The 144,179-nt window shown below is 36.8% G+C and overlaps 1 protein-coding gene and 1 long non-coding RNA gene across 2 annotated transcripts; both read left to right on the forward strand.

Annotated features, from left to right (window-relative positions):
- The first annotated feature begins 47,964 nt into the window (after positions 1-47,964).
- LOC131163975 (proline iminopeptidase) lies at positions 47,965-102,221 on the forward strand. Its single transcript, XM_058120843.1, has 11 exons — positions 47,965-48,182; positions 48,440-48,639; positions 65,300-65,398; positions 65,482-65,592; positions 65,665-65,727; positions 65,889-65,982; positions 66,416-66,513; positions 68,272-68,373; positions 90,802-90,915; positions 93,318-93,392; positions 101,770-102,221. Exons 1-11 carry the CDS (start codon positions 48,041-48,043, stop codon positions 101,872-101,874), a joined length of 1,203 nt encoding a protein of 400 aa, XP_057976826.1. The 5' UTR covers positions 47,965-48,040; the 3' UTR covers positions 101,875-102,221.
- A 507-nt stretch (positions 102,222-102,728) lies between these two features.
- Positions 102,729-103,699, forward strand: LOC131163976 (uncharacterized). Its single transcript, XR_009139191.1, has 2 exons — positions 102,729-102,871; positions 103,164-103,699. It is a non-coding gene; the product is annotated as an uncharacterized LOC131163976 (long non-coding RNA).
- Positions 103,700-144,179: the final 40,480 nt, after the last annotated feature.

The following is a 144,179-nucleotide window of genomic DNA, read 5'->3' on the forward strand; positions in this document are numbered from 1 at the left end:
CGCGATCGCACCATAGGAGTCATTAAGTCCCATAAGAAACTTCATGGTGCACTGGTACTATTGGAATGGAGCTACATCTCCCTTAAAGAGATTAGACTAAAGAGACGACAGTTCATCCCATAGCAATTTCAGCCGTGTAAAATAGGTAGCCATAGACGTATTTCCTTGAACAAGATTATGTATTTCTTCTTCAAGATGGTACATCCTAGGACCATTAGCTTGAGAAAACCGCTCCTTCAAATCTATCCAGATATCTTAACCAAGATCACAAAAGAGAACACTAGCAAAAGTTTCTTTTGAAAGGAAGTTAAGAAGCCATGCTTTTACCATGTTGTTGTAATGATTCTATTGTTGATACTCAGCAGAAGATGTCTTGGAGGGCTTGGATATGGTACCATCAATGAAGTCGACTTTGTTCTTTGTGCTAAGTGCTATGACCATGGATTGACTCTATGTATTGTAATTGGTATCAGTGAAGAGATTGGAAACCAAGATAATACCAGGATTGTCGGAATTACTGAGATAAAAGACACGACTTAGATCATCAAAATTATCGGTGCCTGCAGTATTGGAAGCCATGGAGACAAAATAGAAAAGGTTTGATTTTTGTTTTGTTTTGTTTTTGTTTTTGTTTTTGTTTTGTTTTGTTTTTTTTTTTTTTTTTTGGTTCTTTTTTTTTTTTCTCTTTGTTTTGTTTTGTTTGTTGTTTTTTTTTTATCTCAATCGGGGAGGTGCTTCAATACAATGGGAAAATTGGTGCACCCACGAGTGATCTTAGCATTTGTACAAGTAAAATATAAGGAAATTTGTGAAATGTAAAACTGGTGGGAACAATTCTGCGTGCTACTAGATTGGAGACACAAATAAGTGCCGAAGAACTCTACAGAGACGATCTGCATAATGATTCGATCTATGTTTTGTTGGGAGAGATATCAATAAACAACCACAGTGGAATAATTCTTCTCTGTATATGCAAGAAAATATAGTGTATCTCTACTTTTATACGTGTTGGAAATAATAAGAGGAATAATCAATCACACCAAGCCATAAGAACACAAGTAGTTTTTTACGTGGAAAACTTCCCCGGTGTGAGGAAGAAAAACCACAGGACCTAGTCCAATTAAAATCTCCACTATCAATCAAATAATGGGTACATAAAGTCTTCTCTAATCGTAATTAGAGGATACAAAAATCTCTCATCAAGATATCTACAATCTTGGCAAAGACAAAGAGAATTTGAGAGAATATGCCAAATTTGCGGTTACTGTTCACGGGAAAAAACCCCAACTTTTGAGCTCCAAATCCAATCTCCACCATTCAAACTGTAGCTCCTTGAGTCATGAACCTCTCCTCCAAATTTCAACTCGATCGGACCACAGATGAAGCAGGATCGGTGTCTTGATGAAATCTGGGCAGCATGAGAAAAAACCACGTTTTTCTCTCTTTCTTTTGAGAAGTGACGGCTCCTCTCTTATCCCCTCTCTTTTTACAACTTCCTTTAGGTTTCCCACACTAAAAGGGCTGGGCTATGGTCTTTTAATAAGGCCCACTTGGGCTTTCCTCCACATGGAAGGAAATAACCCAACAAATCTCCCCTTTTCTGACTATGTGGAGGGAATCGCCATCCCAGCGATCGAACAACAAACTTCAAGCTTCTCCCTTGGTAATGTCTTTGTCAACATACCAGAACCATTATCATCAGTGTGAACCTTCTAAAGTTCCAAGAACTTATCGTTCAACGCATCTCTTATCCAATGGTATCGTACATCAATTGGCTTCGATCTTGCATGGAAACTGGAATTCTTAGCAAGATGAATAGCACTCTGGCTATCACAAAATAACACATACCTCTGCTTCTCAAAACCAAGTTCTCTCAAGAACTTCTTTGCCCATAACAACTCTTTAGTTGCTTTCGTTGCTACAATGAAATCTGCCTCTATCGTAGAAAGAGTAATACACTTTTGAAGTCTCAATTGCCAAGCTATAGCCCCACTTGCAAAAGTATCAAATAACCCGAAGTAGACTTACGAGTGTCCACATCCCCAGCCATATTTGCATCTGTGTAGCCAACTAACAATGGTTGTTTATTTCCCAAACCAAGTCTCAAACTGGAAGTGCCTTGAAGATACCTCATGATCCACTTCACTGCATTCCAGTGCTCTCTTCCTGGATTTGACAAGAATCTGCTAACTACACCAACTGCATAGGCTATATCTAGTCTTGTGCAAACCATTGCATACATCATACTTCCTACTGCTGAGGTGTAAGGAACTTTTTCCATGTCTTCCTTTTCCTTATCTTTAGAAGGACATTAGGCGTAAGGAACTTTTTCCATGTCTTCCTTTTCCTTATCTTTAGAAGGACATTCCTTTGTACTTAGTTTGAAGTGGGTAGCAAGAGAAGAGCTAACCACTTTAGCTTTGTCCATATTGAACCTCTGAAGCACTTTCTTAATGTACTCCTCTTGTGACAAATACAATTTCTTGGCACTCCTGTCACTATTGATTCTTATGCCAAGAATTTTCTTTGCTGGTCCCAAGTCCTTCATAGCAAATGACTTATTCAATTGCTTCTTCAACTGGTCAATCCTTGAAGCATTCCTGCCAACAATTAGCATGTCATCCACATAAAGCAATAAGAAAATAAAATCATCATCAGAGAATTTCAGAACAAATACACAGTGATCTGAAGTTGTCTCCTTGTAGCCTTGCTCCCCCATAATAGACTCAAACATCTTATACCACTGTCTCGATGCTTGTTCAAACCATATAGGCTTTTCTTCAGTTTGCACACATAATCCTCTTTCCCTTTCACTCTGAAACCCTCTGGCTGTTTCATATAAATCTCTTCCTCCAAATCACCATGAAGGAAGGCAGTTTTCACATCCATCTGCTCAACTTCCAAGTCAAGACTAGCTGCTAAGCCGAGTACTGTATGGATCGATGACATCTTTACAATTGGAGAGAAGATCTCATCAAAATCAATACCTTTTCTCTGACTGAACCCTTTGACAACCAATCTAGCTTTGTACCATGGTCGTGAAGAGAACTCATTTGGCTTCTTCTTGTAAATCCACTTGTTCTCCAAAGCTTTTTTTCTTTTAGGCAGGTTCACTAACTCAAAGGTTTGGTTATAATACAATGACTGCATCTCATCTTGCATGGCCTCAACCCATTCTGTCTTGTGTTCATCTTCCATGGTTTCGGCAAAACACTGGGGCTCTCCCCCGTTAGTCAATAACACATATTGTTCTGCTGAATACCGAGTGGAAGGATGTCGGTCTCTGGCTGACCTCCTGGATGGAATCTCTGGTGGAGTCTCTGGCACTATCAATTGCTCATCAGTCTCAACATCTCCCTGAACCTGTAAGGGAACATCCACATCACCTCTACCCTCGTGGTCATCTTGAACATCATCCTCAACTTAAGAAGAAAAATTCTTTAAAGGAACTAGATCCACATCAGTTAAACTGTCACCTTGCTGAGACATAGGTTTCTCTGCCTTCTCAATATCCTGAATCGTCTTATTATCTACAAACATGACATCTCTGCTTCTCACAATTTTCTTCTCAACTGGATCATAAAGCTTGTATCCAAACTCATCTTGACCGTAGCAAAGGAATATACACTGTCGCGTTTTCTCATCAACTTTGGACCTTTCATCTTTTGGAATATACACAAATGCTTTTGTAGCGACCCAGAAAATATCCATATTCAAATATTAAAGAGAGAGGAAATGGATACAGAAACAGAAGGAAGCAGTAGACGAGTGGTCAAGAAATTCAAGAAATTACAAAGACTCGTCGACGAATACAGGGATTCGTCGACGAGTGGTTAAGAAATTTTGTCGACGAACACAGGGCTTCGTTGAAGAGAAAATACCGAGAAGGGTTCTGAGGTAGCCTGAATTTCATCGACGAATACAGGGTCTCGTCAACGAAATCTGTGAAGGACTCGTCGACGAACACAGGGTCTCGTCGACAAAATCCCTTGTTCTATAAATAGTTGAAATCTGGGATTTTTATCATTTTCCTCCGAGCTCTCTCTCTCATCTCTCTCTCTCTCTCTCTCTCTCTCTCTCTCTCTCTCTCTCTCTCTCTCTCTCACTCTCTCTAATACTCTCTCTCCCTTCTCTTTTCATTTTTGGCCCCACCAGTCGCCGGATCGATGAACTGAAGCTACCACGACACTCCTGGCGGAGTTCTCCACAAATCTGCGGGAGTAGATCGTCGAGAGAATGAAGTTGGATTTCATCCCAAATTTTAGGTAAGGTCTTTTATTGAGTTTCTGACTTTCTGACAGTTATAGAAAATGTTGTAAACTAGGAAATACTAATGTTCTATTATGGGGGATTGCGTTTTCAGGATGTCGGGTTAGGAATCCTGCGGATATACGGCCAGATTTTTATAGGGGCTTTTCAAAGTTAAGGTAAGGGAAATATGCTATGCTAGGAATTTTTATAAAGTATTCAGAGATTTTAAAGACATAGATTCATACCAGATTATTATTTAGTTTATACAGAATATGAATTAAATGCTCGTGTGGCCTGAGTAGATTTTCATGAGATAAAGAATTTATATAGTTTTGTGATGTATCATACTATATTGAGTACTTAGTTAATAACAGTATATACAGTTTATAAAGCTTTTTCTGTATGTGGGCTAACACAGAATATACAGATATAGATTTATATTCACAGAGAGATATACATACATATACATGTATACAATATTATTCAGAACAGTATTTATATCACAGCTTATACAGAACAGTAAATACAGAGTTTAACATGCCATGTTTTTCCTATTACCATAACATACAGAATACAGACAGAGTATATATATAGTATACACAGATAGATATACAGAGGTAGCATCAAGATGCTACAGATATAGTATTTACAGTACAGAAAGACAGAGTTATGGTAATTTTGGAAACACGATGAAAACAGTAAAAGAGTATATATATATATATATATATATATATATATATATATATGTGTATATAGTATCAGATCCCTAAAGAAAGTTACACAGACAGATACAGATTACAGAGCATGGTACCGTTGCTAGATACAGATAGAGTGCAACCACATATCTCAGATAGTATGTGGGTACCGTCATACCGTTCTCGGAGAGTATGCAGCTCCCCAGTACACTGGGTTGAGGGGGCCGGTATTGATGAGGTAGTAGCCAGTCCCGAGCTTAGGAGAGGATGCAATTTAGCCGGGCTGAGGTAGTGTAGAGTATGATGACCTATCTGGAGGGCCGACCAGATAGAGTCCCGCCTACGGGCCACACAACCCTGTCATGAGGGGTCAAATCATGACGTACAGAATTCCAGGGATACAGAATAGTTATAAGTATGAAAATAATTTTATAGCATATGATGAAAATAGTATGATATGTTATCAGTATGAAAAGTAGAAAAATACAGATGATATAGTGTACTTTAAATTGAGAAGGAAAGATATGTTTGAAAGATATGATTTACAGATTGTTTATTGCATTACAAAATAGTTATTATTTTAAAAGCATACTTAACTTAGTTGCCACACACTAGTGATAGCATATTTCCACTTACTGAGCGTCGACTCACCCCTTTATTCTCACATTTTTCAGGTGAACCAGATAGGCGAGCAGATCAGGCTCGCGGATAGAGAGAGTGTTTGGTCACCCTGGTTATAGGGTGAGTTTTTGGCAGAAATGTTTATGTTTTTGGGATAAATAATATTGAAGTGGCATTTTTGTGTATGGTATGTATATTCTAGAATTTGGTATTGTACAGCTTATGTATAAATGGTTTATGATTTATGTCTCCGCTGCATAGGAATGTTTATTGTATATATAAAAAAAAATTAATAAGAAATTTGAGGTCGTTACAATTTGGTATCAGAGCCTAGGTTGTTAGGTTCTGTAGACTCTAGAGTGCAGCAGGAAACAATACCAAAATCTAGAGGAAAAGATTTGAGGTTTAATTCTGTGATCTAGATACGGGATTTTGTGATTGTTTCATGTTTTTCCTGGGGTGACAATTTCAGGAAAACCATAGTAAACTGTTGACGAGTCATGTGATTAGGTTGTAGGAGTGGATTTTGGGATTAGGAACATAAGGGATAGTTAATAGAGGTTTTGGAGTTTTAGTTAAATAAGTTGAGTCTATAGGAAGATAGAATTTTGAAATGATGTTCTATGTGTTTGCAGGATGGACCTAGGGGATAATAGTGCTCATACCAGTGGGAATGATGGAGCAGGTCCTTCTGGCACAATTGGAGGAGATTCAGATGCTGTGCTACGCAGTGTAGCTCAGCAAGTTATGGCTGAGATAGCGCGGAGCTCTAAAGAGCAGGGAGGTCCATCCTCAGCTCAGGGATGTACCATAGAGAAATTTATGAAGACGAATCCGCCAGCTTTCTCTAGAGTGACTGATCCTGCAGTTGCGGAGAACTGAGTGCAGGAGGTAGAGAAGATTCTGACACTCCATTGCACCGACGAGCAGAAAGTTTTATATGCCACATATAGGCTGGCAGGGGAGGCTGAGATATGGTGGACAGCCACCGGATTGTTGGAGGAGTAAAGAGCTATACCAGTGCAGATGACCTGGGCCGGGCCCGATTCAGGGACATGTTCTTTGATCAATATTATCCTGCTTCGGTCAGAGAGGCTCGAGTACAGGAGTTCCTGAGTTTGTCCCAGGGGTCGATGACTATCCCACAGTATGTGGCGAGATTTATTGAGCTATCTCGCTTCTGCCCTTATATTGTCCCAGATGAAGCAAAGAAGGCTAGAATGTTTGAGGGGAATTTGAGGCGGGATGTTTACAGGCAAGTTGCGGTACTGAGGATCCAGGATTTCTCAGAGTTGGTTGACAGGGCCACCATAGCGGAGGAGATTCTATCTAAAGAGATGAAGGCACAGAGTCAGAAGAAGAGGGTTGCGCCCTCGAGTTATCAGGCGAGTCTTAGCTGAGGCCCTTGGAGAGGAGGTAGATCTGGTGGAGGCCAGAGACAGATGGTAGAGCATAGGGGATTATAGAGTAGTCAGCCTCCCGCCCCTTGTGCCAGGTGTGGTCGAAGACACCCGAGTGAATGTCGATTTGGGGAGAATGTTTGTTATCATTGCGGGAGACCTGGTCACATGGCACGAGCATCTCAGATGCCGTCGGGTTATGCATATGCTCCCAGACCATTTCGGGGTGGACATCAGGCGCCCCGCAGTGGTCAGCAAAGGAACACGGCGCCCGCAAGGGTTTATACGTTGACACCAAGAGACGCTGAGATGGCTGGGGACGTTGTCACAGGTACTCTTACTGCTTTACCATATAGCATGATTGTTTTGTCTGATACAGGTGCCACGCACTCTTTTATATTGGCGGGATATGTGAAAATAGCTAGAATAGAGACACAACCGTTAGATATAGAGTTGTCCGTGGGTACGCCGATGGGATCTGTGATTAGACGCAGGAAGGTACCTCGGAATTTTCCAGTAAGTATTCAATAGAGAGTGCTGTTAGCTGATCTTGTGGTCCTGGAAATGCAGAGGTTTGATGTGATATCGGGCATGGATTGGTTAGCCATTTATCACGTTAGCATAGATTGCCATCGAAAAGAAGTAATTTTCAGACCACCGGGTGAACCAGAATTTAGATTTGTGGGTTCACGTATGTGCCTCGCCACAGCTGGTGTCGGTTATTTAGGTGAGGATACTGTTACAGGATGGTTGCCAGGGGTATGTTGCATACATAAAAGAGTTGTCATAAGAAGAGTTGAGACAAGATGACATACCAGTAGTGAGGGAATTCCCAGATGTATTCCTAGAAGAATTGCCTGGTTTGCCGCTAGACCGTGAGATTAAGTTTACTATAGATTTGTTGCCGGGGTCTGCACCAGTATCTAAAGCACCATACCGTATTGCACCAGTTGAGTTGAAAGAATTGAAAGATTAGCTACAGGAGTTAGTAGATAAGGTTTTATGAGGCCCAGTGTTTCGCCTCGGGGTACGCCAGTATTGTTCGTGAAGAAGAAAGATGGAACTATGAGGTTATGCATTGATTATAGGGAGATAAACAAATTGACAGTCAAAAATAAATATCCTCTCCTTAGGATCGATGATTTACTTGATCAGCTCCAGGGGACCCAGGTTTACTCTAAGATTGATCTGTAGTCAGGCTACCATCAGGTGAAAGTCAAGGCAGAGGACATTTCGAAGACTGCTTTTCGTACCCGATATAGGCATTACGAGTTCTTAGTGATGCCATTTGGGTTGACTAATGCACCAGCGGTTTTTATGGATTTGATGAATCGGGTATTCCACCAGTATTTGGACCAGTTTGTGGTTGTGTTTATTGACGATATACTGGTCTACTCGAGGAGTTATGAGGAGCACGAGCATCATTTGAGGCTGGTGTTGCAAGTATTAAGGGAAAGGACATTATATGCAAAGTTCAAGAAATGTGAAATCTGGTTAAGGCAGGTTACTTTTCTCGGCCATGTGATCTCAGAAGCAGGCGTATCAGTTGATTCAAGCAAGATAGAGGCAGTGGTGAATTGGGGAAGGCCGAAAAATGTTCAGGAAGTCAAGAGTTTTCTAGGGTTAGCAGGTTATTACCGACGCTTTGTGGAGGGTTTTTCGAGGCTATCAGGTCCATTAACACGACTTATGAGGAAAAATGTGAAATTTGAATGGACTGATGACTGTGAGCAGAATTTCCGGGAGTTAAAGCAACGGTTAGTTTCAGCTCCAGTATTGGCTATTCTATCAGGGGAGGATGGTTATGTGATATCTAGTGATGCCTCTTTGAAGGGTCTTGGGTGCGTGTTGATGCAGCATGGTAGGGTTATTGCATATGCATCTAGGCAACTTAAAGAATACGAGAAGAATTACCCTATCCATGACTTAGAGCTTGCTGGAGTGGTTTATGCTCTCAAAATCTGGAGGCATTACTTATATGGTGGGAAATGCGAGATTTTCACGGATCACAAGAGCCTGAAATATTTCTTCACTCAGAAAGAATTAAATATGAGACAAAGAAGGTGGCTAGAACTTATTAAAGACTATGACTGCATGATTAGCTACCACCTGGGAAAAGCGAACGTAGTGGCAGATGCTTTGAGTAGGAAATCAGGAGGATCCATGCTGGCAGCTATGGAGATTCAGCATTTGATTCTGGTGGACTTGGAGAAGCTCAGTATAGAATTGGTGGAGGAGAGTCCTCAGGCAGTTATTGCTAGCTTAGTGGTCCAGCCTACACTTTACGAGAGGATTAAAGTAGCTCAGGGTGATAACGCAGAATTGGCAGCAGTGATAGCCAAAGTACGTGATGCTCAGGCTGAGGAGTTCAGCATATCAGATGACGGAACTCTGCGATTTCATACTAGGCTATGTGTTCCTGCAGATGCCGAGATTAGGAGGACTATACTGGAGGAGGCTCACAGATCCCTATACACGATCCATCCCGGAACTACTAAAATGTACAGGGATCTGCGAGAGTATTTCTGGTGGAGTGGAATGAAGAGGGAGATAACTAAATTTGTTCAACAGTGCTTGACGTGCCAGCAGGTTAAGGCTGGGCACCAGAGACCAACAGGATGGTTGCAACCGTTGTTTATTCCGAAGTGGAAGTGGGACCACGTTTCGATGGATTTTGTTACGGGATTACCACCGGTGCGGCAGGGATTGAATGCAATTTGGATAGTTGTTGATCGTTTGACGAAGACTGCTCATTTCATCCCTATTAAAATTAGTTATTCCATGGACAGACTGGCAAAGATATATGTTCAGGAGATAGTTCGTGTTCATGGAGTACCAATGTCCATAGTCTCAGACCAAGATCCTCGATTTACTTCATGATTCTGGAAGAGTTTTCAGGAGGCTATGGGTATGCAGCTAGCTTTTAGCACTGCTTTCCATCCCCAGACTGATGGTCAGACGGAGAGGACCATTCAGATATTAGAAGATATGTTTCGTGCTTATGTGCTTGATTTTGGAGGCAGTTGGATCCAGTACATACCGTTAGTGGAGTTTGCTTATAATAATAGCTATCAGGCTAGTATCGGCATGGCTCCGTTCGAAGCATTGTATGGAAGGAGATGTCGTTCTCCTCTTTTCTGGGATGAGGTAGGTGAAAGGCGAGTTTTGGGTCCAGATATAGTACAACAGGCATCCGACAAAGTGCGGTTAATTATAGAAAGAATTAAAACAGCACAAAATCGGTAGAAAAGTTATACAGACACTCACCGCAGAGAATTGGAATTTGATGTGGGAGATCGAGTATTTTTGAAGATAGCTCCTCTGAAAGGAGTTATGAGGTTTGGAAAGAAGGGCAAGTTGAGCCCTAGGTTTATTGGCCCTTTTGAGATACTTGAGAGAATAGGGTCAGTTGCCTATAGGCTAGCTTTGCCGCCAGCTTTGGCTCGTATTCATGACGTGTTTCATTTTTCCATGTTACGGAAATACGTCCCAGACCCATCCTACATCATTAGCTATGCAGAGATAGAGCTCAAGGATTCCTTGGTATATGAAGAAGTACCAGTACAGATTTTGGACAAGAAGGTTCAGACTTTACGTACTAAAGAAATACAGTTAGTTAAAGTTTTGTGGAAGAATCATGCTATAGAGGAAGCTTCTTGGGAGCTTAAGGAATAGATTAGACGGAGATACCCGCAGTTGTTCCTAGAGGTATAGAGGTACTCAGGTAAAGCATGATAGTTAAATAGATTTCTTTTTGCAGGTACATGTATAAGATTTTAGCTAGTAGATAATTTTTAGTTTTACATGTGTACTCTCCCAGAACATAATATGTAACCACAATATTCCTCCACCACAAGTGAGGGCAGGTAATAAAATAAGTAGACCCTTTTTCCTCTACAAAATGATAGAGCGTGTTGGTAGGGATATAGATAGTAAATTTCGATGACGAAATTTTATAAGGAGGGGAGAATGTAGCAACCCAGAAAATATCCATATTCAAATATTAAAGAGAGAGGACATGGATACAGAAACAAAAGGAAGCCGTAGACGAGTGGTCAAGAAATTCAAGAAATTACAAGGACTCGTCGACGAATACAGGGATTCGTTGACGAGTGGTTAAGAAATTTCGTCGACGAAGCCCTGAGTTCGTCGACGAGAAAATACCGAGAGGGGTTCTAAGGTAGCCTGAATTTCATCAACAAATATAGGGTCTTGTCGACGAAATCTGTGAAGGACTCGTCGATGAACACATGGTCTCGTCGACGAAATCCCCTATTCTATAAATAATTGAAATCTGGGATTTTTATCATTTTCCTCCGAGCTCTCTCTCCTCTCTCTCTCTCTCTCTCTCTCTCTCTCTCTCTCTCTCTCTCTCTCTCTCTCTCTCTCTCTCTCTCTCTCTCTACGACTCTCTCTCTCCCTTCTCTTTTCATTTTCGGCCCGACCAGTCGCCGGATCGACGATCCGAAGCTACCACGACCCTCCTAGCGGAGTTCTCCACAAATCTGCCGGAGCAGGTCATCGAGAGAACGAAGTTGGATTTCATCCCAAATTTTGGGTAAGGTCTTTTATTGAGTTTTTGACTTCCTGACAGTTATAGAAAATGTTGTAGACTAGGAAATAGTGATGTTTTGTTCTGGGGGATTGCGTTTTCAGGATGTCAAGTTAGGAATCCTGCGGGTATACAACCAGATTTTTATAGGGGTTTTTCAAAATTGAGGTAAGGGAAATATGCTATGCTTGGAATTTTTTTAAAGTATTCAGAGATTTTAAAGACATAGATTCATACCAGATTATTATTTAGTTTATACAGAATATGAATTAAATGCTTGTGTGGCCTGAGTAGATTTTCATAAGATAAAGAACTTATATAGTTTTGTGATGTATCATACTATACTGAGTACGTAGTTAATAACAGTATATACAGTTTATAAAGCTTTTTCAGTATGTGGGCTTACATAGAATATACAGATATAGATTTATATTCACAGAGAGATATACATACATATACATGTATACAGTATTATTCAGAACAATATTTATATCACAGCTTATACAGAACAGTAAATATAGAGTTTAACATGCCATGTTTTTCCTATTACCATAACATACAGAACACAGACAGAGTATATATACAGTATACACAGAGAGATATACAAAGGTAGCATCAAGATGCTACAGATATAGTGTTTACAGTACAGAAAGACAGAGTTATGGTAATTTTGGAAACACGATGAAAATAGTAAAAGAGTATATATATATATATATATATATGTATATAGTATCAGATCCCTGAGGAAAGTTACACAGAAAGATACAAATTACAGAGCACAGTACCGTTGCTAGATACAGATAGAGTGCAACCACATATCTCAAATAGTATGTGGGTACCGTCATGCCGTGCTCAGAGAGTATGCAGCTCCCCAGTACACTGGGTTGAGGGGGGCGGTATTGACGAGGTAGTGGCTAGTCCCGAGCTTAGGAGAGGATGTAGTTTGGTCGAGCTGAGGTAGTGTAGAGTATGATGACCTATCTGGAGGGCCGACCAGATAGAGTCCCGCCTACGGGCCGCACAACCCTGTCATGAGGGGTCAAATCATGACATACAGAGTTCCAGGGATACAGAATAGTTATAGGTATGAAAACAGTTTTATAGCGTATGATGAAAATAGTATGATATATTATCAGTATGAAAAGTAGAAAAATACAGATGATACAGTGTACTTTAAATTGAGAAGGAAAGATATGTTTGAAAGATATGATTTACAGATTGTTTATTGCATTACAAAACAGTTATTATTTTAAAAGCATACTTAACTTAGTTGCCACACACTAGTGATAGCATATTTCCACTTACTGAGCGTCGACTCACCCCTTTATTCTCACATTTTTCAGGTGAACCAGATAGGCAAGCAGATCAGGCTCGCAGATAGAGAGAGTGTTTGGTCACCCTGGTTATAGGGTGAGTTTTTGGCAGAAATGTGTATGTTTTTGGGATAAATAATATTGGAGTGGCATTTTTGTGTATGGTCTGTATATTCTAGAATTTGGTATTGTACAGTTTATGTATAAATGGTTTATGATTTATGTCTCTGCTACATAGGAATGTTTAATGTATATATAAAAAAAAAATTATAAGAAATTTGAGGTCGTTACAACTTTGCACCCAAAAACAGGCAAATGATTATAGGAAACATCCTTACCTATCCAAACTCAATCTGGAACATCAAACTATAGAGGAACACAGGGTGTAAGATTCAACACATGAACAATAGTGCTCAATGCCTCCCCCCAAAAGGATTTTGGCAACCGGGCTTGTGAAAGCAAACATCTTACTCTCTCAAGCAATGTTCCGTTCGTCCTTTCTACTATGCCATTCCATTGACGAGTTTTTGGAGGAGTCTTTTAAGGTCGAATACCTTGCTGTCTGCAATACTCATCAAATGGACCAAAATACTCTCCACCGTTGTCAGTCCGGATGCACCTCAGTTTCTTCCCAGTCTGTCTCTCAACTAGGGCTTGAAATTTCTTGAACTCAGCCAACACTTGGTCTTTTGACTTCAAGATATATACCCACAACTTCCTTGAATGATCATCTATGAAGGTCACAAAGTATTTGGAGCCACCAAGTGTTCTCGTCCTCATAGGGCCACTCACATCCGAATGTACTAAATCCAGTATCTCTAACTTTCTCAAATGAGGGGAATTCTTGAAGGAAACTCTGCTCTACTTCCCTGACAAACAATGAGTACACCTTTTCATAAGTGTACTTTTCAGTCCACATAGTAGACTTTTCTTCCCCAGTAGAGCTAGTCCTTTCTCACTCATGTGAGCCAGTCTCTTGTACCACAACTCTGTTATACCATTATCCTCCATCACCCTAATAATGTCGTTGGAGATCTTTGCTTGCAAAATGTACAATGTAGAGTGCTTCATGCCTCGAGCCACAACCATAGCACCCCTGGTGAGCTTCCACTGGCCATCACTGAAAGTACTGCAGTACCCTTCATCATCAAGTTTACCTGCAGAAATCAAATTCAAATGAATGTCAGGAATATGCTTCACATCTCTACAAATTAAACTCGTGCCATTATTTGTCTTCAAATACACATCCCCAATTCCAATGACTTTAACCAAGCCATCGTTTCCCATCTTTACTATTCCAAAGTCACCAGATCTATAGGATATAAAGAAATCCTTCCGAGATGTAGCATGAATGGAGGCACCACTGTCAATCACCCAAATGGTCTCATGATATGCAACATTTATCATCTCATCATCATAAACAACGAGGAATTCTGCAGGAGTGGTAGTAGCAACTCTATCATCACCATCTTTGTCATCTCCATTCTTCATCCCCTTCCCTTTCTCATTCTTGTTTCTCTTTTCAATTGCCTACAATATTTCTTGATGTGTCCCTTTTTCCGCAATGATGACACTCAACATTTGCAAACTTGTTGGACTTGCTTCTACTGTTATCTCTGTTCTTCGGACCTCTGCTCTTACTTCTCCCCCTCTTTTCTGTAACCAAGATCTCTGACTGTAAAGAGGACCCCTATGTTTTTCTTCTCATCTCTTCATTTAGCAAACAACTCTTGGCCATATCCATTGTGATTACAACTTCTAGAGCGGAGTTAGACAATGAAGTTCTAAGCGTCTCCCACGAGTCCGGTAATGAACCAAGCAACCATAACCCTTGTATCTCATCATCAAACTTAATACCCATTCCAGCCAACTGATTAATAATTCCTTAGAATGTATTCAGGTGATCAAATAAAGGAGTCCCATCTTGGTACCTCAAAGCCATCATTTGTTTAATTAGAAATAACTTATTATTTCCAGTCTTTCTAGCATATAACAGTTTAAGCTTATTCCATAGAGAACGTGCATTTTTTTCTCCACTGATATGGTTCAAAACATTATCATCTACCTATTGCCTGATATACCCACACACTTGTTGATGTAACAAAGTCCATTCCACATCAGACTTTTTTTCTGGTTTTTCAGCACTAAATACCGGTAGGTAATAATCTTTCACATAAGAAGATCCTCCATTTTTCCTTTCCATATGTGATAATTTAAACCATTGAGATTAATCATTCTACTAGTATTTGCTTCCATAACTCAAAATGCCAACCTGACAATCTGGAAACCAGTCTCTGATACCACTTTGTTGGGAGAGATATCAATAAACAACCACAGCGGAATAATTCTTCTCCCTATATGCAAGCAAATGTAGTGTATCTCTACTTTTATATGTGCTAGAAATAATAAGAGGAATAATCAATCACACCAAGCCACAAGAACACAAGCAATTTTTTACATGGAAAACTTCCCCAGTGTGAGGAAGAAAAATCACAGGACCTAGTCCAGTTAAAATCTCTACTATCAATCAAATAATGGGTACACAAAGTCTTCTCTAATCGTAATTAGAGGATACAAAAATCTCTCATCAAGATATCTACAATCTTGGCAAATACAAAGAGAATTTGAGAGAATATACCAAATTTGCGGAAACTGTTCACGGGAAAAAACCCCAACTCCCGAGCTCCAAATCCAATCTCCACAGTTCATATTGTAGCTCCTTGAGTCATGAACCTCTCCTCCAAATTTTAGCTCGATTGAACCACAGACGAAGCGGGATCGGAGTCTTGATGAAATCTAGGCACCATGAGAAAGAACCACGTTTTTCTCTCTTTCTTTTGAGAAGTGATAGCTCCTCTCTTCTCCCCTCTCTTTTTACAACTTCCTTTAGGTTTTCCACACTAAAAGGGCTGGGCTTTGGTCTTTTAATAAGGCCCACTTAGGCTTTCCTCCACATGGAAGGAAATAACCCAACACGTTTCTGGATCGTGGATTCGTGAGGGAGCTTGTTTGCAAGGATGCGAAGGAGGTGGTGTTCATTAGGGGCAAAGCAAATCTGCTGCCGAGAATTAGTCTGGTGCGAGGAAGGTGGTGTTCGTCGGGGATGAACAGGGTCATAGAAATCTGAAAGTTGGAAGGAGACGACGTCAATGGAGATGACGACAAAGGAAGTCGGCGATGACGAGGATAAGGAGCCGTTGTTAACACAAAATTTGCAGAGAAAACTAGTGGGGACCTGCTACAACCATCGAGGTGCAGATCTGGCGAGGTGTAGATCCGGTGACAAGGAACAAGCTTGATGCTGTGTGACGGGAGGTTCAAGCTGGCACCGTCAGCAAACAGGAAAGGGACGGCGAGGCTGAAGCTGGAGGTGAGGAAGTCAGAGCTGTAGACGGAATACCAAGCTAGATGATATATTAGGGATATGGGGAAAAATATTTCCTGCGTTGAAAGAAAAAAGAAACGATCTTATGCTCTGATACCATGAGAAACCCCCATACCTTAACGTGTGTGTTAGTACTATATTTATAATTACAAAGAATAATTACATAATAATTACAATTTAATGATACCGTATGTAAAATGATAACTAATATCCTAGAATAAATGAAATATTTACAATCATGAGAGTCAATGCATCTATATTTGGGAAGCCTCGGTGGAATAAGCTATGCGATCCTCAACATATTCCTTCACTATTTCCATTTTTATTTTATTTTTTCGTGGATTTCTCGCAACAGCTTTGAGCACCTGAACCTCTTCTTCAACAGATTCCAGCGCTCGACATCTTTGCTGTTCGCAAAACTTCTCAGCCAAAACAGCACCTCTCGGCTTTTTGCTATTCGCAGATTGCTGGCAATAGACAAACATATCATAGTAGCTCCTCTTCTTGTTCCCAGCAAACAAAAGTTGCCCGAGTTTCCTTGCATCACCATCCTTCTAGTTTTGGTTTTGTTTTGGTTTTGATTTTCCAGTACACAACACGGTTCAGAGGTCATCAAAACATAAATAAAATACTAACAATTCTAACCAAGGACCTTTTATTCCACCCACACTTCCACTGTGCAGTCTGATTACTATTATACTTCTCATGACATCTGAAAAATGATATGATAGTGATGGGGTGAGACACTACTCAGTAAGGATGGAATCAATTATTATTAGGATGTGGCAACATGAGTTTTAGTGTATACAAAATATAATCATTTGTTAAACGACAACAACAACTGTTAATACATTTATAGACTATACTCACACATACATTCTTATTTATGAGTAAGAGTTCCCAAGGATTGAGGAGATTACACACCCATGCATGTGACGCCCCTTTACTCTGATACCTTATGTAACTTTGCCCTTTTAGTTGGGTGAGGCTACAACTGATACTTATCAATGCACTTACCTTACTCAGTAAGCCCTCGGGTGGAGAGTTTTACCTCTCCGTAATTTGTTTATGCATCTTAATTCACATACATGTACTCACACATATTCAATATCAATCATACCACAGAATCCGCATACACATACTTTTCATAATAACACAGTATATCCAAAATCATAATGTATTCAATTCACTTACACATACTCACACCCAGTATTTATTGTTCTCACTGCTTACTGAGCAGATCTCAATACGTGGCCCACACATGGACTTTTATAGATACAATACACACAACACCATTAATAGCACATCGATAAAAATGAACTCTTCATCCATCCTGCCAACATTTTTACCCCATTTATATAAATGACAATATAACAAACTCCTCATAGTCCTGCCAACATTATATCACAACTTATATCATGAACAATATAACGAACTTCACATTTGCAAGCCAATGTTATATTGTGATATACATGAAGGACATTAAATCACACAAACATATAAGTACCCACACCACAACAATCACAAGCAGTTTATTAAAATAAAATATTAATCTCAACCACACGATTTATGTATTTAATCATACTTTACTAAAATGTCTGTGAATAATAAATCACACTTTAATAATCTAAGATCATTAATTTCATTCGTTTAATTTATTCAAAAAATTTGTTATAATCATCCAGAAATCAAATACTTTAATTCAACCGGTTCAACTTTATAATAATAATTATTATAAAATCCCTAGGCTCACAAACACCGATTTAATTAACTTCTAATAATAATAATAATCCAAAATTCAATTTCCATATGCCAAACTATTTAGAAAAACATGTATATAATTTTTGTAATCTCATATTACAATTTAATTGGTTAATTTATAAAAAATTTTGACGTAATTTATTCCCCTTCACTTTCCCAAAGAGTGGTGCTTAGGATCCCGAAATCACAAATCTGCTCCGATTAACTTGTTAAGGATCGAAGTCGAGACTCTGTGGTGGTGTCCGATTGTCAATTTGGCTGAATATTGGGGAAAATTCGAGGAGAGAGAGAGAGAGAGAGTTTACCTTATCCCAAGAGTGGTGCCTACGACGCCCTAATCACGAATCCACTCTGGTTAAAATGTTGATGGTCGAGAATGGAACCCAAGGGTATTTTCATTCTTCGATCACACGCATTTGATTGAAGAAATCGAAGAGAGAGAGAGAGAGAGAGAGACGTGAGTTGGCACAGCTCTCCGTTCTTCAATTTCCTGAGGAAGTAATCTTCCTTAGGAAGTTAAGTTACTTTATATAATATATATTATTATAATATTATAATATTATAATATTATATTGTTATATCATATTATATTATATTAATATATTATTATATTATATTATATTATTTAATTAATAATATTTTTTTTTTTTTTTTTTTGGATCACTACAGATAATGTATTTTTTATATTTTTCCTACCTTTGATTTCTTTTATGTTGAACTCAAATCCTTTTGTTTATAAAGTTAATATAGCTAATTTGGGTTTGTATTTATTGGTTGGAATTCCCATTTGTTGTTAAATTAAAGAAATTTTAGAATTCATGTGGTGAGCAATACTAGACCCCTAATGTTAGGGCTTCCGGTCTATTTTAAAATTTTTATTAAATTATGAAATGTCTTAATAATCTGTGTTCAATTGTTTGTAATTTATTGCAATTTTTTTTTATAATTGTTAATAATTATAGGAAATATGTTCGTGTTCATTTTGGGAGAAACCTCAGATTATTTTATTTTAAATTTGTTAAATCTTGGAATATATTAAACCTCAAATTATTTGTCATTTGTTGAAACTATTGATAGTTAGTGGAATATATTTTGCTTATTTTAGATAAATGGCACATTTATAATTAGAGGCACATTTTTTTTATTTTTAAATTTATGGTTTGTTAAATCACTATAGGTTGATTGCCGTGAGGGACAAGAATTGTAGGAGTGGTAAGCAATGAGTGGGAGGATACAAATCAGGGTGGGGTAGGTGGCGAAGGAAGTAGATAGTCTCATGTGTGAAAGTAACAATCAAGTTGGATTTGGATCCCACTCATTGGCTTTCAAGAGTATAGTGTAATTTTTTTTTTTTTTAAAGTGTAATTAATTATATAATTATATATACAAAATTTTTATTGGTGAAAATATTTAACGACCAAGTTAGATTTTGATCGGCTTCCAATGATAGAGCATAGCGTAATCAATTATATAATTTTTTTTTTTTTTAAATTAGTTGGTGAAAATATCTAACGATCAAGTTGGATTTGGATTCACTATTGGTTTCCAATGACGGGAGTATAATGTAATCAATAATGTAATTTGTTTTAAAAAATTTAATTGGTGAAAATATCTAACGACCACATTCAATTTGGATCCACTATTAGCTTCCAATGATGGGAGTATAGCGTAATCAATAATATAATTTTTTTATAAAAAAAAATTTAATGTTTCATTTAAATAATAATTGATTTGATTTGACTTTGTTCCCTATATACAAAAAACTTGGGCATACCATAGCAACGTCTTCCTCTAAACATGTCACATGATTTTCTTATGCACCTTAAAGTAAATGTGATTAGTTCCCTAGACTGCATCTCAAGAAATTTTATCCAATCCTCTTCTCTGAACTGTTAGGAACTTCATTTTGACTGAAACCTTGGTTGCATATAAGTTTTGTTAGATAACATTGTTTTAATAGGTAAGTAACTTCAACAAATCTTGACTACAATTAAAAAGTTGTGGATTCAAGTTGTAAAAAGAAAATATCTCAGACATATTTCCATATATGTTGATTTTTTGAGTTTGATCCCTATTTTGATGCTGACAAGGTACAAGTATCTTATATGTATATTCAGTATGTGAACAAGTTTACATTTCAGTACGGACATAAGATATTGGTAAATAAAAGCCATGAGGTGCATAAAGCTCACATCATCTGGCATATTCCATAGAGACTTAAAGAGCAAAAGAAGAAGACATATTCTATTTGAATTGTAAATGTATTTTGTTTTGAATTTGATCTGTAATAATGCATGATATGATTAAAAATGCTCAGATGACCGAAGGTTGACCTTAGGGGACCTAACTTTTCAAGAAAAACCTTTTTCACAAAATGTTAAAATCATACAAAAAGGTTTTAATCATTTAGGGTCAAAAATAGGGTCAAACTTAGGTTTTATAAATAGCAAGGTCGATCGGCCCTATCAAGCTTTAATTGCTTCGGCCGATCGACCACCTCAGCCAATCGGCCATGTTTTACTTTGGAATGGTCAGCCGACCGACCACACATTTTGGCTTGTCTTTCTTACCTCAGTCGACCGATCATTTTAGTTCAAAAATGCCTTAGTTGACAGGCACTGTTCCTCGGTTGACCTGCCTAAAGCATCAACTAACCGAACCTAAGAAGGTTTGGAAAATCACCATGGTCAGCCGACCAGCCCTCTCCTCATCCGACCGAACCCCGTTGAAAATTTTAATTTCTGTGTGAAGTCAGCCGACCAGCGCTGGTGCCAATCGACCGAACCACTCAGGCAGCTTATTTTTTACAGCGCTAATCGTTATTAATTCTTCACTTAAAAATTTTCTAAAATTAGGAGCGTGTCCCCAACGGTTATGTTTTTTGGGAACTCTATAAATACCTCCTTCATAAGCATAATTAGCAACTTGATTAGCCCAAAAATTCTCTCAAATTTTGTGCCTTATTTTTCATACTCTTTTTATTATTCTTTGAAAAATCCTTTTAAAAGAGTGATTTGATTTCTTCTTTCACTTCTTTCATTTGCATATTAATTGCATTTGAGGGTTGGTTGAAAGAATCATTTATTTGGGCATTTATATTTTCATTCAAAGCACCTACCTCCTTAACCTCTTTGTTTGAATATCATATTTGAGGATAAGCTTAGAGTTTCTCTACTCATTTTTTATGATAAATAATTGTTGGATAAATTCTATATAGCTTGTGAATTTTTGCACATCCATTGCAAGATTCAAAAGCTCATTGTGCCTTTATTTCAAAAATCTTTTTGAGCTACATACTCTAGCTTTCTTGAATAATATCTTTGAATATCATTTTTAGAAGAAAGCTCTCGGGATTTTAAGATCTTTGAAAAAGCACATATTATTCATATTTCATATTCCATCAAAGATCTTATTTATTTATTTGGGCAAAAGTTATTTGAAAGCAAAAATCCTAGGTTCTCCTACACTTATTATTGACAAACTTTTGGAGAAAATTTTATTTGGAGTTAAATCTTTGAAGCTTTTATTGCACACATCTCTTCCAAAGATTGCAAAATATTTTTTGAGAAAAAAACATTCTCTACTGAGTATATTTCATATCATACGAAAGTGCATTAGTGCTTTAAATTTGTACATCTCTGCTTATTTTAGAAGCATTTATTTGTACGAAAAAGATTTATATCTTTATATTCTAGGTGTGGCCTGAAGAGGGAGACTTGCCCTATGAAAAGTCCCAAATTGGCTCAGACCCGGTTAGGAAAGCCAGGAGGTACACCTTCCTATTAAAGGGAATACACCGTGGTTCCACCCAAAAAGTGAAGCCAGGTCTCTCCGCCTCACAAGGAGAATTGGTTATGGCTCAACCCTATAATTAAAGCTGGGGTTTACCTTGCCCCTTAAGGAGAGGTTTTAAGTGGCATCGCTCCGCCTGGTTAAAGTAAGCATTTATTGAATCCTTGAGCTGCAACTTAAGGCGGAGATGTAAGCAGGATTGGCTGAATCCCGATAACAAATATTGTGTCACTCTCTTCCCTATACTCTTTATATTTCCTACACATGTATGCTTATATTTAATTTATTGTGAATGATTATGGAATACTGAGACTGCTTTATTTGTTTTAATTGTCTGCTCAGTTATATATTGTTAGGATTGGTATTTGTTTAGAAAATACCTTAGGTTGTGCAATACTGATTGTGGTTTTGATTAAACCTAGGAAAAATTTTTTAAATACCCAATTCACCCCCCCCCCTCTTTGGAATACACCATTCCTTCTATCTATATGCAAAAGTTTTGATTGTCTTAGAGAGGGTTTCAATCCCATAGACAATAATGGTAGATCAATCTATATGCTCATTGTAGCAGATGAATACAATCCATTGTCATTAAGGACTTACAAATTTTTCCATATAGGTGTATAGGAGGAAACAAGTGCATCATCCACCTCCTTTGTGATTGTTCAAAAGCTAAGGAAATATGGCTTATGAGTCCCCACCTTTCCAACCAACCTATATTTTTTCTTACATCCACTTGCAATCTACTTCAAAGGAAACATCACAAGTTGCTGAACACATCCATGTACAATCAACATGAGGGTTATTATCAAGTTATCATCATTGGTTATTAGGTCTTATGAAGAGCCCATGATGTGAAAGTAATAATAGGTAAATGTTCATCCACCTATGACCATATTCTAGAAATTAATAGGCCAACCTTTGAATGTGATGAATTCTTTAGCACTATTATGAAGGAATGAAAGATAAACTACAAGTACAAGTACATAAAATGACATCATCCCTGCATAACTAGACAAAAGCTTAAAGTTGATTGGAGTCTAAGAGACAATCTAGGGTGTACCAATTGTCCCCGGCGGTGGCCGGGGGGGGGGGGGTGTGGCCGCTCATTTGAGGTGACAAGGATGGATGGAGGATTGGGTTCTAATATGATGTCTAAATTGTTATAGTGACTAATATGATGTCTAAATTCATTAAAAAAAACTGGTTTTTAGTGACGAATGTATTTCCCGCTCAAACTATCGTGAAAAACCATTTTTCGCACGGAAACTATCTCGGAAAAATATTAGCGCCATTTCTTGGGGTATTAGTGACGATTTCAAGTCGTCACTAAAAGACACTTATTAGTTAACCGTCACTAATAGTATTGTATTAGTAGACATAGTCAACAATATTAGTGACAGTTCATAGCAACGGTTCTTTCAAATCGTCACTAATAGTCTATTCTTAGTGACGAATTTTCTAAACCATCACTAATAGCATTTTTTTATTTAAAAAATATAAAAATAATTTATTTAACTATATTAGTGACGGTTTATGAAAACTGTCACTAATAGTCTATTATTAACGAAGGTTTATGAAAACTGTCACTAATAGTGTTTTTTATTTAAAAAATATAAAAAGAATTTATTTAACTATATTAGTGACGCTTTACAAAAATCATCACTAATACTCTGTTATTAGCGACGGTTTATGAAAACCGTCACTAATAGTGTTTTTTATTAAATTTTTTTTAAAAAAATTCTTATTAAAAGTTTAGAAAATCAATAGTTTAGTTAAATGTGTAGAATATTTTTTAAAAAAAAAAACATTAATTTATAGATTTCAATATAATTACAAAAAAGATAACTTGTTTTCAATTTTTAAAAAATTATATAAAATAAATTTTGAAATCATTTATTTTGGAATTTGGATTTGAATTTATGTATTAGAAAAAACTTTACATATGATCTTTATAATTAAACTCTAAGATTTGAACTTCATCGTCCCATTCACAATGTAAGAGTTAGAAATCTATAAAATAATTAAAAAATATTTTCTAAATTTTATATATAAATTTGAAAATTTTGAAATAAAAACTATTTTCAACAACTAAAAAATGAAAAAATAATATTATTTCCATAAGCACATAGTGTGATAATTATTTATTGTTATTTATTTATCTCATAAATGTTATAAAAATGCAAAATTAGCTAGTTTATGTATTTGTATGTTCTTGAAAAACTAAAATGAAAAACAATTCAGAATGGATCAAGAACTTTCGAGCAATTTTTTCTGGCTTGAATTTAGCTGGGAGAAAGTTGAATTCTTATTTGTCCCGCTAATATCATTCCAAACTGGAGTTTCCATTAGGTACTACAACTCGTGGAAGAGTCATATGTTGACTCGAGCAAATGTAATGAAGTATATGTCTATGAAGATGAGTAATCCTAAGACTTCACCATCTGATCAAACAAGAATGCACAAGATAGGTTGCAATGCCTTTGTATTGAGGAATCTTAGCAATCCTAGTGAAGGACATTCCAAGATCAAAGTAGAGTTAGTAAGTGAATGGAGCAATAAGGAGGAAAATTTCCATCTGGATACGGAGGTTCAACCCAGTGCTATGGTGACTCTAATGTGAAATCAAAAGTGGCACCAATGGTTCCACTAGAAAAGGGTGAAAGCAATTTTCATGACCCAGTCGCATAAGGAGTACTCTAAAACTGTCACTAATATAAGATTACTAGTGACGTTATTGTTGGGAGAAACAAAAATACTCGAACTCCCTCTTTGTGTGAATCTGCTAGAACCATAAAATAGAGCAATATATATGCAAAAAATATATATACAAACAGCACAAGCACAAGACACATGATTTTTACGTGGAAAACCTTCTCGAAGTGAGAAGGAAAAGTCACAGGACAGTAGTCCACTCAAAAAATTTCACAATCAATAACTATGGGCATACATTAGTCTTCTTTAGTCTCAACTAGATACATACAATCAGCAACTATCTTCAAAAAATAGAATTCTTTGGCATAAATCAACTTCTATAAGAATTAAAGAAAGATCTCACAAGAACAGAGGCTACTATTCATGGGGTGAAAAAAAACTAAAATTAATGATCAAAATCCAATTTCCACGTTCACAATGAATATTCACGTGTCATGAACATCCCTATGAATTTTCAATTCAATCAGACCACGAATGCACATTGATCAGAGCAGTTGATCAAAACTAAACAACTTTCTCTCTCTATGGTGGCAGAAAAAAGCAAGGCTACTGTTCATAGGCGGAAAACCAACACCAAATGCTCAGAACCCAATCTCCACCATTCACAATAAATTTTCACGTGTCATGAAAATCCCTATAAATCTTTGACTCAATCGGACCACGAATGCTTATTGTTTGGAGCAGTTCATCAAGATAGAACATCTTTCTCTCTTTGTGGCGACAAAAAAAGCCAAGGTTACTGTTCATGGGTTGAAAACCAACATCGGATGCTCAGAATCCAATCTACACAATTCACGATGAAATTTCACATGTCATGAACATCCCTATAAATTTTCAACTCAATTCGGACCATGAATGCTCATTGATTGGAGCAATTGATCAAGATTGGACAGCTTTCTCTCTCTGTGGTGGCCGCGACTCTTTCTCCTTTTTCTTTCTTATTTTCTGATTGTGCACTACTCTTTGTAGCAACAAAAGATAGAGTTTAACCCTATTATCCCAAATGGACCCCTCCACACATGGCCAATATTGGGTAAGTTTGGGTTATCCTCACTTAGGAAGGAAACCCAACCCAATAGGTTTTTCTCTTTAAGCATTCTATTTAAGGAAGTCCCACTTTCATCATCCGTGGAAGATTTTTCCAATTTCTTTGAAACAAACTTTGTAGTATATACTATGCAAAGGCTTCATGAAAGCATTACTCATTTTTAGCTTCTTTAATGAATCAGGTCCTAAAGATCATTTCTCAATTTTTTCCTAATAGAAGCAACCTCAATCTATTTATCCTTGTTATTTTTCTTCTTTTATTCCTTGAACAAAAAATTTAATCTAAATTAAGGCTAAATAAGTGTTCCAAGTGACAGTTTAGAGTAGTTGTTGATAGTTATGAGATAAAATGGCAAGATAACATAAAAATGATGTTATCATCTATTTATTATTGAAAAAAAAAAGTGGACAAATATTAAAAAGAAAAACATAGGCAGAATATTAGTGATGGTTTTTAAATCTGTCACTTATAGTACACTATTAGTTATAGTGTTTTAGAAACTATCACTAATAATAGACTATTAATGACAGTTTCTCCAAAACCGTTACTAATAGTGTTTTCTTTATTAAAAAAATATATAAATAGTTTTAAGAACTTTTAGTGACGGTTTTTGGAGTATAAGTGATCGTTTTAAATCGTCAATAATACCCTAAAATCTTAAAACCCTAGCCTGCGCTCATTTCCCCAATTTCCCCCCATCTCCTCGATCCCCCTCTGAATTTCCTCCTCCCTCCTCCTCCCCTCTGCGCCCATCCTCTCTGGCCACCCCCGCCATTCGTTCCTCCTACCGTCGCCGCCCCTGCCGACACCGTCAACTGCTACCTCCACCAATGCCATGAGTTGCTCCTCTCCGCCGCCGCCACCGAGCCTCCCTCATTTTTGTAGGTTCTTCTTCTTCTTGCATGTGTGAGTATTTGTGTGACTCTGTGTGTGTGTGTGTGTGTGTGTGTGTGTGCGTGTGTGTGAGTGTGAGTTTGTGTGCACATCACTGTGTGTTTGACAGTGTGTGTGTGTGTGTGTGTGTGTGTGTGTGAGCGTGTGAGTGTGTCTATGACATTTTGCGTGTGCGCGTGAGTGTGTGACTGTCCTCATTATTTTCCTTTTCTCTCTTTTCATTAACTAAAATTCTTGATTTCAATATATCTTAACTTCCAAAACTATCATTTATAAAAATCATTACAATCATATTTGTGTATTTTTAAAATTCATTTAGTTTGCTTTATTAAGTCTAAAATACCCTTCTTAAATTCACAAACTGTCATTCAAAATTCTAATTTCCTATGTTTGGAAATGTTTTGGATTTGACTAAGATGTAATATAAAATTATATTGAAATTTATTTAAAGTCACCTAAATCTAAATTGAAAGTCCAAAATTCATGCTTCCAAATGGAACCTTTATATATTTGGAAGTATAGATTTTGAAAGTTCAATTAAAATTTATGCAAAATTTTAAAATACTATATTTTATCAAGATTTATATAAATTTATATTGTTTACATAACCAAATACGTAGGATTGTTGTTCTATTGAAAGGCAGGAAGCTGATATTTCATTTTTGGAAGTATGAATTTATTTAAGTTGGATTTTGTTGAGACAAAGTGAGTGTGGAATATAGGCTTGTTTCATGCACTCTTTGTCTTTTATTTTATTGTTGCAATAGTTTGTTGGTGATTTAGTTTATTCCTTTAATTTTAGTATCCATTTAGTTTATTGTTTTTGAATGATTTATTATGGGATTAATTTGATCCAAAAATTTTGGGTTGCGAACATGATTGGCTAAGTTCTACAACTTGGGCTGCGGTTCAATATCAATTGCTTTCCATATTTTATTAGGTTTCCTTCGATATTATTGTTAAATTTTTATTTGGCTAAAATCAAAAATTGAAGACATCATTGATAAATCACTTGCTCTTATTTCTTGTTTTGTTGTTGATGTTAGGCACAACAAAACCTTGATTTAATCTAGGATTTTCATCAATTAAATTTACATGAATTTCAATTGATGCTTAGTATTTTCTCAAATACTTCCCATTTTGTTTACTATTTTCATAAACATAAAAAACCTGTTAACTTTTTTGGATTTTGATTGGAATTATATAATTGCTTAATCCTTCCTTAGTTCTTAAGATTAGGTGCAGTGATGACTAAAAGGCTTAGGAATTTGTTTGTGCCTAAAATGACAAATGTTGGTATATGCATTCACTACACACCTTTGGCATACTAATTAAAAATGGGATGTTAGTCTCCACATTTGCCATATCATTCCTCCGAATGGTTCAAAGTAAACCTAAAGAAATATTCATTGTGACTTTCTGTTCTTATATGCCTTATGAGATTAGCATAACAACCTACTACCCATATTGTATTAAATAATTATCTCTTTGATGGATAGTTTATATTTTCACATGAACTATACTGGATTATTATGAATCGCTTAAATATCCTGGATTACCTATTTGTCTGGAACGCCAACTGCATGGCTGATATAGTATTATGAAATGCATGTTGATAGGTGATAATAGGAGTGCATGCTAATTGAACTGAATGCAACCTGCATGGCTAATGCAGTGACTTGTGTATTACATGCTGATAGATATTTTTAGGTTCATGCATGCTTAATTTGAATTACTTGCTGTAAACAACCAGGTTTTTAGAGCATGTCTTTGTGGGAAAATGTTCTATTTACAGATGACATGCTGCTAAAATTTCATTAAAATTTTCCTAAAATAATCAAAAGTCCATAAATCATGCGCTAAAATTAGTATAATATACTACTGCATGTTAAAATATTTTTGAAAGTGATGTATATATTTCAACCATTCTTTAATTGTCTAATGTAGATAGTTTTCATGGAGTTCATTTAACAAATTAGCATCAGAAACTTATTATATAAACCTATAATAATTGTTTTATATATAGGATCTTTGTGTGAGGATCCCACATCGAGTGTGTAGTACAGAGATATTGGGCGTATAAGGATAGTTTGAGTTCCAAATAAATGAAGCATCTTTTAAAGAATTGTTAGCTTTGGTGTATTCCCAAGAAGGGAGGGAGGGTGAATTGGAATTTAAAATTTTTTCCTAGGTTTGACCTAAATAGCAGCAGTACATTCACAACCTAGGGTTTGTCTATGCAATTCCAAATGCGCAGATAAATATAACGAGTGGAAATTCAAATCATATGCAGCATTCACCAACTATAACATACATGTGCAGAAATGTAAATTGCAGAAAGATAAACAGTGCACACAAGATATGTTATCGGGGTTCAGCCAACTGTGCCTATGTCCCCACCTTGGCCACACCAGCACAAGGATTCCACTAATACTCACTTAATGGGTGGAGCGGCACCTAATACAACCAAGTCAATTAGCACAGGGCTGACCTCAGCCTTTACAAACTCTCCTTGCGGGGCGGAGAAGGCCTTAGGTCAAATTCACAGAGCTGACCCCAACCTGATCCTTTCGGGCTAGATCAAACCCCCTCAGGCCACACCTGGAAATACAACAATATTTTTCACAAAGTAACCGGTACAGTGATTGTGCTTCTCAAACAAAGCAGATATGTACCCAATACGCACAGTATACTTAATCAATCACATACACCACAACAATGTAGGTAAATGTAAGCTCAGTGATGTATATTTTTGTGCAAGCTACACTCAAAAGATGTGATCATTAATATACTCAAAAGTGTTCTAATCAAGTTATTTCTTTAAAACAATAAATATCAAATCTTAATAATAAACCAGGGTTTCAAAGATGCTGCAAATATTCAAAACAACTCAAAATATTTTCTTTAATGTAATATGCTCAAGAGTTGCTTAAAAGAATAATATAGCTTGTTAAAACTATTTTGCACAACAAAATCAAGCTATAGGAATCTTTGCAATGACAATGCAAAGATCCTTAAGCTACTAAGTTTTTCCTAACACGAGATTTATTAAATGAAATCTTTGGAAAAACCTTGCTTAACTCCCCAAAATCAATACCAATCAACCAAGCAAAGCAATGGGAGTATGAGCAATACTATTAAGCAATAACTCAAAAAAGAACTCTCACGAGGCTAAAAATAATCAATGGAATGAAGGTGTGAGAGTGTTTGGAAGTATTATAGGCAAAATGGGATTTTGGGTTTGAGAGGATTTTGGCTAATGATTTTTCTTAATCTGCTCCTAATCCACAAAAATAAACCCATATTTATAGACAAGGTCAAAAATATAACCGTTTGGAACCTATTGGGTATTATTAGAAAAGTTCAAAAAGGCTTAAGCACATTTAACCCAACTTAACCCATATTTACCTCAATTAAATTAATTTTAATCGGGCGAGGTTCCGGTGGCTGAACCTTGGTTCAGTCACCCGAACAGACACAGTAATAAAAATTGTTTAAATGAGTTAAGTAGGTTGTGTCATACTTCGGCAGGCCAAATCAAAGTCAATAGCCTTTGTTCATGACTTTGGGTGCCCAGTCCTTAGTTCGGTTGCCCAAACTCTTGTGTTCGGTCGCCTGGGGCAATTTTTGAATTAAATCGCTCAGTCGCCCGGGTTGGTGAAAAGTTCCCTTTAAAGGGTTTGGGCGCCTGGGGAAGGTATGTGTATTTATAGGTCGGTAGCCCGAGAGCCTGGTCAACTATTGACTTGACAACAATTCGGGTGCCCGAGGAGTTTTGAACTCCAGGGGTCGGTCGCCCAAGCTCTCTTAATTTTCCTAATTATGTTCAATTTCAACATAGATTAAACACTCATGTATATTATATGATATGCGTGTGAGTGTTGGAACCTAGAGTCTCACTAGGGTCTTTTCGAGGGCCTATTTTGAGATAGTTCCAAAAACCCGGTGTCGGTCGACCAAAGGGTGCTCTAAGGTCATTCGGTCCCTATGGTCATTCTATGGCATTTTGAGCTTATAAATCCTACATGTATAACATGCAAAGATTATTACAAACCTTTGAAATGAAATTATTACATACCCAAAATATAACATGAATTACAATATAAAATAAATCTTCTGGGTCTTCAGTCTTCAAGCTTTCACGCGCCATCAAATGGTCAAGCTAATATGAACCTGCACACAAACTTGATAGACATCAAATATCAAAGTATTTGTCATTATCAAAATTGGGTGTGACCTATAAAGTCAACATTCTCCTCCTTTTTGATGATGACAAATACACTATGCAAAAAGTGGGTATAGCCTTGAAAGGCTCTCCCTGGCAATATGCATAATGTTAAAGATTTGTCAATGCAAACATTTTTCAATTTTCAAGTACCCAATTTTTGCCTCTTCTTCTCCCCCTTTTGGCAATAGCAAAAACGGTCATAAGAATGACAGTTCAAGGCAATAGCAATGGGCAATAAGCATTGTTATATACACGATAAGTTTGGAAAGTTATGGAAAAATTTCAGCAGAGTGTCGTTTCAAAATGAGACTTTCCAACACAAATCCTATATAAACAATGACATGTTTGAGTTTATAAATCCTAGCAGGTTATCCACAACTACTCAAACAGTTCCAGTATGATCAAAATATAAATCTAACTATCAATCATGATATGATAGTCATGCATTTCATAGCATAAACAAATTCAAATTTAGCAATTAAGCACACAAACGAATTCATTAAGTTTTAACTTCATCGGTCCTTATAACTTTAAGTACAAGCTTTGTCGAAACTCTTCAAGCACTTTATCTTGATCTTTATGAAAGCATTTGAGCCCTAAAACTTTACTTAAACAACCATGTTAAGTACCTTTAATTTGTTATCATCAAAACAAGATTCTAAATCTTGTTAGACCAACATATTAGATCTCAAATGTGAGGTCTCTCAAATTTCCCTAAGCATGGGAGATTAGAGACAGTGCTTTGGAAAAATCATTATGGTGATTTTTCTATTGAAGATCAAGGATTGTGATTGCACATACTGATCTCTTTCAGTTTTCTTTATTCTCTTCATATTTGCTCCCTAAAGAGGCATTCTGCCAATTGCTAGCTTGAAGGTTCTAATGTTCATGCTCTCCTCATCGTAAGACGATTCTTGAGGGTTTAAAAGGGCATTGTATCCCAATTGATACTCTTGGCCAAGGTACTACCTATCACTTCAATGTACAAGGAATAACACTATTTCAAACTGCATTCTTCCACTTTAAGGTTTCTTTCTTCATGAGCGAGCTACTTATTTAGTCTCTTATCCACATAATTCTCTCTTTTTTTTTTTCGGTGGGTGTTGGGGGGGAGGGGAGGGAGGGAGAGTCATTTCACTTCAATCGCACTATTAGCCCTAAGGTTGCAAGTTGACAACCTCCAAGTTTCTTTTCTTTAAGCCTAGCACATTGTATGCTAGTAAGGCTTGGATATTTTTTGTCAATGGCTTCATTTGTTTTCGTATGGTTTGAAACTAGTCCAAGATAAGGAGGACATGTCTTATAGGTATCCATGATGCAAATTCTTCTTATTGAGGGGGCTCTCTATAATGATACAACACCGAAATGTGTTTGCACTTATCTTCACAAAACGATTCGCCCTTGTTGTCTTGATAAGGACGTAAATGAACCATGGGTGTTTGTTTAGGGTCCTCGCAAATGATGTCAAATGCGTTAGGTCTCCAATGTGATGTTTCTCAAGTTTTCCTAAGTATAGGAGATTAGTGACACTGCTTTGGAAAAACCCTTATAGTGATTTCCCTATTGAAGACAAGGGATTATGATTGCTTATATTCACCTCTTCATTTCTCTTCATTCTCTTCTTATTTTCTCCCTAATGAGGCATGTTAACAATTTCTAGTTCAAAGATTCTAATGGTCATGTTCTCCTCATTGTGAGGCGATTCATGTGGTTCAACCATTGTGAGTTATGCAACTTTCTCCACTTTTATGCATGTAATTCGAAATATCTTCCATCATCAAACACCTATTTCAACACGCCAAACAATATTTATTATATAACAATACTATTCTAAATAATACCACTATAAGAACTTCTTTTTGGCAATTACTAAATGAGAGTTTAAAGAGTTTCTAGTTAAAAAAATTCTCGTGAAAATTTACTACTTGTATGACCCATAAACCCTTAAGAAAAGTGAAAATTATATCGATTTTAATGAAAGTCGTTATACAGATAATTGAAAATATTTAATGTAATATTTGGGAATATATATTTTGAGTCCTAGATTTAAGTTTGTGTAAATATTCTTTTTGAATAAAAGTTCACACAATTTTATATTACAGTCCCGAGAGAAGCAATGTTTAAAAGAAGAATTAAATTTAAACTTTTATACTTTTTAGGCAAATGTAATATTTTTTACATTAAATTTTATTTAAATTTAAATTTGAAGTTCAAAATCCATACTCCCAAATATAAAATAAATTAATATTTTAAAAGGAAAATCATTATGTTAAGTAACTTCTGAATACAATGTTAATTTATAATACAGCTAAGAGCATTTGAAAATAATAAAAATTAATATTGATGATTAAGAATTCCCTGGAGGGATCATAACTCTGTACAACTCCTCACGTGTGACTGTGCGGGTCCATGCGCCAGTGACGGCTCCGCACGCGAGCCCCACATGTCTGACACAGCACACCGTCATCCCTGATCGAGTTCCCCGTGTGTGCGTCTCTCTACGTAATCTCTTTTTTTTGTTTTTTGTTTGGTGGGTCAAATCTGAGTCTGTGTTCTAGGTCTAATTCGACTACCTCTGTTGCCGGTTTCACCCCTCCAGTTTTTAACGCCAAACAGACGACAATTATTTTCTGATTAATTTATTGGGCACGACCCAGCGACCCAAAACAAAAGAAAAGGAAAAAACAAAAAACAACGCCCCCAGATTCTCTGCCTTTCGCAAAACGCCAAAACCTCTCCTCCCCTCTCACACTCCCGCCCCCAGATTGGGTTTCTTTTATGCAAAACCTCTCTCTCTCTCTCTCACTCTGTATATATATATATATATATGTTGAGTGTTTGTCCACACAGACAGACGTATAAGTTAAAAGGCAGCAAGCTTTCATCTCTGCATCTCTTATTAATTAATGGCGCCTACGGCGGCGATGCTCATCCTGTGCAACCAAAGCAGACCATCTCGCCCAACCCTGCCATCGCCACCAGCAGATGCTTCAAAGGAGCTCCGGGTGAAGTTCTTCGCAGGGAGGTGGGCAGCGATTAAAAACCCCACCTTCCAACCTCAGGACTCTGATCATCATCATCATCATAAGTTTAAACAAGCCACAGTTGATCCTTCTCCCTCCTCCTGCACCGCTTCTGCATCACTGGAAACGCAGTTCGAAGAAGCAATTCTGTTCAGCTGCTGGTAAAAGAGAAAATAGAAACAGAGAGAGAGAATCAGAAACGAGTGTCTTATTTTGAAACCACAAGAGTAAACTGTATGTTTATTTTCAACGTAATTAAATCTCATCTGTATTTAACATATTTTAATGATTTTATGTATTCTAAGGATTATAAATATTTATTTATTTGTTTAATGATCTACGCAGATCTCGACATTGATTGCGACTGCTTTTACTTTTCTGGTTTTACCATTCTGTCTAATGGCCTCCACGCCTCTTTCTCTAATAACAAAAATGTTTTCTGCGGGGGGAATTAATTTCCAACTCCGGCCATTTCTGAAACAGGGGATTGATGATCTGACATTTTCAATTAAAAATATGCCACATGTGAGATAAATTCCCTGCAGGGTCTTACGGATAATCCTGAGATTCGTTAGAACGACGCATATTACTTTTAATATTTGGCAAAAAAAAATATACACTTTATGACAGTTATAAGTGTTCCAGGTTAAAGATGGTTCTAAAAATTTTAAATCTTAACAGAAAATTATGAAAATTTTAAAACTTTAAAGAAGAATTTTATCTTTTTAAAGATTCGTATCTTCTATCAATATATTTTCCTCCTCAAAATCTGAAAAATCTTTTCTTCCTTTCTTTCTTTCTTTTCAACTAATAAATATTAGCATGATCTCCGTCGTTCCCCAAAACAATGAGTACCATTTGGTGCAAAGAGCCATGAATTTTACTATTCATCACCAAAAAAAAAAGAGCTATAAATTTTACTATTCATAAGTAACATGTCATCTTGTCATTTATTCAAATTAATAGACATTTTCATACCTAATAAATTTTAATAAATTTTTACGATGAAAAAAAGATTATAAAAACGCATTTATTTTTATTGTTAGTTTTCTATTTCTATTGTCGATTTTCACTTGCCAAAAAATTAAAAATCAAATTTTATGATTTTTAGATTTTTGATAATTTGTTTTCATAAATTTTAATATCTAGAAATAATTTTTTTGAATTAAATTATTTATTTTATATACTTTTAAATTAAAATTAAAATAAAATGATCATAAGAATTTAAGTATAATTAAAATAAAAATATACATAAATTTTAAAAAATAATAATAAAGTCAATTGCAAAATACTTTTACTATTTTTTAATTGTGTCGTGTCCAATAAAATTTTTATTATAAAGTAAATTTTAAAAATAGAACAATTAAGTAATGTTGGGGATGTGACTCACATTCTAAGTGGAATACATGTACCGGAGAAAGCATCGTAAAACAAGTGACCAAGAGAGATGCATGGTACAACCTTGAGGGCAAACTGTCAACATTTTGAGGCCTAATAGTTGACAGTTTCAGGCAGTGTGTAAGGGCAATCTTTTCAGCTACAAACCGTCAACGATTTGGCTTAAACCATCAATGGTTTCACTCGCGGACGTCACGGATTTTCGAATTCGAGATCAGAAGATTGGGAGTTTTTGGATGAATTTCCTCCGAGGGATCACTGCAGAAGTGTTTTAGATAAACTATAAGTCTTATGTACGCATTAGATTGATATATAATCATCATTATGCAACCCTAAATTTGATTTTAGCTTGTAAGCTTCATTTTTCATAGTGAAAACAGTTGTGACTCCCATAGACGTAAGCAAATTACCGAACCACGTAAATTCTTGTATTTTGATTGTTACTTTCATTGATTCTCATTGTTGAATGATTGTTAGGTTCCTAAAGTTCATCATCAAGTGCTTGCTTGCTTGTTCCATTGATTGTTCGTGAGAGTTTGCGTGAGTCTTCCGCTGTGTCTATGCACATTTGGCACTGACAATTGGTTTCTGAAAGTCGACTACTGAGAACAACAATTGGTATCAAACCCGCATGATTGTTGGTGTGGTAAACAAGTAGTAAATAATTATAAAAAATTTTATTTTTATTATAGTAATTTTTTAATATATTTTATTTGTAATTTTATTATTTTGATAATATTTTGATTTAAAGATGAAAATGAGAATTTTTTTAGTTTGTATTAATTTTATAAATATTACTAATTTCCTGTTTTAGTTTTTTTTTTCTTCTGGCTTTTAATTTTTTTTTGTAAATTTTTAAAATCAAAATTTTAAAAAATAAGAAATAAAACAACACAGTAACCCATTTAAAGAAACATGGTGCGTAATCCACTGAAAGAGTTCTGGCATTAAAAATGTTGTCAAGCAATTCATTTCACTTTTTATGGCAAAGTGGGATCCGCACATGAAGCTGTAAAGCACCAACCAAAATTGTTGGCTACACCATAAAACCTAAAACCTGATCATAGAACAACAACAATAACAACAAAATCAAGTCTTAATCCCACTAAATGAAATCGACTATATAAATCATTTTTCATCAATTTATATGATCAGTAAACATATTCAATTATATAAAAATAATTATTTATATAATGATATTCATAAATTTTTAAATATATAAATAAATAGTTCTCCTATAAAATTATTAATTGATAAAAGAATTTGTGATTAAAGAATTACTTAATACCAGATATGTGAACACAGATTTATCCATTGCAAAATACGTCATCATTGCTAATTCATCTTCCCACTAACTCTCCTACTAACCAAATAATAATTTTTAAATCAAACCCGAGCAAAAGATTTTCTTCAAATAAAATCTTTTGAATAGGATTCATGTAGATGAAAATTGAAAATGAAAGATATAATACTACAATTTCGAGAAAAAATTACAATGATAGAGGCAAAGACAAATAACTAAATTTAATGTGAATTTTAGTGTTGAAAATTAATAGAAAAGCATAGTTAAATTATATCTATATATTTTCAAAGTATCATTTTTATGTGCTACTAAAAATCCTTAATCTGAAATGTTAAAATTCCATCAATAATTTTTTTTTTCTATTGCATGCAAGGGAATATAATTGGTTGTAGCCTATCTCACAGCATCACATATCCTTTTACACCATTCTTATGTTTCAAATCTAAGATTTTTAAGCTTAAATAATAGTATCTTTAAATAAATTAATTAGATTTATTTTAAAGAGTTTGAGTGTGTATAGGCATATTTAATTAAAATGTTCATGAAGGATGCACATGCGCTATGAATTCCTAAAGTCGAACAAGTGGGATATAGACAACATTGGGTTTGAAAGACCCGTTTTGTTGCCAACATTTGGTGACTTAAATAAACCAAAGTAAAATTACCATTTTTTGGTTCTTTTATTTACCCTTTGCAATTATAATGGAGTCGCCGCTTTATTTTGATTAAAAAAGGTAAAATAAAAGAAACTTTTTTTTTTTTTTTTCAAAAGATTCGATTTTGTGAATAGGGAAGGTATACTTTTAAATCCCTCTAATTCGAGATTTAAAAGGTCTAGCACTTACTTTATGTGAGTGAGTGTGTACCACTTAAAAATTTAAAAATTTGCCAGAAAGGTTGGAAAATCGCCACAAAAAGCACTTATATGATTAAGCGGTCAACTGAATATGATTGGTTTTTATTTTATGTTTGCTGAAATTCACACCTCCCACCCTCTACCCTACTTGAAAAGGCTTTCATGGAATTCATACGGAGGCATATACCTTATGAGAATTCTACTTGGATGCCTTGACAAATTCCTTAAACAAATCATACGAAAACAAAGAGAAAATAGAAAGAATCCAAGGCGCAAAAGTTTCTTAGTTGTGATTGAATCTACCAACGTAGATTGCACACAGATCCTTCATTCAAGGAATCAAGCCACTTGCAACTCCAAAACATTTTCAAAAAACATGGTTTTAGAAAATATATTGGTGATTTTTTTAAGAAAACACTTGAAACCTTATTGAAAAATCATTTGTTTGTGATTAGGAAACTGATTTTTCAATGAAAACTCTATAAAATAGAGATTAAAATTGAGTTAAAATATTACAAAATAAAAATCATTTTTCCTCTCTTAAGCCACTTCATGGATGATTACTCTAAAAAATGATCTTTTGTTATTTAAACTTGAAAAAGTTTTGGATTTTTTATAGAAGAACCACAAACCTACCTTGAAATTTGTGTTCCAAACTTGAAGAACATCCAAAAGTTGCATCATGGATGTATAAATCTAAAAAAGTTATGAAAAAATTTTTAAAACTTAAAAAACTTGTATAAATTTTGTTTTCAAGATAAGAAACTTGGTGTTTTTTTTTTTTTACTTATGAAAGCATTATGAAAACCTTCATCTTCTGAACAACATTCAAACTCAACCAACTACACTCTAACGAGTGTAGAGACTCAAAAACACTAAAAGTCTTGGAGGATAACATGAAAAAGTGCAAAAATATGCACTATCAGGATTCGGCGGACAATCACTTACAGTGGGGCAGTTGATCACCTAGTAAGCCAACTATTGGCCTTTCAAGGCTTAACATCTTGTTTTAATGCTAATAAAGAAGTAGAACTTAACATATTTGGTTCAGTGATGTCATTTCAGGATTCAATGATAAATGCAAGGACAAGTGTTCAAAAGGATTCATGAAAGCTTATATTTCAAAGAAAGATTATCAATATGAAACTTAAAGCATGGATTCAAAAATGGATTTAAAGATAAAGCGTGAAGATCATGAGAGCATAAGGATTAAAGAGAACTTGATGAAAGCTCATGTCAAAAATCAAGGATCAAATTAAGCTTAAACCTTAAAATGGCATAACTTGAAAGCTCACAAGGATCAAGGAATATGGAAGGCCTATATCAAATAATTGATCCATAATGAAAGTTCAAAGAAGATTGAAAGATCAAAGATCAGCAACAAAGAGAACTCGAAGCAAAGAAGAGTCAAATACGTTTTTAGAACAAACTTTATAAGTACTTCAAGTATGATTCAAGTATGACTTTTCATTTTGAAGCTCATTAGGCAAACGAGACTTACAGACCTTAGTTTTTAAGTCTTAGAACATATTTTTTAAGGAAAACCAAATTGATATCTCAAGATTGAATAAGCAAAGAAGAGAGAGAACAAAAATATTTTAAAACAAGAAAAAATTGTTTGATAGGCGACTGACTGCACTTGGACAGTCAACTACCATGTTAAAGGGTTTTAAATAAACAAATAAAAACATAACAGTCAATTGTTTAGAACTTGACAGGCGACTGTCCATGCAACTTGAGATGGCTGACTGTGTTTTTACAGTCGTCTGCCACCCTTCTGGTCATATTTAAAAACCCAGTTGTTCAGTGACAGGCATCTGACTTCCCTGTTGACAAGCGACTGTCATCTTACTGCTTGTGCATTTTAATGTATAATACACTGACAGGCGACTGCCAGAGACCTCACTGTCAACTATCATGCAACAAAATTTAAAAAACATAATGGACATATTTTGAAATATTTAATTACTTGAGGCTCAAACTTATTTAAATCTTAGACCCTACTCCAAGTAAACGTGGGGAATAAGCTAAATACTTTTCTACATCTATAAATACACCCAAGTTAAATTAATTTAAAACAAAAGAATTCAATTTAGCGTTCAAAATCTCTCTCAATTGTTCTGAAATCTAGCTCTCAAATTGCACGAAGCTTACTGAGTTCTTACTGATTTCACTTACTAATATTGTGCTGCAACTACTAATTCTTTCATCCATTGAAAGAATCATACGGTGAAATACTTCTAGAGCTTTAATCTGAATTTCATATTGTGAATTACATTGAAGTATATAGTTTTGAACTGTACTAATCAGCCCTTTTAGGAGCAATTCTTTGTATATCTATTTGATTTGTATCTTGTAGATATTAACGGTTCAAGGTTTTTTGGATCGTTGGCTAAGCTTGGGGATTTCTCTTAGAGAGGCGAGCTCTAGCCTAATTGAAGGAGTGACCGAACGAGGGTATATTGTTTGGAGAGGCGGGCTCTGGCCTAATCGAAGGAGTGTTGTGTAAACGGTGTTGTTCCACCTGGTAAAGGAACTTATTTTAGTGAATCCTTTGGTGGTTTGCCAAAGGCGAGGACGTAGGCTGGGTATAAGCCGAACCTCGTAAAAATCCCGGTCTCACTCTCTCTTTCCCTTACTCTTTATTTTCAGCAAATATAAATTGTGTGGATGGTTTAATTGGTAATCATATATGCTACGTATATTTGAAAATCAAGTAAACTTAAAGTCTAATTTTTATTTGGGTTGCGGAAACCAAAAGGGAGTATGTTAGTTAAACCATATTTTGCGGAAACCATACGGGAATACATTATTTGGTTAACATCCCAAAGATAAATTAACTAAGAGTTTATTTGAATTCTGAATTTTGGGAAGAGTGTGAATGTTTTGTTGAATATTAGATTGAGAAACAAATTACATTCTCTACAGGGCTTGAATCAAACTTTCATATTTTCAAGGCTACAAATAAACAAGAGTTGAAATCTTGTATCTTATATATCTTGGTTTGAATATTGTGTTTTGGATAATTGGTTTGGTTGATTGATTGGTTACTTGATTGTTTAAATAGTTTTTTCGTTGATTGTATAAAAGAAACTAAGTTCTTGTGTGATTGACAAACTAAATAAACAAGTCAAGAATTGGTTAAAAGAAATAAAAGAAGTTAAGAAGTCTAAAAAGGAATTAAGAGAAATTTTTAAAATCCAATTCACCCCCCACTTGGGACTACACCTTTGTTTTCAATTGATATCAGAGTGGTGTTATAGCAAATCTTAATTAGTAGTTATAAAAAAGATCTTAATGACTCACATAGGCGTAGCACCCTTTGGAGAGGGACAATTTTCGACTAGACCTCCTATCTTTTGTGGACATAACTACACTTTTTGGAAAAAACGAATGCAAATCTATCTTCAAACTATTAATTGGAAAGCTTGGGAGGTTGTCACAGATGGCGACCTAGTTCCCCTTAAACTAGTAGATGGAAAACAAGTTCCTAAGGAGAAAAATGATATGACAGACTTAGATCGTAAGATGCTACAAGTTAATTCTAGTACTATGATTTCTTTATATTGTGTTCTAGATGCTAATGAATTTAATAGAGTAATGACTTGCAAATCGTCTAAGGAAATATGGGACAAGCTAGAAGTCACTTACGAAAGCACTATAGATGTTAGGGATAATAGGATTGATATGCTTACAAGCAAATATGAAGCTTTTAAGATGAACCCAGATGAATCTATAACTAACATGTATACTAGGTTTACTCACATAATAAATTCCCTAAATGTCTTAGGAAAAACCTACACTGCCTATGAGATGATAAGAAAAATTCTTAGATGAGATGATAAGAAAAATTCTTAGATGACCGCCACCTATATGGGAACCAAAAGCCACTGCCATAACAGAAGGGAAAAATTTGAAAAACACCTCCTTAGATGAGCTAATAGGTTCTGTCCTCGCATATGAAATGACAATGAATGAAAGGAGTGGAAAAACCAAAGCCCAAGAATCAATAGCCTTCAAAGACTCAAAAGAAGACTCTAGTAGTGAAGAAGAAATGGATGAAGATGAACTAGCTTTCATATCTAAGAAACTTGCAAAAATCCTTAGAAGAAAAAACAAATTCAAAAGAAGAAACCAAGATTCCGAATCAGAAAAAGAATAAATTAGCAAAAAGAAGTCCAAAAATAAAACTCCTACATGTTATAATTGTAACAAAGTTGGACATATAAAGCCGGAATGTCCATTACTAAAGAAAGAGTCTAAAAAGAAAAACAAAAAGGTCATGAAAGCCACTACTTGGGATAGTACAAGTAGTTCGGAATATGAATCAGGTGACCAAGAGGTTGCTTATACTTGCTTTATGACTTGGGACAATGAAAAGTTCCTCATCCAAATCCTTAAATAATTCTTGTAGTGATTCATCAAATGAATCCAATAATGAGTGTATGCCATCTTATGATGAATTACAAAATGATTTATTCAAAGTCCATAAGATGTTAATCAAGGTAACTAAACAAAACACAACATTGAAAAAAAAAGAATGATGGAATGATGAAAGAGCTAGAATCAAATAAGATTGCTAAAAATGATAAGATTCGAAACTTAAGAAAATAGAAAATAAGTATGAAGCTGCAATAAAAGAATTAGAAGCTAAAAATCTTACTGAAAAAGAAAAAGACTTGAAAATTAAGAAATTAAAAAGCAAGAATGAAAAGATGATAGAAGATCTTCGATCCCTATCCTCCATGGAATATGAGAAAGACATATATATATTTCTGAATTAAAGGATAAAATCAGAAAATCATCTCAAGAATTAGAGAAATCACAAAAGAAGGTTGATGACAAGAAAGATTTTAAATAAATGATCTCAAAAATCAAATTAAAAATAAAGAAAAGATCATTTTCAACTTCACAAAAGGAACGGAAAACTTTAACAAAATGATAGGCTCACAAAGGATAACCTTAAATAAAGAAGGCATTGGATTTAATGGGGTTGAAAATAAAAAGGAAAAGAATCTTTACATGGGTTATTTTTCAAAAGCATCCAAAGATTATGCTAGCACATCTTTTAATGCCTACACTAACATCATATGCTATCAATGTAGGAAAAAGGAACATATAAAATTTGAATGTCCATTTAAGAGAAAGGGTGTGAAGACTAAACAAATTTGGAGAATTAAGGAAAAATCCTTTATTAAATCAACTGGACTCAAGAAAGTATGGGTACCAAGATGAAAGACTAGTTCATAAACAAAAAACTCCATGGATTAAGTCATTCCCCTTTAAAAATTGAGAAAGTAACTTTATTCAGGATCAACAAACAAACTAGTTGAAATTGAAAAGCTTAAAGATGAGTTTAAGAGCTTATCATAAAAAATTTAAAATGGCATTGTTGGCCAAAATTATAGCATGATTTTTACAAGGCTTAACTTAAGAAAATATCAAATTGAGCTTATTACATAAGTACCTTAGTTTTCAATATGTTATATGCTACATGTGTATGACTTGACTTGACTTGACTTTTATTGAAAATTTATGGCTTACTATGTTAAAAATTTGAGCATGAGATTATTGAGCATAAAAATGAATTTTGATATGAGATTAATTCTTGACCATGCATGCTATTAATGAATCACATGGATAAATGTATTGCTCTTTATATTGATATCTATGAGCTATGAAAGATATAATAGTTATATTGGTATCCATGAGCTATGCATGATGTGAATTGATATCAAAATTTAAAAGCTCACTTGGTATCACAATCTAAAAGTTCAATTTGTTTTTTAGCATGACAAGTATGATTATATCTATGAGCATGGTATAACATTGATGATATTAGCATGATATAGATATTTGATACATGATGTGAATTAATGTTTTGAAACATGGGATGATAAAAGCATAAATGGTAACAAAACTAAATGTATTGAATTCAGGGGGAGTGTTATGACTTTTTACTTATATTATGATTGTTTCCCTATTAATCAATTGGTATCATAAATTAATAAAAATATTAAATTGATAACATGAATTAAATTTTAAATTGGTATCATAAAATTAACAATTGGTATCTTGAATAATGTCAAAGTGGGAAAAAGTTGTTAGTAAAGATGTTACAAAGCATATACATGACTATTAAAACACACTACACATGCCATATTGAAAAATAATAAACTGAGTGTGTACATATATTTGATATGCATGTTTGATAATATGCTCAGCATGGGATTTTATTTGAACTTAATCATTTTTTCTTTTTGATTGATAACAAAAAGGAGAGAAGTTTTAAGCAAAAATTGAGCATGGTATTACAAAAATTGAGCATGAACATAATATATATAAAAAGGGGGAGAAGTATTTGATATTGAATGATAAACTTGAACTTGAATGAAGTGATGAACATGATTGTAAAATGAAGTGATGAGCATGATTGTAAAAGAGTTTTTGAAATTAATATTGATCTTGTGAATATTGTTAAGATGATGCTTATTGAATGTGGGAGTCTTTTTAAGGCTCACTCAAATTTTTGCTTCTTGTTTGTCGTTATCAAGAAGGGGGAGATTGTTGGCCTTACAAGGCTTAATATCTTGTTTTGATGCTAATAAACAAGTAGAACTTAACATATTTGGTTCAATGATGTCATTTCAGGATTCAATGATGAATGCAAGGACAAGTGTTTAGAAAGATTCATGAAAACTTATATTTCAAAGAAGGATGATCAATATGAAGCTTAAAGCATGGATTCAAAAATTGATTCAAAGATAAAACTTGAAGATCATGAGAGCATGAGGATTAAAGAGAACTTGATGAAAGCTCATGTCAAAAATCAAGGATCAAAATGACATATCCTGAAAGCTCACAAGGATCAAGGAGCATGGAAGGCCTATATCAAATAATTGATCCATAATGAAAGCTCAAAGAAGATTGAAAGATCAAAGATCAGCGACAAAGAGAACTCAAAGTAAGGAAGAGTCAAATAAGTTTTTAGAACAAGCTTTGTAAGTACTTCAAGTATGATTTAAGTATGATTTTACTCGGCAAAATTAATCCAAGTTTAAAGTAGATAATTAATTTCTCACAATGACAATTTTACTTGGATTAATATTTTATTTTATTTTATGTAAAATTTGGCAGCTCATGAATTAAAAACACTGTAGCCCATATATTAAAAACAGCAGCCCATGTATAAAAAACTACAGCTTGTATATTTAAAAAAAAAACTGACAGCCACTGGCAGCCCATGTATTAAAACAGCGGTCTACGTATTAAAAGCTGCAGCCCGTATATTAAAAAAAAATCTAACAGCCACTGGCAGCCTATGAATTAAAAAAGCAGCCCATGTATTAAAAACAGGCAGACCACACATTAAAAAAAAAAAACTGGCAGCCCATATATTCAAAAACTTCATGGTACAGCCAAAACTGCATTTAGTTGTTATTTTATTTTATTTTATCTATGCCATGTTTCATATTCATCTCAGAGTTCATTTCAAAATACCAATTCATAATATACAACAGATAATCAATTTCCCAATATAAGAATTTTACTAACTTACTTTCATGTAAAATTCTCTAACTTATGCATGTATAACATGTGAGTGTGACATTATTAATCAAGTTATAATAAAATTATTCGCATGCATATCATTCGGCGGCCCTACTTGAATATCACTATATAGGGGAAAACTGTCAACGATCCACATGTAAGAAAATTTTCAAACCAACAAAAAACCCCATAAATCCATTAAATATCATATATATTTTTAGAAATCATTTATTATATGAATTCTTCAGTTCGATTCTAGAAAATATCATGAACACAAATTTTCACATGAACCTATAACAAGATTGTAAGGGGTTAAAAGAAACGATCTTTATCATGAAAAGAAGATCATGATAATTTCAAACTTGGCTCTGAAACCACGTGTAAGAAAACTTTCATAAACATATTTCAGCCAAGGATCTTCAATTATCATGAACTTCACATTAATTACTTTATGCGGAAAATAAATAAATCATAAACTATAAACTTTACATACCGGAATCGGCCATATCGAACCTATCGAGAAAATCACCCGGAGAATCCGAAGAAATCGTTTCTCCCACTTCTCCTCTTTCTCTTTCCTTCCTTCATTAGATCTATTAGATCTCCTGATGATTAGAGAAGTAGAGGCAAAGAGAGGACAATTCCTTTCTTCCTATCTTTTTTTTACAGCTAACACCACCATGTAGTTAACCCCTTTGAGTTTAATTTGATGTATAGCATGCCCTTATAGCTACACCCATAATAGTAGCTAATATATATATTTATATATATATATATATATATATATATATATCTATAATATTTATGTATAGGAATCTCTTCAAATTTCCACCATTAATTTCTCATATTAAATAAGCTAACCTTTTAGTTAACCCATACAATCATTAATTCATATCCTTATCATATGTGACACATTCCCTATATATGGGACCCGCATCATTCTTGTGGGACATATCCTTTGAGATATAAATCCTACAAGTATCTCTCAAAACTCAAAACATAAAAGTTGTAAAACTTTTTCTTGGCGTTCCATAGAATCTTGAATCATCTCAATCAGAGTTTGGATGAGAGAGTTCTGCCTATATTATGACGTGATGCTGAAACTATCCATAATCGTCCAATTAGTTTCATTTTGCACTTAACGCCTCCATTTGTATCATTTTGCATGACTCACTCAACTTTTTGCACGTGCATTTTTATTTATTCTTTAATTTCCGAAAATATTTTGCAAAAATTAAACACAATTACTTGTAAGTTTATGAATAAAAATAGAATAAAAATTCAAATATTATAAATTGAGCTCAATATTAAAATATTGGACGTAATTAGACATTTAAGTAAATTTGTAATCCTTAAAATACTTTTAAATACCTAATTACGCAACTTTGACGCATAATCATAAATGAAGTTCTAATCAACTTAATAAAGAATCACCTTATTTAAATGAATCTCTGGTTGGTTGTGGAAATGTCGACCATTGAGCACAATTGTTGATTTGAAACAATGTTACATCATGACTACCTTACCCATAGACAGAGAAATTGGTTAAAATCAATTTTTTTTTTAATTATTTTTTATTTTTTTTAAGAAATCAAACACACACATACAAAAAGATGGTGCAACAAATCTATAGATTTGCAAAAGGAGCTTCAACTATAGAAGACCCATACCTACATGTATAGGAGTTTCCCCTGTGAGGAGAGAATTAGTTAAAATCTAGCCCTTTTCTTACAAATTGAACACACACACAAATATGGTGCAACAAATTTATAGACTTGCTGAAGGGGTTTCAGCTATAGCTATGGTGAGAAAGGAAAAGAAGAAGGAGAAGAAGACCCAAACCTACATACATGAGAGCTTCCCTAGTGGAAAGAGAATTGTCAATCCATATTGTTTCAATTGTGAGAGGCTAATGAAGGATTTAGGTTTAAAACTAGGACTAAAAGTCATGGGTTCCAAGGTATTTTCAAATGCTTGCATCAGGTGTATTGTACCTAAATTCAAATTCCCATGTTAAAGATTGAAACCAAAACTATGTGTGTTTTAAATTTTCAAAAAAGCACACTTTTGAATTTGCCTTTGAAGAAAAAATAATAATCCTGTTTAGTTGTGGAAAAATATTGTTCATTTTTTCAATTTTAGTTTTCCAAATAATTTTAAAAAGTTTAACTTTTTTTTTCATTTTTCAGGTTTTGTGTTAAAAAGGTAGAAATTAAGAGTTAGTTTAAATGCGGAAAATATTATTTGTTTCATTTTTTATTTCTAAATTTCAATATAATCTCAAAAGACAACTTCTTTTCTAATTTTTAAAATTTATATAAGTTAATATTTAGAATATGAATTTCATAGTTTGAATTTAAATTTGTGTGGATTTAAAAGAAACTCTGTACAGTTAAAGTTTAAAATTCAAATTTTATGTTCTCATATGAAAAGTCATAATTAAAAATTTAAAAAAATAATGAAAAGATATTTCATTTTTGTAATTGATTGAAAAATTAAAAATGAACAACTAAAACTATGTTCACAAGTAAATAGTGGTAAAATCATTTACTATTAATTTATTTCATATAAATATAAATTTTAAAAAATAATAATTAATTTTTAATAATTTTTTGAAAAGCTAAAATGAAAGGTAAAATTATTTTTCAAACAAAAAAGACCCTAAAAGTAGTAAATACCCATGGACCTAAAACTTGAGTTTAGTAGGTACTAACTTGCTGTTTTGATAATTTCAAAAGTGCAGTAGTTTGGGAATCATTTAATTCAAAATGTAGCGTTTTAGGGAAAAAATACTCAATTTTTATTTTATTTTATTATATAAGAACTTTAGCCACCAATAAGCCCTTCGGATCTCCTGGTGCGGTACTAAACCTGCATATTAGCGTCTTCCGTCTCCAAGTCTTGCTAATCAGGGTAAAGTCCGAATGGGGACACGATTTCTGTACATCAATTGGACGTTCAGCTAACCTGACTTCCGGGATATATCTCAATTACCATCTACGGTCCCCGCTGACTCATAGAGAACTCTCATCATCCATGATTCTCGTTAACTTAGAGTGAACTTTCACCATTCATAATTTTCGTTGGCTCATAAAGCGAACTCTCACAATTTACCGGTATCGTGATTGTGATATATTTACCTGAAATTGAAAAATTAGGACTCAATTTTTTCTTCCCTTCGTCGTGTCACGGAGCCCAAGCCAGCGTGCTGGGGGAACCAACGCTTGCGCATTCTTATCATCGCGAAAGTAAAAGCCATGTACCTAGGTTTAAAGGTCAAGTCCAACATTCCTCCCCCCATTTCTCCAAGCTTCTCATCTTCCCTCTCCTCTGCTCTTCCTGGCTTCCCCTCCTTCCCAAATTTCTCTGCATCGTTCAAGTACAGCTGCTTCTCCACAGGTCTCTGTCTCTGTCTCTCTTCCCCCTTCCTCCTCATACTCTTTTTGGAGGTTTAGCAAATTGTTGCGTATTACACGCAGAAAAAAATTCCCTCTTCGAAGATTGTGCAGGATAGACGTTCAGTTTTTTGTAGACATGATCAGAAATGCAAGAGAAGACTGTTTTTTTTTTTTCTTAAATCTATTTTATTCAATTAGGGGATGGAAATTGGGTTCAGTTTGCGTGCTGAATTCGGAATGTTTATTTTGGTTGTCTAGGAAGGACGGCAGCATTACGTGCTCAGAATCTGTCTTGTAAGAGTGACCAAGAGTTTGCCACAGCAATGGATTTTGGCAAGGAATTACCGGAATTAAATATGAATTTTTATCCACCTTTAGATCCGTATGGTTCGGGCTTTTTGAAGGTTTCAGATCTCCACACGATCTACTGGGAGCAGTCAGGAAATCCAAATGGGCATGTGAGTGGGCATTACTCTGGAATTTAATATCAAGACGTACTTACCCACTGTGTAGTTTGTTTATTGGTTTTATGAAGAAAAATTTTCTCCACATTGCTGGTTCTACAAATTCAATTCATATATTGTACTTACATAATGGGGCATTTAATCTAAATACCCACAGAAATTTAATTAGCCCATCGTATCACATGAACGACTCATTATGTTTAATATAGTAATTGTACAATCATGTAATTAAGGGTCAGTTTGGATCAAGGATTTTGCTCAGGAAAAGACAAGGAAAGGAAAAAAAAAAATTTCATTTTTCATTGTATTTTTTCTATATTAAATATTTAAAAAATAAAAAATTATTCTAATATGATTGAAATTTAGGAAAAGTCGAATGTTAATGATGTGTAATATTAACTTTTTGTTTGTTAGTTGGGCATGGTTTTTATTTTGCTTCTCACTTTCCTTGATTCCCAAATATGAAAAGGTAGGATCTTCATATTTTCTGTTTCGGTCTTCAATATTTTCCAAGTTCCAAATGTGGGGCTAAATAGGGATTGTTATAAAATCACATTGCTGTGGTTAATAGGGCAATATATCTGATCAAACCATCTGTGTATTTGTTAAACTGCTATGTGAAACACAATGAACTGCTTCGCTTTCCATGTGAACTGCATGTGTGATGTATGCTGCTGCATTACATTGTGCATGTGTATTTTTTTTTTTGTTTCAAAATAAATGGTGTTCGTGTTATATTCTTTTATGGTTTATGGTAACTACTCTTCGTGCTTTCCAAGATGTAAAAAAAATGCTTGTTTGAATTTCAAGAATGATTAAGATGGATCTTACGGTGAGTATGTGGCATTAGCATTGTGGTACCATAGTGATGGAGGACCACCTATACCCCCTAGTCTGCCCATTCGACACATGTATTTTAGGCGTAGGTTTAGGAAAGATGTGTATGGAGGACCTCTTTGTACTTTTAGGGACTTATTTTAGTATTTGTAATTATGTGTTTAGTTGGGTCCTATTTGTAAATATGTGTTAGTTGTATTAGTGGTATAAGCACTGGACATGTAAGTTATTGTACAGTTATTATTTTGAATCAGATTGCAGTTTCCCTCTCTGTTTCTCTCTCTCTCTCTCTCTCTTCCGCAGGTTCTGCTGTTCTTCTTCTTCTTCTTCTTCTTCTTTTAAATCTCTCAATTCTGCTTCTATATATAAATTGTAATGTATGTCCTACATCAAATTGTTATCAGAGCACAGCAAGATCACCACGCAGCCATTCAAAGTCAGAATTCCCAGAAATTCAAACACCGTTGCACTGCCAAAACTTCCCAGGAAATACCAGTCGAGTCCCTACAATTTGAGCACCCTTTTCTACCAACCAAACCACAATACCTCCCTTAGCACCACAATCAGACACCCCTGAATTTCCTTCCCTTGCAATATCATCTCCATCTGATATGGGGGTGGCCCCCACCTGAAACTATTCTAGCCTACAGCCCTTCTAAATCCCCTATTTTTTTGCATTTTTTTTGCTACACCTCCACCATCATTGGAATCCTTACCCCCTAATCTACCCCCAGTTGGAACCCCATCGCCAGAGGTCCATCGCACGCGGCTCATGCGCTCCACATGCGGGCCACACATGTGGGGAAGTTGCTGGAGTTTCCCTGTTTTACCCAGACTTGTCAGATATTGCTTCCTGCCTCGATAATTTGACCTGTTTCCTGAGATTATGAAGCTTTTGGAAGAGGAATTGAGTTATCAACTTTGTTTTGCATTCCTAAGATCACATACAGCCTAATGTTGGGCTGCCCGAGCAAATTTCAGACTTTTGAAGCATCATCAGCATTCAGATCGAGTTCCAAGTACTGTTGGACAGTTGTTTTCCTGAGAATTGGAGGGTAGGGACTTGAGAAATTGCTGGACTAACATTGGAATTTGACGGTAAACTGAAGTTGTGCTCCAATTCCTTGGTAGGGTGGACAAACTCTTGCATTATCTTGACTATTATTTGTATGACTAGGGAAAATTCGTAGTTGCGTACTCCCAAGTTTCTTATTAGCCTTAAAAAAATCTGCCCTTTGTTCTGTAAATTCCCCTACCTAACTCATCATTGCATCCTTGTTCATATCCATACATAGTCAATTTCATGTTGCCATGTTTTGTGAGGCCATATCCATTCATATGCATTATGTTCTTTAGCCTTATGTTTGTGCATTGTAGTAATTTTAGGATTCATATCAGTCATAGTCAAGTTTAGCCCTCCTCAGCATAATTGCAGCATATTGCATTAACCATGGTCACCAACAAAATCATTGACCCCAATTCCACTGACCTTGCACCAAGTGACATTCAGTCCTTTTCTACCAAATTAGACACTCTTCAGGATTCTGTGGATCAAAAGTTTGAGCACCTCACACAGCAGTTTGACCAAGTCTTGAAGATGTTAGGTAAACACGCTGTTGTGGAAGACATAGAGCCATCTGTTAGGCACCCTAACGACTCCCCATATTCAGTAGGGTCAGGCCATGGTATCCTTCCTACTCTTGGGGTTCCTTTAGTACCTAACAATATGAGTCAGGCTCCAAAATAGACCGGCAGGACAGTTCAGCCCCTCCAATCTTAGGTTAATCAAGAGTCTTAAGTTTGAGGAAGGTAACTTTGAGGAGTTTAATGATGTAGAGTGCCAACCGAACCGTAGGCATCCTCCATATTTCCCTAGGCAAGGTTGGGAAGACTATGGAGATGTGACAAACAAGGTCAAGGTAGTCCGTGCTTATGATGGGAAACTCGATCCAAGCTCCTTTTTAGACTAGGTATTGGAGATTGAGGATTTCTTTAATTGGTACCAAATATGGGGTTTGGATAAAGTTCGGTTTGCCAAGATGAAACTTGTAGGACCGACAAAGAAGTATTGGAAAACTGTACAACAAACCCTAGAACGGTTAGGTGAACCTTCTATTTCCTGGTGGGAAGTGATGAGACAATTATTGAAAGAAAAGTACATCCCTCCTTCCTTAAAGAGCCAGTTGTTCAACAAGCTCTTGAACCATAAACAAACCACTATTGTAGCTACCTACATTGATCGATTTAAGGAACTAATGCTTAGGAGTGATGTTGTTGAGGTCACACATCGCATTGTAGCTAGGTTTGTGAATGGTCTTAAAGAGGATGTGATATGAACCAACAAGCTCCGATTGCACAGGATGATCTGCACATGCCAAGCGGACCCATCACAAGAGGTAGAGCCAAGAAGGTCAAGGAGGCTACGCAAGGACTAATTGAGAAGTTGCGTAAGCAAGATTCAATGAGGGCCATGGATACTAAAGAAAAGGACTTTCTTGAAGAGCTTAAGATGGTAAATTTTCTAAAGACGTGTAAAGCTGGAACCTTAAGCCAATGAGGGCTGTTTGTAGAATTTTTATTGTTTTAATTAAAGTATGGGCTAAATAGTGGGCCAATTGTGTCAATTAAGGATGACATGTGACTTGCACATGTTTCATTAAATGACATGACATGCTTAAGGTTATGTAGGGCTATTTTATTGGCCAGATTGATGTCATAGCCTATTTTTATTGGCCGGGCTGATGTCATGGGTTTCTTTTATTTTCTATAAGTAGCCAACTCTCTGTTGTATTGAAAAAGGAATATTTTTGGCTGAATACAATTCCAAGTCAGGTTTATTTCTCTTCATGTTCTTCATTGAACTTTCACCGAACTTATCAAAGGTGCTACCTTTGTGGCGTTCATCCATTAATTTGATATTCTTGTTTTGTGCTTCACGTCAGGCAATAGGTCAAGGATCCACTACCATGTCGAATCTTATTTTGGGTTTGGGGTTTTTGATAAATCTGATTTGGGGTCTCCGGACGTTCATTCTTAGGGTTCCGCATCATTTGGTATCAGAGCCTTGGTTCAAATCAGGTTCTATCTATCTTATTTTTCTTGTTTGCTTTTGAAAATTCTTTTATCTTATAATCATTTATCCTTATTTCATATTCTTCTATCATCCGATCTACCTATCTTATTTTCTTGTTTTCGAATTTTTCCATCTCTTTTTTAATATCATCCATCATCAAGATTGAATCTTTTATGGCTGGAAATTGCAAAAAACATAGCAAGGCCGATTAGAACACAAAAAAAAGGAGCCATTTTGTGCATTTAAAAAAAAAAAAAGAAAGAGAAAATGCAGTATTTTGCATTCCAAAAAAAAAAAAAAAAGAGGCAACAACTTGAATGTTTGTGCAATTTGTGGCTGCACTTAACTTGGATTCTCCTTTGGCTTAATCTTAGTCCATTTTAAAATATATTCGATTTATTATTCTGATTTGTGTTTGAATATATCCTTGGTCGAGTTGGTTATTTTGTTCCATTGAATTTCTTCTTATTTTGTTTGCATCATTATTGTTTTCTTGACTCCTTTTTGTCTTTCCTTTGTTGTTTTTGTATCCTGATTTAGTTGTTCTATTGTTATTTTCATTGATATCTTGTTTCTAATTCATTGATTCAATTGCTACGTTTGGTTGAACTATTGGTTTGTTTGGAATTAGTTCATTGAAAAACTAAAAGAGAAATCCTGAGTGGTAAGAGGCATGAGTGTGTGAGCGTATTAGAGGGAAAAAAGCCAAAAAAAAACAAAAAAAGGTGTCAAAACACGAGCGTGGAGTGTCATTGTTTAAGGGGTAAACACGTAAGGGAGTGAGTGAGGAATTTTTTTCTCTCTAATATCCTTTTTGCAAGTTTGAAATCATAAGTAGAAAGGCCGTTGGTGCTGAAACTTCCAGCAAGGGTAGCAAGAATGAGAACCCTCCACAAGACTCATTCTTCACCTTGCAAGCCATTCAACAGCAGTTTGAAAGACTCAATACGGTTTTTGGGGAGTTTAGAGATAGATTGGATAGACAAGACGTTGCAATTGATGGACCGAGAAGAGGGCAATTTGATGAAAGGCGGCAAAGGCCACATACTCCTCCAATTGCTGAATTTGAACATGATATAGGTAGTAATGAAGCAAGTGATGATGAACATGACGGTATGGGCAGATTTGCTTATCAAGGTGCTAGGCAAAAGCGGCAACCTCGATGGGAGCCAAGGGGTCGAGATAGCATCGATAGAAACATCGGAAGCATCAAAATGAAGATCCCTCATTTCAAGGGAAAAATAACCCGGATGTATACCTTGAATGGGAGAGGAAGGTTGAGTTCATTTTTGATTGTCATAACTACTCCGAAGAAAAGAAGGTGAAATTGGCAACTGTGGAGTTTACTAACTATGCACTAGTATGGTGGGATCAAATTCTTCTCAGTAGGCGTAGAAACATGGAAAGGCCTATTGAGACGTGGGTTGAAATGAAGGCGGTGATGAGGAAGCGATTTGTACCAAACCACTACTACTGCGACTTACACCAACGTCTTCAAAGCCTTGCCCAAGGTACCAAAAGTGTGGAGGACTACCACAAGGAGATGGAGATGATGATTCAGGCAAATATTGAGGAAGATAGCTAAGCTACAATGGCACGATTCTTATGTGGGTTGAACCGGAAAATTGCTAACATAGTGGAGCTGTAGCACTATGTGGAGTTAGGACATGGTGCATATGACAATGAAAGTGGAGAGGCACTCAAACACAAGGGTGAAACAAGCATGCTACAACAACTTTGGTTTCCCATTCCACATGGAAACCAAATTGGGGAAAATCAAAAGAAGAAAGGATTGTTTCCAAATCCAAGGAAGAGAAGGAGAAAGGCAAAGACAAAGTGGGCAGTCATGAAAAAGTTACAACTTCTTCTCAAACTAGTAGGTACAGAAATACCAAGTGTTTTAGGTGTTGGGGGACTGGCCATATTGCATCACAATGCCCAAATAAAAGAGTATTGATTATGAGAGATGATGGTACTATTGAGACCGATGATGAAGAGAGTGATCATGAGTCCATGCCTTCACTAAAAGAGTCTAGTGATGTTGAGTATGTTGTCCATGGCGAGGCATTTGTAACTAGGAGAGCTTTAAACATGCATGTGGTGAAAGATGAAAATGAGGAGCAGCGTGAGAATATATTTCATATTTGATGTTACATCCATGTTAAGGCGTGTAGAATGATCATCGATGGAGGGAGCTGCACTAATGTAACTAGTACCGCATTAGTAGAGAAGTTGGGGTTGTAATGCATAAAATATCCTAGGCCTTACAAACTTCAATGGTTGAATGAGTGTGGGGAGGCTAGGGTGAATAAGCAAGTGCTGATTGTATTTTCAATTAGAAAATATTCTGATGAGATTCTATGTGATGTGGTCCCTACGCATGCTAGTCACATCTTATTGGGCAGGCCGTGGCAGTATGATTGACATTTCACTCATGATGGGTTCAAGAATAGGTATTTCTTTATAAAAGGTGGAAGGAGTGTGACCCTTGTACCATTGACTCCTAAGCAAGTGTATGAAGATCAAGTGAGATTGAAAGGAGCAAATGATGAGAAAAACAAAAGAGAGGCTGAGAATAAAACAAAAGGAGAGGCAGAGAGCATTGAAAAAAAAGAGAGGAGAGAAAATGAAGGCAAGAGAGGAGCTGAAATTAGAAAAAAAAGAGTGTGGTAAAAATGAGGGAAAAACAACGATACAGGAAAAAGTGAGTTTGTATGCAGAAGAAAAAAAGTATAAGAAAGCTTTTTATGCACAAAGCCCTCTAGTTGTACTCATGTACAAGGAGGCATATTTGAGCACTAATGAACTCACCTCTTCCTTGCCTAGTGCTGTTGTTTCTTTGTTGTAGGAATACTAGAATGTCTTTTCTTTCCTGTAGACGTGCCCAATGGTTTGCCATTGATTAGAGGAATTGAGCATCAGATTGACTTCATCCCCGGGGCTATGATTCCCAACCGTCCGGCCTATAGGAGCAGCCTCGAGAAGACTAAGGAACTTCAAAGACAAGTTGAGGAGCTGCTAGCCAAGGGGCATGTGAGGGAGAGCATGAGTCCGTGGGCTGAAGAAAGATGGATAATGGAGGATGTGCATGGACAATAGAGCCATCAATAAAATCACTGTAAAGTATTGCCATCCTATCCCTAGACTAGATGACATGTCAGATGAACTGCATGACTCTTGCATATTTTCTAAAATTGATTTAAAAAGTAGCTACCATCAAATAAGAATAAAACCGGGTGATTAATGGAAAATTGCATTTAAGACAAAGTATGGTTTGTATGAATGGATGGTTATGCCATTTGATCTCACCAATGCACCTATACTTTCATGCGCTTGATGAATCATGTGTTGCGTGCATTTATAGGCAGATTTGTTGTTGTATACTTTGACGACATCCTAGTGTGCAGTAAGAATCTTGATGATCACTTGGATCATTTCAAAAGTGTACTGGATGTTCTTAGAAAAGAAAAATCGTTTGCTAACGTAAAGAAACGTAATTTTTGCATGGAAAAAGGTTATTTTCTTGGGTTGTGAGTGCTAAGGGCATAGAAGTGGATGAGGAAAAGGGGAAAGCAATAAAAGATTGGCCAACACCTAAATCTGTAACTGATGTACGTAGTTTTAATGGGTTGGCTAGTTTTTATAGGCGGTTTGTGAGAGATTTTAGCACCATTGCTGCACCTTTAACTGAAGTGATAAAAAAGAATGTGGGGTTTAAATGGGGTAATGCACAAGAACATGCCTTTAAAATGCTTAAAGATAGGTTATGTTCTGTTCCATTGTTGCTTTTACCTGATTTCACAAAAACTTTGGAGATTGAATGTGATGCCTCCGGGATTGGTATTGGAGTTGTTTTGATGCAAGATAAGCGTCCTATTGCATATTTTAGTGAAAAGCTCAATGGGGTAGCATTGAACTACTCCACGTATGATAAAGAATTGTATGCCTTGGTGAGGGCATTGGAGATGTGGCAACACTACTTGTGGCCTAAAGAATTTGTGATCCACTCTGATCAAGAATCATTAAAACATTTGAAGGGGCAAGGTAAGCTAAATCGTCGCCATGCCAAATGGGTAGAGTTCATCGAAACTTTCCCATATTTCATTCAGTACAAGCAGGGGAAAGAGAATGTCGTGGCTGATGCGCTTTCTCGCAGGCATGCCTTAATTACTATGCTTAGCACTAAGCTATTGGGTTTTGAGTACATAAAAGATTTATATGCTAAAGATTCTGATTTTGCTAATGTGTATGAGGCATGTGATAAAGTTGCGTTTCATAAATTCTATAGGCATGATAGATATTTGTTTAGGGAGAATAGACTTTGTGTGCCTAACTGCTCCTTAAGAGAATTGCTTGTGTGAGAGTCACATAGCGGGGGTTTGATGGTACATTTTAGGGTACAAAAGACTTTAGATATTCTGCATGAACACTTCTTTTGGCCACATATGCATAGAGATGTAGAGAGAGTGTGTTCTAGATGCATTTCATGTAAACAAACTAACTCTAAGGTCTTACCTCATGGCCTTTATACTCCTTTGTCTGTACCTAGTGAACCTTGGGTAGACATTTCAATGGATTTCATATTAGGTTTGCCTAGGTCCAAAGGGGGTATGGACTCTATATTTGTGATGGTTGATAGATTTTCTAAAATGACACATTTTATTCCTTGCCATAAAACTGATGATGCCACAAAGATAGCCAATTTATTCTTTAGGGACATTGTGTGATTGCATGGCATTCCTAGGACAATTGTGAGTGATAGGGATGTTAAATTCCTTAGCTACTTTTGGAAGGTTTTGTGGGGAAAGTTAGGAACTAAACTATTGTTTTCTACTACTTGTCATCCTCAAACCGATGGTCAAACTGAAGTAGTTAATTGGACTTTAGCTACCTTATTGTGTGCGGCCATTCAACGGAATTTAAAATCATGGGAAGAATGCATACCACTTGTTAAGTTTGCTTATAATAGAACCGTGCATGGTTCTACTAATTTTGCTTCATTTGAAATTGTTTATGGTCTTAATCCTTACTCCATTGGATTTGATGCCACTACCTGTGAATGAGATAGCTAGCTTAGACGGACGACACAAGGCTGACTTGGTGAAGAGGATCCATGAACAAGCACGACAGCACATCGAAAAGAAGAACCGACAATATTCATCTCAAGCCAATAAGGGGCGCAAGTTCGTTACTTTTGAACCGGGAGATTGGGTATGAGTGCATATGAGAAAGGAGAGGTTTCCTACTAAAAGGAAAAAAAAGCTACACTCGAGGGGTAATGGACCTTTTCAAGTGCTAGAAAAGATCAACGACAATGCATACAAGTTGGATCTACCGGGTGAGTATAAGGTCAATGCAACTTTCAACGTTTCTGATTTATTCCCTTTTGATGTAGGTGATGATTCGAGGACGAATCCTTTTGAGGAGAGGGGGAATGATATTGTTGACTTTGGTGTATTCTCAACAGGGGGGTGAATTGGGTATTTAAAATTTATTCCTAGGTTTAGCTAATCTAACAACAGTATTTCACAACCTAAGGTCTTTCTATATACACATAAACCCAAATGCGCAGATAATATATGAAAATTAAATCATGCGCAACATTCACAATATATCGAATATAACATACACGTGCAGGAATATAAAGTGCTGGAAATATAAAGTACATGCATGATATATTATCAGGGTTCAGTCAATACTGCCTACGTCCCCGCCTTAAGCTTACAAAGTAAGAGGATTCCACTATAAGGCTCTCCTCACCGGTGGAGCGGCACCTAATACAACCATGTCAATTAACAGGACTGACCTCAGTCTACAACCGCATCTTACCAGGATGGTGCACCTAGCTTTCCTAACCGGGTCTAAATCAATCCGGGACTATTCTAAGGGTTAGTCTCCCTCTTCAAGCCTGCGCTTGGAATACAAACGATATATAAAAATTTACGTACAAACAAATGCTTCTTACATAAGCAGATATGTACCATTACGCACAAGCACAAATCAATGCACCTCGAACAAATAGGAATTATAAGCTCTGTGCTATACATGTGCTAAACACTCAATCTTATGTCAATATTCAATCAAGCGCAAGAGTATATAATCTAAGCAGTCTTTGAAACAAATAATCAATGTAAATCAATTACCTCAAGTTTCAAAGTATTTTAACAAGATTATTCAAAATATCTCAAATGTGATTTTCTCACAAATAATAGCTCAAGAGATATTTAAGATTATGTAAGCTTGTGAAAAATATTTTTGCAAATAAAAAACACACAAGCTTGATGAGTTTTGCAACGATGATGCAAAGAATTACTAGTTATGAAGATTTTTTCCACACAAAGATTTATTTAATAAAATTGGGGGAAAAATCTTTGCTCAACCCTCAACAGAAAATCACATGCACAAAAGCAAGTGAGAGTTTCCAGCAATATAGAACAATGAATAAAACACTCACAATGCTAGATTTCTCAAAGGAATGGAAGTATTTGAGTGTAAGGGGTTGGTATAAGGAAATAGGGCTCTCAAAATTTTAGAGGAAATTTTGCTAATTAAGATCCCTAATCTCTCTCTAATTAAGGCAAATGAGGAGCTATATATAGATATCCTTAAAAATATTACCGTTGGGGACATAAGAGGAATTTTGGAAAATGTTTAATGAGGGTTAATAAAATTAATAGCGTTTTAACCTCGGTAAAACCCGAGCAACCCAAGAGGGTCGGTCGACCATTTTCATGGTTCGGTCGACCGGGGTGCTTAGTTCGGTTGACTAGGACAATTTTGAACTGAAAAGATGGTCGACCAATCTTGAGGCGATTTCCAAAACTTCGAGGTTCGGTCGATCGGACTGAGTTCGGTTGACCAAACTTGGGTGTTTGGTCGACCAGGCAAATTTCCTTCTATAGGTTCGGTCGACTAGACAATTGGGATCTCCCCACGTGTCAGTTCGGTCGACCAGAGCGTTGTAGCTCATTTTTAGGTCGGTCGACTGAAGGGTCAAATTGTTGACCCGGTGGAGGTTCGGTCGACCGAAGATCCCTGTATATTAAGGTTCGGTCGACCAAACATGCCATTTTTGTGCATTTCAGTCCTATTCTCATTATAAGGTTATCCCTATTCATATGATGATAAATTTTAAGTCAATAGGGAACATTTTCATGCATAATAGTGTCTTATGGCCAGTCTAAGGTCTTGAGAGCCGACCGAAAAAATCTGGCGTCGAAGGTCGACCGAAGGGTGCCCTATGGTCATTCCCTATGGTCATTTGAGCTTATAATCCTACCATGCATGCCATGCATTAATTATTACAGACCAAAGATTATAATTACAGATCCAAATGATAAATATAAAAATATAATACAACTTGAAACATAAATCCATCTTCATGCGCTGCTCCTTTGCAACTCCATGGAATACGTCGGGGTATGCTCGTTTAGGTGCTCTTATGACTTCCACATTGCATCATCATCTGTGCTAACTAAAACATAAACCTGCTCAAGTATTCAAAGTATACAGATGAGATATTGTGGTTTGTCATAATCAAAACAGGGATCTGACTAAAAAGTCAACAGATATGAACCAACAAGTTTCGATTGCACAGGATGATCTGCACATGCCAAGCGGACCCATCACTAGAGCTAGAGCCAAGAAGGTCAAAGGAGGATACGCAAGGACTAATTGAGAAGTTGCTTGAGCAAGAGTCAATGAGGGCCATGGATACTAAAGGAAAGGACTTTCTTGAAGAGCCTAAAATGGTAAATTGTGTAAAGATGTGTGAAGTTGGAACCTTAAGCCGATAGGGGCTGTTTGGGGAATTTTTATTGTTTTAATTAAAGTATGGGCTAAATAGTGGGCCAATTGTGTCAATTAAGCATGACATGAGACTTGCACATGTTTCATTAAATGACATGGTATGCTTAAGGTTATGTGGGGCTATTTTATTGGCCAGATTGATGTCATAACCTATTTTTATTGGCTAGGCTGATGTCATGGGTTTTTATTTATTTATTTATTTTCTTTAAGTAGCCAACTCTCTGTTGTATTGAAAAAAGAATATTTTTGGCTAAATACAATTCCAAGTGAGGTTTATTTCTCTTCAAGTTCTTCATTGAACTTTCACCGAACTTATCAAAGGTGCTACCTTTGTGGCTTTCATTCATTAATTTGATATTCTTGGTTGGTGCTTTACGTCAAGCAATAGGTCAAGGATCCACTACCATGTCGAATCTTATTTTGGGTTTAGGGTTTTGATAATTTTGATTTGGGGTCTCCGGTCGTTCATTCTTGGGGTTCCGCATTAGGATGTTAGGCGAGAGGTTGAGTTTTTCTCTCTCGAGTCCTTAGAGGGCCGCCTATGAAAAAACACTTGCCATCGAAGGTGCCTCAAGAGCTCGCGTGGGTCTTCATCTCAGGTGAGTGAGTTACGTCAGTCCAAATCCTTTCCTCACCATAGACCTACCTTCCCTTAGTTTACCCTTAGAGAGAGTTCTATGAAGCAACCAGAGTCCCATCATGTTGTTTGCTCTAGTGGACCTAGTATTCCTCAAGCTAGTAGTTCGTCTATGCAGTGTCATCGTTGCCATGCTAGAGGTTATATTGCTGTTCGTTTTGCCCAATGAGCTTTAGCTGTAAAGTGTGAGACCAATGATCTGCTTGATTGTGAGAATCAGGTTGTAGATGCTATTGAGTACTCGAGAGATGAGGGTGAGCTTGTAGATAATTTTAAGGAGGATGATCGCTATGTTAGTGTGGTTAGGTGTGCCTTATCCATTACCATGGATAGTGAGAAGTGGAAACGGGCCACTATGTTCCACACTTTCATTTGTTATGGAGAGAGGACCTGTAAGCTTGTTATTGATTTTTTTTGGGGGGGGGGGGGGGGGGGTAGTTGCATGAATGTCATCTCCAGGGTTGCTCTAGGAAGGTTAAACCTTAAAGGAGAGCCATGCCCTCAGCCTTTTAATGTGAATTGGGTAAACATGACAAATCTACCCGTTACTGAGAGTTGTCTTATACCCATCTCGATGGGAGATTAAAGGGATAGGGTCTATTGTGATGTACTCCCGATGGATGTGGCCCATGTCTTGTTAGGGCGACTGTGGTTATTTGATCATGATGTCACTAATCATGATAGGGAAAAAACTTATGTGTTAAGGCACAAAGATAAAAACATCATTTTGACCCACCCTTACCAAGCCCACCCCCAAAGATCCTAAGTTAAGGAACAAGATAGTCCGTCAAGCCCCAATTGAAAGAAATATTCACTTGCTTGATCATAGGACTTTTGAGCGAGAGAGCTTACAAAACAGGTGCATTTTAGCTGTCATCGCTCAAGAGGTTCCTTATGAGGATCAAGAGTCTTTATGTGAGTGCCTACTTGAGGTAGGAGAGTTGCTAGCTGGGTTCTCTGATGTTGTGCCTAGTGAGTTATCTAGTGAGCTACCACCTATGCGAGACATTTAGCATGCCATATATCGCATTCTATGTTCATTACTACCTAACTTGCCACATTATAGGAGGAACCCTGAAGAGCATGCTAAATTGAATAGGCAAGTAGAACTTCTTGAAAAGGGCTTTGTGAGACATAGCCTTAGTCCATGTGCAGTACCAGCTCGCCTAACTCCAAAAAAGGATGGATCTTGGAGGATGTGTGTGGATAGTAGAGCCATCAACAAAGTCACCAAGTATAGGTTCCTTATCCCTAGACTTGAGGATATGCTTGACATGCTAGCTGGCTCTAGTTGGTACTCCAAGATTGACCTGCGTAGTGGGTATCACCATATTAGAATTAGATTGGGAGATGAGTGGAAAACAGCCTTTATGACCTAGTATGGTTTATTTGAGTGGTTGGTCATGCCATTTGGACTTTCTAATGCGCCTGACATTTTTGTGAGGGTTACAACACATATTCAACATCCATTCATAGGAGAGTTCCGAGGTCTACTTTGATGATATACTGGTCTATAGTAAGTCTAGGGAGGAGCACTTGATACATCTTTATGAGGTCTTCGCCACCTTGAGGGAAGGGAAGTTGTTTGCTATCCTCAATTAGTGCAGCTTCCTACAATCTAGTGTGCTCTTTCTTAGTTTTGTGATTTATATGTAGGAATAGCCACTGATCTGGAAAAGGTTAGAGCCATTAGAGAGTGGCCTGAGCCGCGAACTATTACTAAGGTTCGTAGTTTTCATGGCCTCGCTACTTTCTATAGGCAATTCATAGGACATTTTTGCACCATCATGGCTCTTATCACGGAGTGTTTGAAGAAAGGAAAGTTTCATTGGACCCCATTAGCTGCTAGAGCTTTTAGAGTTGTCAAACAGAAGATTATTGAAGCACCTGTACTTAGGCATCCAGACTTTTGTAGAGTTTTATAGGTGGCTTGTGATGCCTCTGGGATAGGTATAGGTGGGGTCTTGAGTTAGGAGGAACATCCTATAGCATTTTTCAATGAAAAACTCTCAGATGCCAAACAGAGATATAACACATATGATAAAGATTTTTGTGCTGTAGTGAGATCCCTCCAACATTGGAGATACTACTTGTTTCCCCAAGAGTTTGTACTCTTCTCTGATCACTTTGCTTTGCGACATCTAGCTTGCAGAAGAAGTTAAGTGCAAAGCATGCTGGTTTGGTAGGGTTCCTCAACGAGTACACTTTTGGCATCCTTTAGGTGTTGAGAATAAAGTGGCTGATGGCCTTAGTAGGATAGCATTTATAACCATATCTCGAGAGCTGAGGTCATTAGGTTTGATCGTTTGAAGGACGAGTACTCCACTTGCACTAATTTTAGGATTATCTTTCAGGAGGTGAGTGAGGGCCACCATAGGGATTTTGTAGATTTCATCATCTGGGAGGGATACCTATTTTTAAAGGTACTATATATATATATATAACCATTGCCTTAGTTGAGGATAGGTTTTATTTGCCTTCCTTAAAGAGGGATGTTGCTAGGATAGTGTCTTAGTGCCAAACCTGTCAGTTAGCCAAATCTAAGAGATACAACACTGGCCTTTATACCCCTCTGCCATTGCCACACTTGCCTTGGAGAGACCTAAGTATGGATTTTGTTCTTGGACTCCCCAAAACAGCCCGAGGACGTGACCCCTTTTTTGTTGTTGTTGACGGATTCTTTGAGATGGCACATTTCATTCCATGTAATAAGACTTATGATGCATGTCATGTAGCTAAATTGTTCTTTATAGAGGTCGTCAAATTGCATGGGTTGCCAACCTCCATAGTGTCTGATTGGGATATCAAGTTCTTTAGCTACTTTTGGAAGACACTTTAGAAAATGTGTGGAACTCGCTGTTTTCTTCTACTTGCCACCCCCAAACTGATGGGCAGACTGAGGTTGTGAATCGTAGTCTTGGTGACCTACTTAGGTGTGTTTGTGGGAGCAAAACAGAGCAATTGGGACTTGGTGCTGCCTATTGTTGAGCTTGCTTATAACAATTTAGTGAATAAGTCCATGGGTAAAAGTCCTTTTGAGTGCATATTCGGTTACAAACCCCATGCACCCATTGATCTTGTTCCTTTGCCACCAGATGCCTGTATTTCTGTGCTTGCTGAGTCTTTTGTCTGTCACATTCATGAGCTGCCTGCTGAGGTTAGGCGAAAACTTGCTATGAGTAATATGGATGATAAGCTAGCTGCAGATGTACATCGTAGAGCTAGAGAGGTTACTGCAGGTGATAGTGTCATGGTTCGTATAAGACCTGAGCGCTACTCTGGAAATTCATTTAAAAATCCCCATGCTCGTGGCATTGGCCCTTTCCTCATCCTTAAGAAACTTGGACCTATTGCATATTTACTTGATTTACCTACTCATATGACCATTAGTCCTGTTTTTAATGTAGAGGATTTGACACCTTACCGAGGCACTTCCTCTTGGTTTTACCATTTGATGCCCATGCGATTTCAGCAGCTCATCTGCCTCCCTCTATTTCTCGACCACAGGAAACGGTGGAGTCTATTTTGGATGATGAGTTTGTGATGTCTCCTCATGGTTTTCATTGCTGCTCGGTTCAGTGGTGAGGTCAATCCAAGTCAGATGCTACATGGCTTGCTGAGGATGATGTTCGTGACAGGGCTCCTGACTTGCTGGAGTCATTTGCGGTCCCACTCTGCAGAGCAGAGTTCCTTTCAGGCGGGGGAGAATGATGGACCACCTGTAACCCCTAGGTTGCCCATTGGGCACATGTATTTTAGGCATAGGTTTAGGAAGGTTTAGGAAAGATGTGTATGGAGGACCTCTTTGTATTTTTAGGGACTTCTTTTAGTATTTGTAATTATATGTTTAGTTGGGTCCTATTTGTAAATATGTGTTAGTTGTATTAGTGGTATAAGTGCTGGACGTGTAAGTAATTGTACAGTTTTTTGTTTTGAATCAGATTGTCCCGCAGGTTATGCTGTTCGTCTTCTTCCTCCTCTTCCTCCTCCTCTCTTCTCCTTCTTCCTTCTCTCTTATCTCTCTTCTAATTCTGTCTCTCACCCTTGTTCTGTTCCCTCCCCTTTTCTGTTCTTCTCCCTGCTCTGTGTTCCTGCTGCTGCTCTTCTTCTCCTGTCATACATCACATGGCCTGTGCTTTCGCTGCTTTGCATATTTTTGCTGCTACATGGTAACTGGTGGAATGTGTATTTTTTACTCTGTGAATTATTATTATTATTGTTGTTGTTGTCATTATTATTATTATTATTATTATGGGATGGTTACTTTGGTTTACCTATTTGTAGACCATGTCTTGCAGCCAGTTGTGTTTCTTCACGGTGGACCAGGAGGAGGTACTGCACCAAGCAACAGAAGATTTTTTGATCCCGATTTCTACCGAATCATTCTATTTGATCAGGTTTATTCCTGAAGCTGCAATGATAAACATTTTATGGAATGTTACCTAATTGGTTTTTTACTGGAGGTCATGTCTGGTTTCAGAGAGGCGCAGGCAAGAGTACACCTCATGCTTGCTTGGAAGAAAACACGACGATGGACCTCATTGAAGACATTGAAAAGCTAAGGGAACATTTGGAAATTCCAGAATGGCAGGTCAGGCTTGCATTACTGATTGTCACTTGTTGTGGTTGTGAATTAATGCTTCTGTTCTGTCATGCTTTGCAGGTGTTTGGTGGGTCGTGGGGTAGTACTCTGGCCCTGGCATACAGCCAATCTCACCCTGAAAAAGTGCACTTCTTTGTTTACATGGATTTATTTATTTATTTATTTTTAAAATTTTTAAGTAATTACTTGAAGTTCCTTTCTCTAAGAATTAATGATAGTTTGAAAAGTCTCTTTGTGATAACCTATTCAGTGGTGGACAACATTTTTTTGTGGTTGCTTTAAAGGTTACTGGCATCGTGCTTAGAGGCATATTTCTCTTGCGTAAAAAAGAGATTGACTGGTTTTATGAGGGTGGTGCTGCTGCAATATACCCTGATGGTATGCTTCTTACAATTATATTCTGGTTTATTGACTGTGCTGAAAAGTTGCTGTATAGCTTGTTTTGCAGGGTTTTCTGAGTTGTCACAGACGAAAATTTTCCTTAAAACAAATCCTTTTCTAAGCACGTGGAATTATTCTGTATCCAATTGACAACATCATAGCATATATTATGTAAAGTTGTGTTGCATGCTAAAATTGGAAACCATGCACCTTGAAAGATTTTTAGCTTGTACAAACCTAAATTCCTCAATGAAATTATTATTTTTTTCTTTTTTCCTTGTTTTCTAAGGTAATATATTTTTTTAACCGCACCCCCCCCCCCCGGGGGGGGGGGGGTGTTCTTATGGATGAAATTCAAATTTTGTATATGCTGATTGGAGAGGCTCAACTGCTTTAAAGGTGGCTGACAACCTGTGTTTTTTTCATACAGCTTGGGAGCCATTTAGAGATCTTATTCCAGAGAATGAAAGGCGAAGTTTCATTGATGCCTACAACAAAAGATTGAATTCTGATGACATGGAAACACAAGTAAGAGCCATCATCTGATTCGTAATATATGTTGCCTTTATTTATTCCATTTTGACTATTGAATTGATTTCTCAAAAATTATTACTTTTGCATCCACCAACATGTTAAAGTTTATTGGGATGGATTCTCAAACACATCTTAACAATTTTCAACCAAAGTAGGCACCACCAATTGCCTGGTGTATGACATTCAGTTTAGTTGCCTGAATGGAATTTCATTTTTACTATTTAAGGTGTCAAATGAGGTCTTAAATATTTTTCGCTTTTGAAATTTCTTGTGGTTCAATTGCTTATTCTTGAGTACTGATTTGCGGTCTTTTTGAGCCATTAATTGCTGAGTAACCCCGTTTTCTTTCTGCAGATATTATTTTTTATTCTTTTGAATTTGATTTGAATTAATTCTTGAAATTCCTTGTTCATATTATGAATCTGACTAGTGAATATCTATCCCAGTTGTTATTTTTTGCTAAGTTATTTCTTACATTTGTGCACATTAAATGGATTTCTAGGCATGATGTTGTTAGTAGTTCAATGAAAAGCAAGACGAAGAAAATTTGAAATTTGCAAGAATGATGTTGGGTGAAATCTGTTATTTTCTCTGTGCTTTTGGGTGTGTTTGCTTCACAAGCTAATGTTTTGCAGTATTGGATTGGACTGAATACTGTTGGACTGGGTTGGCTGCAATTACCCTATCTCATGTTTGATCATTATTTTGTGAGGGACTATATCTATTTTTTTTCTTCAATTTTTGTCTTTTGTTTGCCTTAGGTTTTTGGTTTTTTTTTCTTTTGGGGGGTGGGGGGGTCAATTGCCAGCTCTGGCTCCCTTCAGCCTGTCCTATACCTTTTGTTGCACAAACCATGAGTTAAGAGCATGGTCTTAAATTTCCATGAAATTATCAAAATTTTGGTCAAAATTACCGCTTTCCGTCACCCTTGAAATCGAAAGCGCAGTCGGTTTCAATCTTGCATAATATCCGTTGAAATTTCGACGAATCATCCACAATTTATCAAAATCTCGAAATTTTGTGAAACTTGTTGAAATTTTAACTATAGAATGCAATTCCTTAGAATTCAAATGTGAGATTTAAACACAAACTGAAATTTCTCTCTTAATTTATCTTATTTCTTTTTTAACAAAATATTATTAGTTATTACAAGGGATTTTGAAATTAAAATATGTTGTCACTTAGTCCTGAAGCATATATTATTATATCTATGTGCCTTTTCTAAAGTTTCATAAAAAAATTCTATGCTTTACTACTAATGTCCATCATTTTTTCAAATTGAAACCTAAATTGACCTAGAAACCGAAATTGACATCGAATTCAAAGTTTCCATACTTATGTAGCTTTGAAATTTTAGCTGAAATTGAAATTTAAGACCTTGGTTAAGAGTGGCTATGCCAAGCCTATCCACTCCTCGCCTGTGAAACAAATGCACCCCTTGTACAGTGGAGTTGCATAACAATATATCAATGAGATGTGAATACCTGGTGTATTTATGAAATATCGCATCTACCAAAATATATTGCGGAGTACAATATTATCTATAAAAGGCTTACAAACCAAAATACAGGAGGTTTTTATTTTATTTATTTATTTATTAAAGTAGAATTTTTTATGCTCAAGTTAACAGTTTTCTTATTCTGTAAATAGTGCCAGTGGGACTTGTGCTGAATGGTTGCAGGATTTCTTTTGCATAACGCAAAATTTTTCCAAATTATTTTGTGTCTCTTGCTAACTCTTTTTCATTTTTAGTATGCAGCTGCCAGAGCGTGGACCAAATGGGAAATGATGACTGCTCATCTTATTCCAAATGAAGAAAATATTAAGAGAGGAGATGATGATAAATTTTCATTGGTAAATTGATGCATTTGAGATGTTTTTTTTTTTTTTGTGTGCAGTCACTAGGTAATAGAAACTAATAAATGCACTTTAAACCATACTCATGTATAATTCTTACTAGTAGTCTTCGACTCTTCATAATTAGAGTCCTAATTTTTATTTGTAAATTATGCTTTTTTTGTGTAATTTCTAATTTTGTGATTCTGCAATTCTGTGACTCTGTTCCATTTAGTTGGATATCCTACATGATCTTGACAAGTTGTCGCAAGAATTTTGTCATCCAAAGTTCGTGTCTTAATTTAGGTATCAAATTCATATAATTCATATTTGTTGCCAAAGTCCTTAATTTGTTAAGGCATCCCAAATGGTATAGTGTTTTTTCTTGTATGAGATAAGGGATCGTTTGGAACCACTTGAAAATACTCTTTTGGAAAAATTACTTATTTGAAAAAGTACTTATCTAAAAGTAGTCTGGGATTACTTATTACAAGAATTTTTTCTGATAAGTACTTTTTTTCAGGAAAATACTTTTTCAAAAAATACTTATTTTCCTAAAAAAAAAGTAGTTTGGAAAAGTACTTTTTGAAATAAGTACTCATTTTAAGTGTAAACCAAGCACTACTTATTGACACAAGTACTTAATTTAAGTGGTTTTCATAATAAGTATTATTTTTTAAGGCGTTCCAAATGGAGACTTAATAAAAAAAAAAAAAAAAAGGCCGTACCCAGTGCACAAGGCTCCCACTTTGAGTGGGGTCTGGGAGAGGTGGATGTCGGCAAGCCTTACCCCCATTTTTGGAGAGGCCGCTCCCAAATCTCGAACCCGAGACCACTCGTACCGAGGCGGAGGCACTTGCCAAATGGAGACTTAATCTAAAGTGGTAAAAATTGATTAAATAGCTTCTTGAACTAAAATCCTTGAAGGAAGATTTGTGAGAAAATATAATATTTCAAGCCTAGTGTGACATAACAAGGAAGATGTAGACTTTGAATAATGGTTGATTGGATTTTTTCTTATCCAACAATGTGATTGAGAGCAGAATTTGCGATTCATGTTAAAAATAAAATCATTGACAAACTTGTTGCTGATTGAAAGGATAAACTCTTGATTTGCAACTGGAAAAAGGTTGAGGAAGGGGGAGTTTGTGAATATGTGGTAGAAGTCTCTGAATTGTTGTGGGTAAGCATTACTTTTTGCTAGATGGGTGAGGACAAGAAGCAAGACCATAGGTAGATCCTTGTTGGAAAATAATTCAAAAGAACCTGGACGAGGATTGTTGGATTTTCTCAATTTTGGGTTCACTTGAATTGAAGTGAATGTGTGAGTCCTTCTTTGTCTTCTTCTTCTTTGTCTTCCCTCTTCCTTTGTCTCTCTCCCTTTTGTTTCTCTTCCCTCTTCCTTTGTCTCCTTCTGTCCCACATCATTTGATATCAAGGCCCAAAATTGATCTTTTTGCTCTTCCACTTCAATCCCCCATTTTCCTCTCCCTCTTCTCCTCTTCTGTTCTTCTTTCCTTGATACTTTATCTTCTCCTCCAATCTTCTTTCTCTGTACTTTTCTCTTTATGTAATTCTGTTCTGTTTTCTCATTCTCTGTTCTGACCTTTACACACCCCTGGACAGTGTTTTCTTCTTCTTCTTCTTCATCTCTTAGTTCTCTTTCCCTCTCACTCAGTCTTCCTCTTCTGTTCATTCTAGGCCTTTATTTTCCCTTTGCAAATCAAAATCCTGCAGAAATTGAAAACGTGTGAGCTTGCATTGTTTTGCAGACATCATCTCACAACATCACTACCACCATCAGAAGTAGACACCACCGAAAGGCTTACCTACAAAATTTCATCAGCATCTGACCGCACGTGTGGTCCCATTTACCGTAGAAGATTACCCAGCCATCTGCCCTTTTAAATTCCTAATTTCCTGGGATTCATTCTGAACACCACCACTACCATTGTAGTACCCACCCCTTGATCTACCTTCACCTGAAAAATCATCTCTAGAGGAACCTTGCTGGAGGCACCCGTGCCTCAAACTTGGCGACGCTTATGAGAAAAATTTCCAAAATAACCTACCACTTCCAGATTCGCGAGAAATTGATCAAGCCATGATATTTTGGGTTTCTTCCATGATATTTTGATATGTGGCATGATATTTGATTGTGTATATGATATTTTGTAGGCAAGCGTGGTAGTTTGATACAAAAGGCAAGTGTGATTGTTTGATACAAAAAGTGAGAAATTGTTGCTGCCAGCATAAAAAATCAGGTTTTATTGCTGCATTTTTGTGAAATTTGTAAGTTAATTTGTTTCGTTTTGGCATAGTTGTTAGTATCGTACAGTTCGCGATTTGATTCGTAAGATGCGTATCATGAAAGGAATAAATTGGTTCGAATTGCATGTGAGAATTACAAAAGGCAGTGAATCGAGGTGAATTGTATGGTTCACCTGGTGAATCGGTGAATTGAATTGTATGAATTGTAAGATTCAGATGCACCTACCCTAAAACCCAACTTAAACCTTTCTCTTTTCATGGTGGCCTTTTATTTGCTATTTACATGGGTTCTGTTCTCCAAGAGCGAAGAAAGAAGTCTGTTGGCTCTCCTACTCTGTGCTTCTTATTTCTGCCATTAGATAAGATTAGAAGAAAACTAGAGTTAGAGAAGGAAAGCTGTCTTGAGAAGAAAACCAAAGACAACTAGGTGGGTGAGCTTTTTGTTGGCACATTGCCCTCTCGACTCCTGGATTTAAAGGTCTGCCTTTCATAGTTTTTTATATTTTAGTAAATTTTGTTTATGTTTTATTTTATTTTCTCTTCTTGTTTTCGTTATTGGAGCATGCTCATGCATTAAAAATGTATATTTTATTAAACACTATAAAGCTTAAATTTTTGTTGTTTTTCATTGATTCATTTCTTTAGAAACCATAAAGTGCAATGTTTCATTAAGCTTTTCTTGATTCCTATCATTTTTTTTTTTAAAGAGAAACCATACACGTGTGCTATTTTATTGTTAACATGTAAATTTTACACCATAAGCATGAAGTTCAATTTTTTTTAAAATTTTTCGTGGGTCCTTATCTTACTTTTTAGTGTATCTTGAACTCTTAGACTTTGGTGCTCTAGTTTTGAGTCACATAACAAGTGTTGTAATTTCAAAGAAACTAGCTTAACTTGATACTTGATATAGGTGGAATCATTAGATCATGATATATTTTGTTTATGTGGCTAGTTTTTCTTTTATATCAATATATGTATGAGCTAAATAGATCATGGTAGGATTTAGACCTACACAACTTGCTTCAAAGGAAAGCGCCATGCCAATTATCAACATGGATGATCTACCAGGATTTAGACCTCCTTTACTACCACAATCAGACACCCTTGAAACCCCTTTCCTTGCGATATCATCTCCATCTGATAAGGGAGTGGCCCCTATGCGCCACCTGAAACTGCCCCAGCTGGCAGCCCTTCTAAATCCCCTATTTCCTGCATTTTTTTTTGCTACACCTCCACCATCATTGGAATCCTCTCCCCTTGATCTGCCCCCAGCCAGAACCCCATCACCGGTGGCTCATGTGCTCCATGCATCGGCCACGCATGTGCGGAAGTTGCTGGAACTCCCCTGTTTTTCCCAGACTTGTGAGATATTGCTTCCTGCCTCGAGAATTTTGAACTGTTTCTTAAGATTATGAAGCTTTCTGAGGAGAAATTGAGTTATCAAGCTTGGTTTGCATTCCTAAGATCACATACAGCCTAATATTGGGCTGCCCGAGCAAATTTCTGACTTTTGAAGTGTCGTCGGCATTCAGATTGAGTTCCAATTACTGTTTGATGGCTGTTTTCCTGAGAATCGAAGGGTAGGGACTTGAGAAATTGCAGGACTAACATTGGAATTCGATTGTTAACTCAATTTGTGCTCCAATTCCTTGGCTAGGTGAACAGACTCTCACATTTTCTTGACTATTGTTTGTATGACTAGGGAAAATTCATATTTACATAATTCCAAGTTCTTATTATCCTTAAAAAAAAATCTGCCTTTTATTCTGTAAATTCCCGTAGTGAAATCATCATTGCATCCTTGTTCATACCCATACCTAGTCAATCACATGTTGCTATGTTATATGAGATCATATCCATTCATATGCATTATGTCCTGTAGCTTAATGGTTACGCATTGTAGTAATTTTAGGATTCATATTTTTCATAGTCAAGTTTAGTCCTCCTCAGCATAATTGCAACATATTGCATTAACCATGGTCACCAATAAAATCATTGACCCGATTCCGCTGAACTTGCCCTAAATGACATCCAATCCTTGTTTATCTGATTAGACACCCTTCACGAGCCCGTGGACCAACAGTTTGAGCACCTCACACAGCAGTTTGACCAAGTCTTGAAGATGTTGGGTAAACGCCTTGTTTTGGAAGATATAGAGCCATCTGTTAGGCACCCAAACGACTTTCCATATTTAGTAGGGTTAGGCCAGGGTATCCTTCCTACTTTCGGGGTTCCTCTAGTACCTAAAATATGAGTCAGGCTCCAAAACAGACCGGTAGGCCAGTTCAGCCCCTCCAACCTTAGGTTAATCTAGAGTATAGGTTTGAGGAAGGTAACCTTGAGGATTTTAATGATGTAGGGGTACCGACATAAACCTAGCCATGCTCCATATTCCCCCTGGCTGGGTTGGGAAGACCATGGCGATGCTACAAAAAAGGTCAAGGTGGATGTGCGTGTTGATGATGGGAAACTCGACCCAAGATCCATTTTAGACTTGGTATTGGAGATGGTGGACTTCTTTATTTGGTACCGTATATTGGGTGTGGATAAAGTTCGGTTTGCTAAGATGAAACTTGTAGGACCGACAAAGAAGTATTGGCAAACTGTGCAACAAACCTTGGAATGGTTAGGTGAACCCTTCTATTATTTGGTGGGAAGTGATGAGACAATGATTGAAGGAAAAGTACATATCTCCTTCCTTTAAGAGCCAATTGTTTAGCGAGCTCTTGAACCCTAAACAAACCACTACTATTGCTAGCTACATTGATTGATTTAAGGAATTGATGCTTAGGAGTGATGTTGCTGAGGTCACACATCACATTGTAGCTAGGTTTGTGAATGGTCATAAGGACGATGTCAGGTGAGAGGTTGAGTTGTTCTCTCCAAAGTCTTTAGAGACAGCCTATCAGAAAGCGCTCGCCATCAAAAGGTACCTCAAGAGCTCTTGTAGGTCTTCATCTTAGGTGATTGAGTCATGTCAATCCTAATCCTTTCTTCATCATAGACCTACCATTCCTCAGTCTACCCCTCGAGAGAGTTTTGCAAAGCAACTGGAGTTGCATCATGTTGTTCTCTCTAGTGGACCAAGTATTCCTTAAGCTAGTAGTTCATATGTGTAGTGTCATTGTTGCCATGCTAGAGGTCATATGGTTGCCCGTTGTCGCCAACGAGCTTTAGCTTTAGAACGTGAGACTGATGATCTGCTCGATTGTGAGGATCGGGTTGTAGATGTTGTTGAGTACTTGGGAGATAAAGGTGAGCTTGCAGATGTTTGAGGAGGATGACCGTTATGTTAGTGTGGTTAGGTGTGTCTTATCCACTACCATGGATAGTGAGAAGTGGAAACGGACCACTATTTTCCATAGTTTCATTCGTTGTGGAGAGAGGAAATGTAAGCTTGTTATTGATGGGGGTAGTAGCATGAATGTGGTCTTTAAGGCTGCTCTAGGAAGGTTAAACCTTAAAGGAGAGCCACACCCTTAGCCTTTTAAGGTGAATTGGGTAAATAGGGCAAATCTACCCGTTGCCGAGAGGTGTCTTGTACCCATCAAGATGGGAGATTATAAGGATAGGGACTATTGTGATGTACTCCCGATGGATGTGGCCCATGTCTTGTTAGGGCGATTGTGGTTATTTGATCATCATGTCACCAATCATGGTACAGAAAACACTTATGTGCTTAGGCACAAAGATAAGAAGATTGAAAAGGAAGGTGTATTCCCAAGAAGGGGGGGGGGGGTGAATTGGGATTTTAAAATTTTCTTTAAATCCTTTTTATTAAACTCTTTCTCAATGCTCTTTAGTTTTAACAATTACACATGTAAAATTTATTAACAATAATAAGTACAGCGGAAGATTAAATTAATTATTAACCTTAATAAATGAGTATGCTTACTTTGAATGCTTTATGGATTAGTCAAGAATTCTTTCAGCAATTATCCAACAAACCAATTCAATCAAAGTAACCAAGATAAGATTCACAATAACACAATCTCAGCAATGCTTCCAAGTTTCAGCACTTAAGTAATTCAAAATTGAGTTTGAGAATGAATGCTTGCTAATAATAAGCCCTGTATTTATGGACTTGTTTTCTCAATGTAAACCACAATTCAAACATTTAACAATCTTCCAAAAACGTAGACTTTAAATAAACTTTTAGTTAATTAGTCTTGAGTGTTAACCAATCAATGTACTCCCTTTAAGGTTTCCACAATTTATATTGATCAACCAACGTACTCCCTTTTGGTTTCCGCAATCCCAAAACCGAATTAAACCTTGGTTTATTTAATTTCCAATCCACATAATATATATGATAAAAAATTAAAATCCAATCATGCAGTTAATATATGCAGGAAATTAAATGAGAGTAGGGAAGAGAGTGAGACGAGAGTTTTTATGAGGTTCGGCTTATACCTAGCCTACGTCCTTGCCTTAGGCCAATACCACCTAAGGATTCCACTATACCATTCCTTTCTAGACGGAACAAACCTTTTACAATCCTCCTTTAAGGTAGAGCCCCCTCTCCAAGCGATACCCCAAGCTCTCAATAGGCTAGAGTGTGCCTCTCCAAGTGATACCCCACGCTCGGTCTAACAACGATTCAAGAACCTGAACCGTCTACAAAATAAGAAACAAATATTGGTGTACAAAGACACTCTCAAAAGAGTAGATTAGTACAATTGAAATCTATATATTTCAATCAAAATCACAATATGGAAAGATGAAGCTCAAGAAGATATCACCGTAAGTCTTCTTTCTAGGTTGAAAGAATTAGGAGTAGGCTCAGAATTTTTGTGAGAAATTCACAGCAAACCTCAGTAGTGAAACTCAGAAATTTATTGCACGAGAGCTTTGAGAGAATTTGGAGTTTTGATAATGAGAAAGCTTGATTGCTGTATTTTCTTGGTGTAATTAATACTTAGCCTTGGGGGGTTATTTATAGATAAGAAATAAAGTCTATTTCGTGTTCCCCAAGTGACTTGGAGTGTTTCCCAAGTTTATAGAAAGTTTGGAGCACAAGAAATACGAATTTGAATTTAAAAACCTTTAAAAAATATGACTGTTAACAGTATTAAGGCGCCTAAAGTTTTGGGGTCAATCGCCTGAAGTTTCAGAAAACTGTGTAATTTTCGAAGTTAGTACAGGTTCAGGCGCCTGAACTCACAGGGTCAGTCGCCTGAAGTTGTTCTGTCTGTTGTTTAGGCGTCTGAACAGATAAGGTCAGTTGCCTGACAGCTTCGACCCCACTTCTGTATTTTGGTCATAATTTTTTCTATACAACTCCAAATTAGACGTTCTCGGGATCAACAGAAAGCTAAGAGAAAATCCCACAATTTTCATGTTGAACACTTTTTAAGATAAGGAGTGTTTGATAGAAAAAAAATGCACATCAATGCGGATATAGAAAAAATAATAGAATTTGGAAAATCCTATTTTGGTGCTTTTCATTCCAAAAATAATTTTAACCTATTTGAAATAATTTTTGACCTTATAAAAATATTTTCCAAGTATTTTAAAAGGTATCTATGTCCAAGAAATTAACCTAAGAGTTTCATGCATCCATATTGAAATTGTTTGAAGTACTTACATAAATACTTCTTAAGACTTTGACATTCTAAGTTCTTAAGTCTTCATGCTTGTCTTTCTTTGACTCCATCTTGTCTTCAAGCTTTAATATATTTAAAGCTTTTAGTAAGTTCTCTTTAATATTCATGCTCTCATGATCTTCAAGCTTTATTAGATCATCTTTGAATCCATGCCTTAATATTCTTTAAGTTTCATTTGATCATCTTTCTTTGGAGTATAAGCTTTCAATGATCCTTGTGAGCACTTGACCTTGTATTCTCATTCTTGAGTCCTGAAATATCATCACTTAACCAAATATTTTAATTTCCTTTGATTTGTTATCATCAAAATAAGATTTTAAGCCTTGTAAGGCCAACAAAGATCATTTTGACTCCTATCAAGCCCACCCCCAAAGATTATGAGTTAAGGAGCAAGATAGTATGTCAAGCCTTAGTTCAAAGAAATATTCAATTGCTTGATCATAGGAACTTTGAGTGAGAGAGCTTAGAAAACATGTGCATTTTAGCAGTCATTGCTTGAGAGGTTCCTTTATGAGGATCAAGAATCTTTATGTGAGTGCCCACCTAAGGTAGGAGAGTTGCTAGTTGAGTTATCTGATGTTTTGCTTAATGAGCTACCACCTATGCGAGACAATCAGCATGCCATAGATCTCATTCTAGGTTCACAATTACCTAACTGCCCGCATTATAGGTTGTACCCTAAAGAGCGTGTTGAATTGAATAGGTAGGTAGGAGAACTCCTTGACAAGGGCTTTGTGAGACATAGCCTTAGTCCATGTTGTACCAACTCTATTAACTCCAAAAAAAGATGGATCTTGGAGGATTTGTGGATAGTAGAGCCATCAACAAAATCACCATCAAGTATAGGTTCCTTATCCCTAAACTTGAGGATATGCTTGAAATTCTAGTTGGCTCTAGTTAGTACTCCAAGATTGACCTGCGTAGTGGGTTTCACCAAATTAGAATTAGAGTGGGAGATGAGTAAAAATGGCCTTTAAGAGCTAGGATGGTTTAATCGAATGGTTGGTCATGCCAGTTGGACTTTCTAATGTGCCTAGCGTTTTTATGAGGGTTATGATGCATATTCTGCAACCATTCATGGGAAAGTTCCTAGTGGTTTACTTTGATGATATATTGGTCTACAATAAGTCTAGGGAGGAGTACTTGATACATCTTCATGAGGTCTATGCTGTCTTGAGGGAAGCGACGTTATTTGCTGACCTCAAGAAGCGCAACTTCCTACAGTCTAGTGTGCTCTTTCAGGGTTTTGTGATTTCTGCGCAGGGGATAGCCATTGATCCAGAAAAAGTTAGAGCCATTAGAGAGTGGCTTGAGCCGTCGACTATTATTAAGGTTCGTAGTTTTCATGGTCTTGCTACTTACTATAGGCGATTCATAGGGCATTTTGGCACCATTATGGTTCCTATCACAGAGTGCTTGAAGAATGGAGGGTTTCATTGGACCCCATTAGCTGCTAGAGCTTTTAAGGAAGTCAAATATAAAATGACAGAAGGACGAGTACTCCACTTGCCCCCACTTGCCCTGATTTTGGGATTATCTTTCAGTAGGTGAGTGAGGGCCACCATAGGGATTTTGTAGATTTCATCATCAAGGAGGGATGCCTATTTAAAGGTTACTTGGTTATGCATTCCCGTACTTCCTTTATATATCTTTTAGTTTAGGAATTGCATGTCGGATGGTTAGCAGGTCACCTGAGGAAGGATAAAACCATTGCCTTAGTTGAGGATAGGTTTTATTGGCCTTCGTTAAAGAGGGATGTTGCTAGGATAGGGTCTTAGTGCCACACTTGTCAATTACCAAAGCTAATAGACACAACACTGGCCTTTATAACCTTTTGCCATTTGCACACATGCCTTGGAGAGACCTAAGTATGGATTTTGTTCTTGGACTCCCCAAAATAACCTAAGGGCATGGTTCCATATTTGTTGTGGTTGAGAGATTCTCCAAGATGGCACATTTAATTCCATGTAATAAGACTTTGATGCATCTCATGCAGCTAAATTATTCTTTAGAGAGGTTGTCAAATTGCATGGTTTGCCAACCTCCATAGTGTCTGATAGGGATATCATGTTTTGCAGCCACTTTTGGAAAACAATTCGAAAAATGTGTGGGACTCACTGTTTTCTTTTGCTCGCCATCCCCAAAGTGATGGGCAGACTGAGGTTGTGAATCGTAGTCTTGGTGGCCTACTTGCGTGTGTTGTGGGAGAAAAACAGGGCAATTGGGACTTGGTGCTACTTACTGTTGAGTTTGCTTATAATAATTTTGTGAATAGTTCCATGAGTAAGAGTCCTTTTGAGTGTGTATTTGGTTACAACTACGTGCACCTATTGATCCCACCAGATGCCCATATTTTTGAGCATGTCGAGTCTTTTGTCCGTCACATTTTTGAACTGCATGCTGAGGTTAGGCGAAAACTTGATATGAGTAATATGGATTGTAAGCTTGCTGCAGATGTACATTGTAGAGCTAGAGAGTTTAATGCAGGTGATAGTGTCATGGTTCACTAAAGACCTGAGCGTTACCCTAGAAATTCATTTAGAAAGCTCCATGCTCGTGGCATTGACCCTTTCCTCAACCTTAAGAAACTTGGACCTAATGCATATTTACTTGATTTACCTACTCATATGACCATTAGTCCAGTTTTTAATGTATAGGATTTGACACCTTACCGAGGCACTTTTGAGCCTCTTGGTTTGCCATTTGATGCCCATGCAGGTTCAGCAGCTGCTTAGCTTCCCTCTATTTCTTGACCGCAGGAAACAGTGGAGTCTATCTTGGATGACGAGTTTGTGACGTCTCCTCATGGTGATTTTCATCACTACTTGGTTTAGTGGAGTGGTCACCTCGAGTTATATGCTACATGGCTTGCCGAGGATGATGTTCGCGACTCCTGACTTGCTGGTGTTATATTTGCAGTCCCACTCTGTGGAGTAGAGTTCCTTTCATTCGCGGGAGAATGATAGAGGACCACGTATACCCCCTAGGCCGCCCATTTGGCACACATATTTTAGGAGTAGGTTTAGGAAAGATGTGCATAGGGGATCTTTTTGTGTTTTTTTAGAGACTTCTTTTAGTATTTGTAATTATGTGTTTAGTTGGGTCCTATTTGTAAATATGTGTTAGTTGTTTTTGTGGTTTAAGTGCTGGATGTGTTAGTGGATGTACAGTTCTTGTTTGAATCAGATTGCAGTTTCCCCTCTCTCTCTCCCACAGGTTTTGCCCTTCTTGTTCTTCCTCATCTTCCTCCTCCTCCTCCTTCTCCTCGTCTGCTCTTCTCCTTCTTCCTTCTCTTATCTCGTCTGATTCTGTCTCTCACCTTTATCCTGTTATGTTCTTCCCCTTCTCCGTTTTTCTCTTTCTGGCCTATCTCCCCACTGCTGCTGCTACTTCTCAATTCTATCTATATGTATAAATTCTAATATCTGTCTTACATCAATGTGTGATTCCCCCTTGTATCTCTTCTCTCCTTGCTTCCCTCTCCCTTTTTCTTTTTCTTCCATTCTCCTCTCCTAGATTCTCTCATGGCTGCAGAACCTTGATGCTGTCTCGCATCAATGGATATGTGATTGTGTCTTAGGTTATCTTGAGATTGGAGCAATTCATTCATCATTGGAAGTTTGACAAGATATTGGGAGGGTATATGCAAGTGTTGTAAGCGATTATGTGTTAAGAGATGACAAGCAAATGACGAGCAAAGGTTGTGGATCAGTCTTCATGGACTCACCTTGTTTAGCGCTAGGAGGAGGTATTAGTCGCTTGTAGTTAAAGGCAAAGGTGAGTGGTGGTTTGGAAATTGTGTAGGTTCACAAATGGTGCATGTTGAAGTGACAGCGGCTGTTGGTTCATGAGGTTTCGAGAAGCTAAGGTTTGTAAAGGGAAGGAATGGTTGCCTATAGTGGAGAGTGAAGCGGTATTGGAGTGGGTTGGGATAGAGATTGTTAATAGTACAGTCATGTTGGACAAATTATTGGAAAATGAGCCACTTCCGTTTGTTATTTATGTGGGCTAGCCCATGATGCACCTTAGTCAGGTCCATCCTTCCAATAGCACTCATGAGCCCATACAAGGGCCTCAAGGTTGGGTGATGGTCAAGATTGGAGTCAAGGGGCTTTTATGGGTGGTATGGCCCATTTGCAAGTAATGGATGACAATAGATGCAATTAGGCCTAGATTAAGATTTCTAAAACACGTAGAAAATTGTTTGGCTTGGAATGGACTATCTCAACATTGGAAAATGGGAGGTTAGATGCTTTTACTTCACATATGCTAGGGAGATTGAATGCCTCTTCTTTGCAAGTGTTTTGAAGATTTGGTGCATCATATACCCATTTCCATGCTGTTGTCTAATGAAATCAAGGGATTGATAAACTGGTGAGGAGGGTGTGCAGATGAGTGCGGTGGAGGGTTTCAAAAAGGATGGTTACAACAAGTTTGGTTGTTGGAAATGTATGTAGGTGGAGCAAAAACAAAATTGTGGCATGTTTTCTTTGGCAAGAGATATTAGTGCAAGTGGGCATTGTGAGCTTCTGTCTAGTGGGCTAAGAGCAAGGGGAAGGAATTTTTTGAATATTGATTAATCTTCCAAAAGTGATTCTATGAGGATGGCCATTATGAAGGTTTCAAGGAAGTAGGAATTCTAGAGGAGGTAAAATTTTTGCTAGTCATGTTGTAGATTGAGATGGTGCAAGTTCTAATAATGCAAATGGGGGGATGGATGGAGTGATGAAATAGTTGTGGGAAAGTAAGTATTATCAAAGATATTAGAAAGGCATGGAAAAAAGGAACTCCTTAGGAAGTATAACAATGTAGGTGTGAGGATAAGTAAGTTTTTGAAAAGATATAGTGATGGCAGTTTTTATATTAAGAGATTCCTAATGGGTTGAAGATAGACTCAATGAAGAATGTTAGCAAGGGAAATACCATTGAGGACAAGAAATGGGGTGATGTATCCAATGATGAGGGTGTTGTATGTCATGGACCCCAAGTTTCCTCCTAGTTGTATGGTTTGCATGGCATGTGTCAAGTACCCTTTTGACCTAGTTACTCAATGTTTACACTTTACACAATCAAAAGGCAAGCATGACCATTATATAAGTAACTTGGGCCATGGTGATAGCAATTTAGTAATATCATATACATTCATTAGCAATTTAGCACAAAAGGGGCGAGAGTTATGAATATAGCAAATAGCAATCCACAATGGCACATGTGGCAAATCATGGTACACACATTTGAAAGGGTCTATTTATGTCATCATCAACAAGGCATCTATACATTCTTTACTCATGGAATTAGTGTTTACAAAGCAAATCCCTAAGGAGAACACATATGGGCACACATCCTTGGAGAGTGACATATATGGTTATTATCTTCCCATACATTGGCTCTTTGACATTCTCCACCACCAACCAATATGTCCACACACATTGATTTGCAATTTTGGAAGTCCGTGTCTGGTGTGTTGATGGTCTTTAGCTTACTTGGTTGATCTTCAAGAAATCTTGAATCTTTTGCGTGGAGTGCTAAAGGTGTTCTATCTTTCAACTTCTCTCTCCTAGCTTAGAATGAACGCTAACACATATAAGTTGGATGGGAAATGTTGTTTCTACCTTGGGAGGGTAACAACAACTCATAATACCTTGTGTAGGCTGAGGAGCATAAAAAGGAATCCATCTTGAATCTTTGTGTGGAGTGCTGAAGGTCTTCGATCTTCTCGTGGCTGATTTCTTCATTTTCTAACCCCTTGCATTTGACTAGGTATTCTTCTTGTTGTAGACTTGTTTCCTTGAAATATGGACTGCCATCCGTATGGGTGATTTGACTTTATATGAATATGATGCCCGCTTGACTTTTTCTACAACTTGATTGGTCCTTTATACTTGCATAAGTGTCTTTTGTCTTGTTGTGAAGAAAATGAAGCATCTAAGGTGGCACTTTCACAAGTACAAGGTTCTTGACTTAAATTGTTGCTGATGTCATGGTTTTAAATTGCGGTAGCGGGTAGCGTAACGTAACGGTAACAGGTGTAACGGGAAGCAGGAGTAGCGGATGTTACATAACGGGAAGCGGGTGTAACGGCCGTGAATTTTTTTGAAGCACCCACAACCTTGTGCATATTACCGTACTTGCATGTTTTAAGCTTTTGGTCATTCTTAGAAAGGGTTTTAGTGTATTTTGGACCTTTAGTTCGAGTAACTAGGTTATTTGGTATGGGCAACAAGTTTACATTTGTTTTAAACCATCATTGATAGAAAATTACGTGTGTGCACGTATTTATACTTCTCGTTGTTCTTATCTGTGATAAATTCTTATGTGTGCTAGATGAATTAATAAAATAAAATACATTATACATTCCATTAATCTATTAGACACATAAGACATACGAATAATATAAATATAAAATAGCTAGTAAAGAAAGAAGGTCGAAGTTGAAAAATAAAGAACATAAATATCACATTACTAATATTATTAAAAAAAAAAAAAAATTCCTAACAAGTTAGTATTTTGAAATTGTTAATTAATGCATCTATTGTGAGTATTTAAAGAAAAAGTAAATTTTGTATCATTGTTAGCCTCATTATAATCTTTTCCTCCTCTTGCCATTTGGTATATTGAGAATGATATATGAAAGAGAGAGAAAAAGTGAGAAGAAAAAGTAAAAAATAAAATATTTTTTTGGTGTAACAGTTCTGTAGCGGTTACGTAACGGCCGTAGTGGCCTTTACGTAACGGTCGCGGTCCGTAACGGCCGCTACGGCCTTGATTTTTCTTCCTACCGATTTCGCGGTGTGTAATGGTATCGGTAACCCAAAAAACCTTTACGTAACGGCGTTACGTAACGGTCGCGGCCATTATTTAAAACCATGGCTGATGTTGACTTTTGTCTGCTTGTTTGTTTTGTATGGCTTTCTTGAGGTGGGGTCAAGCAATTTTCACATTCTTTCCCCATTCTTTTGTAAACAGCTAGGGTTTCAGACTCCTTCCATTATCCCGGTGGGTGAGAGTGTGTTGTAAAGCTTGTTACAATCTCAAAAGGGACTTTGTTAGTGTTAGTGATAGGAGATTTTTGAGAGTTAAAACAAGATTGAGCTACATCCAACAATGAAACCCAATTCTTCTAATTGGTGTTCACTAAGTTTCTTAGGTATTCTATTTTTGGATGTTTTGTGGAGTGCTTAAGGCTTGTTCCTAGATGAAAGATTTCCCATAAAGCTCATGTAAATTCGGCATCTTAGTCACTAATGATACTCTTCAAAGCTCCCCAGTTTTTAACCACTTTCTTGAAGAATATTTGGGTTGTCTTCTATATAGGACAATGTTTTGGAATGAGAAAGGTCCTATACTTGGAAAATCAGTCAATCATTAATAGGAAGCATCATCGTCTTCACCTTGTCGAAGGGAAGTAATAAAATCAAAGGAAACACTCTCCCACAATCTTTCTGAACACTAAAAAAGGTTCTAATAGTCTGGAGTTTTCTTTCTTTCAACTTTCTCTTGTTGACATATCAAAGATGTCTTTGTATTTCATCACGTTTCCTTCAATCTACCGCTACTAATATTCTTGTTTGACTAGCGCATATTCTTTGCAACTTGGATGACCCGCTCATAGGGTGTCGTGACATTCCTTCAATAATGTCCTCTATAAGTTTTTGGCTTTTGGCACACATAAATGTCACCCTTTTGTCACCCACCTAGAAATGCCTAGTTTTTCCCACTTCAACCAATTTCTTAAATGCTTTTGCTTGGTGATCAGTGCTCAAGTGTTTTAAGATGATATTTTTCATTGATTATGTCATTATACTAGCTTATAAATGGTTTTCAAGCTTTAGTGTTGCTAGTTCAAGGCTTTCTAGTTTGGGCGTCTGCCACTTGGTTAGTTCTTCTTGCCTTGTATTCAAAGTGGAAATAAAACTCTGCTAATTGTTCTTACCATCAAGCTTTTTTTGAGCTTAAACCTGGCTAATACAAGAAGTAAGCAATGGCCAGTGGCTACATTATTTGTCTCCACCACAAATTGGGATCCCAAGAAATAATGCCATCAAATCCTGAGGTAGTGTACTACAACAAGGAGCTCCTTTTGGGTGTATAGTTTTGCTCTACTTTGATTAGCTTCTAATTTCAAAAGTATCCAATTGCCTCTTTTGCAAAAGAACGCCTCCTAACGCAAATTTGGAAGCATAAGCTTGGACCAAAGGTCTTCATCACATTTGGAAGAACTGATATTGATCTCTTGTTATCTTTTGCTTAGGTCATCAAAAACTATCTGACATTCTTGAGACCAAGACAACTTATTTCCTGTTTTCAATTCCTCTCAATATATCTTTTGTAGTAGTTGGCTAGGCCAAGGAAGGATCATAATGGTTTCCAATCACAAGTTGGTTAAACTTGGCTTGTATCCATTTTTATTTGCCTCACCTTTGATAATGTGGCCTAAGAACTTGATGCACTTATGGGCGAAAGCACATTTCTCATTTTATAGGTAGAGCTGGTTCTCCCCTTGTTTGCTGAGAACCCGCTGTAGGTGTTTTCTGTGATATGCTCCCTTATGTTGGTGAGAATGTGCTACAAGTCTTTCTTGTGAGTTGCTAAAGTTGAGCTAAAAAGCACAATGTCATTGAGGTAGCCAACCACGACTTTGTAAAGATAATCTCATAAGCCTAGTTCATCAAGGTACAAAAAGTGGCAAGTGCATTGGTTAGACAAGATGGGATAACGAAATTCAAATGCTCTGTACATAGTAACACTAGTGATTTTCGATTCATGTCCTTTTCAATGCGGACTTGGTGGTAGTTCGCTCTCATATCTAACTTTGTAAATACTTGGCAGTGCTCAACTTATCAAATAAGTTTGTGATAAAAGGGATAGGGTACTTGATTTGATCAATCACTTTATTGTGAACTTGGCGACGCACAACCGCAGGCTTCTATCTTGCTTCTTCTGGAACAAATCAAGGGGCTTTGGAGGGTCGAATAAATCTTGCCTTATAGTAGCTCATTTAGTTTCCTCCATAACTCTTTTCAATTCTGGGGGTGCCCCTGGAAGGTATTCGATTTTGTTATCCACTTGGCGCTGAGGTGGGAGCGCCCTTGGAAATTGATGACACAGCACTCCTTGAAATCCTTTCAAAACTTCTTTTACTTAAATTGTGCCTAATTTGTTTCTACCACATTCTAGGTTTATTAGCAATGTAAGGAATGACAATTCTTTCTTCTTCAATCCTATTTTAAACCAAAAGGTTGAGAGGAGTTTCTTTTCATTTATGCTGCCAATAGCCACCAGCATTGTGCATGGTTTGTCCCTTATGGCTTGTTTGGTTCGGCAGAGTAGCTATTCATTGGAATGAAATGGAATATAATTTAAATTTTAGAAATTAAGGGAATAATTATTCCTTATATATTCCTACTTATTTCTTTCAACATGTAATAAAAAAGGAATAGACATTCCCATAATGAAATTTGGGAATGGTTATTCCTTGTCCATTCCTTATTATAGACTCATAAAATGTTTCACATTGTTATTTGCTTTATAATAATACTATAATTTCTTGTATAACTAATTGTAACTAATCCATTAAAAATAATAGGAGGGAGCACATAGTAGTTGAGATGTGTGAGAACATTTTTGGCATAGTTAGAGATGGACATTGTTGGGGCCATGGTCTTTGACAAGCATCGCTGCAGCAGTTGATTTTCGATTATGTTAACTCAGATGAATGTCAAGTGCTCCAATGTCATGTGATGTGCGCTTATGTGTGGGATGTGTCATGATTAAAGGGAAATTGTGTACAATATGAAGGTTTTTGACCTGCAAGCCATGTGCAGTGTCAATGACATATGTAGATTGGTTGACATGTTTGATTATATGGGGCAATAACTTGGTAGTTTCTTTTTATGGCCGACTTGTATGCCTTTGCCTGATGGCAATTGCATGGGTTTTAGATGTGGCATCTTCTTGGCCTTGTAATTGTAGACAGAGTTGGTTACGCCTTTGGTGATTGTTGGTTGCATCGAGCATGGCTTATGCAGTGAGGGTATTTTATTGTCTTAAATAAACTAGAAAGCATTGATATTGTCGTGAGATATGGATACGACACAATACTGAGGTGGCAATACAACAAATTCAAGAAAATGAGGATAAGCCATGGCAAGGGTACACTAATTAATTAATATAAAAATATATATTTAGGAATGTTTTTCCTTTTAGATGACAAATATTGTGGTATTTTTAAAAAAAAAAATGAAACATGAGCACCATTCATGCAAAATTATAAATTAAACATTTTACGAACTATGCTTGCACAAGCATCAACTACTTTCATTTTATAGAATAGTGGTCCAACAAAAAAAACAAATAAGAGGCATGGTTGATGGTTGGCAGTGGGCATGCTCGTCAAGAAATTTAAGTTAGAAAAGAAAGATCAGCAAAGAGTGGCAAATTGGTGATGACTTTATAGAGAGGGGAGAATTCTATGGATTAGGAGGTACAATGTTCTTCTACAAGGTTGCCACAATAGTTATAGGGCTCCAAAGTCCAATCACTTCAATGTCAAATAACTTATTTACTTTCAGTCTTTTGACTTCTATGGTTTTGTTAACAAAATTAAAGAGTCACAAAAAAAAGCATTTCAGTGCAAGAAATGTCTTGGAGGTGTTCTGACCATGTCAAGAAATGTCAAGAAGTGTCTCAGCAATGTCCAATAAAAAAAAAAAGTTAATTAATTTATGATGCTTGTCAGAGACATGTTGGGAGGTGTTGGGAAGGAGTCAGTATTTGACACATGTTGGACATCGGCACTTTAGGTTTTAGTAAGTGTCAATGTTTCCTAGTGAATAAAAGATTAACGTTGGGAGTGTTACTTATGTAATATGTTTGGATTATCAACATCATATATTGTCCTTGCACTTGCGGGATAATATACCAACAGATTTGATTGAGATATTGGTTGAACTAAGTGGACCTAGTGCCATCATGGTAGGTAAAAATTTGTGTGAAATTTAGGCCTTTGACACATAGTATCAAGAGGCCATTGGCTACAAAAACTAGGATAGCTTGGGTAATCTTGAGAAAGTCCATCCTCAATATCATATCAAAGTTATCTAGGGTGCCACTATGAAATCTATATTCACATCCTAGGCACCCATCTGACATGGTACCCTTGAAGCGAGTACAATTGTAGACGAAGCTTCGAAATTGATTGCTTTCAACTCCTCTAAATCCTAATGAACATGCAATTTTAATTGCTGAGCTTTAGACTTGATAACGAAGTTGTGTTTGGCACTTGTGTCAATCATAGTTTTTGTGCTCTTACCATTCGACAATTAGTCAACGTATCTGACACCCTCTTCTTGGGCTTTGTTCTTGGTTCATTTGGTATTCAATTGCTCTGAGAAATCTCAAAGCTCCCACTATGTTATTTTTTTTTCTATTGGATCTTCCATCAAGGTTGCCTTTTCCTCACTTAGGTAGTGTTTGGGAGCATGGATTTCAGAGCTTGGATTATCAAAATCCATGCAAATCCAGACCCAAGGTCCCAATTATATGCTCTCAAATGTAGGGTTAGTGCCTTAAGAGCATTCATAGCTATCCTTTGTGGGCATTCTACTAGTTAGTGAGGCCCTTTGCAAAGGAAACAGCAGATGGGAGGTCAGCTCTTTGGGTTCTCTAAGGTTCCTGCTTGCCTCCCTTTGAATCTCTAGAATAGAAGGGCATTCTTTCTCTCCTAGAATTAAAAGGTCTACTCACCCCTCCCCATTTGTAGGCTTGTTCCTTTTATTAATCCTTGACTCATTGTTTGTGAGGGTTGGCTTCTTACTTTTTAAAAGACCATCTAAGTAATCATCTAGTCATTCAACAGAAGCAAAGGGCGAAAGGAAGATCTCAGACCCCTTGTCTTCTTAATTCCTCTTTCGGCCTAGCTTTTAGTTCTTCGAGGAAATGAAATAATCTATTAGTATGTGTCATATCTTTGATATTGAACATTACAATCAAGAATTCTTGTATATACTCCCAAATTGAGCTGTTTTGTGGCAGATCTTTTGGTCTATGACAAGCTAGGTATTCCAATTTTTTTGGATAAAATTGTGTCTTTAGTTCCTCATTTTAGGCTACATGCCCATGGTGTAGCATTTAGTTTGGACGTCCTCATATTTTGCCCTCCATCACAACTTTGTGTCATCATTGAGATACATAGTAGCTACAGTGACTTTTTTCTTCTCCGAGTCAATTTGAGAGGCTTTATAGTACTGCTCCATGTGGGAAAGAAAAATGCTTAATTCTTTACCATCTCGAGCACCACCATAAGATCTCTCATAGTTTCACTCGACCCCTATCAGCCACTCTAGATCCGCTAACCATTTGCATGACCACGTTCAATTTTGTTTTCAAATTTTGCATCTAGCTTTGCATTTGGACCAAGGCATCTCTAATCTTGCTCTATAGCTCCACTAATTTCATCTAGTTTCACATTAGTGATGTATATAGACTCATCGACATGATCTATAAGCAAATAAATATTTTTAGAAAGATTATGTAGGGAGATCTCAAGTTACATTGGTCCTCCCCATTGGGAAGTTAGTGTCAGTATCATGCCCTTAGTTCTTTTAGCCTAATCTCAAAGGCTTCAATTTGTTCAACATTACTATAGAAGGGGCCTCAAGCTCTATAGGCCTATTCTCAAGGGATTTTAACTCGAGGAACAAGGTTTCAGCAATCCTTTCCTCAAAAGTAGTAGCATTTTCAAATATTCTTGTGTTGTTAACATGGGTGATTTTAAGCCCTATTGGCACACCCTTGGCGTTCGACGACTTTGCCACAATTGTGCGAGAGTTTAACAAATCTTGCCTCAAGCGTTTCAATGTTTTGCCTATTTTGCCTTGGGTGCCTCAAACAATCTGTCTTTGCTGACTTTGTGGCTCTTAGGTGCTAACTTATGGTGACTGACTTGTTCTTTGATACAAATGTCATGAACTCCAAGTTTCCTCTTGCTTGTATGGCTTATATGACACTTGTCAAGAAATCTTTCCGACCAAGTCAATCAGTGTTTTCACGATCAAGTTTATAAGCACGAGCATCATACAAGTCACCGTGCAACAAAGATAGAAAGAGAGTAATATCATACTCATCCATTAGCACAAAAAGGGGCAAGAGTTAAAAGAATTGCAAATGGCCATCGTACAACAGCAAACACAGCAAACAAGGATGACAACACATATTTGAAAGGCTCTACTTATATCATTCCTCAACATGACAGCAATATGTTCTTTCCTTGAAGGGTTATTGCTTACAATGCAAATCCTTGGAGAGAACATATTGAGGCACATATCCTTGGAGAGTAACATATCAAGTCATTACCTTTCCCTTTTTTCCGTTACACTGTCACCCCGTAACATGCTAGAAGGCTATTTTGATTGTAATGCTGTTCATTTATAGATTTGGTTCATGATCGGGTATAGATGAGATTCTTGTGATTTGTTGGGTGATATTTCCTATAAACCTCCACCTCCAATGGATGATTAAGAGGGATTTTCTATTTTTGAGAATGATGAATATGTGAGGAAAAAAAGACAAAATTGAGCAGATTGAGGCAGGTATTTTGCCCACCACTAGGTCTCGCTTTCCACATTTGCTAGATAAAAGATTTTGCTTTAGCTGATCTAGAGGGACAGGAAGTCTCTATGGATAGTGACAAAGGTAAGGCTAAGAAGGGATTACAGGAATTAGTAATTTGCAGTGCTATATTCAGTATGAAGCAAAGGTATTGAAAAGGGGCTTTCTGAGGTAGCATTTTTGGTAGGTCTCTTTTGGATATGGTTAGTACTGTTTGAGTCTGTTTTTTAGTTCTTTTTAGTTTTATTTTTTGAGGATTTCTTGTTCTCAACTTTTATTCCCTCTCTCTCCTGATATACCTTTTTTTTTTCCCCTGAAAAAAAGCATTCTTGAAGTTCATGCAGTGCTGTAGAATGATAATTTTAAGTTTGTGTCCCTTTTGGTTGGATAATGATCAGCAACAAAGGCTTTGCCCCCACTCACAGTTTGCATCTTTTGGAAAGGAACATTTAATGAGAAACTGAGTTGCTTGAGATTGTTGCCAAGATTGTTTGGCCCCTCTACAAAAAAGGAATAGTTAGAAGAGAAAGCTAATTCTTGGTAAAGAAGTTGCAATATGCCTGAAAACGATACCCACTCAATATAATAAATTTATTGGAAACAGCTAGCTTTAAAAGTGTCCAAGAAAATCTAAAAGCTGCCTTTTAGAAATTTGAATTTTTTTTTTCCCCAAATGGGTTATACCCAGCTTTTACTTTTGAAAAGGAGTTCAGCCAAAAAAAAGGGGCAAACTCACTCTTGGTGAAAACTTGAGACGGTGCATTTAAACTACGAAAATCTGAAAACATTTTTGGTAGTCATTGTTTAACAATTGGTCATCAATCTGTTTTATCTTTAACATTCAGTATTCAAGATCCACTTAATTGCTGATTACTTTTTTATTTTTTTTATCTGTACCTGATTCATTTAATATGATTTTCTGCTTATAGTTATGACAGGCGCATTTTGTTCTATCTAGGCTTTTGCAAGGATTGAGAATCATTACTTTGTCAACCGGGGTTTCTTTCCTTCAGACTCATACCTTTTAGATAACGTTGACAAGATAAGGCACATCAACACAACTATTGTACAGGTTTATGCTTTATCTTCATCTCCGATGGACATGATCTCTAATTATATATGCAAAAACTTATCTGTATTGCCATTTGTCAAATAATATTTCTAGTGATGCATTCACATGATATTTAGTGATAGACCTTGTTCTGGATGTATTTAATAGGAAAAGGAATGAAAATTCGCTGTTTTATTCTTGGTTTTGTAAGTAGTAAAGACCCACCATCTTATATCTTTGGGCTCTGTTTGTAAATGGATTGCAAATAGAGAAACTGTAATTTAGTGATGCTAATGATGCCATTATTAAATGAACTTGACCCAATAAATGAATATGCTTCAAATAAAGATAGAAAAGACATTTCATATTATATTCCAACTTATCATGAATGGTATAAATGTCATGCCCTTGATGATGGTCATTTGAAGTCTTCATAAGAACTGCCAGTCTGAGGGCCATAATGCGCAATAGTCATCTTGCTGGGAGCAGTGGATCGAGTATGTTGGTGGGAGGGTATCCTCAGAAAATTAGTCCGTCAGATCTGTCTTTTCTCGTGAGGCAAAGAAGGTGGGGGGGGGGGGGGGGACTGGAGCAGCCCTCCTACTTGTGAGAAATTGACAAACCAATGAATAACAATGATTGATTTGAAGTTTATGATGCTTATTCTTGATGATGAAACTACTCTCCCGTACATCTAGGTCCTAGATGAGAGGCAATTGTTGTCTCTCTCTCGATTGTAGGTGGCTTCACTATATAAGCAAGTCTGAACCATTTGTTGATGGAGTCTTACTCTTTGACATGGTTTCAACTCATCAAGGGTGTAGAACAATGTCTTTCTTTGACATGTCCCATATATCCACCATCAAAGCAAAGGAATCACAAACTCTTTTGACTGTCCCAATGTGCTTAATATCTTGTAAGTTGCTTCGAGCATCACAATTGACATTCTCGTGAAAGAATTGGGCATTAAATTCTCTTCTCAAATCTTCCCAAGTGTTAATTGTGCATGTGTCTTTTTGAATTCATTGCACTTGGTATGCCACCACAGTTGGTGTCTCCAGACAACTGTGAATGCTTCCATTTCCTCGGAGTCAGCCCAAATTACACCGAGTATAGTTCCATATCAAAGGGGAAGTTCTCCAACTCCTTAGCACCATGGGCACGAGGGATTGTTGTGGTTCTAGAACCCTTACCCAAGTAGAATTGGGAGTTTCTAATGCGCATACGAAAGTTTCCCATGTACGATAGAAACTTCCATCAATTGGTATGGAACCCTGTTACTGTTGAGATCCCTCCATGGCAACAATGCATTCCTCAAGTTGGACCATATCCACAACAACCTCGTTGACGTTCTTGACTTGTCACTATCGCTAATCAAGTCTCTGAGTGTCATTGCGTGATATGATTCTCCACAAAGCTTCACACAAGCACATAGTTTGAAGGCAATCTTTTTTTTTTTTTTTTTTATTTTTTTAAATAACAAAAGAAGATGACTGTATCAGTTGGAAGGCAATTGAATCATGAAACAATAAATCAAGGCTAGTCCTGCTGTCATGGGCCAAACACTTCACACCATGTGAAGGGTCATGCAACACCAATTATATTTCGCAAGGGAAGCAATTAGGCTAAACATGATTATAATGCCAGTGAGTTACACAATGATTGATGAACATTCACCCTCCCCTAAAGTGTTTTCCATGCAAATCTTACTAGCACAAGGAAACATCACTATGACCTATGACCTAGGAGTTGAGACTCCTCTTTTTTTTTTTTTTCCTAGAGTGCCACTTGACTTAAAAGGTAAATCCCAATCTACTATTTACACAATGGTTACCCCCGAATGGACACAAGACAAGTGGCCATAGGTGAGGACAAGGCCTTGGGCAATTTTGGCTCATGACTTTAATCTTTGACCTTGCCATGCTCACAAATTGTTTTAATCAGAGTAAAAAAAAAGGATGCCCCAAATAAATCCAAAGTGGTCTTTCTTTTACCTTTTTTAAAATATGGTAGTGCTTCAATTGATGTATCATAGTTCAATTTATGGCCTGTCTGTCCCATGATAGATTCTTTTTTCAAAGTTGGTTGAACAGGAAAAAAATTGGATGGTTTAAATGCATATTTTCTTGCAATCCTAATTAGGAACAGATTGTTAAAGTTTGCCTGCCTATATGCTGCCTGTAAAGTGACTATTTTAACTCTTTAACATGGGATTGATATTTTCTACTTGTGATCATATATGTCAAAGCTTTATACATTGTGTTTATTATTCCTTATGTTTCATTTTTAAACCTACGGAGAGGGAATTCTTTTTGTTATCGTCCATGCCTTAAATGTGGTTTTTGAGGTATGCCCTTTAAATATTGAATTGCCACTCAAATTTTCTACCTGATTTTAATGAAGCTGTTATCTTCAATTATCAGGGAAGATATGATATTTGCTGTCCAATGATGTCAGCATGGGATCTTCATAAAGCATGGCCAGAGGCAGATTTCAAGGTAAGACAAAGGCATGACACTTGTCTTGCATTATGTCAATTTTTACTATTTTCTAGTATATAGAGTTCATATTACGTTGTCATCTGCAAACACAAGTGATAGTCACGTCCAACATGGATATGAAAGCATTCAACATGACAATCCCCCAGTAGCTAAAGACAGGGTTGTTCTCCATGTGGTCTTTCTTTTCTTCTGTTATATTCCTTTTCTCTCTTTAATGCAATTCTTTTGTTTATCAGGAAAAAAAAAGAAAAGAAATTAAAGACAAGAAAAAGGACCTCCAATGGAGGAATTTTAGGCACTTGTATTGTAGCTATAGATCTATAAATTAAGTTTTCTGTTTTTATTTTTTTTTTTTCCTTCCAAAATTTTGGTTATTCTAGAAGTTTTAGGATTTTTTTTTTTTTTTTGCTAAGATGGATGAGTGGTATAACATTAAAAGATAAATTAAGAAATGAACACATTTGCAATAAGTTAGACATAGCTCCTATAGAAGATTAGATAAGGGAGAAACGACTCAGATAGTTTGGGCACTTGCAACATAGGCTACGTAGTGTGCCAGTGAGAAAGAGTAAGTTAGTTACCGTGAGGGGCAGTAGAACGGGTGGAGGTAGATCTAAAATAACTTGGAATGAGATAGTAAAGATTTAATAACCCTGAATGTGTCGAAGGAAATTGTCCACGACCGCATAAATTGGCGGAAAATGATTCATATAGTCAACCCCGCCTAGTGGCTAGTGGGACCTAAGGCTTGGTTTGTTGATGTTGTTGTTGTATTTGTTTTACTTTTGATGTTGGATGTATAAGTACTTTGTTTATGTGTATCATACAGTTAAAATGCAGTTGTGATCTTTGAATAAAATCTCCCTTTCCCTTCTAGGCTTCTACAATCCCCTTCTCTCTCCTTTTATTTGCTTTTGCCCCAGTTTCTCTTTCTGACCTACTTTACCCCCTTTTTTCCCCATATTTTTATTGGCTGTCTATATCTGTTTGGTATCAAAGCAAAACTAAAACTGCAATCACATTAACTTGTCTCTGTGATGGAGAATCGTCGATGGAGAACTTTAGATGTTTATATTGTAGCTACGTTTTTACATTTTAGTTTGAAGTTCCTTTCAAACTCAATACCCGATTTTCTTACAAGAGATTTCTTATAGGGGAAGAATGCCCTCGACAAAGAACAAGTGATTATTATTCAAAAGCCACCTCCTCAAAAGATGTCCCAACTCAGAATAGATTTTCACCCCTTATAAAACCCTCAACAGTCCAAACCCCTTCATTCAAGGAATCATGGAAGGCTAGCAAAGTTCTTCCTCTTCTCAGCATAAGTCTACAAAGGGTTACTTTAATGAAGATATCATCGAAGATCTGTTTCCCATTGAACCCGAATGGGAATCATCTTCCCCCTTTGATGTTATCAAAAGTTATTTCTTCAGAGGATGTTACTTTGACACTCCTGACCCTCTGAAGGATCGGAAGTTTTATGAATTAATTCTAATTGAAACAAACTCTGTTTTCATAGATCATAACTATGATATTCAAGATGTTTCAAGAGTCAATTTTTCAAAAATCAAAATTTTGAAAATTTTACTCCTTCCGAGTGGGTTCAACACCCACGTATCTCAAGAAGGTTTCGAGGAGTCTTTTCTCCTCAAAACTATGATTACAAAGATTAGATCGATGCGTGGTTCAACACCATATTTGTTCGTAACTACAACTATTCTTGGTTTATTCATTTCAATCAAAATATTTTGAAAAAAATTTCCCAAATGGTTTTTATCATGGTTTAAATTCTTCAGTCTTGAAAAATGTATTTTCCCAAAATCAATTCAAAATGACTTTGAATTGTTTCAAAAGAATTTTCATCATCCTCAAGACCTGTTTGATGATTCTTCAAGCCTTCTATTATTTTGTTCATATTTTATGATAACTTGGATTTTTTGCTGGGACTAAGTTATAGTTCCTCCAGAAGAAAGTTGAATATGTTTTTCAAAAACTATAAGAAGAATTTACAAGGTTAGATGGTGGGACAAATTCAACATGCCAGAGGGAAAAGTTCGTGCTTGGCTTGTTCAAGCCTTTGGTCATGATTCTCCATTGCAAAGTTCCTATCCAAAATCAAAAGATAAAAAGAAAGTCTTTGAAGAAGATGGTACTGTTTCACTCTGTTCAAGAAAATCCAAATCAAGCAGTATGAAGTCCAAATTAATCAAGATGATCACACAGTTGGAATTGGACGACTCTAATTCTTCCAATGATCATGATCCTCATAAGACTGTTGATTTGAATTTACTAGGATCAAATTTAGAGAATTGGTATGACTTTATTCATAAAGAAGATCCAACGGTTGAGATGGCTTTGAGATCAAAGCTCAAAAGTCTTCAAAGAAAAAGTATTTGTAACAATTGTCAAAAGATGCGGCTATGCATTTTCAAAAGTAATGAGTACCTTTCTTCATCAGCATTCAAGATTTTCAAGATGATGGGCCAGCCTCCAGACCTATTTTCAAAAGTTGCGGCTACTTTACTCAAAAGTTGATAAAGACAATTTATCTTTATTTTTAAAGTTTCTTTTTCAGCTGATAGCCGATTGGCCCAGCTTGTAATTATGAGTGAGTGATTTTTACAGTTGTCCACCTTTAGGCCAGCTTTGTAAATTTTTATTTAAGTCTGTCCAGAAAGTACTGAGTGATAGTGGACTTTCCACCCAAAAGTGACCGTCCATGTGTCGTTATCACCTTTACTTTATTAAAAGTCTTTTATTTTTTGTGTCGACTCGTTTGTCCTGCAAGGATCCAGTGTTGAATTTAGTGGACGATGGGGCCCAATGAGCACCCGCACTAATTCACCTTGGATTCCAAACCATTTGAAATCCGAGCCTTATGTCTATAAATTAGAGTTTTATTTGACACTCCTAGTTCATTTCTAGAAAGTGATTTTGAAGTAAACAAAATTAATAATTCATGGAAAAACAAAAGTGTTAAAACTTATTACAAGAAACCAACACCTCTGAGCTTATTATTTGAAGATGAACCTTTGAAATCAGAAAGCAGTTTTAGTGGTAATATTCTACATGAATGAAATCTTGGCGGTTTTACAGAATATCAAATAGTTACATTAGTTCAACAAATGACTTTGGCAGCCACTGCCTTTAAACTAAATAATCCAAAAGCTGAAGAACCAACAATAGCAAGTCTACTTGTTCAAGGATTTAATGGATCACTTAAGGCTTGGTGGGATAATTATCTCACTCCAAATGAAAGAAAAGAAATATATACTGCAGTCAAAATAGAGGAAGTTAATGTTCAACCAACTCAGGTAAGTGATGCTATTTCAGCATTGCTTTGGTCCATACTTAAAGCCTTCATAGGAGTACCTAATAATATTTTAAAGAAAAATAGTGTTATATTAGTCAACTTAACTTGTCCAAAATTATCTGATTTTTTATGGTATAAAGATATATTTCTTGCAAAAATTCTATGGAGACCAGATGGTAGAAGTGGTTTTTGGAAAGAAAAGTTTATAGGAGGATTACCAAAATTATTTGCTCAAAGAGTTAGGGATAGAATTAAAGATACCTTAGGAACAAATTATGCAACAATCACTTATGGTCAAATAATTAATGTCATTAATCATGAGGGTTTAAAACTGTGTAATGAACTTAAAATACAATCTCAAATGAAAAGTGAATTTAAAAGAAATAAAGGTGAACTAGGAGATTTTTGTACCCAATATGGGTATGAGAAAATCCAAGCACCGTCAAAAAAGCATAAGCATCATAAGTCTTATTATAAAAAACCTACCAAAAGATATTACAAAAATTATGACAAAAATTATTATAAACAACAAAAAAAGAAAAATTATTCCAAACCATCTAAAGGTAAGTTTAAGTCGAGATATAAAGATAAAAGATAAATAACTTGTTTCAAATGTGGTAAGAAGGGAAATTATAGTAAAGACTGTAAGGTTAAACAAGAAATCAAAGAATTAAATTGTAGTGATAAACTCAAAAGGCAAATGCTTGCTTTAATTGTTAGTAGTGATTCTGAAATATCTGAATCAGAAATATCTTCTGATTTCTTAAACACGATCACCAAGCAGCCATGCGAAGTTCATAAACATCCCTGAGAATTACAGTCGTGCCCCTGATTTTGAAACCCTAATTTCAAGACATCAATTCACTACACCTCCTTCACCATCACAAACACCACCAGAACCCCCTCCTTTGCAATTTCACCTTACAAGGGGTGTGGGTCCATGCGCCACTTGGAGGTGTTCCAACCGATCTCCTTCAGAAAGCTCAGATCTGCTAGTATGCTCTTGACAAATGAGCACCACTATTCAACTTCCCAACCCTTGAGCTGCCACCTGCCAGAGTTTAAATGTTAGAGGAGCCTTGTAGGTGGTGCATGCGCCCTATGTTCCAGCAACCTGTGAATGGGAAATTTCCAAGCTATTTTCTTGCTTCCAAATTTGCGAGAACTTGCCTCCATCCACGATAAATTGGGTTTTCCCTTGAGATTTTGAAGCAAAATTGAGGAAAATTCAAGTGCTAGTGCAAGTTATATGTTTTGGAGGATAATTTCAGCAACAACACTGGATTTGTACTTCATTTGCTGCATTTTGTAGGTTTTTATTTTGTGGAGACTTAGAAATTAGTAAGTTAGCCTGATATTGGACTGCCATCTCAAATTTCTGAGTTTTGGAAGCCTGCCAAGCATTCAGAGTGAAGCTCAGCTGTTGTATTTTGAGATTTACAGTGACAAATTAGTTTTCCTTTGCAAGATTTTGATGAGTGCAAATTCAATGTGCCAGCTCCATTCTTCAAGTTTGTGCATCAATGAGCATCTGAGGGCCTTTGGTAAGGTTGCATAGACTTACACTACTTGGACTCCACTGAAATTGAATCAATGTTGTTTTTCTATTTGGTACTTGTTTGAATTTTGCATAGGTCCAAATTTACACTCCATTTTAAACAAAAAAAATGAGTCAGTTCCGTATATGTGGTTCCTACCTAGTTGGCAATTCTCAACAATTACTGGACCAACTACATAGTTGTAGACAACTTTCTTCTAGTGTCGATGATTATTACCTTGGACTTAGAAACCTCATTTATTGGTGTTCTCTTAATGAGGAACCTAGAAATGGTAATTTTGTTTAAGAAAGGGTTGAGGGATGAAATAAGAAGGTATATAAATGTCCAAAAATGTCCCAGTACTCTATCTGAGGCTTATCATATGGCTTTGGAAGCTGAGAGACTTCTCCAACCACCAACCCATAACCCTGCTTCCTATTTCAAAGAGTTTTATAGATAAATTTCTCCAAGGTCATGAGGTATTCCTAAATCCTTCCAAGACATTCAAAAGAAAAACTCAAATTGTTGAGGATAAGCAATCAAATATCAAAAATGCCCATGCAAATTGTGTGTAGTTCAGTATCATGACTATCTTAATGATTTGCATATTACTAATGCACAATTTTTTGATTCTTTTGCGGACATGAGTCGTGAATCTTTTCAAATTGAGGCTGTAGACTTGCCTTTAGTGACCCTAAACACTGTGGGAGCCTCTCGGCCAGAGATGGACCTTGACTTGTTACTGAACTTGGTCTTTGAGGCTTGCAATGATCATCAAAATTAGTTGCCAACTTCTAGGACAGATATATTTGTCAATGACCTTGCTCTTCAACCTCAATTTTCCATTTCTAACCAAAGAGTGAAGAACAAATGCTTGCTCTGGACTGTTGAAAAAATTCTTTAATAATGGTACCTATTGTTGAAAATCCTGTTGACATTATTTCTCCTCAATCCAGTAAACTTGTGCCTCCATTCCTTAGATCTTCTACCACTACATTTCCCTTAACCAAATCTAATGAAACATTATCCATCATCCTAGAATATGGATCAAATGCATATTTTCTTGAGCTGCCAAAGTTAAATTGATTTCTCGTCTCTGGAGGACTTGTTAGTTTATCAAAGGACATTGCAGCATTCTATGCTACTTTTTGTTGGAGGATCATCTAGATATTCTCTGATGGTGATTGACAATGCAATGCAGATCATACCTCTTGTTGAGTTGCCTACATGTTCAACTTTATTCCCACTCATAGAGTTAAAGCTATTATGCCATTTCAGAACTCAAGGTCGAGTTTTCTCTAGCAAAGGGTGTTTGATGAACCTCCAATGGAGAGCTTTAGATGTTTATATTGTGGCTAGGTTTTTATATTTTAGTTTGGAAAAATTCAGGTTATTTTTGAAGTTTAGTTAGTTTAGGATTATTTTTCGTGGGGTTATTTTTTAATTTCTTGTTTTATTGGGGCTTTCGTGTAAATATGTGTTTTACTTAATTGAGGGTATACGTTTTGAACATGTAAGTTATTGTACACTGACAATGTAATGCAGATCATGCCTCCTGTTGATTTGCCTACATGTTCAACTTTATTCCCACTCATAGAATTAAAGCTATTAAGCCATTTCGGAACTTGAGGTCAAGTTTTTATTTTGTAATTTTTTGTTTTATTGGGGTTTTTAAATATGTATTTTACTTAGTAGTGGGTATAAGTGCTGAACATGTAAGTTATTGTACAGTTATTGTTTGAATTAGATTGCAGTTTCCTCTCTCTCTCTCTCTCTCTGCAGGCTTCTGCTGTTCTTCTTCTTCTTCTCCTCTCAATTATCCATCTTATTTCTGAATTCTAATACTGTCCTACAACACAGTCATCATATCAGAAAATCAGAACAAAGTTGATCCGCTGTCATTGTTTCTTTATTTTATTTTTATTTTTATTTTTATTTTTATATTTTGCTGCCCTTATGTTGAAGCAAGCCAGAGACCAGAAATTTGAACATTTAGTTGCAGCACTGTTAGAAATCATTTGAAAAAACCCCAATTTTACAAGGCTTTCAGAGCTATTCAGACCAATGAATGGATGGCACGTTCAAAGTCTGTGATCATTGGTCATCCTCGCACCTCGTCTGCAACTGCCTCCAAGCACTGCCTGCCAACACCTCCATTGTTTCAAATCACTGCTAATGAACTGGTTTGTTGCCACAAAGAAAATGGAAAATTACAGCCACTGTTCTGTTCTCCCTATACCATATTTTCCAGAAAGATTGATTGTGCGTCACCTCCACCACTGCTGAAAACACAAAATTAGAACCTTTGAGCGGCCCTTCCACAAATTTGTCACAATCCATCAATAGACAAAGCCCCCTGCCAATGAAAGATTTAACTACTGCCCCTTCTCGAGATCTCTTTCCTTGTTTCTTGTTGCAGCATCACCATCGGTGGGACCCCTGATCTGCCATTGCACCAAGAACCATTGTGGAGAATCACCAATGGCAGCACATGTGCCACACATGCCAGCGGCAAGAGCAAGACAGTGCAGGACAGCCCTACATACTTTTCTTGTTCTGTTTCTCCCACAGCTACAAGGACTTGAATTTATCATGATATTTTGACTAACTTCGAGAAGTTAAGACTGTCAGTGTACATCTTAGAAATTTGGGAGGAATTACCACAACCAGCATTCAGCAATTTTTTTGGAAAAAAAAAAAATAGGGGTACTTTGTGAGGTATTCAAAGTTGCTGTGAGATTTTTGTCCACATACATAGCCTTGGCAGAGAGCTTTGTCGTGCAAGAACAGATTGAAACAAAGGGATAACTGTTTTCCAATGGCAAGAATCACTCTGTTTCAATGTAATATCTTAGACCATTCGAAAATGGGAAGTTTGCTAGCATAGTTCAATGGTGAAGAAAATAGCAAAATATGTAGTCTTTGTATTCATATAATCAGTGTTGAGTTGCAGTAACATAAGGAAGCATGATGCTATTATATTTCCGCACATTTTTTGAAGTTAATAGAGGTGGAATCTTTTAATAATTAAGCTAGTTTGAGGCAGGTGGATACTAGTGTTATGATGACAGGAGAACATACAAATGTTAATATACAGAAGGTCCATGTGTGTTAGAGATGTTGGAATTGTTCAACTTGCATGCTAAGATCCATGTGGTTTCCCTGCTACAGTTTGTGTTGTCTGTTGTGGAACACAGCATGTTTCTGTGTTCCAATAGTTTCCATGTATGATTTAGGTAACAAATGCTTTTGTTATCCAGTGGCAGTTTCTGTTTTTGCTTTTGAAAATTGTTATGTTGAAAAGCTGCCTCAGAGTTATGAATCTCTAAATGTACTGAATATATTTTATATGCATTGCCATATTGAATCTACTGATAAACTGCCTATTGTTTTTGTTTCTCATTAAAAACGAGAGTAAGATAGATTAATAGTCATCATACGCAATTGCCATATTTTCTATTCTTACTTTATTGCCTTGTTGCCATATGTATAGGTGAATTACTAATTTATTGCTGTGTTGCAGGTGGTTCCAGATGCAGGCCATTCGGCTTATGAGCCAGGTATAGCTGCAGAGCTTGTGGCAGCAAATGAAAAGATGAAAAACATTGTCCAGAGAAAGGGACCCTAAGAACTAATTTGGCTTCTATTTTCAAGGATTAGTGACAATCCAGGTAATAAAGAGGTTCTTTAGTACAGCGTCATCCACATTGATGGGTATGATATCTGTCAAGGGGAAAAACACACATACACGCACACATTATGCGGTCGGATTAAATCACAGAACTGCTCTTACCTTTTTGGTGGTGTTGTGCTATTTTTGTCAACTTTGCTGCTGGAGGAGGCTTTTTTTGGCCCCTCCATTTTATTCAGTACAAACAAAACCATATTATGGAAACTGTACTTTCTAAGTTGGTATGCTTATGCATGGAGTTGTATCAACTGAATATTGGTAATACTGGATGCATGGTTTGTAGAGATCTGATATTGCCAAATTGGAATCCGTGTATGGCGTTGAAATGTAGTACCCTAGATGAATGGTTGCATGTATGTATGTGTTCATGTGTTATATATGCATAAGGAAGGTTAGATTATCAATGCTCATTAGTTAGGCAAGTTTGGACTTTGCCTGGTAAGTTATTTCAAACTGCTGCACACATTCAATCTTGATACAATATTAGCTCATCTTACGAGCCGTGCATATAAATAAATTCCTAGTTGTGCTTGTTCTTTTGGAGCTAAAAATAACATAATTCCCTTTCAAACAGCCAATAGACTCGCTTACAAATGTCGTCTCCTCACCCGAGTCTTCCACAGAGACCTTGGGGTGTTGAGGAAAGAAAATGAAAAAGTAGCAGTCATGCCTTCTAATATGTATTTGTTTCTTTATTGTACTGTTGACTCCTACCCGGTAGCTGTCGGCTATGCATGCATGAACCCAGCTCTCACTTCTTGATATGGTCTGGAAGATGTTTCTTGTACCGAATTGGCATTTTTAACGGATCCATGGTTGATAAATTGAATACCTAATACATTTCAGGTAAATGGTGGCAAATAGACTATTAGCACCCATGTATCAAACAACAGCAACGGTTGTGTTTGTTCAATGGTTCACAATGATTGACCAGGTGATCATTTTTAGTGCTCGTTTGGAACTTAGAAAATGTTAGCAAAAGCAAACAAACATATGAAAGGTTTTCATGTTTAGTCATAAAAAAATAGTCAAAAAAATGTAAAATATATTTCAAATCAATCAATGAAATTTGGTTTTACATTATCATTGAATTTGAAATTTTCATAATTTTTAAATCATAATAGAACGAGTTCTTAATTTCATTTGATTCAGAGAAAAAATATGAAAAGTAAGTGTTGTTATTTGTTTTTCCCCACAACAAATTTTTGATTCAATTGGTACTTCAGGAAACAGAACGTTTGGGATCTTTCAATATGCTGAAGCATTACGCCATAAAAAGGTTTAGCTTGAAAGAAGCAATATATTGGAACATTATCCTAGAGGGAAATGAGTTTACAGCAGTGTTGCATTTCTTCAACAATGTACTAGAATGCGTTGGTTGTGGTAGAGCAACATGATTAGAGCAAAGTGCAAGTAAAGATGGTCAATAAGGAGGCAAGCAGGGTGGGCTGAAATGGTCCATGGTTACTTCCTTGGCATGTAGGGGTCCAAGCAAAACATATTGTGACAAAAGTTTCTGATTTTATGCTGGCCTCCCTCCCTCTTGAGCAGGATAATGCAAGACCATGCCAAGTTATGTACAATATATTTATGATCTCGTGTAATTTTAGGGTTTATAGTCCTTGTAAAAACATCTAGGGGCGTACAATGTATTTATGATTGCTTTTGTAATTTTAGGGTTTATATATCTTGTAATAATACCCAAGGGCTTGTGTAGTTGTAATACACAATTTTTAATTCCCATTTTTATTTTTTTCAAAAATTACAAAAAGGCAAGTTAATTTTTTAATTTTCCAAAACAATAAAAAATTTCAGCATTGGTTAGTTGTGAAAAATATTTATTTTTTCATTTTCAATTTTTAAATAATTACAAGAAAGCTACCTTGTTTTTAATTTTCTAAATTTTTGCAGGAAAATTGAATTTTATTGTTTTTTGTTTGTTTTGTTCTTCAGGTTTTTGATTCCATTTATTTTCTAACTAATTACTGCAAAGATTTTGGAAAACAAGATAGCATTATAATTTGCCGGAAAGCTAAAATTGGAAGAAAAAACTATTTTTCACATGTGAACATACCCTAATATTCCTTAGCATTAATCATTTAAGTTGCACTTTTTCATGACCTCTAACAAGACCAATGAACTCATCTCCATTGACCACACAAATTGACTCGAACATTATCGTCAATCTAGGCATTCTTTTACACTGCAAGCAAAAAGCCTAAATTAGTTAGTTATGCAACCAAATGGATCTCCATATTATGCAAGATCACCCCATGGTATTCTCTCAACTCAAAGCTCTTGTAGCTCCCAATAGGATGAGTTAGTCCTTAGACCATCGAGCAGACTTTTTCATTCCATCTCCACCAAGTCTATCAAGAGTTTGTCTTCGAAGAGGACAACTTGTTTAAGATTGATCACATGAAGTATCAGCACAATCCTAGGCATCTACCACATCCACTCAGGCATGACAAGGAGGATTTATGATACATCAATAAGGAGATCAAGGCTAATATGAGTAAATATGATGGAAAATTAGATTCAAAATTGGATAAAGAAATGGAGGAGTATTTTGAGCTGTATCACATTAAAGGTGAAGAGAAAATGTTTTTTGCCAAAATGAAGTTGGTTGGTGGACCAACTAGTAAATATTGGCAAAAGGTGTAAAAGACCCTCTATCTTTAGGGGACTCATATCACCAATTAACTATTTGGGAGGTCATAAGACAAGTGGATGAAAAGGACCTCCCCTCCTATATGAATAAGTTATTTGGGCAACTAATAAACCATAAACAAACCTCAAGTGTGACTACTTGAATGGATGACTTTGAGGAGCTTATGCTTTATAACAATATTATGGATGATACATGTTCTATAGTCCCTAGGTTTGTCAATTATTTTTTAAAGAGTATATTTGAGAGAGGTTGAATTGTCCACTTCTAAACTTTGAGAAAGCCTGCAAAAGGCCCTTGCCATTGAGAAGTATTTGAAGGTTTACTTCTTGTAAACATCTATTTAAGTGACTGAGCCATGTTAGAGTAGGACTTTGTAATAGGGCCATAAAGTTAGCTTTTCTTTAGTTCAATAACATTGTTTTCATGCTAGTAAACATAGCTACTCAATGTACTAGGAAGCTTTAGCTTTAGAGTGTGAACCAAATGATCCATAGGAGAGTAAAAATTATGCTATAAATGTCTTGGAGAATCATGGAGATGAGGGCAAGATTATTGATGACTTTGTAGTTGATGACACCTATGCTGGTATTGTGAGATGTGTTTTGCCAATGAACGAGGTCAATGATAAATGAAATAGCAACATTATCTTCTACACTTTCATTAGATATAGTGATTGGTCTTGCAAGTTAGTCACTGATGGGAGTAGCAGTGTGAATGTAGTTTCTAAAACTACCTTAATTAGGTTGACTTTAAAAACCCACAGACCTTACCTTTTAGGGTACATTGATGGGAGTAATAGTATTAATATTGTGTCTAAAACTACTTTAGTTACATTGAATGCAAAATCCCACGCACCCTGCCTTTTTGAATGCCCTGGGCTCACTAGATGACTTTAACCGTTAAAAATAGATTTTAGTGCCCTTTAGGTTAGGAGAGCACAGTGGTAAGGTTAATTATGATGTGTTAAATATGGATGTGGCCCATGACTTGCTAAGGTTTTCTTGGTTATATTATTTGAATGTAACAATCTATAATCATGGCATAAATAACACCTATACATTAAAGTAAAGGGGAAGAACATCATTTTTAATCCTTTTAGGTCCACACTTGATCAATCTAGGGATAAGAATTTAGCTCCATATGTTGAGTTAGGGAAGGAGCCTGAATCCTAGACCCCTTCAAGAGTCAATATATAAATATTTCAAAGGTATTTGTAAAGAGATTTGGAAGCTTGGGTACTTGATAAATGTCATTGTAAAGTAGACCTGTAACGACTCGAAAAATCTACACCATTTTTTTTTTTAAAAAAGTAATAAAACTGCAAAACATAACATTATGTCACTCCTATATAATCTGTTATAACATCTCACGCCCCAAGTGAGCACTGAGGAAACTTGATTATATTACACACCTATGCAGCGGAAAAATATAAAATTGTCCATCCATATAAACAATACCTGAATTTTAGAAACTCATCCCAACCATACACACAATATATACACATCTCCCAAGTATTATCTACCCAAAAATACTATCTTCTGTATACACTTACCCACTGAATAGGGTAGTGAACTCGCCTTCTCTATCTGCGAGCCTGATCCGCTTGCCTAACTGGATCACCTGAAAAATATTAAATCACTGGGATGAGACAACGCTCAGTAAGAGGAAATATGCTATTACTAGTGTGTGGTAACTGAGTTTCATAAATACTATACTGACAATATCTGAAACTATAAAAACTGGTAAAACAATATACAATATAACTTGCGTCTATCATAGTTTAAGGTATAACTGTATTATCTGAGTTTTCTACTTTTCATACTTCTAGTATCATACTATATACTTTGTAAATCTGTATACATATAAATAATTGAGATGTTTTGTAAGAACCCGAACCGTGATCGGTGGGTTTAATTAATAAAGAGAGGGGTAAAAAGGTAATTAAACAGGCTTCATCAACGAAGCCATAGTTCATCGACGAAGGCCTCATATTTCTCATCGACGAGGAGTAGGTGTTCGTCAACAAGGAGAAGCCGAGAGGTATTGTGAAGTACGACGAAATTCAGGACTCATCGACGAGGAGAAGATGGGGGGTTTTGGAAAACCGAAAATCCCAAGCTCGTCGACGAGGTCATGGTCTCGTCGATGAGAAGACTATAAGGTCTTGTTGACAAGGACACAATTCGTTGATGAGAATTGCTGAGTCAAGGATACTAGAAATATCCATTTTCATTACTTCTTAGCAAAGAAATCTCATTTTCTCTCTCTATCTCTTTAGAAACTCTTCCTACTCTCCATCTCTCTAGATTTCTTCACCGTTCATCATCTGATTTGATGATCTGAAGTTATCACGAGGATCATGGAAGGATTCCCTACAAGTTCTATGGATCAAATTTTCGATTCGGCTCTTTTCGGGTTTTGGCGTAAAATCAAGGTAAGGCTCGGTTTTCAATTCTGATATGGTAGTTTTGTAGAGAACAGTATTGTGAGTATCTTATGTATTGGGATTTGTAGGTTTTGGAACTCGGTTCGCTGTTTAGGGGCCTTAGAGTTCGGGATTTGTCATTTGAGGGAAAGATAAGGGGAATTATGTATATGTCGGTTATTTTTGAAATTAGACTCAGTAGAACTGTGGTTCACGATCCTGTGTGTGTTTTGGATACTCATTTGGGGAAATATAATAGGAAAAACTACGGGGTTTCATGATTACAGTACTAGGAAAAGGGGGCGACGGGCTACATCCCTGGTTTTGTTGAAAACCCAATGTATATGATGATTTATACTGTGTTATAGGGATGTCGTGCCTTGAATTGTTCAAACTGTATGTGTTTAGAAAGCCATGATTTTAGATTACCAAATGAGTGTGGTTTTTTTGGTTATATGAGCATGCATGTGTGTGTGATTGGTTGAAATGCGAGTAGGAACGTGGTTGCGAATTTTTCCAGGTACTAAAAGTGTCCGACTCTATATTCATGGGCGTATGAAATTGCTAGGCCATGTTTGGCAAGAGTGTCCAACTCTATATCTGAGGGCATGAGCCTTACCGGCTCATCACCAAAGGGTGTGGATCCACCAGTTAGCGTCGGTACGATGCCATGGGAGTCTGGGACTAGCCATATGCTGGTGGCGCTGTGTTTTTCGGGTTAGCTATGGGCCAACGCCGTATGTCGCAGGCCGGCTTCGGGCCGAAGGGTGTGATGACAACAGGATTGCTTGATTAAGTGTGTGTGTGTGTGTGTATGCACTGTTGTGAAATTAGTACTGGAACTGCATTTAACCGTTTACGTGTTGCATCATGATAACACTCAAATGCCACACACCGATATAACTTGCATTCTTGCTTACTGAGAGGTGTCTCACCCCTACTGTACGTACATATTTTTCAGGTCTTTTGAGTAACCAGAACTAGCGTCCTTGTGTCGGGAGCGTAGTGGCCGGTGTACTGCGGGTAGCGCTTGGGTAAGTGCTAGGACTTGTGTTTTTTGGGTTGCCATTTTGAGATATGTTGGGCACCAAGTTGTACGTTGTATGATAGAGTCTTGTTTTTGCTCTTGTATAGACTCTGGTATGGTACCATGTTTGTATAGAAAGACCCTATTTTCGCTGCGTTTCTTTGGATGAGTATAGGGTGCCTAGTAACCCCACGGGGTCAAACTCTCATTCATTGTACTGTATCTTGGATGATTTTTATGATATAGGGACAGGTTAGATTACATTTTCACCCATGGGTCCCATTTTCGGGTTTAGGGCGTGACAACTTGGTATCAGAGCTAATCAGGTTGTTAGGTCTTGTAGACTTGGTTAGGCTTAACTTTGAGTACATACCAAAGTATAGGATGTTGGATGTGGGTAGAGTTGGTTGAGGGTTGTTCTGTTGCTAGACCGGGATTTTTTGGTGGTATTCTGTGTTTTTCCTAGAATGACGATTCCAGTAAAAGCAGGGTAGACCATTGATGACTTTCATGTCAGTGTGATAGGACAGACCTGGACTTGGCAGGGAGTAGTTAACATGATTGGGGATAAATAATTGTGTTAACTGTACGTTTGTATGTGTTGTAGGGATAATGATAGATTCCTATTTTTTTTTTCAGAATGAAGCCCAATGATAATGATCTGGGAAGTGGTTCCGAGGAGACTGCGAGTGATGAGTCTCCTTCTATGCCTCGAGGTTTGATAAGACAGGTTTTTTGGGAGATCGGGCGGAGTGTGAGGAGATGCGAACGGTCTCCTATTGCTGCGAGCTGCACCATTGAGAGGTTCACACGCATGCATCCTCCGATGTTTTCTGGGGCACATGACCCAACGATAGCAGAGGACTGGGTGGAAAAGACTGAGAGGATTTTGGAGGTTTTACACTACACAGATAGGCAATGAGTCCTCTATGCTACCTTCCAACTATCTGGGGAGGCGGGTTAATGGTGGACTAAAGTGAATCTGCTAGAGAAGTAGGGGGGGGTCCTAAGGATATGTCGTGGAGCCATTTCAAGGAGGTGTTATTTGATAGATACTTCTCGGGTTTAGTACGTAATGCGAAGGCAGATGAGTTTTCTGCTTTGACTCAGGGAACTATGACGATGCAGGGGTATGTGGCTCGATATATAGAGTTATCCCAATTCGAGCTGTGCTTGATCTCGAGCGAGTATGAGAAGACTCGGAGGTTTGAGAATGGTTTGAGGAAGTATATCCACAAACTAGTGGGTATGCTTCAGATCTGCAAGTTCTTGGTGTTGGTAGATAAAGCCATTGTGATTGAGACCGATATCTGAGAGGATGAGGTGGATCAAGAATCGAGGATGAGGACAGTACTTTCTGGTTCTTGATTAGGATCTCATTAGGGATTGTGGAAGAAGAGGAACAAGGGCTCGAGTTACCATTGGAATACCAAGCACCAAGGGTCTCAGGGGAGCCAGACTAGTGGTCGTTGTACCAGAAGCCACAAATGGCACGAGGGTGAGTGCTGGTCATTTGAGGGTAACTGCTACAATTGTGGCCAGTTAGGTCACATGTTTCGCGATTGTCGTGTATCGAAGCGAGACGTGTCTACATCCAGTGTGAACAGGGGGAGCAATCAGACACCTCGGGGAACCATTCAGGTGAATACAGCTCCGGACAGAGTATACTCTTTTACTCCAGCGGATGCTGAACATATAGGAAACGTAGTGACAAATACCTTGTTATTGCTTTCAAATAAGGTTTCTGTTTTGTTTGATTCAGGTGCAACCAATTGTTTTGTATCTGTGAGTTTTATTAAACGGTGTGGGGTTGAGACCCAAATCATGAACGAGGTGTTATATGTTACTACACCATCTGGGAGTATATCATTTTATAGGAAGATGTTGGAAGACTACCCAGTGTAATTCAGGAGAACCTGCTACTAGCGAAACTTGTAGTATACGACATGTCAGGGTTCGATGTTATTCTGGGGATTGATTGGTTGTTCTCCAGTTATGTTGTGATTGACTATCGTAGGAGGGTGGTAGTGTTCAGACCTCCTAGGGAGCAGGAGTATGAATTTGTGGGATCGTGTGTGTGTTCGACGCCACAGATTCTATCAACATTGTAGGCAAGGAGGCTACTCTTAGACAGATGTCAGGGATACCTAGCTTGTGTAAAGGAACCACCGCGGGATGAGTTAGGACTCAAGGATATTCGGGTAGTCAGCGAGTTCTAGGATGTGATCCTAGATGATTTACCCGATTTACCTCCAGATCGTGATGTGGAGTTTGCGATAGAGTTGCTACTTGGCAAGACACCGATCTCTAAAGCTCTGTACCGGATGGCTCCAATGGAACTTTGGGAGTTAAAGGAGCAGTTGCATGAATTACTAGACAGGGGTTTCATTCAACCTAGTGTTCCTCCCTGGGGAGCTCCAGTACTGTTTGTGAAGAAGAAGGACGGGTCGATGCGGAAGTGCATTGATTACTGTGAGATTAATAAGGTGACTGTGAAGAATCACTATCCTTTACCTCGTATCAATGTTCTCTTTGACCAATTGCAGGGGATGCGGGTCTTTTCAAAGATCGACTTATGGTCAGGATATCATCAGGTGAGGGTTAGATCTAAGGATGTGGCGAAGACTGCTTTCCGAACTAGATATGGACACTACGAGTTTTTAGTCATGCCTTTTGGGTTGACGAATGCTCTGACGGTGTTCATGGATCTGATGAATAGGGTTTTCCATGAGTACTTGGATCGGTTTGTGGTGGTATTCATTGACAATATTCTGGTATACTCGAGGATTTCGGAAGAACATGAAAATCATCTGAGGTTAGTATTATAGATTTAGCGGGAGAAGAAGCTGTATGCTAAACTGAAGAAGTGTGAATTCTGGTTGAGTCAGATTGCATTCTTAGGCCATGTGGTGACTGGTGCCGGTATATCAGTTGATCCTAGAAAGATTGAAGCGGTGTTTGACTGGGCCAGGCCGAAGAATGTGCAGGAGGTTCAGAGTTTTCTGGGACTGGCGGGTTATTATCATCGATTCGTGGAAGGTTTTTCTGAATTGTCTGGGCCTCTGATTTGATTGACCAGGAAGGGGGGGAAGTTTGAATGGACCAGTGATTGCGAGTAGTGTTTTCAGGAGTTGAAGCACTGGCTGGTTACTACTTCAGTTTTGACCATTCCTTCAGGGGATGATGGGTTTGTGATTTATAGCGACACGTCTCTGAAAGATTTGGAATGTGTGCTTATGCAGCAGGGTAAGGTAGTAGCATATGCTTCTCAGAAATTGAAGGAATATGAGAAAAATTACCCTACGCATGATCTGGAGTTGGCTACTGTTGTATATGCATTGAAGATCTAGAGACACTATCTATACGATGTGCAGTGTGAGATCTTCTCTGACCATAAGAGCCTCAGATACTTTTTTACGCAGAAGGAGTTGAATATGAGGCAGAGACGGTGGCTTGAGTTGATTAAGGATTACGATTGCACCATCAGCTATCACTTGGGAAGAGCTAATGTGGTGGTTGATGCATTGAGTCGGAAGTCGGGACCTACAACTGTATATGCAGTTGTAACTCAGTATCACATCAGACAGGATCTGAAGAGCTCAAGAATAGAGTTTGTGTGTGGAGATCATCAGGCTTTCCTTGCTAGTTTGGTGGTCCAGACGGCTTTATTTGAGCGTATAAAGGTCGTGCAAGCTAGTGGTACAGAGTTGGCAAAGGTTATGGAAAATGTACAACAGGGATTGGCTACAAAGTTCAACATCTCTGAGGCAGGTGTGTTGAGGTTTGGAATCAGGCTATGTGTTCCGAACGATGATGAGATCAGAAGGACGATTCTAGAAGAAGCGCATCGTTCATTATATACAGTATATCCCAGTAGCACAAAAATGTATCGTGACTTGTGTGAGACCTTCTGGTGGTTTGGTATGAAGAGGCAGATTGCTCAGTTCATGGAGCAGTGTCTGATGTATCAGCAGGTGAAAGATGAACATCAGAGACCGGCAGGGCCATTGCATCCTTGACCTATTTTGGTGTGGAAATGGGAGCACATTTCCATGGATTTCGTTATCGGATTGCCGCTAGCACTTCTCGGGCAGAATGCTATTTGGGTGATCGTGGACAGATTGACAAAATCTTCTCATTTCATACTGATTAAGGTTAGCTATCCTTTGAGTAGGTTAGCAGACCTACACGTGCATGAGATAGTGAGAATGCACGGAGTACCGGTGTTTATTGTGTCAGATCGAGACTCGAGGTTTACTTCTCGATTCTAGACGAGCTTGTAGGAGGCACTGGGGACGAAACTTACTTTCAGTACAACGTTTCACCCCTAGACTGATGGACAGTCAGAGAGGGCGATATAGATCCTCAAAGATATGTTGCGAACTTGTGTGTTAGACTTTGGTGGTAGTTGGATACAATTTATGCCACTAGTAGAGTTCACTTATAATAACAGCTTCTAGGCTAGTATCGAGATGGCACCGTTCGAGGCTTTGTATGGTCGGAGGTGTCAATCTCTTTTGTATTGGGATGAGGTTGGTGAACGTCAGGTGTTAGGACCTGAACTTGTGCAGCAGGCATTTGAGAAGGTGGGTTTGATCTAGGAAAGGATTAAATCAACTCAGAGTCGGCAGAAGAGTTACACAGATGTTCGCCGCCGTGAGTTAAAGTTCAAAGTTGGGGGGGTAAGGTATTTTTGCGTATCGCTCCGATGAAAGGGGTGATGAGATTTGGGAGGAAGGGCAAGTTGAGCCCAAGGTACATCAGACCATTTGAGGTTCTTGAGTGAGTGGGTTTGATAGCCTATAGGATCGCACTACCACCAATACTCTCTAGGGTCCACGATGTATTTCACGTATCCATGTTGAGAAGGTACGTGTTGGATCCATCACATGTTATCAGTTATGATGATTTGGAAATTGAGGATACTTTAGTGTATGAAGAGATACCTATTCAGGTTTTGGACCGCAAAGTTCAGAAGTTTCATACTAAAGAGATACTATTAGTGAAGGTATTGTGGTGAAACCACGAGGTTCAGGAAGCTTCTTGGGAACTGGAAACGGAAATACACCAGAAGTATCCACAGTTGTTTTGAGTACATGTACGTCATCCTGCTTTGGGTTGGGATAGGTGGTTAGTTATCGGGAGTGTGTATATTTTGAACTCTTGAGACAGTTTATGTTGTAACCACGATATTCTTCTGCCATAAGTGAGGGTATGTATGTATGTGTTATGATGGGGCTGCGTTGTAGTAGTCGCCAGTTTCCCTTTAGAGCTGCGTGTATGTGTTCAGTTGTATAAATGAATTCATGAATGAGAGATGGCAAATTTCGAAGACGAAATTTTTGTAAAGAAGGGAGACTGTAAGAACCCGAACCGTGATAAGTAAGTTTAATTAATTAAGAGAGGGGTAAAAAGGTAATTAAACAGGCTTCATCAATGAAGCCAAAGTTCGTCGATGAAGGCCTCATATTTCTCGTCGACGAGGAGCAGGTGTTCGTTGATGAGGAGAAGCCGAGAGGTATTGTGAAGTGCGACGAAATTCAAGGCTCGTCGACAAGAAGAAGCTGGGGGGTTTCCAAAAACCAAAAATACCAAGCTTGTCGACGAGGGCATGGTCTCGTCGACAAGAAGACTATAAGGTCTCGTCGATGAGGACACAATTCGTCGACGAGAACTGTTGAGTCAAGGGTACTAAAAATATCCATTTTCATTACTTCTCAACTAAGAAATCTCATTTTTTCTCTCTATCTCTCTAGAAACTCTTCCTACTCTCCATTTCTTTAGATTTCTTCACCGTTCATTTTCTAATTTGACGATTTGAAGTTACCATGAGGATTTTGGATGGATTCCCTACAAGTTCCAAGGATCAGATTTTCGATTCGACTTTTTTCGAGTTTTGGTATAAAATCGAGGTAAGGCTCGGTTTTCAATTTTGATCTAGTGGTTTTGTAGAGAACAATCATGTGAGTATCTTCTGTACTAAGATTTGTAGGTTTTGGAACTCGGTTTTCTGTTTAGGGGCCTTAGAGTTCAAGATTTGTCATTTGGGGGAAAGGTAAAGGGAATTATGTTTATATCGGTTATTTTCGAAATCGGAGTCGGTAGAACTGTGGTTCACAGTTCTGTGTGTGTTTGGGCTACTCATTTAGGGAAATCTAACGAGGAAAACTATAGGTTTTTCATGATTACAGTATTGGGAAAAGGGGGCGACGGGCTGCATCCCTGGTTTTGTTGAAAACCGAATGTATATGATGATTTATACTGTGTTATAGGGATGGTCGTGTCTTGACTTGTTTAAACTGTATGTGTTCGGAAAACCATGATTTTAGATTACCAAATGGGTGTGGTTTGTTTGGTTATATGAGCATGTATGTGTGTGTGATTGGTTGAAATGTGAGTAGGAACATTGTTCCGAATTTGTTCCAGGTACTGAGAGTGTCCGACTCTATATCCATGGGTGTATGAAATCACTAGGCCATGTTTGGCAAGAGTGTTCGGCTCTATATCCGAGGGCGTGAGCCTTACCGGCTGATCACTGAAGGGTGTGGATCCACCAGTTAGCGCCGGTACGATGCCATGGGAGTCTGAGACTAGCCATGTGCCGGTGGCGCCGTGTTTCACGGGTTGGCTACAGGCCAACGCCATATGTCACAGGCCGACTTTGGGCCGAAGGGTGTGACGACATCGGGATTGCTTGATCATGTGTGTGTGCGTGTATGCACTATTGTGAAATTAGTACTGGAACTGCATTTAACTGTATATGTGTTGCGTCATGATAACACTCAAATGCCACACATCGATATAACCTGCATTCTTGCTTACTAAGAGGTGTCTCACCCCTGCTGTACGTACATATTTTTCAGGTCTTTCAAGTAACCGGAACTAGCGTCCTTGTGTTAGGAGCGTAATGGCCGGTGTACTACGGGTAGCGATTGGGTAAGTGCTAGGACTTGTGTTTTGTGGGTTGCTGTTTTGAGATATGTTTGGCACCCAGTTGTATGTTGTATGATAGAGTCTTGTTTTTGCACTTGTATAGACTTTGGTATGGTACCATGTTTGTATAGAAAGAGCTTATTTCCGCTGCATATCTTTGGATGTGTATAGGGTGTCTGGTAACCCCATGGGGTCAGACCCTCATTCATTGTACTATATCTTGGATGATTTGTATGATATAGGGACAAGTTAGATTACATTTTCACCCTGGGTCCCATTTTTGGGTTCGGGGCGTGACATTTTTATCCTAAAAAACTGTATGTCATGATTTAACCCCTCATGACAGGGCTGTGCAGCCCGTAGGCGAGACTTAATCCTAGTTGGCCTACCAAGTAAGTCAACTGTAACTCTACCAATTCTCAGCCTGGCCAAACTGTAACCTCTCCTAGGCACGGAACTGGTAACTACCTCGTCAAACCGGCCACCTCAACCAAGTCTTCTGGGGATTCTACAATCCCTCCAACCACGGTTAACGGAAACCTTCCACACACTATCTAAGATGTGTGGTTGCACTCTGATCTTGTAATAGCAACGGTACCGTACTTTGATAATTGAATATTTAATGAACTGATTCATCAGGGTCTATTACTATATAGTACTGATATATATAATTATCTTACTGTTTCATCATGATTCCAAAATAACCATAACACTAAAAGCTAATCCCGAATATACTGTAATATCTGTACTGTGTAAACTGTAATACCATAGTGTTATGGAAAATAACCATAACACCGGAAACTAATATGAAAATACTGTGTTATCTAAGTTGTATAAAATGTAATAACACAGTGTTACGGTTTTAGTATTGTAGAAAATCATGGTAATCTACATATGCTGTAAAATATCTATCTGTATAAACACTGTAATTCATACTCGTAAAAATCTAATAATATATATCTTTGCATAATAATATAAATCATATCAATTTGAAAACTAGATTGTTTCTATACTATTCTGATAAGGTGTCATAAACATATTTCTACTTAGATACCTTAAAACATAATAATCTGGAAACCATATATTTCATATATTGATCTAATACTGTCTAATACCACACAACTACATAAATAAATATCTCATATATTACTACTGTATTTTATGGTATACAAATAATTTATGAACTGAATACTAATCTAGAAAACATATAATTTATAAATAAATATTCTAACATTCCTAGAATAGCATATTTCCCTTACCTAACTGGCTGGGAGGCTAGCCTCCAACTATATTCTCACGCTCACGGCATACTATCCCCAAAATCCTGAAATAATGCATATAATCATATTTTCAATAAATCAACTAAATTTCCTGAACCTTCATACTCGTAATTTTCTAAACTATAATTTACCTAGCTTCTAGAAGAATATCCACTAGGGTCCTCAGACCATTGCCTGCAGGGTCCCAAAACACCCTATCCCTAAAAATATAATACCCTAGTTTTATTCCACAAAACTTTAGTAGATTCTCATATAATACAAAATTTGGACTCAAATAAGCATGCTAATACTAAAAATACCTAAATAATCTACTTACCTTGATTTTGGGATGGTGCCCAAGTTGCTCAAACTAACAATCTACTTCAGCATATTTGTAGAAAATCTCCCTAGGATCAACGTGGCGGTTTCTGACTGTCGAAACGGGGAGAAATGGTGTCAGAAACATAGAGAGAAGGAGGGAGGGACGAGTAGAAGAGGGAGAGAACTAAGAGAAAATAAATTTCCTCGCAGAACCATTGTTTTCTTCTATTTATAGACCTCTTGCCACGTGGCCTCGTCGATGAGCCACGTCACCTTGTCGATGAGTCCAAGAAGAGAGTTTGTTGACAAACACCTAACCCTCGTTGACGAGTTTCAGGCCTTGAAAACAGTCCCTCGATAACCTCTCGTCTACGAGACACGCGTCCACGTCAACAATCCCAAGAAGACTGTTGCGTTCATTGACGAGGCCCTACTGCGTCTCCTTTTAAATTTTCCTTTTTCTTCTCATCTCTTTATTATTTAATTCCCATAATTGTCCAGGCTACTACATTCTCCCTTTCTTATAAAATTTCATCCTCAAAATTTGCTATCTATATTGAACACCATCTATTAAGAAAAATGAGCTACTTATTTTATTAATTACCCTCACTTATGGTGGAGGAATATTGTGGTTACATAAGCAGTTTTGAGATATTACAATTATACCCATAAAAGAAAAAAATTTCTTCCAAAACCAAAACACTACCTTCCCTATAATCTAAAATACAACTATACATTCATCATTATGTACTAATTAAAATAAAACTACCGTTATTTAAACAATACTGACTATTATTGTATCCCACCAAATAGGTGTGGGTATTTTTGTTTGATTTCCTTCTCAAGCTCCCACGAAGCTTCCTCTATAGCATGATTCCTCCGCAGGACTTCTACTAACTGAATTTTCTTGGTATGCAATTCCTGTTCCTTCCTGTCTAAAATATATACTGGTGCTTCTTCATATGATAGTGAATCTTTGAGCTTTATCTTTACATAACTTATCACGTGGGAAGGGTCTGGAATGTATTTCCTCAACATGGAAATATGAAATACGTTGTGAATTCTAGATAGAACTGGTGGTAGAGTTAGCCTGTAGGCAACTAACCCCACTCTTTCAAGTATCTCAAATGGGCCAATGTACCTAGGGCTTAGCTTACCCTTTTTCCCAAATCTCATAACTCCTCTCAGTGGAGCTACCTTAAAAAATACCTGATCTCCCACATCAAACTCTAACTCTTAGCGACGAGTATCTGCATAACTTTTTTGCCAACTCTAAGCTGCATTGATTCTGTCTTTAATAAGTCGACTATATCGTATGCTTGCTGCACCAACTCTGGTCCTAATTTCGCCTTTCTCCCACTTTATCCCAAAATAATGGAGAACGACACCTCCTACCGTATAAAGCCTCATACAGTGCCATCCCAATGTTGGCTTGATAGCGGTAAATACTGAGTCTACCTTTGAAATCCAGCACACATGCACGTAGCATATCCTCAAGTATTTGTATTGTCCTCTCTATCTGCCCATCTGTTTGAGGATGAAAGGCAGTGCTGAATGCTAACTGTGACCCCATAGCCTCCCAAAAGCTCCTCCAAAATTGTGAAGTAAATCAGGGGTCTTAGTCTGAGACTATAGATACTGGCATATCATGTGAGCGCACTATCTCCTAAACGTATAACTTTGCCAGTCTGTCCATAGAATAGTTGACTTTGATGGGGATGAAGTGAGTAGTCTTCATTAATCAATCTACGACCACCCAAATAGCATTTTGTCCCTGTAACGCTGGTGGTAGCCCTATTACAAAATCCATAGAGATGTAATCTCATTTCCACTCAGGGATATAAAGTGGCTGCAACTATCTTGTGGGTCTCTAGTGCTCAGCCTTTATCTACTAGCATGTTAAGCACTGCTTTATGAATTCAGCAATCTTCTTTTTCATGCCACTCCACTAGAAGAATTCCCGTAGATCCCGATACATTTTAGTACTACCTAGATACACGGTGTATAGGGATCTATGAGCCTTCTCCAAGATAACTCTCCTGATCTGAGCATCTGCAGGAATGCATAATCTGGTACGAAATCGCAGGGCTCTGTTATCTGATATACTGAACTCTTCTTCTTGCCTATCTTACACTTTCTCTATCAACTTTGCTAGTTCTAGATTAGTTCTCTGGGTAGCTTTAATCCTTTCTTTCAATGTAGACTGTAACACCAGATTGGCAATAAATGCCTGGTGATCACCCTTTATTAGCTCCACACCTAACCTCTCCAAATCCATCTGGATAGGGCATTGAATCTCCACTGCCAACACCGCTGCTCCTGTTGTTTTCTTGCTCAGTGCATCAGCCACCACATTTGCTTTCCCTAGGTGGTAGCTGATATTACAATCATATTCTTTGATAAGCTCCAACCATATTCTTTGCCGCATATTCAAATCTTTCTGAGTGAAGAAATACTTTAAGCTTTTATGATCAGTGAAAATCTCGCATTTCCCACCACAAAGATAGTGTCTCCAGATCTTCAGTGCATACACCACTGCGACTAACTCTAGGTCATGCATAGGGTAATTTCTTTCATATTATTTAAGTTGTCTAGATGTGTAGGCAATGACTCTACCATGCTACATTAACACACATCTAAGTCCCTTCAATCACTGTATATCACAAATCCATCCTCTCTTGATGGAATAGACAGTACTGGTGCAGAGACCAACCACCGCTTTAACTCCTAGAAGCTCTGTTCACATTCATTGGTCCAATCAAATTTCACATTCTTTCTCGTGAGTCGTGTCAGTGGACCTAATAATCTGGAGAAGCCATCCACGAAACGCCGATAGTACCCTACTAGACCTAGGAAACTTCTGTCCTCTTGAATATTTCCTGGCCTACCTAACTCACCATTGCCTCAATTTTAATCAGGTCGACTGATATACCGTCCCCAGAGATCACATGCTTAAGGAAATAACCTGCCTCAACCAGAATTCACATTTCTTCAACTTTGTGTAAAACTTATTTTCTCTTAATACATGCAATACCAACCTCAAATGATGCTCATGCTTCTCAAAACTCCTCGAGTAGACCAGTATATCATCTATAAAAACCATAGTGAATTGGTCCAGGTATTGATGGAACACCCGATTCATAAGATCCATAAATACAGCTGGTGCATTAGTCAACTCGAATGACATTACTAGAAACTCGTAGTGCCCGTATCTGGTTCGAAATGCTGTCTTTGATACATCCTCGGCCTTGACTTTCACCTGGTGATAATCCGACTTAAGGTCAATTTTAGAGTGGACCTAGGTACCCTGGAGCTGAGCAAATAAGTCATTAATCCTAGGAAGAGGATATTTATTCTTGACTGTTAATTTGTTTATCTCCCTATAATCTATACACATCCTCATGGTCCCATCTTTCTCTTTCACCAACAAGATTGTTGCTCCCCAAGGCGACATGCTAGGTCTGATAAACCCTTTATCCAACAATTCTTGCAACTGATCTTTTAATTCCTTCAATTTGGTTGGAGCCATACGGTATGGTGCTTTAGACACCGGTGTCGACCCTGGTAGTAGATCCACTGTAAATTCAATCTCCCAGTCTGGTAGTAAGCTAAGTAACTCTTATGGGAAAACATCTGAAAATTATCTAACCATTGGAATGTCGGCTTGTTTCAGTTCTTCCTTTGGCAACTCTTTTATGTAAGCTACATATCCCTGGCATCCACCCTAAATCAGTCTCCTCACCTGAATAGCCGAGACAAGTTGTGGCGAGTTGCACACATGTGAACCCAAAAATATATATTCTTGTTCCCTTGGGGGTATCGTGATTAGCTGCCAGCCAATCCATACCCAATATTATATCAAATCTCTGCATATCTAGTATCACAAGATCATCTGGTAGCTCTTTCCCTTGAATGGCCACTGGAAAATTTCTAAGTACCCTTCTACACCTCACAATAGATTTAATGGACGTGGATACCAACAACTCAACATCTAACAATTGTGCTCCTATCCCAGCCACTTTAACATACCCTGATGATACAAAAGAATGGGTGGCACCTATGTCAAACAAAACAACAACTTTATATGGAAAAATAGTAAGTATACCTGTGACAACGTCTTCAGTAGTCTCAGCATCTCCCGGTGTCAATGCATAGACTCTCGCCAGTGCAATGTTCCTCTACTAGCCTCTATGAGGCACCCGCTATCGTCCACCCCAACTGGGTTGGGAGCTGGTGCATATATTGGTGGTCCTCAACATGATCGATCTATATGACCAGGTCTTCCACATCGGTAATGAAATGCCCCGAACCCTTAAACCGGTCTGGCGCGTTATACCTAATAATTCATAATTAACATAACATACGCAGCGGAAAACATGATCATAATCTCCATATAACATAATACCAGAGTTTACTAATTCTAACTATAATCCATATTAAATCATCCAACACCTGCATTTCCATAAATCTACATAATTCCCAAAATAATTCAGTTTGTTCAAAAACTTTCTTTTCTACATAAACTTAAAATATAAGGACGTAAAACATAAATATTTGCATCTCATAATTAATATAGAAATATACCATTTTCTTTTTATATTCCCCAATAACGCTATAAAAACCTCGAGCTCTCAAAGCTCGATCTTGAGGAAATCCTGAAAAAAAATACATTTATATTCGGGTGAGACACATCTCAGTAAGGGAAGAAACCATATATTAAAGCAGTGTGTGGCCAACATGAGTTTATATATAACATAATATTTAACATTTGAAAATCCTTAACATAATTTCAAAAGCATTCCCTGATCCTAATCAAATACAAGCAAATGTTTAACCCACGAGATTTCCCGAGGATAGGGGTGATTACCCGCCCATACAAGTAGCACTCCTCTGCTCTGATACATTTGGCAACCCGAAGATCACAATTTAAGCATATCAGGGCACTCACCTTACTCAGTAAGCCCTCAAGTGATAAATTAATCTCGTACTCATGCATTCAACAATAGTTTATCGGCAAAGGCCCTAAGGATAAGGAATTCTACCCGCCCATACAAGTAGGTTCCCTCTGCCCTAGTATGTTATGTGGCTATTGCCACATCTGTAGCTACTAGTGCACTCGCCTTACTCAGCAAGCCCTCAGGCGAAAGGTACGCCTCACCCAATCGTAACATGTTCTACGTACATACGTACTTCTAATATCATAATACATCATTCTGTTCTGTCATTATACATTCATGCACATTCATTTCTGTTCATAATTTAACTTTGCATTTCGTTTCACTTTAAGTGACTTTTTCCCATTTACATCATTTGCCTTTGTCATTTCATTTCATTGTCATTTCATCAGTCATTTCATTGCATAACATTTCATTTCATTACTTCGTACTACAGCTGGTCTTTAGCCATCATCAGTTAGTCTACGTAGAAACGTGCTAAATCTGCTAACACAGCTCCTTTTAGCTGTCATCAGTTAGTATACACAGAAGTGCGCTAAATCTGCTAACATGGCTCTCTTTTAGCTGTCTTACATTTACATGGTTGCATTTAACGTACACAGGCAACATTGTCCATATCATATTTTATTTTCATTGCTTTACTTACTTAGCCTACATCTCATACAATTAACATATATTTGCACAGAATCTCATGCCACACAATTTAACAGTAAAATTCATACATTGCCTGTAAAATAAGCCAACCAACATTTAATGTTTATATACTAAAAATACCTTTCATTTCTTACTTAATTATCCTGAAAATATTTCTCACTTTCATCAGTTCATTTTCGCATATACATATCTAATAAACAACCCTAAACTTGGAAAAAAATATAATTTAAACAGTTGGCATTTTACCCATATCAAAACATATACACATACATATAACACAATTTATTTTTCTATTAAATTCATAAAAATTCTGATTTAATATATTTTTTTTCCCTTACCTGATTTCTTGAACTACGCCAACAGGGACTCCGAAAAATACTTGCGGCGCTCACCCGGACCCTGAAATTAAATTCCTAATTCCAATAAATTATTCTTGAATAAAATATTATTTAAATATTTCTTAGGGTCATAATTCCTAAATAAATAAATATACCCTTAAATTTAGCCAAATTGCCAAATTTCCCCAAATCCCACTCCCGCTTTGGAGTAGGGCCTAGAAAACCCCAATTGGAAAATTACATACGTCACAATGACGATGACGACGACTAGGACCCCGTGGTGGTGTCCGTTCGTCGATTTAACCACATATTAACGGTGAAATTGAGAAAATGGGGAAAAACTACCTTTCCCCAGGAGCAGTACCTAAGCCGTTCCCATGAAAAATCTGCTCCAGTAGAAATGTCGGTGGTGGAGCCAGGAATTTAACGGCACCTTCCGTTTCCCGATCCGTCGCAAACTAATTGAGAGAAGAAGAGAGAGAGGCGAAGATGGACGCGGAGACACACAGGAGATTTGCAGAGAGGGGGGGGGGCGTCCTGACTCCTCTGACTTTCTCTTTCTTCTTCTTTCTTCTTTCTTCTTCCTTCTTCTTTCTTCTTTCTTTCTTCTCTTCTTATCTCTTCCTGTCAGATAACTTCACTTTACATATATATATATATATATATATATATATATATATATATATCTCTTATTTTATTTATTATTTTGTTTTCTAAATAATTTTAATCCTTTTAAAAATTCCGGGTCTTTACAGGTAACAACATTCTCACCCAACCGACACTAGCCCGGATGTCTCCATCCATACCTAGTGCAGGTAGGATAAATCTACCCTCCCTGATATCCACTGTGTCCTATCGTTTTCCTCTGACCCCCATTAGTACTGCCTCCTCTCCATGGACCCCGAATAGACCTAGTCTAAAAATCCGGAGGTGTGGCCCTCTTCCTCTGAATCAATCATCCTACCTCTCCTTATGCACTCTCCTCTACTATCGTGGCTCTGTCAACCAGCTCAGAGAAATCCTGTATCTTTAATACTGCCACCTATCTATATATATCTCGCCTCAGATTCCTCTCGAACATCCTAGCCTTCTTAGCTTCATCTAGAATGATAAAAGGGCAGAAGCGCGACAACTCAATAAATCTTGCCATGTACTTCTGGACCGTCATCCATCCCTGGGACATGCTCAAAAATTCCTATACTTTAACCTCTCTGACTGTGGCGGGAAAATATCTACCTAAAAATATCTCCCTAAATCTACATCAGGTCATATCCATGGGCATAGGCCTCTGTTCCTCCAACAAATCCATAGTTACCCACCATCTCTCAGCCTCACCTGTCAGCTTATATGAGGCATAAAGAACCCGCTCCTCATCAGTGCATTGGAGCACCGTAAGTATTTTCTTGATCTCTTACATCTAGTTCTTAGCAGCTACAGGATCAGCTCCTCCTAAAAACGCTGGAGGATTAATCTTTGTGAACTTCTCTATCATGCATCCCTGAACTATGGATGGACCTCCCTACTCCCTCAAGCTCCGGGCAATCTCAGCCATGACCTGCTGAGCTATGCTACGTAAAAAGCATTTGAGTCCTCGCCTCTTGCACCAAAAGGCCCTGCTCCATCGTTGCCACTAGCATGGGTGCTACTACCTCCTGGATCCATCCTGCAATAACATCAAATTATCTTGAGAATCCAAACCTTATAATACTATTCTATCTAAAATACCCCACACTTTCTATCACTAATTTAAGGTCTAGTCCTACCATATGGAAATAGAAATCAATGATAGTTTACTATGGTTTTTTTGAAATTGTCACCTTAGGAAAATCATAGAAATCACCTCGAAATTCTACCTCCAAACCGCAGAACAAAACCCTAAATTCTCATTCTAATTCACTAACATCAAGTCACTGATATCCTGTTCCACTCTCCTTAAAGTTCCATTCCTATATTCTGGTATTGTTTTCCTATGTACTCTAGAGTCTGCAGAACCTAACAACCTAGGCTGTGATACCAAACTGTAATGACCTGAAATATCTACACCATTTTTTTTAAAAAAAAAAATTTCAAAACATAACATTATGTGACTCTTATATAATCTGTTATAACATCTCAAGCCCAAGTGAGCACAGAGGAAACCTGATTATAGTACACATCTATGCAGTAAAAAAACATAAAACTGTCCATCCATATAAAAAATACCAGAATTTTAGTAACTCATCCCAACCATACACACAATATACACATCACCTAAGTATTATCTACTCAAAAATACTATCTCCTGTATACACTTACCCACCAAATAGGGTAGTGTACTCGCCTTCTCTATCTGCAAGCTTGATCTGCTCACCTAACTGGATCACCTGAAAAATATTAAATCACTGGGATGAGACAATGCTCAGTAAGAGGAAATATGCACCACTGAGTTTCATAAATACTATACTGACAATATCTGAAACTATAAAAATTGGTAAAACAATATACAATATAACCTGCATCTATAATTTAAGGTATAACTGTATTATCTGAGTTTTATACTTTTCATACTTCTAATATCATACAATATCTGTTGATACTTTGTAAATCTGTAAACATATACATAACTGAGATGTTTACCCTAGAAAACTATACATCATGATTTAACCCCTCATGACAGGGTTGTGCGACCCATAGGTGGGACTTAATTCTGGTCAGCCTACCAGGTAAGTCAACTGTAACTCTACCAATCCTCAGCCCGAGAAAACTGCAACCTCTCCTAGGCACGAAATTGGTAACTACCTTGTCAAACCGGCCACCTCAACTCAATCTTCTGGGGAGTCTGCAATCCCTCTAGACACGATTGATGGAAATTTTCCACACATGATCTAAGATGTGTGGTTGCACTCTGATATAGTAATAGCGATAGTACCGTGCTCTGATAACTGAATATTTACTAAACTGATTCATTAGGGTTTGATACTATATAGTACTAATATACATAATTATCTTACCAGTTCATCATGATTCCAAAATAACCATAACAATGAAAGCTAATCCTGAATATACTGTAATATCTGTACTGTGTAAACTATAATACCCTAGTTTTATGGAAAATAACCATAACACTGGAAAGTTATCTGAAAATATTGTATTATCTGAATTGTATGAACTGTAATAACATAGTGTTATGGTTTTAGTATTTTGAAAAATCATGGTAATCTACATATGCTGTAAAATATCTACCTGTATAAACACTGTAATTCATACTCTCGTAAAAATCTGATAATACATATCTCTGCATAATAATATAAATCATATCAATCTGAAAACTAGATTGTTTCTGTATTATTTTAATAAGGTCTCATAAACATATTTCTGCTTAGATACCATAAAACATAATAATATGGAAACTTTATATTTCATATATTGATCTAATACTGTCTCATGCCACACAACTACATAAATAAATATCTCATATCTTGCTACCATATTTTCTGATATACTAATAATTTCTGAATTGAATACTAATATGGAAAACATATAATTTATAAATAAATATTCTAACATTCCTAACATAGCATATTTCCCTTACCTAACTGGCTGGGAGGCTCGCGTCCAACTCTATTCTCACGGTTATGACGTACAATCCCCAAAATCCTGAAATAATGGATATAATCCTATTTTCAATAAATCAACTAAATTTCCCGAACCTTCATACTCGTAATTTTCTAAACTATAATTTACTTAGGCTCTTGGAAGAATATCCACTGGGGTCCTCAGACCATGCTTGCAGGGTCCCAAAACACCCTATCCCTAAAATTATAATACTCTAGTTTTATTCCACAAAACTCCAGTAGATTCTCATATAATACAAAATCTGGACACAAATAAGCCTACTAATACTGAAAATACCTAAATAATCTACTCACCCTAATTTTGGGATGGTGCCCAAGTTGCTCAAACCAACAATCTACTCCAACAGACTTGTAGAAAATCTCCCCAGGATCAAAGTGACCGGCTTCTGAACGTCGAAACGGGGAGAAATGGAGCCAAAAACGTAGAGAGAATGAGGGAGGGCCGAGCAGAAGAGAGAGAGAATTGAGATAAAATAAATTTCTTCACAGAACCATTGTTGGCCTTACAAGGCTTAACATCTTATTTCGATGCTAACAAACAAGTAGATCTTAACATGCTTTGTTTAAGTGATGTATTTTCAGGACTCAATGATAAATGCAAGGTTAAAGAATTCATGAAAGCTTGTACATCAAAGAAGGATGATTATATCAAGCTTGACTCATGGATTCAAGAATAAAAGCTCAAGTGATCAACATCGAAGCTCAGCAAAAGAAGATCAAGAGAACTCAAAGTAAAGAAAAGTTACCTCAGTTCTTAGGACAAGTCTTTGTAAGTACTTCAAGTTGATTCAAATATGATTTTTCATTTTGAAGCTCATTAGGCAAAGACATACCTAGAAACCTGAAGTTTTAAAATCTTGGAACATATTTTTCAAAGTTAAACAAGTTAATATTCCAAGATAAATTAAGCAAAGATGAGAGAGATAACAATTTTATTTAAAGAAGGAAAATCTGGTTGACAGACGACTGTCTGTCTATGCATAGATGACTGACATATTAAAGGACTTAACTAAGTAGATAGAAGCATAACAGATGATTGTCAACTACTTGACAAATGACTGTCAGTGACAAATGAGACGTCTGCTTGTGTTTTCCAGCCGACTGCCACCATTCTGAATGTTTTTTTAAAACTGAGTTGTTCAGTGACAGACGATTGCCACCCTGAGGACAGATGACTGCCACCTTTCTGTTTGTGAAAATTGTGCATGAAATACTTGGACAGCCGACTACCAGAGATCCCACAGTCGTCTGCCTCACGGAAAAATTCAAAATACTCAACTGGCATATTTTTGAAATTTCAATTACTTAAAGCCCAAATTAATTTAAAACTTGGACCTTACTCCAAGTAAACTTGGGGAACAAGTTAGAAACCTTTATACATCTATAAATACCCTCAAGTTACATTGATTTGAACACAAGAAGAGAATCAAGAAATTAATTCAGCAATCAAACTCTCTCTCAAGCATTCTAAAATTTTGAAAGTTCTTTGTTGCTCACAACATCCACGAAATATACTGAAGTCTTGCTGTTTTTCTTACTAAGATTGTGCTTCAAATACTAAATTCTTTCATTCATAGAAAGAATCATACGGTGACGAATCTCTTGAGCTTCAATCTGAATTTCGTATTATGAATTTACTTTGAAGTATATTAGTTTTTGAATTGTTGTACTAATAAGCTCTTTGTGTGAGCAATTCTTTGTACACAAATATTTGATTTGTATCTTGTAAATTGATGATTCCAAGGGTTGTTTGGATCGTTGGCTAAGCAAGGGGATATTGCTTAGAGAGGCGGGCTCTAGTCTAATTGAAGGAGTGACCGAACAAGGGTACATCGTTTGGAGAGGCGGGCTCTAGCCTACTAAAGGAGTGCGTAAAAGTATTGTTCCTCTCGGTAAAGGAATAGGTTTAGTGAATCCTTTGGTGGTTTGCCAAAGGCGAGGACGTAGGCTGGGTATAAGCCAAACCTCGTAAAAATCCTGGTCTCACTCTCTCTTTCCCTTACTCTTTATTTTAAGCATATTTATATTGTGAGAATGGTTTAATCATACAAACTACGTAATTTAGAAGTTAAATAAACTCAAGGTTCAATTTTGATTTGGGTTTGCAAAAATTGAAAGGGAGTACGTTGGTTGATCAAACTTTTGCGGAAACCTCAAAAGGAAGTACGTTGGTTGGTTAACACCGAAAGAAAAATTAACCAAGAGGTTATTTAAATTCTGAGTTGTTTGGGATTTGAGTTGTGGATTGCATTGAAGAAACCATTTCATATATATATGGGGCTTGATTCAAATTTATATACCCAGGGCTGACAACAAAAACTGAAAGTTGAAACTAATATATTGATTAAATTGTGGTTGAATGATTTAAAGTTTGATATTGAGTGGAATGTGTTTATATTTCAAAGAGTGCTGAATCTTGCAAGCTTTCATCAATCTAAATAGTGCTGTAGTTAACTTATACTTGGCAAATCAATTGGTTGTTTGATTGAACCTTGTCTTGTTCATTTGTTTTGTGGTTGTGGATTAGATAAAGAGAATTAAGCTTTTATTGTGTGATTTCTAAATCAGCAAGAAATCAAGAATTCATTGAAAGAATTAAATTAAGACTTAAAGAGGTTAAGGATTCTTGAAGAGAATTAAAATAATTCTAAAACCCAATTCACCCCTCTTTTGGGACTACACCTTACTTTTCAATTGGTTTCAGAGCGGGGTTACAACAAATCCTAACAAGTAGTTATAGAAAGATCTAATGGCACACATAGGAGTAGCTCCATTCGGAGAGGATCAATCCTCAAACTAGCCACCCATCTTTTGTGGTTTGAACTATACCTTTTGGAAAAAGAGAATGCAAATCTATCTTCAAACTATGAATTGGAAAGCTTGGGAGGTTGTCATGGAAGGTGACCAAATTCCTTTTAAACTAGTAGGTGGAAGACAAGTTCCTAAGGAGAAAAATGATATGACAAACTTAGACAATAAGATGTTGCAAGTTAATTCAAGTGCCATGAATGCCTTATATTGTGTTTTAGATGCCAATGAATTTAATAGAGTAATGGCCTGCAAATCAACTAAGGAGATATGGGACAAATTAGAAGTAACATATGAAGGAACTATAGATGTTAAGGATAATAGGATCAATATGCTTACAAGTGAGTATGAAGCTTCAAAATGAATTTAGATGAAACGATCTCAAATATGTATATCATATTTACTCACATTTACAATTCCTTAAGTGCTTTAGAAAAAACCTACACAACCTACGAAATGATTAGAAAAATTCTAAGAGGCCTTCCACCTATATGGGAATCAAAAGCCGCTTCTATAACGGAAGGTAGAAATTTGAAAAACACTTCCTCAGATGAATTTATAGGTTCTCTACTTACATATGAAATGACAATGAATAATAGAAGTGGAAAATCTAAAACCCAAAAATCTATAGCCTTCAAAGTTTCAAAATAAAACTCTAGTAGTGAAGATGAGATGGATGAAGATGAAGTAGCCTTCATATCTAAGAAGGTAGCAAAAATTCTAAAAAGGAAAAATAAATTCAAAAGAAAATCCAAATTTGAATCAGATGAAGAATAAGAAGAAATTAGCACCAAGAAATTAAAGAAAAAAATTCATACATGTTATAATTGTAACAAAACTGGACATATTAACAGGAATGTCCACTAATAAAGAAAAAGTCTGAAAAGAAAAACAAAAAGGCCATGAAAGCCACTACTTGGGATATGATGAGTATAAGTAATTCTGAAAATGAATCAAGTGACCAAGAGGTTGTGTATATGTGCTTTATGGCTTAGGATGATGAGGAAAGCTCCTTATCTAAATCTTCAAATAATTCTTGTAGTGATGAATCCAATGATGAAATCATGCCATCTTATGAAGAACTTCAAAATGATTTATTCAAAGTTCATAAGATGCTAATCAAAGTATCTAAGCAAAATACTTCATTACAAAATAAGAATGAAGGTAAAATGAAAGAGTTAGAATCCCTCAAAATCGCTGAAAGAGAAAAGGATTCAAGAATCAAGAAAATGGAAAGTAAAAATGAAGCTATGACAAAGGAGTTAGAATCCAATAATCTTGCTGAAAAAGAAAAAGACTAGAAAATTAAAGAATTAGAATGCAAGAATGAAAAAATGATAGAAGACCTTCGATCCCTACCCTCTACTGTATATGAGATATATATATATTTCTGAATTAGAGGATAAAATCAGAAAATTATCTCTAGAGTTAGAGAAATTACAAAAGAAGGTTGATAACAAGAAAGAGATAGAGTTAAATGATCTCAAAAATCATATTAAAGATAAAGAAAAGATCATTTATAACTTTACAAAAGGAAAAACAAACTTTGACAAAATGATAGGCTCACAAAGAATGTCTCTAAACAAAGAAGACATTGGTCTTAATGGAATTATAATTATAAGGAAAAAGAATCTTTATATGGGTTATTTTTCAAAAGAATCCAAAAATTATGTTAGCACATCCTCTAATATCTACTCTAACACTATATGCTATCAATGCAACAAAAAGGGACATATAAAGTTTGAAAGTCCATTCAAGAGAAAGGGTGTGAAAACTAAACAACAAGTATGGAGAATTAAGGAAACATCCTTTATAAAACCAACCGTACCCAAGAAAGTATGGGTACCAAGATGAAAGACTAATTCATAAAATGAAAAACTTCATGGAATAAGTCATTTGGTATCAAATAGAAGTAGAAAAACTTAAAGATGAGTTTAAGAGTTTATTATAACAAATTCAAAATGGCATTGTTGGCAAACATCATAGGATGAATTTTTACAAGGCTTAACTTACGAAAATATTAAGAAAATATCAAATTGAGCTTATTACATAAGTACCTTGATTAAGAAGAAGATATTTGAGAATGAAAGCTTACATGCTACATGCTTACATGCCTATATGATATGCTATGTGCTTCATATGTATGACATGACTTGACTTGACTTATATTGATAATTTATGGCTCACTATGTTGAAAATTTGAGCATGAGATTATTGAGCATAAACATGAATTCTAATATGAAATTAAATCCTTGACCATGCATGCTATTGATGAATCACATGGATAATCTTACTGCTCTTTATATTGATATCTATGAGCTATGAAAGATATAATAATTACATTGGTATCCATGAGCAATGCATGAGGTGATAATGACTTCGGTATCTATAAAGTACATTGGTATCCATGAATATTTTTGGTATCATATTTTAAAAATTTTAAATTGGTATCACAACTTTTAAAAAAACTCACTTGGTATCACAATCTAAAAGTTAAATTTGTTTTTGAGCATGACAAGTATAATTATATCTATGAGCATGACATGACATTGATGATATTAGCATAATACTGATATTTGATACATGATATGAATCAATGTTTTTGAAACATGGGATGATAAAAGCATAATTGATAACAAAACTGAATGTATTGAATTCAGGGGGAGTGTTATGACTTATTACTTATATTATGATTGTTTCCCTATTAATCAATTCTCAATTGGTATCAATTTTCAATTGGTATATCATGAATTAAATTTCAAATTGGTATCTTAAAATCAACAATTGATATCTTGAATACTGTCAAAGGGAAAAAGTTGTTAGTAAAGAGATGACTATTAAAACACACTACACATGCTATATTGAAAAATAATAAATTGAGTGTGTTCATATGTTTGATATGCATGTTTGATGATATACTTAGAATATGTTTTTATTTAAACTTAATTTTTTTTCTCTTTTCGATTGATGTCAAAAGGGAGAGAAGTTTTAAGAAAAAATTGAGCATGAACATAATATATCAAAAGGAGCATAAGTTCTTGATATTGATTAATAAACTTGAACTTAAATGAAGTGATGAACATGTTATTGTTAAGATGATGCTTATTGAAAGGGGGAGTCTTTTTAAGGCTCACTCCAATTTTTGCTTCTTATTTTTCATCATCAAAAGGGGGGAGATTTTTGGCCTTATAAGGCTTAACATCTTATTTTGATGCTAACAAACAAGTAGATCTTAACATGCTTTGTTTAAGTGATGTATTTTCAGGACTCAATGATGAATGCAAGGTTAAAGAATTCATGAAAGCTTGTATATCAAAGAAGGATGATTTTATCAAGCTTGAGGCATGGATTCAAGAATAAAAGCTCAAGTGATCAACATCGAAGCTCAGCAAAAGAAGATCAAGAGAACTCAAAGCAAAGAAGAGTTACCTTAGTTCTTAGGACAAGTCTTTGTAAGTACTTCAAGTTGATTCAAAAATGATTTTTTCATTTTGAAGCTCATTAGGCAAAGACATACTTAGAAACCTGAAGTTTTAAAATCTTGGAACATATTTTTCAAAGTTAAACAAGTTAATATTCCAAGATAAATTAAGCAAAGATGAGAGACATAACAATTTTATTTAAAGAAGGAAAATCTGGTTGACAGATGACTTGCATATTAAATGACTTAACTAAGTAGACAGAAGCATGAGAGATGGCTATCAACTACTTGACAGACGACAACCAGTGACAAATGAGACGTCTACATGTGTTTTTCCAGCTAACTGCCACCATTCTAAATGTTTTTTTAAAACTGAGTTGTTCAGTGACAGACGATTGCCACCATAAGGACAGAGAACTGCCACCTTTCTATTTGTGAAAATTGTGCATGAAATACTTGGACAGCCGACTGCCAAAGATCCCACAGTCGTCTGGCTCGCGGAAAAATTCAAAATACTCAATGGGCATATTTTTGAAATTTCAATTACTTGAAGCCCAAATTAATTTAAAACTTAGACCCTACTCCAAGTAAACTTGGGGAACAAATTAGAAATCTTTCTACATTTATAAATACCCTCAAGTTACATTGATTTGAACACAAGAAGAGAATCAAGAAATCAATTTAGCAATCAAACTCTCTCTCAAGCATTCTGAAATTCTGAAAGTTCTTTGTTGCTCACAACATCCACGAAATATACTGAAGTCTTGCTGGTTTTCTTACTGAGATTTTGCTTCAAATACTAAATTCTTTCATTCATAGAAAGAATCATACGGTGATAAATCTTTTGAACTTCAATCTGAATTTCGTATTGTGAATTTACTTTGAAGTATATTAGTTTCTGAATTGTTGTACTAATAAGCTCTTAGTGTGAGCAATTCTTTGTACACAAATATTTGATTTGTATCTTGTAAATTGACGATTCCAAGGTTTGTTTGGATCGTTGGCTAAGCAAGGGGATATTTCTTAGAGAGGCGGGCTCTAGCCTACTAAAGGAGTGCGTAAAAATATTGTTCCGCCTGGTAAAGGAACAGGTTTAGTGAATCCTTTGGTGGTTTGCCAAAGGTGATTACATAGGCTGGGTATAAGCCGAACCTCGTAAAAATCCTGGTCTCACTCTCTCTTTCCCTTACTCTTTATTTTCAACATATTTATATTGCGAGGATGGTTTAATCATACAAACTACATAATTTAGAAGTTAAATAAACTCAAGGTTCAATTTTGATTTGGGTTTGTGAAAATTGAAAGGGAGTACGTTGGTTGATCAAATTTTTGCGGAAACCTCAAAAGGAAGTACATTGGTTGGTTAATACCCAAAGAAAAATTAACCAAGAGGTTATTTAAATTCTGAGTTGTTTGGGATTTGAGTTGTGGATTGCATTGAAGAAATCATTTCATATATATACGGGGCTTGATTCAAATTTATATACCCAGGGCTGACAACAAAAGCTGAAAGTTGAAACTAATATATTGATTAAATTGTGGTTGAATGGTTTAAAGTTTGGTATTGAGTGGAATGTGTTTATATTTCAAAGAGAGCTGAATCTTGCAAGCTTTCATCAATCTAAATAGTGCTGTAGTTAACTTATACTTGGCAAATCAATTGGTTGTTTGATTGAACCTTGTCTTGTTCATTTGTTTTGTGGTTGGGATTAGATAAAGAGAATTAAGCTTTTATTGTGTGATTGTTGAATCAGCAAGAAATCAAGAATTCATTGAAAGAATTAAATTAAGACTTAAAAGAGGTTAAGGATTCTTGAAGAGAATTAAAAGAAATTTTAAAACCCAATTCACCCCCCTTTTGGGACTACACCTTGCTTTTCAACTATCGTTTTTTGCTATTTATAGACCTCTTGGCACGTGGCCTCGTTGATGAGCCACATCACCTCGTTGACGAGTCTAAGAAGGGAGTTCGTCGATGAACACCTAACCCTCGTCGATGAGTTTCAGGCCCCAAAAACAGCCTCTCGGTAAACTCTTGTTGACGAGACACGTGTCCACGTCGACGAGCCTAAGAAGACTGTTCGTTTGCATTCGTCGACGAGGCCTTGCTACTTCCCCTTTTAAAATTTCCTTTTTTCTCTCATCTCTTTATTATTTAATTCCCATAATTGTCCAGGTTACTACAAGACCCGTTTGGATCTCAATGATTTTGTTGATTGAGTTTTCAAATGTTTTCTAGTTGAGCTTTTTTATGAGTTGCTACCTATAAGAGATGTTTAACATGCTAAAATGTTGTTCCCCCATGTAGGTTGAATTAAATGTAAACATGTCGAGTGGGAAGGAACTTTTTATGAAAGAGCTTTGTGAGGCATACTTGGCCCATATCCACTAGTCCTATTTCCTCTTAAAAAGTTGGATCTTGGATGATTTGCATATATGTAGATTCATTAATAAGATTACCATTAAGATTAGGTTTTTCCATACATAATGTTGATGACATGCTAGACATATTAGTTGGCACCAGTTGATACTCCAGACTTGTCTGCAGTTTGCCCGATGGATACCCCTTATATTAGAATTAGGCTAAGAGATGGTCATGAAATTACATTTAAAACTTGTGATGTTTTATTAGAGTGGTTGGTCACGTCCATTAGACTTCTTTTGCTCATAGCACCTTTATAAAAGTTGGCTTGATTATTCATAGGGAAATTATTCATGGTTTGTTTCAATAATATGTTGGTCTATCGCTGGATTACAAGAGGCACTTGGATCATCTTCATCTTGTTTTTGTCAATTTGAAGGAAGCTAAATTTTATGCTAACTTTAACAAGTACACCTTTTAAAAGTCTATTACGTCCTTTCTTGGTTATATGATTTTCTATGTTAGATATAAAGCCATGTGGGAGTGGCCAAAGCAAATGATTATTTATATGGTACATAACTTTCATATTAGCTATTTTCTATTGGCAGTTCATTGGGAGTTTTGGTACTATTATGGATTTTATTATTGGTTTCCTTGAAAAAGGGGAGTTTCAATATTGACCCTTTTAACCATTAGAGCTTTTGGGTAGAATAAGTAGAAAATGACTAATGCATCGACATTTATACTTTAATAAAGTCTTTGAGGTTTCTTGTGATGCTTTAAGGATATGTATAAGTGGAGTTTGAGGCATATTTGAGCATTCTATAGTGTTTCTTGTTCTAAAACTCTCGAAGGCTTAGTAAAAATACAATACATTTAAATGAGACCCTTCTATCATTAGAGATATTATCCTTTAGATATAAAGTTTGTACTTTATTTCACCCATGTTGCTTTGCATTCAAAATTTGATTGCTTTGATTAGTGGATAGACAAAGCTCCTTAATGACCATATCTTTGTTATCAAACATCATTGCTGTTAAGAATACAATAGCCTATGGCTTTGGACTTTAGTCATATTTTGTAACGACCTGCCTATTCTACCGTAATTTTTTTTAATAACATACGTAATGATCCCTATAATCTTCTAAACTGACATAATTATGATCAACCTAGACCTATGGGTACCAGGGATATACCTGTCATACATCTCTGATACCTAAGCAGCGGAAAACATAAATTACATTCATACCTCCCAACAATTACAATACCAGAGTACTACTAATTTGTCATATATATATATATATATATATATATATATATATATATATATATATCCAAAAAGACCAAAAAAATAAATCTAGGATCATAATCCAAAAACCATTTAACCCTAGCTCAATAACTCACCCTCCCACCAGGGTAGTATAAATTGCCTCTATTGATGCAGAGCTCGGTCTGCCTGTCTATCTGGAGTCTCTAAAATGTTTTGTAAGCTGGGGTGAGACACCTCTTAGTAAGGGAAATAAACTAACACCAGTATATGGCAACATGAGTATTTTCGTGTTATACATAATATCAGTACATAAATCATATCATCATATCTGGTAAAAACTGTTGATATCGTATATGAATAAAACATGGTACCTTATAACATGATATAATGTACTAAATTATTGTACATGAAAATCATCTTATATAACTGTATAATACATGAATAATACCCAGGATGGATAACTAATTGATGTCATGTATTACCCCCACATGACTGGGTTGTGCGGCCTGAAGACGAGACCTAGCAATGGCTGGCCGACCACGCTAAGTCAAACATGAGTCTGTAAGTATGATGGACCTACTCTACCTGGTCTGGACTGCCAAGGGAGCGCTTGCACTACCATTAAGCCACATCGACTGCCATCTCCCACACTCTACATAAGATGTGTGGTAGCACTATCATGAACTTGTACTTGAACTTGTAGCTACGGTACCGTGCTCATGAAATCTACACTAAACCATCCAGGTTCTAATAACATATAGTAAGTTTCATATACTAGTACATAACTGTTTTATAATCATAATAATGTCCGGCATGTTAATATTTCATGAAATCTTGCATATCATACATAATAATGGCATCTAAGGCAACATGAATCACGACATCTGTGCCGGCATATCATAAAATGAAAATCATGGCATTTGTGCTGGCATATCATAACATACTGAACATGAAATTCTTGTACTGATTTACCTAATATCTGTAAAACATGGTTTTTGTACTGTTTAATAGTTTTTCTGAAAACTGAAAAAAACATGCTTATTTTGGGAAAATCATAATATTTTGATATAACATAATTTCATGAAAATGATACTCATGCCACACAAATATGAATAACATTTCAAGCATAAAACCTGATCTAAAATCATATTTCCTGATAAATAACATTAAATCCATGTTCTCGTTCAACTTCAATATTCCCAAACACTGTGCTAATACATACATAATTTCTGAAAATAAATGCTGTAATATGGTAAATAATTTCATGAAAAATATTGACTTAGTTTATTCCCTTACTTGACTTATTGAAAAGCCCACAAATTACTCCAAAATTACACCAGTGATGTTCCCAACTCAACACCCTGAAATTTACATTTCCCCCAACAAAACTTCAGTATAAACTCATTTAATACCTTTCCTTAGTCCAAAAATACCAACTACCTTAATAAAACTTAAAATAATCCACTTACCCAAAATTTGGGATGGTGCCCAAGTTAGCCTAACCGATGATCTACTCCTGCAGATATGAAGAGAAACTTTTAGGAGTAGTGTGGCAGCTTCGGATCATCAAACTGGTGAAGAACCAAGCCAAAAAGCTAGAGAGAAGGTAGAGGGGGTCAAGGTTAGAGAGAGAAAAAGGATTCTTGCATGTTTCTTGCAGGAAAAATGAATTCTTGGCCTTATATAGAATGTTTTTCCACATGGCCTCGTTGACGAGTCACATCTCCTCGTTGACGAGTCCAAGAGATAGTCTCGTCGACAAACACCTTCTCCTTATCGATGAGTTTCAGGCACTGGAAATAGTCCTTTCAGTAATTTCTCGTCAACAAGACACGTGTCCCCATCAACGAGCCCAAGAGCTTTGCTCGTCAACGAGACCCTGCTGAAATCTCTTTTAAAAATTCCTTTTCTTCGATTTCTTTTATTATTTAATTACTATAATTCTTTGGGTCTCTACATTCTCCCCTCCTTATAAAAATTTCATCTTCGAAATTTACTATCTATATTGACACCATCCTTTAAAAAAAATGGGCTACTTATTTTATTTCTTATCCTCACTTGTGGCAGAGGAATACCGTGGTTACATTCAGGGTCTTGAGAGATTACAAATACATAAATAAAATTCTCCTATTATCAAAATACTACCTATTCTATAATCTACAATACTACTCACACATATATCATCTTGCTTTTCATAAAATTAAACCATATTACATTTACTTTACTTGTATACTTAGTGCTGATCGTCACTGAATAAGTGCGGGTATTTCTACCGTATCTACTCCTCAAGCTCTCATGAGGCTTCTTCCACCGCATGATTTCTCTACAGAACTTTTACTAAAGGAATTTTCTTACTGCGCAATTCCTGTTCTTTTCTATCCAAAACCTGCACTGGTATCTCCTTATAAGCTAGTGAATTCTGAGCTCTAACTCTGCATAACTGACCACGTGGGAGGGATTTGGGACATATTTCCTCAGCATGGAAACATGAAATATGTCATGCATTCTGAACAAAGTTGGTGGTAAAGCTAGTCAGTAAGCAACTGACCTCACTCTCTCAAGTATCTCAAAAGGGCCAATGAACCTAGGGCTCAACTTACCCTTCCTCCCAAATCTCATAACTCCCTTCAACGGCGCTATATTCAAAAACACATGGTCCCCAACTTCAAATTCCAACTTTCGGTGGCGAGTATCGGCGTAGCTCTTCTACCGACTCTGAGCTGCACAAATTCTTTCTTTAATGAGCCAGACTTTGTCGTGGGATTGCCGCACTATTTTCGATCCCAACACTCGCCTCTCCCTTATCTCATCCCAGTATAGAGGAGAACGATGCCTTCTACTATAGAGCGCCTCATAAGGTGCCATGCCGATACTGGCCTAATAGCTGTTATTGTATGCAAACTCTACCAGCAGCATATACTGGGTCCAACTACCCCCAAAATCTAGCACGCACACCTGCAACATATCTTCTAATATCTAAATCACCCTCTTAGTCTAGCCGTCCGTCTGAGGATGAAACGCCAATGCAAAAAGATAACTGAGACCCCAGAACCAACTATAAGCTCCTCCAAAACTGTGACGTGAAACGTGGGTCTCGGTCTGATACTATAGACATTGGCACACCATGTAATCATACTATCTCCTAAATATATAATTCCTCCAATCTATCCATGGAGTAGTTGACTTTAATAGGAATGAAGTGAGCGGTCTTCATCAATCTATCAACGACCACCCAAATAGCATTCTGACCATGCGGTGTTGGCGGTAAACCCGTCACGAAGTCCATAGATACATGATCCAATTTCCACTCTGGGATATAAAGTGGCTACAACTAGCCTGCCAACCTTTGGTGCTCAGCCTTTGCCTGCTAGCACGTCAGACACTGCTACACAAACACGGCAATTTCCCTCTTTAGGTCACTCCACTAGTAAGACTCTCGCAGATCCATATACATTTTAGTACTACCTAGATGAATCGTGTACAAGGACCTATGAGCCTCCTCTAAGATCATCCTCCTAATGTCCATATCTGCAGGCACGCACAACCTGGAATGGAACCTCAAGGCCCTCTCATTAGAAATACTAAATTCCTCTCCTTGTCCATCCTTCACCTTGGCTATCAACTCTGCTAATTCTGCGTTATCTCTCTGAGCAGTCTTAATCTTTTCCTGCAAAGTAGGCTACACTACCAGGTTGGCAATAAGTGCATGAGAATCACTCTCTACCAACTCTACATCGAGTCTCTCCATATCCCTCTGGATCGGATGCTGAACCTCCATAGTTACCAGTGATGGTTCCACTAATTTCCTGCTCAGAATATCAGCTACCACGTTTGCTTTCCCTATGTGGTAAGTGATAGTGCAGTCACAAACTTTAATAAGTTCCAACCACCTTCTTTGTCTCATGTTCAGCTCCTTTTGAGTGAAAAAGTACTTCAAACTTTTGTGATCGGAGAATATCTCGCATCTATCATTGTACAAGTAATGCCTCCAAATCTTTAACGCGTGTACCACTACAGCCAATTCTAGACCATGGGTAGGATAATTCTTTTCATACTTTTTCAGTTGTTGGGAGGCATAAGATACAACCCTATTAGGCTGCATCAATACATAGTCAAGCCCTTTCAAAGACACATCACTGTAAATTACATAACCATCACCCCTTAATAGAATGATCAACACTGGTGCAGTGACAAGCCTTTGCTTTAATTCCTGGAAGCTCTGCTCGCAATCCTCATCCCATTAAAACCTAATATTCTTTTCGGTCAGATGCATGAGAGGTCCTGATAAAGTTGAAAACCCCTCTACAAACCAATGGTAATCACCCGCCAGTCCCAAGAAACTCCTAATTTCCTGAATGTTCTTCGGCCTGACCCAATTCAACACTTCCTCAATCTTGTTGGTATCCACTAAAATACCATCCCCTAAAATAACATGCCCCAGAAACGATACTTTCTCTAGTCAAAATTCACATTTGCTAAACTTGACACACAATTTCTTTTCCCCGAGCATCTGAAGTACTAGCCGTAAGTGCGTCTTATGCTCCTCAAAACTCCTTGAATAGACCAGTATGTCATCAATGAAAACTACAACGAATTGGTCTAAATACTGATGCAAGATTCTATTCATAAAATCCATGAATATAGAAGGAGCATTCGTTAGACCATATGGCATAACTAGAAATTCATATTGCTTATACCTGGTCCTGAAGGTTGTCTTTGAGACGTCTTCTATTTTGACTTTGACTTGATGGTACCCAGAGCGCAGATCAATCTTCGAATACACTTGTGTACCTTGAAGCTTATCAAATAAATCGTCTATACGGGGTAGAGGATACTTGTTCTTGATTGTCACCTTATTAATTTCCCTGTAATCTATACACATCCTCATATACCCGTCCTTCTTCTTTATAAATAACACTAGAGCTCCCCACAGTGATACACTGGGCCAAATAAAACCCTTATCCAGTAAGTCTTTCAATTGATCATTTAACTCTCCCAACTCTGCTGGAGCCATTTTGTAAGGAGCTTTAGAAATTAGTGTCGTCCTCGAAAGTATATCAATAGAGAAATCTACCTCGCGATCAAGAGGCAAACCAGATAGCTCATCTGGGAAGACATCTGAAAATTCATTCACCACTGGTATATTAGCAAGCTTTAATTCATTTTCAGAAATTTCCTTTACAAAGCCCATAAACCCCTAACATCCTTCTAAGAGCAGTCTTCTCACCTGCATAGCTGACACTAACTAAGGTGGGGAACACACTTGTGATCCCACAAATTTAAATTCTTGCTTGCATGGTGGTCTAAATATCACCTCTTTCAGATAGCAACCAATATTAGCATAATTAGATGCCAACTAGCCATACCCAGTATTATATCAAATCCATACATATCTAGCACAATCAAATTTGCTGGTAACACCCTCCCTTGAATTTCCACTAGATAACCCCTGAGCACTCTACGACACTTCATCACTGACCCTGACGGTGTAGCTACTGACAATTCTACATCTAATAACTGGGTCTCATTTCCAGACAATTTAACATAGGCCGCAGACACAAAGGAATGAGTAGCACCTGAATCAAATAAAACAATAACTTGATATGGTAAAATAGTAAAGGTACCTGTCACTACATCTGCGACAGTCTCAGCGTCTCCTGGCGTTAGAGCATAAACCCTCGCCGGGGCTACATTCCTCTGCGGGCCTCCACGAGGCGCTTGATAACCTCCCCTATAAGGTCCGGGAGCAGGAGCGGTACTAGCTGGTGTAGGAAAATATCGTATTAGATGTCCTGGTCGTCTGTAGTGACAACAAACGGCCTTCCCTACTCAACACTCTCCCCGGTGCCTCTTCCCACATGTCTAACAGACAAGGTAGGTCTGTTATGCTTGGAACTCATGACCCACAACTTTCTGCCTTTGTCCCCTACCATAGTTTCCTCTCCTCCACTAGCCCTGAGTAGACCCCTTCTAGAAACCTGAAGGCATGGATCTCTTCTTATGTCCCTCCTCCTTTGCATCTATCCACTCACTAGCCTCAGCCATAACTACTCTATCTACTAATTCAGAAAAATCCTGCACTTTCAAAACTGCTACCTGCTTAAGGATTTCTCGCCTCAGACCTCTTTCAAACTGCTTTGTTTTCTTTATTTCACCAGGAACAATATACGGAGTGAAGCGAGACAACTCTATAAACCTCACCGCGTACTACTGGACTAACTGTTGTCCCTGCTTCAAATTCAGGAACTCCTCCACTTTGGCTTCTCTAATAGTGGTGGGAAAATATCCGTCGAAGAATATTTCTTTGAATCGGTCTCGTGTCATCTTTATAGGCACTGACCTCTGTTGCTCTAAGAGTTTCACTGTCATCTACCATCTCTCGGCCTCTCTTATCAGTTTATATTTGGCAAATAGACTCCTCTGCTCCTCTGTACACTACAGCACTGCCAACACCTTTTTAATCTCCTACATCCAGTTCTTAGGGATTGTAGGATCAGTTCCTCCTGAGAAAGCCGGAGGATTCATATTTGTAAACTTCTCAATCGTACAACTGTGACCTACAGACGGACCTCCTGACTACTTGGAGCTTCTGGAAATTTCAGCCATGAATTGCTGAGTCACGCTGCGTAATACTGCGTCTGAGTTGCGACCGGCTGCACCCGAGGGTCCAACACCCTCACTACCACTCGCATGCACGCTACCACCTCCAGGGTCCATCTTGGTAAAACAATAAACTTAGCTTTAGGACCCTATAACCATAACATATTCAACATATTTCATCTAACTGGCATGCCATATCCTAAATTAATTTATCCTCCTCGATCTTAATTCAAGGTTTAATCTCGCAACCTAGACACCCAACCTGACAATAGTTTGCTGTGGCTTTCCTAAAATCGTCATCCTAGGAAATACATATAAATCATCACGGAAGTCTTGTATCTAGACTACAAAACAAAACCTCAAATTCCTTTTTCCTGTACTCTAGTATTGTTTTCGTTGCATTTTAAAGTCCACAACCTAACAACTTAGGCTTTAATACCAAACTGTAACGACCTGCCTATTTTACCATAATTTTTTTTAATAACATACGTAATGATCCCCATAATCTACTAAATTGATATAATTATGATCAACCTGTACCCATGGGTACCAAGCATATACCTGTCACACATCTCTGATACCTAAACAGCGGAAAACATAAATTACATTCATACCTGCCAACAGTTACAATACCAGAGTACTACTAATCTGTCAATTATATATATACATCCCAAAAGACCAAAAAGATAAATCTAGGATCATAATCCAAAAACCATCTGGCCTTAGCTCAGTAACTCACCCTCCCATCAGGGTAGTATAAACTGCCTCTACTGACTTGGAGTTCGGTCTTCCTGTCTAGCTGGATTCCCTGAAATGTCTTGTAAGTTAAGGTGAGAAACCTCTCAGTAAGGGAAATAAATTAACACGAGTATGTGGCAGCATGAGTATTATTGTGTTATACATAATATCAGTACATAAATCATATATGGTAAAAACTGTTGACATCGTATCTGAATAAAACATGGTACCTCATAACATGATATAACGTACTAAATTACTGTACATGAAAATCATCTTATATAACTGTACAATACATGGATAATACTCAAGATGGATAGCTAGCTGATGTCATGTATTACCCCCACATGACTGGGTTGTGAGGCCCGAAGATGGGACCTAACAATGCCTAACTGACCATGTTAAGTCAAACATGAGTCTGTAAGTACGATGAGCCTGCTCTATCTGGTCCGGACTTCCAGGGGAGTGCCTGCACTATCATGAAGTCACATCGACTGCCATCTTCCACACTCTACATAAGATGTGTGGTAGCACTATCATGAACTTGTACTTGAACTTGTTGCTACGGTACTATGCTTGTGAAATCTAAACTAAACCATTCGGGTTCTGATAACATATAGTACGTTTCATATAATGGTACATAATTGTTTCATTATCATAATAATGTTTGACATGTTAATATTTCATGAAATCTTGCATATCATACATACTAACAGCATCTGAGCCAACTTGAATCACGACATCTGTGCCGGCATATCACAACATGAAAATCACGGCATCTGCGCCGGCGTATCATAACATACTGAACATGAAATTCTTGTACTGATTTACCTAATATCTATAAAA

The sequence above is a fragment of the Malania oleifera genome, chromosome 9 (genome assembly GCF_029873635.1).
Source record: "Malania oleifera isolate guangnan ecotype guangnan chromosome 9, ASM2987363v1, whole genome shotgun sequence".
NCBI classification, from domain to species: domain Eukaryota; kingdom Viridiplantae; phylum Streptophyta; class Magnoliopsida; order Santalales; family Ximeniaceae; genus Malania; species Malania oleifera.

Coding starts and splice junctions, on each gene's coding strand:
- LOC131163975 (XM_058120843.1), top strand. CDS start 48,041: ATGTACCTAGGTTTAAAGGTCAAGTCCAACATTCCTCCCCCCATTTCT. Junction 65,399..65,481: donor GAATCATTCTATTTGATCAG/GTTTATTCCTGA, acceptor GTCTGGTTTCAG/AGAGGCGCAGGCAAGAGTAC. Junction 65,593..65,664: donor TGGAAATTCCAGAATGGCAG/GTCAGGCTTGCA, acceptor CATGCTTTGCAG/GTGTTTGGTGGGTCGTGGGG.